This window comes from Dipteris shenzhenensis, chromosome 22 (genome assembly GCF_047967505.1).
Source record: "Dipteris shenzhenensis isolate YYH24624 ecotype China chromosome 22, Dip_SZ_1.0, whole genome shotgun sequence".
Classification (NCBI taxonomy): domain Eukaryota; kingdom Viridiplantae; phylum Streptophyta; class Polypodiopsida; order Gleicheniales; family Dipteridaceae; genus Dipteris; species Dipteris shenzhenensis.
The window spans coordinates 38,567,253-38,711,431 of record NC_141617.1 but is presented as its reverse complement, the minus strand read 5'-3'; the positions used below and the strand labels follow the sequence as shown (position 1 = coordinate 38,711,431).

The following is a 144,179-nucleotide window of genomic DNA, read 5'->3' as shown; positions in this document are numbered from 1 at the left end:
GATGTGCCAAAAATTATGGGCATGCTCGTCTCATGCTCAGGGCCAATAACTTCCTCTACAAGAGAGTTTGAGGATGAGAGTCCATGCCACACCTTGGAATAATGCAGATCGGCTTCACACTTACCCCTCAATGATTCCAAGGGATCACTCTTTAGTCGAGTAAAAGTCAACTAATTAACAAAATGAAGCAACCCCTAACTAGGTTTGAACCTACAACTTTGAACAAGAGTCTAATGAATCCTCCACGTGATGCTTGCAAACAACCCATAAGGGTTGTAGCTAGGAGCTCACCTTCTAGCCATAGGATCTATATGACAATGAGCCACCCCTGGAGCTAGAGGTCTAGACTATATCAACCTTTGCAATACCTGAGTTTAAAGCCAAACTCTTAGAGAAACTCAGCCAAGTAAGCTTTATGACCTTTCACCCTTTTTAGGAAGATAGCCAGTTGATACCCTCTTGATCAAATAGTATCTCAAAGCAGGCACCATATAAATAATTCTACCACTTTTTTAATGCATGGACTATTGCATACAACTCCCTCTCATACTGCGGTGGGTAAGCTGTTGCTCCCACTCCCTGGTTGCTCTCACTGCCTGCCCTGCCCACCTTCTCCCTCCGCCCTTCCGCCTCCTCCTCCTCTCCTCACTTTCGCCCCTGCCTCTGTCCCCAATCCTCTTCACCTCCTCTCTGTCCTTCCGCCATCCCTCGCCTCCACCTCCTCTCTACCCTTTTGCCATCCTCTCCCTAGGCTTCGCCTCCTCTCTGCCTTCTCTCTGCCTTCACACCACCTTCCCTCCCTGACTCCAACTCCTTCTCCCTCCCTACCTCCACTTCACCGCCTGCTTCCTGCCTTCACCCCCCTCTCCCTTTGCACCTCTGTCTCTGCCCCAACCTCCATCTCTGCCTCCTCCCCACCCCCCTCGGTGCTTCCTCCCCCACTCCCCCCACCTCCTCCTTCCTGCCCTCTTTGTGTCCCCTTTCCTGACCCCCCCCACTACGTTCTTCACCTTGTGTCTTCACGCTGCCCCTTGCCTCTTCCCACTTGCTTTTTTGCCTCCTTTCTTCACCTCCTCCCCCCTTCCTCCCCGCCTCCTTCCCGCCTTCACCCCCTCTTCATCTCCACCTCTGTCTCAACCCTTGCCTCCATCTCTGCCTCCTCTTCGTGCCCCTCGGTGCTTCCTCCCTCGCCTCCCCCACCTCCTCCTTCCCGCCCTCTTTGTGTCCCCTTTCTCAACCCCCCCACTACGTTCTTTACCTCGCCTCTTCATGCTGCCCCTCGCCTCTTCTCGCTTCCTTTTCCACATCCTTTCTTCTCCTCCTTCCCCCCGCCCTTTCCATCCCCCCTCGCCCCACCTTCTCCTCCTCTCCCTCTCTTCTTTTCCTTCCTCTCCTTCACTCGTAAAGCAGGAGCATTTGTGTTTGTTAGGAGGAAGAAGATCTTGGTGGTGACCTTTGGTTTGGCCAGAGGGGCTCTATGGTAGTAGCCTTGAATCCCACAGCCGTTAAGGTCCTTCTTTCTCTAGCTGCAAACAACAGATACATCAAGCAGTTCAGTCCCTCTAGGACAAAGCAATTGTGGGCCCAAGGATTCATTTTGGTGTGAAGATAGTGGGAGAGAAGGAAGGAGTCTCACTTGCAGCTTTCTCACATACACAATGGGGAAATACACACAAAGGTGGAGGCTAAAAACAGTTTTCCTCTTCTTAGTTGTGAAAGCCAAAAGAACTCTAGTACAAAGAAATAGGAGAACCCTATATGTGGGTCTCAAACCAAACTCAGCTAAGTAAGATGGCATACTAACTGAGCCACAAACTAGAGTACATAAGGATAGCTGTCATCCAGCTATTATTCATGGGTGGTGTACCAACCGCATCTGTAGCTAACAAGTCGGTGACATAAACGCACAACGGTCACCCTGGCATATCACGAGTGGAGCTCGATATCTCAACACTCCCCCTCGAGCTCAATCCCAATTCCTGCACACTAAGCAGGTCTCTGAACTTGCACAGCTTCTCTGGGCCCAATGCCTTCGTGAATATGTCAGCTACATGATCCTCTGTGCTGACATAAACTAGATCAATAAGACCTATTAAAACCTTCTCCCACACATAGTGATAATGCACCTCAATGTGCTTTGTTCTAGCATGATAGACTGGGTTATTTGCCAAGTGTATACTGCTCATGTTGTCACAATAAATGACAATTGGCCCATCTGTAGACTGATGCAGATCATAAAGTAGCTTATGCAACCAAGCTACCTCACATGCAACCATTGCTGCACCCCTATACTCAGCCTTTGTGCTCGACAAGGCAGCTGTAGGGTGTTTCTTGCTACTCCAAGTGATTGCAGCACTCCCAAAAGAGAACACATATCCATTGGTAGATCGTCTATCAGAAATACTACCAGCCCAATCAGCATCAGTGTATCCATGCAACTGTATGTGAACCCCAGTCTCATAAAATAGTCCATACTGCAATGTGGACTTCACATACCTGAGTATGTCTCTGGTCAAATCCAAATGCAATTTTCTTGGAGCCTGCATAAATTGACTTACCAATCCAACAGCATAGCTCAAATCTAGCCTGGTAATAGTCATATAAATCAAACTTCCTACTATGCATCTGTACATAGTAGGGTCTTCCAGAAGCTCACCTGCATCTGCGCTCAGCTTCACATTCTACTCCAAAGGAACTGAAATAGGCTTACAGCCTGTCATCCCATATTTGGATAGCATGTCCAATCCATACTGCCTCTGCAAGAGCTATATCCCACTTGGTGATCTAGTCACCTCAATGCCCAAGAAATAACGCAGCTCTCCCAATCCTTCATCTCAAACTTTTGCTTCAATAGCATTTTCACATGAAGGATATCTTCATCACTATCACCTGTGATGATCAAATCATCAACATAACTGACAAGCAGCATAATACCTTTCTCTGTTTTTCTCACATAAACTGAGAAATCTGCCTTGGAAATCTGAAAGCCACTAGTGACAAGATACTGTCCTATCTTGTAAGACCATGCTCTAGGTGCTTGCTTCAAGCCATACAAGGCTTTCTTCAACCTGCAAACAAACTCAGGATGAACAGCATGAACATAACCTAGTGGCTACTCCATAAAGACCTCTTCTTGCAAATCACCATGCAAGAAGGCATTCTTTACATCCATCTGATGTAAAGACCATCCCTTTGATGCAGCCATGTCAATGACTGCTCTTACGGTTGCCATCCTTGCAACCGGACTAAATGTTTCTTCATAATCAATGCCATATGTCTGTGCATACCCCTTGACAACTAATCTTGCCTTATATCTGTTCATAGAACCATCTGCATTGTGCTTGACCTTATAAACCCACTTACAGCCAATTGCATTCTTGTCTTTAGGCAAAGGCACCAAATCCCATGTAGCATTTCCTTCCAAGGCATCCATTTCTTCATCCATGGCTTTTTCCCATTTTTCTTTTCCCATGGCTTGCTCAAAAGAAGTGGGTTCTGGTTCTTGTATCACTTTGACCATATAGGCATAGTGAATGGCTGTAAAGACATCATATTTCAGCCTATCCATAGGATACTTGACTCTGGTAGACCTGCGCAAAATAGGCTCACTACCAAGTGCTCTCAAAGCATCCCTGGTCTTCCTTACTCTAGGTGTAACAATAGAAGGAATACCCAACTCATCATCAATGCTCTATTCTGAGCCACTAGATTCACCATCCACATAAGAGTGACCTGCATTCACATCAAACATGGGCTGATCTACCTTCTCTTTTCCTTTTTGTGATACCTGCATACCACTATCTGCATTGCTTTGAGGAGATTCTCCTGATCTCAATCTGCCTGTCCATGGTGAAGTATGTGAACCATTGCTAGAGGACACTGTAGGTCCATTGATATTTTGTGATTGCTGCTATGAATTCTATGTAGCATTACCATTTTGTGCATCTACATCATCAATCACATTTACTGGTTTATACCAGCTGCTCATCTCATCAAAAACAACATCTTTGCTCACTGTAAACTTACGAGTAGAAGGGTTATAGCATCTATACCCTTTCTACTGTAGAGAATAACCAATAAAGATGCACTTCTCAGCTTTTGGATCCAAACTTGGACCTCAACTCATCTGGCACATGAACATAGGCAATGCAACAAAAAATTTTCAAATGAGAAATATCTGGTTTCCTACCAGTATACATCTCCTCTGGCGTCATGCCATGTATTGCTGCAGTGGGAGTCCTGTTCATTATGTAAACTGCTGTAGCAACTACTTCAGCCCAATAATAATCTGGTAGGTCTTTTTCATTCAGCATGGCACAAGATACCTCTCCAATATGCCTGTTTTTCCTTTCTGCAAGTCCATTTTGCTGTGGGGTATGACTGCATGAATATTGCTGCTTTATGCCATGCTCTTGCAGAAACCTTGCAAACTCATTTGAGAGGTGCTCTTCCCCTCCATCTGACCTTAGCCATTTTATTTGCAGGCCTGTTTCTTTTTCAACCATAGCTTTAAAAGCTTTGAAATGCCCAAACACTTCATTTTTCTTTTTCATAAAATACACCCAAACTTTTCTGCTATAGTCATCAATAAAAGTGACAAAATAATGACAGCCTCCAATAGATGCAGCTTTAGTAGTCCACACATCAGAGTGGATTAATTCCAATGGCTTCTTACTCTCTTGAACTTGCCTAGGAAATGGTTTCCTTGCCTATTTTCCAAATTGATAGGCTTCACCTACCTTATGCATTTCTGCAACCTTGAATTTAGGTAATCTTGCAACAATATTTTGGGCCTGCATCGATTTAAGTCGTTGTACATTAACATGATCAATGCATTTATGCCAGATATCAATATTTGCAACTACACCGGTCCCATGTGCAAACATTGCTGCACTCAATTCAGGCATGTCCACATCTAGCGTAAACATCCTGCCCTTCTTCTTTCCTTTTGCTATCAAGCGACCGTTATTTTTCATATCCTCAACAAAGCATCCATGAGGATTAAATCTGACCTGCAAGCCCTGCTCAACCATTTGACCAACAGAAACCAGGTTCTTGGTGATGTTCGGGACATGAAATACATCAAGCAGGTATTTCTTTTTCCCATCCGGCATAGACAAAGGAATTTCAACAATTTGCATAATAGGATGTGCAGTATCATCACCCCAATCTCCACAAATCCTGGTGTTTTCATTTTCCTTGCATCCTGCATCCATTCTGCATGACCTGTCATGTGGTTTGATGCACCTGAGTCAACATACCATACATCATTGCTTTCTTCTGCACTTGTCATAGAATTGGTCATGTGTTGCACCATAAACAAATGCTCATTTCTGTCATCACCCTGTCTACGAGAGGATGCATAATTGCCTTACTACAATTTTCCATTCATAATGTCATTCTACTTTTTGTAGCAGTCTTTAGCCATATGACCCATTTTACCACAATAGTAGCATTCAACATTGCTATTTGCATTTTGACCTCTCTGCCATCCACCACGACCTCTTTGGCTCCCCCTGTCTCTAGAGTTCCCACGTCCTCCTCCATAGGACTGGTTTTCTTGAGTTTGCTGCATATTTTGATTTCTACCATGGCCTCCAGATCGGCTTGCTCTACCTCTGCCTCTACCTCTTCCAGCATTTGAGTAGAAGACAATTTCTTTTGAAGTTCCTCCTGAAGAAGATGCACCACCATTTCTCTGCTCTTCAGAAATTAGAAGAGCAAACAACTCCTCAAAATCAGGAAATTTTTCACAGACGGCAATGGATGTCTAGAACTGTGCGTAATCCTTTCCTAAACCATTCAAGGTCACAGAAACTAAATCATCTTCCACTGGCGACCCAATGGAAGCAAGTGCATTTACAATCTTCTCAGGCTTGCGTATTTGTGCTGTACATTTTTGCCAAAGTATCCCATGCCCCATTTGGTGTACTTGCATCCTGAATATGCACAATCATAGAATCTGAAATACTGATAGACAGCCAGTACATAACTTTTTTGGCTCTCTCATGCCATCCTTTAAATGCCTGCATTTCTTGTTGATTGGGAACATTAGGAAGAACTGGTTCTTCTTCATTTCCTATAATGAACTCCCAATAGCCTTTTCCCATAAGGAAATTCATCATTCTAAACTTCCATGCTTGGAAGTTGTTCTTGTCAAGCTTTTCAGTGACAATTTGTGAAAGAGAATCAGACGCCATTACAGAACACTGCAAAATATTTTGTCACTGCAAAAAAAACAGCTTCTGCCTCATAAGGGCAAATCTGCAAAACTAACGAAAGTGGTATTTGACCACACAGTCACTTCCTAGTGACGATTTTGCATCAACAGGCAATAAGGATGATTTTGTAACTCTCAATATCTCTGCGCACATGCATACGATGCAATTTCTATGGCAACTTTTCACTGACCTGTAGAACAGTGTTCGCACAGCAAAAATAGGGATTTTTTCTCAGTGCTTGCAGAGAACTTTCGCCTCCAAAATGGGCCCCGAAATGGCCTCAAAACGAGCCCCACAGCATATACTACCCTCTCGCCCCATTGGGAAGGGCATCTCAATCTGAGACAATGCACTCTTGCACTTCTCGGCTGTGCTACCTACAGAGATTTGCTCGCAAACTCGAAAAAGGAAAGCAACACTGGTCTTGTTACTAGGACACCGCGAACTTGGTTTGCTTTCTTGAGCTCCTTACCACGAACCAGGCTCTAATACCATGTGAAGATAGTGGGAGAGAAGGAAGGAGTCTCACTTGCAGCTTTCTCACATACACAATGGGGGAATACACACAAAGGTGGAGGCTGAAAACAGTTTTCCTCTTCTTAGTTGTGAAAGCCAAAAGAACTCTAGTACAAAGAAATAGGAGAACCCTATATGTGGGTCTCAAACCAAACTCAGCTAACTAAGGTGGCATACTAACTGAGCCACGAACTAGAGTACATAAGGATAGCTGTCATCCAGCTATTATTCATGGGCGGTGTACCAACCGCATTTGCAGCTAACAAGTCGGTGACATAAATGCACAATGGTCACCTTGGCATATCACAAGTGGAGCTCGATATCTCAACAACTGGTGGTTGAGAACCCAGAGTCCCTCCCAGAGTTGACTCTCCTAGAGACCCTTGAAGGGGTGCACATCACCAACGAGTGGAGATTTTTGGGTTACAAGGCCAGTGTCTTCATTGCAGATAGATGGGTCACCTAGCCAGAGATTGCCCTTGTGGCCAAGGCCGAGTGCCTCGCCCCCACCCCCACGCAGAGTAGGCAGAGTTAGCAGGCTAGAGCCTGGCTAGAGCCCAACACCCCCCAGACAAGAGCAACAAGAATCTCAGACCCCCTGGGTGACCCCCTCAGAAGGGGACTGGACCCAAATTAAAAAGAAAAAGAAACCAAGCAACAGGTCCGCGAGTGCCGCAGGTAGAGGGCTAGATGCAAAGAGAGAGATTGGGGTTTTTGAGAGGCACTTGAGGAGGAACAACACCAAGAGCCCTTACGTGGAGACCCACCTCCACTAGCGGAAGGGGCCACTACCTAGCCAGATGATCCTCCCGTATTGGAGGTCCAACTTCCACATTCACCCTTGCATGAGCAACGACGAGCCCCAGGAGCTTCTACTACTGCGATGGTAGAAGCTGTAGGAATGTTAGCTCGATAATGACTGAGGAGGAGTAGATCCAGAGCCTTGGCAAGCCTGATTAGTAGGGGGCTTGTGGTCTCGCCTACTCCCCCTCGCCCCCCTCGCCCCCCTCCCCCTCCAGATCCCTCTCCCTCTCCACTCCCCCCCCTCCCCCCCACCCTTGCCCTTCTTACTATGATCACCCTCACCACCCACCCCCCTCCCTCTGCCTCCTCCCTCCCCCTCTGCCCCCCTCTCCACCTCCTTAGTAGGTTCTTCAGCCTCCCTCCCCTCCCTTGCCTCGACACCCTTGCCAGCAGTATGCAAGGGTAAGAAGACGTCCCCTTCTGCTTTCTCACTGCAGCATCCGGTCCTTTCGAGGAGGGAGCCAGAGGGAAGGGGCTCGTCCTCCCGGTGGTCGAAAGCACCCAATATCCAGCTTGGGCATCACTTACCATGGGACTTTGAGACCCTTGAATTATCTGGAGATTACGGACTCTTACCCTTTACCACTGGAGGTAACTCTTGTGGTCTTGTAGCCTCGAAAAGGGGGATGGATCAACGTAGTGGGCTCCCTGACACACCCTGTTTGGAGATTTTGGTTTGCCTACACAGGGTTGGAGAAGTAGTCTCGAGTGGTGTTTGATGCTATTGTGTGACATTAGATTTCACTCATGATGGATGAATGGATGGGGCCATAAGGACTAGACCTTTGGCACACCCATGGTGTGGAGGTGAACTTTTAGCTATGCTTCACGCAAGAGAAGTCGATGTGTGGTTTGGCGGTAGGAGTTTTCAGATTGCTGCCTTAGGCAAAGGTTGATCAGACATACTACTAGCCCATTCAGAAGTGTGCGGCTTTGTTTGGGGTGGAAGTATCCTTCATGATGAAGTGGGCATGGAAGATTGGCATTGAGCCGGTGTCCACCCTAGTACGTCGATGTGCAGACATGGACTACTTGCTCTCCAAACCCCTGGCAAAGTCACATAAGGAATTCTTTCTGAAACATGCACCCACTCACAGGAGAGCCTTGTTTTTTGCATCCCTGTTCTCATGAGCTGGACCATAGTGAGTTGGAATGTGCATGGGCTCCACAACCATGCTCATAGTCAATCGCAGTACCTGATACTCTGGCAAGAGTTGTAGAGGTTAGCGGTAGGGTGGAGAGTGGACATCCTTTTGATTCAGGAGCAGATGTTCTCAACATCAGACATCAGACATCAGATGGCGACACCAACTTCTTGTAGGGAGAGGTCTAGAGGAGTGGTCCCCTACAATAGGACAGAGTGGAGGGGTCTACATCTCGGTCTCACAGACAGTGGCTCCAGAGGTCTATGATCAGGGGAGCTTATCCTAGGATGGGCAGTTTGGATGGGAGTTAGGACGGGAGAGTTGGGATCCTGAACATGTATGCCCCAGTGTGCAAGCAACATCGACCGGCCTATTGGAGGAGGCTGTTAGAGTGTCAACTAGATGTAGACTCATGAATTGTTGGAGGGGACTTCAACAACCTGAAGCATGGAGAAGATAAGTAGGGCGGTGCCTCCTTTGCTAAGATGTTAGTAGCAGCAGAGTGGAGCACCTAGGAGCAGTTCATTTTCATGATCAATGGCAGAGACTTGTGGCGAGAGCTAGATTTCAAAAGGATACCTGGTAGCCTCCTCTTCTCTTTTGTATAGAGGAGACACGATGGAATGCTTGAGAGGCTAGACTGCTTCTATGTTGAAGACCGGGCCCTATACAAAGGTGGCTCTATTGGGATTCTGGCAGGTACCACGATGTTAGATCACTCTCCAATAGTACTTCACTTAGAGTAGCCCTACCGAGGTCTTCCCCAAAAGGGGGTGCGCATTCCAGAGGACCTCTTGCAGGATGAGGAGATTCAATAGGTCATAGCAGGGATTTGAAAGCAGTAAGAGATAGCACCATGCAAGGGCTGGGCTTCATGGGTGGCCGATGCAATCCAGAGGAGCAGTGAGGAGTTGTAGGCTCATGCCCTTAGGCAGAGGAGGACTCTTCAATAGCACGAGTGGGCATTGAGGAGAGACCTCACCTCCATAGAGCGGCTCAGGGAGTAGGACCCAAGTTCTGAGTGGCTTAGTGGCAAGTTTGAGAGCACTCTCCTTGAGCTTTAGGACACAGAGATCTAGCAAGCTGCGTTCTCATATCACTCTTCCTGGGCCCGGTGGGTACAGTAGGGGGATATGATGATGAAGTAATTTTTTCATACCACTGGGCCCCGATTGGCATGCACGCAATTGCAACATCTCCAAGATCTGTAGGGCATAATGCACACTGGCCCGCAAGAGATTTTAGACCTGACCATAGGTTTTTATAGCCAGCTCTTTCAGATAGAGAGGATGACTCCAGTTGGTCTTGTGGCCTGGGAGGTAGTTTAGGATTACGTTCCTCGACAGTAGTCTCATAGGATTTGTGTAGTAGACTAGAGGGGCATTTCATAGATGAGGAGCTTTGGGAAGCCCTCAAGGCTCTCCTGACCCAGAAGTGTCCTGGCAAGGATGGCTTGACTCCGGCCTCCAGCCTTTTTCCAAATCTTCTGGGAGGTTATCTCCACCCCTTTTCGACTAGCTTGCCCGGAGATTTTTGACATAGGATCCCTCCCTCAGTTCCTGAGTAGGGAGTGGATTTGTTTGATCCTGAAAGGGGGAGATAGGTCAGATATTCGACAATGGAGACTGATCACTTTGCTTGATACTGCATATAAGATCCTCGCCAAGGTCTTGAGTTTATGGTTACGATCCCATCTTACTGACATCATTCATGACACACAGACCGGGGTCGTCTAGGAGCACATCATATTGGACAACATCTTCACATTCTGGGAGGTAGTGGATTGGTCCAAGGTGGAGGCTTTGGGCTATTACTTGAGATCATAGGTGGTGGGCCTCATAGGCTCCCAATTAGGAAGGAGGAGGAGCTGCTAGACTCTGAGTTTGCAGATGACATGGCCTTATATGTAGAGGGCACCAGAGTAGCAAGTTTGGAGAGAGTCAAGGGATCCCTAGCTATCTAATGTGAGGCCTCGGGTGTGCAGATCAATTGGAAAAAGTCCATAGGTTTCTTCACAGGCTCTGACGAGACACAGGAGATTCATGTGTTGGGAAGTGACTTTGGCTTCAGATGGATAACGCGGGGCCAGACAGCAAGATACCTCAGATGCTAGGTTGGTATTGACATTACAGGAAAGCAACAGATTGCCCTGGTCCTTGAGAGTGTTCAGCGCAAGCTTCTCGACTCAACCAAACTCTCCCTAGCAGGTCGTGCCTTAGTGGCAAACTTGGTCCTTCTTGCCATGGCTTGGTATATCGCCTCCTACTGCTACTGATATTTTCACAGAGGGTGCATTGGGTAGCTCTTAGGAACACCCCACGCACTTGGGGGCAGTGGAAGCTTTCACACATATGGATCTTCTCAGAGGCCCCCCTTATGGGGAAAGGTTCCCCCTTGATGAGGAGCCTCCATAGGGTCTGGCAAAGACTAGTAGGGGGCCTCATTTATGCTTAGCCCAAATGTAGAGAGGAGTTCAAGCATCAACCCCTTGTTTGGCACCCATAGATCCGAGATCAGGAGGGGCATATGCTTGGACAACGGACTCACATTGGTTGGGCACAATGAAAAGTGGACCGGCCGGGTCCTTTAGCAGATGGAGCAGATTACCCATGGAGGCAGAGGTGAGGTGGCTTGGCACCATCATGCATCTGCGAGGGGCAAGGTAGTGGATGAGAGAGATTGACCTAGCCATCCATAAGTCAAGATGGGAGGGACTTTGCATGTAGATGGATAGCAGATGGTTAGGCCAATTTTCTCGGACTAGTGTCCCCTTGAGGATGATGGTGCAGTGAGGCAATACGCAGCCCAATTTTTGTCATGTAGGACCTGGAGGCCTTCAGTGAGAGAGACCCCGAGATGGATGGGAGTCTTGATGGGATAGATGATCAGAGTGGTGGGACGTTTGGGGAAGGAGTGGCACATTAACCCTCCAAGTATCTCAGAGTAGTATGCCCCTAGATGGTGCCTTTGGTAGCATAGAGAGTGCCCAGGGATGACCGTTCCAAGTTTTGGATGCGGTTATGGCCTAGTTTGTAGCCAAGGAAGATATCCTACTTCTTTTGGCTAGTTGCTCATGAAGGCTTGCCCATCAGACCATGGTTGGACAAGATGCGGGTGGAGGGGCACTGCCATTATTGCTTCGCTGGTTTTTTGGAGACGATCCTACACTACCTCTGAGCTGTCGTAGTGTAGAGAGGATTTGGATGGGAGCCCTCAAGATCATGACACGTATGCAGAGTCTTCATAAAGCCTACACTTGCGGGATGGTGGCCTAGTTGATTGAGGGGGACACATGTTCCAGATTGATGAGATCTTCCTAGCTTACTAGATACAAGGTCAGAGAAGCCAGATGATAAAGCTCCATGAGGTAGTCCCTCCTAATAGCCTGGCTCCTCCTTCTCCTCTAAAGGACAGTGTATGGGAGGTAGTAGCCAATATCACTGCATGGAACATTTGGATGGCTGGTTGTAGTCTGATGATGGGTGAGCATCCGATTCCACCCTCGGCTACCTTGGTCGCCATCTGGCAGGATATCATCTACACCCTCTGCTCCACCTAGGAGCATGGGACCCCAGGCCCTAGGGCAACTATCGCAAGGCATGCTCGATTCTGTAAGGCTTGGCCTACAGGGGTTATTTATATTTTAACTCCGCGAGGGATGTGCTGGTTGTATAGTCCCCCCACCTGGCTATTAGCCCCAGTACCAGAGATTCCCTAGAAAGTGATGAGCTGGGATTCTCTGGAATAGGCAAATTTTTTCTTTCAGCCTTCTCCTAGTTTTTTCCATACTCAATACCTTCGAGGCTACCATTTTGTATGAAGCCTTTCAAGCATTAATAGAAGGATCCTTTCTTGCACAAAAAAAAAACCTCCCTCTCATATGCTAGATAGTTATGTTGCACATTATTTCCACATTATCTAGCTTTTTACTCTTAAAAGCTATAGGTCAACCTCCTTGAAGAAGCAAGACAACCACTGTAGCATGGTCATTGGCATCCATCTAAAGCACAAACGACTGATTCGGATCCACTACTTTGAAGATGGGAGACATAGCAATCACCAGTTTAAGTTTCTCAAAACTCTTTTCTGCGGTTCGTCATCGCCCCACATGGTCTTTCCCTCTTCCTTTAGCTGATCCGTCATAGGAACAATAATTGTCGCATAGTCCTTAACATACTTGGGGTAAAACCTCAAAAAATATCCACATTCATAAACATTATAGGAAGTCTTATTATCAAGAGTAGAATCAAGGGAAATACTCTTGTTTATTCTAAAAAAAGCTATAATTCAACTAGGTTAGTCATGTGTATGCCATTTTAATTACGTACTGTGTCATTAAAGATTTGGGAAATTTAAATGCCTCATCAAGTGACATAGGCTCATTTTGCTTAACCTAATTTTTATAATCAGATTCAAGTGCACGGATAAATCAACGTAGTTTTTAGAAGTCATTGATTTCCCTTAGCTTCAAAGTGCTTCCCAATACTCATTGATTTATTGGTCAGTGTTTGATTATTCATATTGCACTAATCCCTTGCATCCCAATTTCATTTTAGTTCATTCTCTAGAAGAAATTTCTTTATAATATTGCCTCAAACTATCCCAAGAGGTGGGTATCACGTCACTCTCTGTTAGACTGAGCTTATAAGACTTGCCCCTAAGAGACAAACTGGCCTCTAGGGCACACAACTGTTCCAATGTTTGATGTAAGCTATGCAAGTGTTTTCACTTTCGTAAGAAAGTGGTGATCACATCCTTATTTTGCTCTTTCTCCTCGGAGTCCTCATTAAAAAGTGAAAGGTTTCAAATCCTTCTTAGCAAGGGAAGAATCATGAGATCCGTGGACTCCCAAAGAGGTGAGAGAGATAACAGGCAACATTGGAGGTGGCACCAAAGCTCCACTAGGTGGTGTGATTGATATATGACATGACCCAAGGGGACACACTTGGCCGGATGAAACCACATTTCAAGTAGCCTGTCAATTGATACCCTCACTAGCTCAGCTAATAAGGAGGTCTAATGATGGGTTAGAACCTTGCAAAGGTGGTAAATCTCATCAAGTAGCCTTCTCATACTCCAAAAAGGACAATAAGCAAGATTCTTGAGATTTTCTTACTTGCTCAACTTGATGATTGGTTCCTTTTCATTTTTGGAAATGAAAACCACCAATCACACTAGGCAACTTTTCTGCATTCAATGTATGTTTCCCTTTGCCGATTGTGTCATCAAAGATTTGGGCAATTTAAATGCCTCATCAAGTGACATAGGCTCATTTTGCTTAACCTAATTTTTATAATTAGATTCAAGCCCATGAAGAAATTAATGTAGTTTCTAGAAGTCATTGATTCCCATTAGCTCAAAAGTGAATTCCCAATACTTATTGATTTATTGGTCAGTGTTCAATTATTCATCTTGCACTAATCCCTCGCATCCCAATTTTATTTTAGTTCATTCTCTAGAAGAAATTACTTAAAAATATTGCCTCGAACCATACTAAGAGGTGGGTATCATGTCACTCTCTATTAGACTGAGCTTATAAGACTTTCCCCCAAGAGAAAAACCAGCCTTTAAGGCACCCAACTATCCCAATGTTTGATGCAAGCTATGAAAGTGCTTTTACTACTGTAAGAAAGTGGTGATCACATCTTTATTTTGCTCTTTCTCCTCAGAGTCCTCGTTAAAAGTGAAAGGATTCAAATCCTTTTTAACACGGGTGGAATCATGAGATCTACTAACTCCCAAAGAGGTGAGAGAGATAACATGCAACATTGGAGGTGGCATCAAAGTTCTCTCTCCACCAGGTGGTGTGACTGATACATGACATGATTATCGAGGCAGCGGGACTATTGACGGCTGTGGGACTGACGATTATAGACCTAGAGTATGCTAAATATTATTTAACATTTGTAGAATATTATCAACTTTAGTCTCAAGAACCTCATGATACCATTCTAGATTCTAGAATTGGGACAAACCAACCATAGTATCATCCAACAAATCCTCTCCGATGTTTTCATGCATGAAATCATCTAGAGACTCCACACCCACAATTGGATCCAGTGGCATAAACTCCTTCGATGGGACTCTTGGAGCACCCATAAAAGAAAACACCAGTAGACCAGAGTCCTCCATGGTGTCTAGAATATGTGCAAGAAGAAATTTATAAATGCAAAAACAAAAACCACCAACAAGAACTTCAACACCTGGAAGTCTTGTCACCATTGCAGCCTGAATCTTATCCTAAACCAAGCTTTGCAACAAGCAGGAAGCTTTAATCTTGAATCCAAATTTTAGAAGTTGAAGCAAACTATGAACTTTGAGCCAACTAGCGAAAACAAGCAACCAAAGTTAGCTAGAGAGTCTCCAAAAAGCAAATGCTAGGAAAAAAGCAAGTCATTTTTTGCTTTTTACGATAAGAAAAGAGCTTTTGGGACTGGATACACCTTGGGATAGGTCTTTTTTCCTTGTAGATGGATAATTGATACCCTTCGCTACTTGATTCAAGCAATAAATTACCTGGAAAGTTGGGGCAGCTTGATATATAGGAGTAAAACTATAAAAATGGAAAATGGAACACCCTCAAGCTACATTGCAGCTATCTTACGCTACAAGCTAAATTTTGATCTACTTTTTTGAAAAAAAATTATAGAGGACTTCAAGCTCTACTTTTTTGTTGGCCCTGCAAGGGTCTTAGGAAAGGGTTGTTTTTTGGGTGCTTGGGTTGGGAAAAGTTGTATTCGTTTGTTAGTGGTGGTCAAGTGTACCTGGGTTCTCATCTGTTGGCCATCTTTCTTCTTTGTGTCTATGTCTCTGGGTTTTCTTATCTTTTTGGGCAAACTAAAGGGCCTTCTAGAAAACATCAGTGTCGTGTGTTGTGTGACATTGTGTAGTGTGTGGTGCATCATGTTGGCAACATTTCTTTGATTGCATAGAGACGATGGGGTGAAGTCAATTGTAGAAGTGAGTACAAGGATGAATCGTAAGTAAATTCTTTTTATGGTTTTTATTCATATTCGTTTGTCTATAAAAGAGCATATGTGCACAGTGGATTGGTGTGTCAGTCATAGCATGCTACGATTGTGCATGGATTCAAAGTATCTACAATTTGAAGCAAAGTAATTCAATTGACCTGACTAGCATTTGCAAAATGGAAATGGCAGAATGTGCGAGAGGTGATTTTGTCGTTCATTTGTCTGTCGATTTTGACCTCTCTTTCTCTTTTTGTCTCACTCGCTATGTTTATAAGAATGGTATTAAAGCTTCAGCTTCTCTACTAGCCGACGTGCTTGTCTTGTCTGTCTTTCTTTAAAAAAGAAGTGCTATAGATTTTTGTATGCTTGTAGGCGTTGCACTGTGAAAATTTGATTATACATCGCTAGTTTGGTGTGCAATTGTTTGGCCATGTTTGGCCATTGGGTTTTCTGAAAAGTATTCATTAGAAGCATGTTTTGGGGGTCATGCCATCTCTTATATTTGCCATCGTATTAACTTACGTAAAATTTGACTTGTTGCGAGACAATGGACTGCTCGAGTGATGTGGGTGTAGTACTGCATAGTATGCCTATTGCATTCGGCTGAGGCCAGCTTCAAGTTTCTTTATGGTATTCATTAAGAGTAATATTGCGCCCTCCATTTCCTTTAATTTTGTGTGGAGATTTGCATTTCTTCCTTTTACACAGGGCATAATGGTTGTTGTAACTTTTGCAGACTTTTTTGTTTTTTATGCATATTTGTGTTTTGAATAGGTTGACAGGGGGAGGGATGTTGGGGTGGTGGAGCAATGTAGTGGAGTAGTAACTCAGTACTAATAAATGGATCATGTGGTCTCTTATATAGCTGTTTTATTCGGTTGAGACCAGCTTCAAGTTCCTTTATGGTAGTTATTAACATTAGTACTACTTACATTTCTTTTATCTCTTTCTTTGTCTCTCGTACTTGCACCAAGTCGTCGGATATGGTTAGCATAATTGTTGTGGATTATGTGTAGTTGTCTATTATTATTGTTTGTTTACTGTGGTTAGTGATGCATGGTTTCTTGGAATGTTATCATGTCATCTTCCAAAGTTGTTCAAAGACGTTCTTTGGAAGGCCTAACATTTCAAGCTATTATGAGCTCAATGCGAGAGACCTACTATTAAACTGGTTGGAATACCCTTGTTTTAGCTCATAAGCACATTGTACAGACTACAAGTGCAGTGGAAAACTAGCACTTTGTCAGAGTTGTGCATCAGTTAAAAGAGTTGATATTGTAAAGTATATTGCATGAACTATAAGTGCAATGGAAGAGCAAGCACTTTGTGAGAGTTGTGCATCAGCTGAATGTAATTTGGAAATTTCACTGTGTTAATATATATATATTTTATCTTTACAATTATGTTGAGTACCTATGGTTTTAATTCCAAATCTGCAACTAAGTTAATGTGGAATTATAAATTATTTGTAATGCTTAGTAAATTATTTTTTTAATGGCATTAATTGTTCAACTATCTATGTAGGAGATTCTTAGTGGAATGAGATTGGATCCAGTCCGATTTGCACTAAAATTATCTACTTCTATGTTGCTGTTGTTGCTATGTTAATCGATTGCTTAACAATATGCCACTGCTGTGGTTAGGGATGTGATTTGATGGACAGTGGCAAGTTCATAGAGCTAGAATTGTGTCTTGGAGCTAGATGGGCCCAAGAGGATGGTAAAAGAATGAGAAGGGAGAGCGGTATAAAGAGATTAGGGTTGGCCCTCCCTTCAAAAGGTGACATGTATAAAAGGCCAAATGGTTGACTTTGGTCTTCATTGTTGTACGCACAAGTTTGGAATACAAGCTCCCTCTTCTCTTCCAAGAGTGTCTTTGGCTGTGTTCTCTTGTTTCCCTTGTAGTGCCTTTGTGTTTGCCACTCTATACCCCTTTAATCTCCCCTTCCCTCCTCCTTCTCCGTCCCTTCTCCCCTCTCTTCTTCCCTTCTCCCCTCTCTTCTCCCTTCTCCCCCTTCCCTCTTTCTCTTGTGGAAACACATCACAACAATCTGGGAGCTGCTTGAGTGACACCACGTGTGGATAGATCGTGCTTTGCATTGTTCTCACAAGGAGTAGCTTGGAGTGGAGGCTCCATCGGCATTCCTTCAAGATCCCCATGACATGTGAGTCACCGCTGAGACTACACATCTTTGGCACCACTACCGGGGAGTTCAAGGTATGCTTTTGCATTTCACTTGCCTTCTCTCGTAATCTACCCATTGCACATTGTTTCAAGCTGAACTTGGAGCTTTGTTAGTGGAGTTGTAGGAGTGGAATGAGTGAAGAAGTGTGTGTTTGAATGGAGAAAAGAAGAAGCTGTCATTTTCTATTGGAAAGTATTTTGGATCATTTGAAGCTTGCTTTTTATGTTTTTTAGTGTTTTGAGTTGGTAGGAAGATAGTTTGGAAGATTGCTAAGGAGTGTATGGTGTCAAATCTCATAAAAAACAACGAAGAATGATGAATCATGTTGAAAATCAAAGTGATTTTGAGTGTTGGCAGTCACCCCTTTAAAAAACCTCTCATTTTGCATTCAAACGTTGTTTTTCTTTGTGTTTTTTGCATTGAGTAGGTAGACTAGGTAGTGTAGCATTCCACCATCACAAAAAACCTTGAACAAAAACTCCAAAATTGTGAAGAATCATAAAAAACCAGTCGACAAAAATGTGCATTCCTATCCCCATGGGTCATCGCCTTAGCGCTATTCCCACAGCCGTCGCCTTAGCGCTATCCCACCAGTCAAACTTGCATTGACCTGTTGGCTTAGCCCTATCCCCAGGACCTAACACATGTCAGTACACCTAACATTATTGTTAGTCAGCTATCCCACTGGTCAAACATGCATTGACCCAATGCCATGAGGCTATCTTGCTGATCATTGCCTTCGCTCTATCCCCACGGGTCATCACCTTAGCTCTATCCCATCGACCAACTATCCCCATGGGTTGTTGCCTTAGCTCTATCCCCACTAGTTATCGCCATAGTTCTAACCCCACGGATCATTGCCATAGCTCTATCCCCACGAGTCATCGCCATAGCCCTATCCCCACGGGGCGTTGCCATAGCTCTATCCCCACAGCCATAGGGATAGCTCTGGGAACACAAAAATTGGGACCCTGAGCATCAAGAAATGATGAAATTTGCATGCAAATTGCATTGAAATAGATCCCATTTTACATTGAAATAAACTCTGTCATGTTGTGGCATAGGGAAGCCACAAGGGGCTATTACCCCTTGATCCCACATCAAGGCGGACTCAACCTAGAATTGGGGCCTCAACTGTGCCAATGAACACATGATCTTGAGATCCGAAAGAGTCCTACAAGCTCACTCTGAGCCTAAAGACAATGCCTCAAATATAATCTGGTCAACTTCCATGCCTAGCTTGGCATACTCAAGGTCAGCAAGTGCAAAAGTCGGTTCTCACTCCTTGCAAGAACCACTGCCAGGTGAATTATCCAGCTCAGAAGAGTCCATGAGTCAGGATAGAGACATGGGTGAACCCTCTAATATTCGAGCCTCACTAGCTCTAAACTCCATCCCCAATGATCTTCACTCTCCTACCCCATGTACAGCAGCATCTACATGAAGGGAAACCTTTTCCAACATCATGGAAAGGTTTGGATTTCAGACCCAACTGACCTGCTAAACCCATTTGCTTGGCATACTAGAGCACTAGAAGAGCCTCAAGTGCTGGCCCACCAACCATTGATGTCAGAAGCAATACTCAGGGAACCAAGTCCCACGATACCTAATGGCAGTCAACCCCCATCATACCAATTCTTTGATGATAGACAATCATATGGGGATGTGGACTTGGACCCACATTCTCACAAGGGTCCCAAATGCTAGAGCAAAGGGGGAAGAGGAGTAACCTTGAAGGTCCAAAATTAAGACCATCCACCTCAGAAGCCCCGATGATGCCTCCTTGGCAACAAAACATGGGAGATATTCCCTACCCAACAAGTGCCCCTTATAGGCCTATGTCTGCAGGGAACATACCACTCCCTAGAGGACCTTGAGTCCAACCTGTTAGGCCCAACCTGACCCAAGTCACAATGCAAATGCTTAGTGGGCCTAGATCCTCCCATGCCAACCTCGTGCCATCAAATCCATGGAACCCTTCATGAAGACCACCTATATATGGGACAGGGCCCACCATACCACAACCTCCTCTTGTATTGCAAATGGTCCTTACAGACAAAGCTATGAGAATCCTAGTGCAAGTGCTAGGAAGGGGGGCCACCGTTCCACCACTAATGTTTTTCAAGATGGGATACCAACCCCTCAAGGAGCAAGCCTATCGTAATCTCCAAGCTAATCACCAAATTTGTAGGAGAAGGATACCCAGTCTCCCATGTTGAGAGATTTGAACAAATTTGTGAGACATTTGGTGATACTAGGGATCTAAACAAGGTCAATGATTTTAGCTTGGGTCTTGATGGCAAGGATGGACAATGGTTTAGAGCCTTAAACCCTGAAAAGAAAATAAATTGAGACACATTGCATAAATCTTTCATTGTGGGGCTTGCCCCCATTGGTCCCAAGTGGAGCCCAATTAACCAGCTTTATGAGGTGAAGTAGAAGGACACTGAGTCCTTAAGAGACTATATCACCAGGATTAAACATATGAACTCGCGATGTGGACCCCATGAGAGGATGAGTGATGTGCAGCTTCTGCCACGCTTCCTCATAGGGCTACAAGATGTAAAGCTACATGATCATTTGTTTGCTATGAATCTCACATCATTTGAGCTATGTAGCAAGATGGCAATATGCTTAGAGGAGAACATGAGGGAGAAGCCCCAAAAGGATAAATCCTTAGCTTCCTCAGATATGTCCCAAATAGCACAGGCTTCAACCTCAGAAGCAACTAAGGATACAAGCATGACGCCCAGGGTGCTCAACATGGAAGAGTTGGCCACAGATCTATTAAACAAGTTGAGCCAACAATGGAAGATAGAAGCACCAAAAGATGCTCCAAGAAATCCCCATCTATTTCCACAAAGAGATAACATATGGTGTGGGGTATGCAATGGAAATCATCCCACTAAGGAATGCCTTCATCTTAGAGCCAAGCCATGACTCTACTGTGCCCATTGTGTTCATTGGGGAAATCATGACATATCCCTATGTCATTATCCTAGGGTGATTCCTTAACTCATGTATAAACAAAGGCTGCATCTACCATTGCTTGCACCGCCCAATACATCCAATCAGGCACAATTGGCAATACAAGGAGCCACATCAACCAATCAAGGGCAATTTAGGGCTCAAAATATTCCATTACCCCCGCTAGTACTGGGACCTCAACCACCACCACCACCACCACGAATTACTCCCTTGAATCAAGTATTTGTGGAAGAGATACCTAGTGATTGGGGAGACCCCAAACCTACCTTCAGTGGAAACAACTATCCCCAAAATGGTAACAATGCAAATCAGTCCAACATTATAAGTCACTACAGTATACAAGATGACCAATACATTCCGCTCTACCTAACGGCACCGATTCCTCAAAATATGGGATATATGGACAACCTAGACAAGACACCACCCATTCAATGCTATATGTATCAAGGGCCACACCAAATTATTAAATGTCCATATAAGGGGCAATCTAATCAGCCAATCACATGTGCATCAACGTGTAATATACCACTGCCATTTTGCACCGTGTGTGGTGTGGACCATCTTTTTCAAGATTGCTCAATGAGAAGGCCATCTAAGTCCATAAGCCTTAACTTGCTAAGCATTGAGAGAGGCCAAGTGTCATCAATATCCTTGAATGTAATCACAAGGTTACAAGCTAAAGCCCTTAATAAAGAGCTTTGCAGACAAGCCAAAAGGGATAAAGCTAGCATGTCACAGCCTAGAGAGGCAACTGAATTAGCACGAGTAAGCACCAAGGGTGCAAAAAAGATTTGGATAAGGGACAACATAAGGTCATCATCCAAGATGGGTTGGATGAAGACTCGTACAGCCTCCGTAGCAACATCCTCCTCCTCTGGTGGAACCTTATCAAATGGTAGCATCAATAAGCACCTGCATGAGACAAATGAAGCAACGATAATGGCTTCAACCCCCACAACACCTAACGGTCATGGTGGGGAAACAAGGTCTCATCGAGGTGCATATATTGGTATGCAAGTGCCACGAGGAATGTGAGCAGAGGTATCAAGCCTCACCATGGCTAGCCACCCCCTCATGTAAACAACAAAACTCAACATCAAAGAAGAAGACGACACCATCCAACAAGGAAGGTATATTACCAATGGGTTCCCACAAGACTACTCGAGGCCCAGGGATATAAACTTAGCAACTCTTATATATGGGTACCCAAGCCTTGCCAGAACAATCAACAGACCATCCATGCTTGCCCTAAGCCTAAATGTACACCATCACAAAAGCAAGAGCAGTCCCCCAACTCCATCAATACAAAAGCATCAATGAGTGCATATGCACCAATAGTAGTCACACAAGAACCTAATATGCAAAGATGCCAAGAACAGAAAGAACTTGCTTGCAAGGATAAGGGAAAAGCATCAATGCAGGAGAATCATACACAAGGGAGTTCCTCTACCTACTCTCGAGTAGTTACACAAGAACCTCTCTCAAAAAGGGAGACAGTAACACAAGAACCTGCTCGACCACAAGTCTATCAAAAGGCATGTCAATTTATTACATCATCTTTAAGGCAACTGGCAGTAAGACAAGAACCTGTCTTGAAAAAAGAGATAGTAACACAAGAACCTACCAAGACAAAAGCTGAATCCACATTGGGAGCCACACAAGAACCTTCCTTACTGAAAAATTTGGCATCTATCATCAAGGTAGCTACATAAGAATTGGCCACACAAGGAATGCCCATCACAATGGAAGTCCCACAAGAACCTTCCAATGTGAACAACGAATTCTCTTCATCCCTGACAACTTTCTCAGCTGAAACTTGGGCTCAACAAAATAAAAATATCTGTGAGACATTGCAATCCTACTCACATTTGATACTACGTAGAACATATATCACTTTTTTATGATGAGTATCATAGAAGTGGTACATGTGGGAGATCGTAATGTTCAATGGTGCAACATCGACAACAAGAAACATGCCAGCAGTAGATCCACAAAAACTTGCTCCTAAAAATGGAGTAGCATAAGAACCCATTGCTCTGCAATCAAGGATCTCAAATAACTTCAAGCAACATTGCTGCCAACGGGATGACAACTATGCGCCAACAAAGATCTCCAGTGATGTCTTAGTGACTCTCCTTCGAAGTGATTATCAGGCTTACATTAGGTCTTGAATAGTTATACAATTCATATTCCTTTGGTGGCCTACAAAATAATGTTCTTGCTAGGTCTAGGTGTGTTCATAAAGAGAAATAAAGGTACAACATGTGGAAGCCCTAGGTGAAAATAGGTGGTTAGTCCTCTTCAGGTCCTCAACATGGCACACTTAGCAAATCACAACTACATCAGCCCAAGGGCTCCTTGATTGGGAAGATAAGCTACAAACACTATGGAAATTCAACACACCAATCTGCATCAACAACAAATCCCATTAGCAGAGCCAAAACATAACATGGCATTGACTTATGCCTAAGTCATCGTCTTGAATTTGAGTTCACACATGGAATGACAAGTGGTTCTCCACAAGTAGCTCTCGAGGATGGATTCAATTCTAGGATGAAGATAGTCACACCAATATGGGTTTGGATGAGTTTCTTGTGACCCTCAAAGTTTTTTTTAAACATTCCTTTACTAATATCACCATTAACGATCTAACTTCTATTCATCCTCTTTTCTTTGTTTTTCTTTTCTTTTAGTTCTAGCTTAGAAGCCTTTCCTAGTATCCCCCTTCAATAAACCTCTTCAGACATAGTCCTCATTTTAGGGGTTTGTATGGTGTATTATCAGACTCCTCTCAATTTGATGACTCAGACAAATAAAGCCCCAGATGGTGCCACAACCTTATTGGGCTCAAATACTTCCAAGCAAAGCCCTCAATGAAATATAATCCATAAAATGAATTTTAAGGATCTTCACTGCAGAGAGGCAAGATAAAATGTCATGCACATCTTCAGGCATCCAAAAATGGCATGTCAAAGACAAAGTGTAATGAGAATTCATTGGAGTTTCCGCTCAAATAAAATATAGGACTTAAGAGAAGCATGAGAATGCACTTTACTTACTCTACTAACACTAACACCACTAGGATCTTACATCAATCCCTACTAACATCTTCTTCCTAATAACTTACCCCTTAGATTTTTCTTTTCCTTTTTCTTATTCCTACTTTGAATGATCACAAGTACTCTAATCGGCTCACTCAAACCATGAAGTGCCAGTTCCAGATGAATCACTCATCCATACTTCTAGCAAGCATTCCATAACAAGGAGCCACTACATCACTTTGCTGCAATGCACCAAAACAAGATTTAGCCCAGTGCACACGAAAAACTACTTTGCATTATCTTCATTGACAACACTCCAAAAACCATGAATGTTGCATGATCCAGAGGACTAGATCAAGATCAGGAAGGGGGGCATGTTAATTGATTGGTTAACGATATGCCATCACTAGTTAGTGATGTGATTTGATGGACAATGGCAAGTTCATAGAGCCAGGATTGTGTCTTGGGCCCAAGAGAATGGTAAAAGAATGAGAAGTGAGAGTGGTATAAAGAGATTAGGGTTGGCCCTCCCTTCAAAAGGTGACATCTATAAAAGGCCAAATGGTTGACTTTGGTCTTCATTGCTATATGCACAAGTTTGGAATACAAGGTCCCTCTACTCTTCCAAGAGCACCTTTGGGTGTTCTCCTGTTTCTCTTGTAGTGCCTTTGTGTTTGCCACTCCATAATAGTAGAGTGCTTCACTTTTGAGAGGACATGACGTGTCCTTTTGTAAATATGGCTTGTTTTCATTAAAACAGAAAAAAGAAAACTGTGCATAGAAAAAGGTTGCACATTCTATCTGTTACAAAAATAATAGAGAATAGACAAAGTTTATCCTTGCAATGTTTTATCCTATTTGACATTTTTCTTCATACTCATAACCTTTATGTGTTCTAAGAACTTAGACATCTCATTAAGTGCTTACTCATTAGTAATAATGCTATTAATTAGTGCAAACATATGAACTTCATTCTCATATAAGTTCAAAATGCTTCACTCCATTACACACTTCAAGTGTAATGTTTCATTCGTATAGCATTAATGAAACTAACCATTCAGTCTTAACACTTATGCACCTTCCTTGTTTTTTACTTATAAAATACCTCGATACGTTAAAATAAATTTGTAAATATGGCTTGTTTTTATCGACACAAAAAAGAGAATTATACATAGTAAAAAGATGTACATTCTATCGATTTCAAAAATAATAGAAGAAAATCTATAAAACTTATCCTTGAATGGCTTGACAGTGTTTTATCCTGTTCGAGTCTTAATTGTAATGATAGATTTTCATAATATGAAATACTACACTTATGAAAACTTCATACTCCTAACTTATATGTGTTTTAAGAAGTTAGACGTTTCAATAAGTGCTTACTCATTGGTGATAATATTATCAATTAGTGCAAGCATACAAACTTTATTCTCGCATAAGGTCAAAGTGTTTCATTCTATTGCACACTTTAAGTGTAATGTTCCATTCATGCAACATTAATGAAACTAACCACATAGATTTAATACTTTTGCATCTTCCTTATTTTTTACTTGTAAAATACCTCGATATGTTAAAACAAATTAAAATCCCAAGCTTACTCATACCATATTACAGACAAATTAATTACATCACTTTAATTACTTAATACTAAAACAAAAACATTCTTTGCATACTTGTAGCACATTTATAAACATGTTGCTAACAATATGATTCTTATACAGTATGTAGACCTCAAAATTCAAGAACAACACATGTGTTTCATTACAAAACACGTGCAAGGAAAAATAGCCCCACATAGAACCATTTGCAACATGTAATTATACAATTGCATTGACATCCTCCCTGCTATCTTCATATATCATGCCACAATACAATTGTTCATTTCACTTTAGTAACTTCATACTGTGTTTGAAACATATTGCACACAATCATGGAACAATCACAAAAGCCATTTCACAATATCTGCGATCAACTCTCTTGCTTCATTATACAATGCTAGTAACCTAGCCTCTTGCTTCATGTGAAAATCCTACAAAAACTTAATACTATTGTGATAAACAAATTAATTCTTGAGCAACTCCTCTCCTACCCTATTGCATGCTCTTAAAACGTATTTCTACAAGTAAAAATAATTTGGGCACGCAACTTTGTAATTGCAAATATGAATAAAATTCTCTCTACATCGTGCCAACAACAGCACAGTTCCTACTTCCAAAACATCAAGATATTGAAATTAAACTTTTCCTGAAGCACGAGTTATGAAAAATGAGTACTTGCAAATAAGCATCTCCAACACTTCAAAAGAAATACACTTTAACATCTCCTTCTATGAGCTCTATCCACAAAATAAACGTGTATTTACATATATATCTTACATGTTGCAATTTCACATCATGCCTGCAGCACTAAACAAGATGGTTTACTTCGAAGGAAACAAATTACTACAAACAACTATATTCACACATGACAAATGGAGCCAACAATTCTTTGAATCGTACCTTTTCAACCAGCCTTACTCGCACATCAACAATACTAAAGAATACTTCGAAGAATTGCTAGAAGATCGTTATTACTACTGTGCTGAAGATCTATTCTTACAACACATTTTGCTCAACATTTTCGGTTTCGAGTTCAAAACATATCATTTTCAAGACAAAGTAAACTATGATACTTCAGTACCCATGAAGCTCGCAAACCAACCAAACCAAACACAACTTGTAATGAAACACCTTGAAATGTTTACCTTCGTAGGCACAATACAACCAATTAAGAAGAAGAATACTCGTTGGACAAAAGCCATGGTGATTCCATTAGAGGACATTGTCAAAAAAAAGATCTCCACTTCAACAAATGATGTAGTGCATACCTTATGCGAATAGTTTCCTTCAACAATAATACGCATCGATACTACTAGATGCAAAATATCAAACCTTAAAAAAGAATTCATAATACAATTCTAACATCGACACAGGAGCCAAAAACCTAAGACAATGGCCACAATAAGAAAATTGATGATTGTCTCTGCATTCTAGAAACAACACCAACAAAGCAAAATCTAAGTACAAAAACATCTTCAAAAAAAAAGAAAGAAAGCGTGCACATGCAACAAATGATTGTATAACATTAACAAAGTACTCAAAAACATTCATTACTCCTACAAAGTACATACGTACACACGTTAACACAATTGAAGATACTCCAACACATGCATGCATATCCTATGAGCATTTGCTATTCAAAAAGCAAACGCTGTATGTTAAACAAGACACGCATGCTTGGGTAATTGCCAGAAGACAGTGCGACACACCATTTCATGGGAAAACAAAATGCATTTGCATATACTATAAAAAAGCCATACGTGCAAATACATTGCCAAAATATTTCGTCCCCCTTTAAATTCAATGAAATGCTGCAACATCTATTGTAACAATTTAAATGATATCTAAGAACACTTGGTTGCCCCAAAATAGCATTTACTCAAATCAGAGAACTATCACATGGTGGACAATACGGCATGCAAGGCAGCATTGTAATGTCATGTCCAACACCAGTAAATTGCAGCATATCTTGCCATGATTCATTAACGATGAGTCATCCATAATTCTCGAAATCAAGAAAAAACTACAATATAAGACACATACCTCCTCGAAAAAGTTTGACTGAATGTTTTAATGCGAGCGCTACACACTCATTCAAACACCGCTTTATAGAGCTAACAACATTGAAGACAACAACAACAATGGAGCTAATGACGATGACGATAATGACGACACCTATACAGACACACTAATTCATAATCTTATTACAACTGAGCAAGTCATAGATTATGAAACAAACGTTGGGTATGTTGCTCCCAATAGACCGTTGGGTTTGTTCCAAGACAAGCACAGTGAAGAACTAAACTTTTCAACACTCTTCTTTGAACATGAAAGGAAAATTGGAAATGCCAAGCTAACATACCAAGACATAGCAAAATGGGAATTAACACACACATCCCTTCATTTCTCACAAAATATACCAAATCTGTTCTTCAAATCAATCAAAGTTTTAATCAACCAAGTAATGCAATCGATTTGGGTTCGTTTGCCTAAAGAAGTACTACAAAATAAAATAATATACTACAAAGGATGTTATGAATGACACCAAAATTGAAGCTATTCTAAGATCTAGAATTGGATATAAAGACTTTGAGAAACTTAGAAAAGATGTGTTTGTAATGATGAGACAATTAGGCCACCCAACCTTTTTTATGACACTATCATGTGCAGAGAGACTATGGGAACCTTTGACAAAATGTCTACAATAACAAAACACATCCAAAACACAAAGACTCAATCATCGGATTAAGAGAATTGATAAGAGAAAATCCAATGCCATGTGCAAGATATTATACACACAAACTCTAAAAATATCTAAATTTGATAATAAAAGATAAAAAATTACTTGGAAATGTAATGGACTACATTTTCGTTACAAAATTTCAAAATAGAGGAAGCTGACATGAACATGGGATTTTATGGGTGCAACATGCACCTATACATGGTATTCATGAGAATGAAAAAATCATCTCCTTCATCGAAAAATACATAACATGTGACAAGAGCCTACTACTAGCAAATATTAAAGACATCCAAACACACAAACACACATTTACTTGAAAAAAAAATGCAACAACAATTGCAGATTCCACTATCCAAAGCCTCCACTACATGAAACAATGATACTAGAACCTCTACAACAAAACCTGATTCATACTTGCAAACAAACATACCAAACCATTTCCACAAATATATACTGCATAGAACTTGACTCGCAGATGACATTTGCTAAATGGATAGACAATATTGGAGTAGACATACCAACATATATACTAGCACTATGCTCGTCAATATCAAAAACAACTCTATTCTTAAAAAGACAATTCAATCATGAAATGAGTTTCTTATGGCAATCAAACATGGATATACAATATATTATTGATCTATACTCAGCTACAACATATTGTACTTCATACATCACAAAAATGGATAACACAATAACAACAAGCCTCCGACAAACAATAAAGATGTACACTGAAGATAACAACAGCACACAAGATAGATTACGAGCAATGGGCAATACATTCTTACATGCATAGCAAATGAGTGCACAATTAGCATATTTTATTACTTTATCTTTACCATTGCATAGAACAATGAGAGACTTTTACTTCATAAATACAAATAAACAACAAAATAGAGCTCTCATTCTTAAAAGAAAACAACAATTACAATAGCTCCCCATAGAGTCAACAAAAATTACCTGTCAAACTATTATAGACAAATACAAAAAAAGAGAAAATATGAACAACATTTGCCTCACAACATTTGTTGTAGGATACGACCAAAAAGACAACACAATCTAAAAAAGAAAAAGAGCAAGAATCTTAAGATTTGTAAAATTTAACATAGCAAAAGATCTAGACAATTATTACCGTGAACAATTATTATTATAGTATCCTTTCAAAAATGACGAGGACCATGAGTTATTAATACATGGATCTTGGGAAGAAGCTTACAACTCTCAATATCAAACAATTATACAAAACAAGGCTTTATATACAAAAGACCATGATGTGACGACCAAACAACAAATACAAACGACACTCTACGGATTGACAACAACGGCAATACAACAATGGATAATGAAGCCACACAAGAGCACGACTTTCTCAAATACGACATCGCATTAGATATGAAAACAAAACAACAAAATCCATTAAATGACAAATTCATCATTCCTATTAAAAAACAAATAGTCATGCAAAATGATGAATATTTCAAAATGATTCGATCGTTGAACTTTGAACAAAGACAACTGTTCAATGATGTTATGATACGAAAATGAATCAAACCAAATAAAAAATACACTTATTCTTATTAACAGGTGGAGCTGGAATAGGGAAAACATGTCTTCTATTGCTCATAGTACAAGGTTTGCTACGATTTTACAACCAGACAATCCAAAACATAGATTACGAATTACTACATGTGCTAATGTTAGCTTACTCAGGAAAAGTTGCGTACAATATAAACGGGCTCACCATTCACTCTACATTGCATTTACCATTACAAACAAAGAACCTGACATGCTTGGCCAGGGAAAAACTAGACACTCATCTGTCTCTATGAACAAGTGCAACTCATTGTGTTTGATGAGATCTCGTCAGTTGGCATGCAAACTTTAGATTTTGCAGACCTTCGCATGTGTACATTCAAAAGAAATCACATGGAATACTTTGTGGATGTTGATGTCATTTGATGTGGAGATTTCTATCAAGCCAACCGGTACGAGACAATTGGGTGTTCAAAGGAGTCATTGGAAACATTAGCGGACACCTAGTAACAAAACCACAATGTTACGAGCTCAAACAACCAATGCGACAAAACAACTACGACTTCATAGAAGCACTCAACTATTTTAGAACATGCATGCACAATGCGGAACAGATTAAATACATCAACGATCGCTGCTTCCATCCACCACCACAATACCCCACTTTCCCCCACCTTTACTACACAAACTTGGACATGAACAACCACAACAAAAAAGTATTTCATGTAACAAAAGGAAAAGAATATAACATCAAAGCAATTGATACATTTAATAACAATAGCCACATTTCATGTAAAGTATTAGAAAACCCTAAAGCAACAGATGGCCTGAGAACATTTATACAAATTAAAGAAGGAATGTTGATTGAGTTATGCTCGGGAAACATCAATTAACAAGATGGACTAGTTAATGGTGTAGACGGCATTTTCATCGGTATGTCCACACATCAAAATGACGACATTGTATGGATTCTATTTCAAAATCCACAAATAGGAAAAGAAACAAGACAAAGTAATTTCCATGCATACACAACAACTATTAATCGCAAATGGACACCAATATTAAGAGTCACAAGAGAAATACAAATTGGTCCTTCTAAAAAAACAATCCTCACTCATAGACAATTCTCAATCCAACCAACTACGGCACGAACAATTCATAGAGCGCAAGGGCTTACAATGGACAAGGTCGCCTTCTCTCCGACAGGCATTCAAAAGCATGGTCTGACATACACAGCCGTGTCACGTGCCAAAAAAATATAAAACCTATTCTTGCTTCAACTGCTATAAAAGCAACATTTCCTTGTAGACAAAGATAGCCACGAAGAAATGCAAAGACTAGCCACTCAATCAAGATGGAAAAACCTCAACCATAGAATGCACGAACATAGGGAATCAACTATTCTCGTCCAATCTTTAAACACAAGATCCTTACCAAAACATAAGGAAGACATTATAGCCACTCAGACACTTCTGAGTTCAGATATTATTTGTTTGCAAGAAACCAAGACTGAACAATGTGAAACACATCTCCCTTCAAATTTCAAATGCATTAACAACTCCTCCACTTGCACATTGATACGAAATGACATCACCATTCAACAAACAAACACAATTGCACAATTCGGAATTGAAATTACAACTACCCGTATCAAAACAAATAATAATCAATACACGATTGCAAATATATACAAATCACCATCCAACAAATACAAATTATTTTCCAATTATTACACGATACATTATCGACCATCGATAAAGAGAACAATGCTATATTGCTAGGAGATTTCAACATTCATATGTTACAAAAAACAAAACAATCGAACACATTAAAAGAAATTATGATTGGCTTTAATTATGAACTATAGTGCGATCACATCACAACAATATATAGAACACAATTGGATCACATTTGGAGCAACATACCGAAGACAACTCCTAAAACTGTGGAACAATGTATGCATATTGGACAGATCACTCCATAACATACATACGTGCATAATAAAGCAATGAATTTCACGTCCTCCTATACGTTACTCAATTCCCCCCCAAAAAAAAAGATACAACCACATCTTCATTTCTTGCACAAAAATCACAATAACAACCACATCTCAATTTTTTTAAATCAAAATTATTAAAACAAAAGAAATCATCCAAGAAGGGCCATAGTGGTGCCACCACCTTGTTTTTACTTAGTCTCAATCCGAGGTGTATGCTATAAAAAGCCAAAAAAATTGTCCTATGAAAGGGCAACTCTAGGAAGATCGCCGCCCAGCCCTCTTTTTCACTTGCTCTCTCTCTCTCTCTCTCTCTCTCTCTCTCTCTCTCTCTCTCTCTCTTTCTCTCTTTGTCTGTCTCTCTCTCCTAAAGGTAGAAATTGATGCAATAAAGCTTCTTCATAATGATAGCAACAAGTAGCAACGAGATGGAAATGTAGGACCAGGATCTAACTACTCTGATACCATTGTAAAGACACAGGCAGGAGAAGAGAAATGAGAGCATGCCACTAATAATCACCTAGCCACGCCACCATATAGGCATTCTAAAGATAAATCAAACTTCATAATCATGAAAGAAATACTTAGCTTTAGATGTCCCATAACATCTCTGAAAGCACTTTGTCCAATGACAAGCTTTCACTAAGAAGTGGTTCTTTCTTGCTTTTACCAATTCAACCAATAGTTCTCGATAGGAATCCTCATCTTGGGACCTTCTCCCTTTCATCTCGTAATCTTGCTTAGGCACTTGTACTTGTGAGGGCTGAGAGGCCGCGTTTGTGATGAGAAAAACAAAATAACAACTACTGCTTTTCGTTGCTTTTTGCTGCTTTTATTGCTTCTTTTATGCCGCTTTGGAGAAAAGAAGGTTGCGTATGCACAAAAAGCGGGTGGTTTTTTTAAGAGAAGCAGATGCTTTTCGTCCCCCTCGAAAGTCTTTATTGCAATAGAATAATCTTTGTACAACTGGCTCATGAAAGAGCATAAGTCTGAGTACAATCTTGAATGAATATGGGAGGCCAGGGGCCTTTCTTTTATAGACTAAGCTTCTTATGAGCCATATTGCTTCACATGCTCCTATGGCAAGGACTCTGTATTTGGCTTTTCTAGAAGACAAAGACATTGGCGGTTCTTTGTTAGATAGCCATGAAATTGCTCCTTATGCAAGGAAAAAAGCATAACCTTGGGCTGATCTTCTTGTGCAATGATTCCTAACATAGCAATAACCCTGTAACCTTTTCCTTTAGGACAAGGCATTGGAAGCTATGACTTGTTGTTTGAGCTCAAAGAAAAGGAAGCTCATATTACCTATGACTTGCTTTGTCTCCGAAACTACAGAAGGAATGGGGAAAGCTAACAAGCACAAGAGTGTCAAAGAAGAAAAAGAAGAAAAGTACCATTCCTGTTGTTCAAAAGGTAGATATAGAGGTTCGTGATGATGATGTACCTGTGGTTGATGTGATCATTGATGGTCAAGTGAATTCTAATGTTTACATTGATGGAGGTGCATCGATTAATGTCATGAGTGAGAAGACCATGATAGATGCTGATTTAAAATACTCTAGTACTACCTCTCCTTATCACATCAAATTGGCTGACAACACTAGCGTAAAGACCTTGGGAGTTGTGAAGAATCTAGAAGTGGATGTATGTGGAATTTCTGTGCTGACTACTTTTTAGGTGATCCCTACCAAGCTAGATGCACGTGCCTATCCATTGATTTTGGGAAGGCCTTGGCTACGCAAGGTAAAGGCTGTTCAAAAGTGGGATACTAGAGAATTGATTTTGCAGGAAAATTATAAGAAGGTGCGCTACATCAGAAGCCACAAAAAGGAAGTTGTCAAGGAGGAGTCTTCAACATCAGAGAGTTTGAGCTCTGACTTAACCGATGAAGAAGAAGAGACAAGGCGTAGCTCCAAAGAGTCCAGCTCAGAGGGTGAGGTGGAAGGAGTGGCCTTTGGTCTTTGTCTTGGTGCTGATCGGGGACAAGTCAGGAAGGAACAAGGTGGTGGTGCAAGAAGATCCTGTAGAGACACTTCATGTGGAGGATGTGGAGCACACTAAACGGCACCAATGCAATGAAGAGCTTCTTGGTGATTCTCTATCAAGTAGTGAGAAGCTCCAATACTTGGATATGTTAGATGATTTCTATATCTCTTTGCAACAAGCTATTCACAAGTTCGATCGGTCTCTCTTCTGTTGCTTCATTTGCTGAGTTCTTGCTGATGTTCCATCATGTGGTATCAGAGCCATGTTCACCCTCCTTGAGTGCCATGTCATCTTCCCCAAATGGAGCTTTTCTTCATTCTCTTCCCACAGACTTTTCTTAAGCTTGTTTTTTCCATTCTTTGAGTCATTTCCCACGTCCTCTAAGCTAAAGCATCCTTATGTTGGGGCGAATCCTTGGCTAGGTGAAATTAGGGAATAGTCGCCTCCTCTACCCATGCCGACAAGTTTTCATGTCACTGAAGATTCACATAATTCTCCTTGTAGGAGCCACCATTCATAAAATGGCTCTAGCTGCTGCTGTTGGGCAACGCTACAAGGAGCATGCTGATGAAGTCTAAGCAATGACGATCCAGTATATGAGGAGAAAAGGCAAAAAAACCAGTCGAAAGTGGCGCTATTCTCACTAACGTTTTGACGCGGCATTGTGCAATTCTTCTTTAGGGTCTCCTCTTTGGTAAAAGAGCTTTCATTCCATTGCAAAAGCCCCAAATCTTAGTTGACTTGGTCAACCCTCTAATTCACAAAATTGTCAAAATGTGAACTAAGAAAAGAGCATAGATTGGAGGCTGAAATTCTAGCTGTAGAAGCAAGCATTGAAGGGGCTGACTTTGCTGGAGTGCCAGAGTTTAGCCATTGGACTTGTGGGACTCTCATTCACCTACAAACATTATACTTGGTGTATTGACACTCTTTCTTTCATAGCTTTACATTCATGGAAAGATAGTTTTTGAACATGTCTTATTCTTGTGGTTCTAGCAAAACTCCATGTGTTAGAAAGATAAAGAAGAAGAAAACTCCAAGATACACCAATAGGAAGGTCACTAAACTCCAAGGCAAATCCCAAGTCCCTCACTATTATCAATATGCAAAGCATCTTGGCTTTTCATATTTCATTGCTTGTAACATGCATCTATATGGTTTTATTTTGAAGAATTGTAAAGGGATTAGACACTGCCAGTCTTGGTAAGACCTTCCCTATGGCCTCCAAAACCAAAATAGATAAGTTTGAGGGAGAGGGTTTTCATACATGGTAGACTAAACGTAAATTTATTCTTAGGAAGAAGGAGATCTGGAATGTGGCTACTAATGGGAAAGAAAAGAAACCGAGAGGCTTTATGGCTCCTAAGGATGAAAAGGCACTAGCCATAATTGCTCTTAAATTGAGTGATTCTTTTATCCATTGATGATTGTGAGATTGCTCATGCTGCATGGAGTCATCTTGAGCTTGTCTTTGGAGCACAAGGAAAGTGTTCCAAGTTTAGTTTACTCATCAAATTCTTTGATCTGAAATTGGATAGAGGAGAATCAATCTCTTCAACCATCAAAAGCATATTAACTCAGCTAGCTAGCATCAAGTTTGATGATGACATTGTAATTACTATCTTGATGATGACATTGTAATTACTATCTTGCTGAAAAGCCTAACTGAGGAATATGGCACTACTGCAACTACTCTCACCAATATATCAGAGATTAGTTTGATGGAAATAGAGGCATCCCTCTTAGAATAGAAAAGGAAATTTGAATAAAGGAATGACTACAAAGAACATGGGGCATATTTAGTCAAAGCCAACTTCAAGGGATCCACCCGCAAGAGCAAGATAAAGTGCAACTTTTGTGGAAAGCCTGAACATTTTGAGAAAGAGTGCTATACAAAGAATAAAATTTCAACAAACCTTCTGGAAGAAGCAGAGAAAGAAGAAGAAGAAGAACCTGAGGATGTTGAAGCTCTCACTGCTTTCACCACCCAAGTCAATCTTGACAAGGGCGATGACCCATATATTTTCAGTTTGAGGTTTTACCTTATTGAACCCATGGGAATGTCCATACATAGTCATTGTTCAATCTCCTTGTTGTAAACCAAGAGCCATAACCAGAGTGAGTCACAGGTTGGGGTCATGAGTGTTGTTACTAGGTGTGAACAAATTATGAAGCTTCCCATGTACTACTGCTGAGGTGAGATCATCAATTTGTGGAGGTATGAAGGACAAATTGATGTAATGGGGTGTACCAAGGGATACAAGGGTTGTGTGTTGGTTAGTGTGACCAAGTTTGCTGGTAGAAGGTTCTATTAGGTGTGATTGAGAGATTCATAGGCTTGATTGAGAGATCAGTGGAGTGATTTGTGGATCTGGAGGTGCTCTCCTTTGGGACACATGCATTGTATTAGTTGCCCCTAAAAGGGCCTCTTCACTCTTGAATAAACTACTCTATGTGCTTCATTTGCTGAGTCCTTGCTGTTCCATCAACATATGCATTAAGTATCCCTGTCCTTGTCTTTTGTGTTGTTGTAACGTGGTTCTCTAGGCACCTGAACCACGTCCTTCCACAAGCAGCCCTAAGACTCAAACTGTAAAGTTCACAGAGAGGAGATAGCTGACAGTAGAGGGAAGCTTGGGGAGAGAAGCAGGCTGAGCTACAAGTCCACTGCCATTAGTGTATCATTGTGTGTATTTCTTAGTGGAGCTATTGTGTTTATTCTGTGTTTGTATCACCTGCAACCCTCTTTCCCTATTCTTGCAGTACATTTGCATAAACTATCCCTGTCCTTGTCTTTTGTGTTGTAACGTGGTCCTCTAGACACCTGAACCAAGTCCTTCCACAAGCAGCCCTAGACTAGTAGTAACATTGCAAATGTTCAACCCAGCCCTTAATAATATGGCATCATCTTATTCCATTCCCTTATCAATGACAAAATTTTCTTCACAATCAACACTGGTATTGCACAAGCGGACCAACATATCTACATGTTTATCTTTTGTACCACTATATTGTGACTTTAACATGAATTTGTGGCTGGCTATATTCTTAAGGTGAGGAGGAACAATAATTCCCAAGTAAAATCCTTCACCGAGGTTGTTACATTGTGGTTTCATCTCTATCAATATTCCTCTCATGTAAGAAGGTTTGACAATCTGGCAGCCTCCAAACATATCTTCTACTTCAGCTTTGTCATTGCATTGCAACATGTTATACATTCAGCATTGACCCTGAGAAATTCTGTAAATAGTAGGGTCGTTTATAGAGTAGAGCAAATAGAATGATGGTCAAGAGATGAATCGATAAACTCGAACTCAGAAGTGAGGACCATGCCCTTTGAAAGACTCAAAGGATCTACAGTTCTCACAAAAATCAATGAATAATCTTACATGCCAAAATGACATAGACAATGTTTGACCCTCAAAAGTTAGTGTGACAGTTAAAAAGCAATTATTTTCTACCACCGCCAAGTAATAGATAAGTACTTGTGATGCAAACCATTTGATGATCAACAAGGCGGGCAGCATGATAACCAGGCCTCTGTGATTTGTACTGAACAAGGTATTTATTTTATAATTAAATAGTTTTTTACATCTGGCAAGACTTAGGAATCTCAATGAACAAGTCACTATTTCATGATGCAAAATTTGATGATCACACAACTTTAACCTGTCAACAATGCTAGGAATAATTGACTCAGATTGGAACTGGGTGCTGTTCAGGTTATTGGCATATGCCATACCAATGATATCCCCCTGTTACAAGTTCCATTGCTGATATAGTACAAAAATGTACAATAAATGATCTCCAAATAAAAATAACCAGGAACTTCTTTTAAGCCTGTGCCAAAATGTCTAGAGCCACCTCTTTTAGAGATGGCATTCTTTCTCGTTCAAGCAGGCAGATGTATTCATTATCTACCTTTCGTAGCACTTGCCAAGGACCTGGATAAGCTCTGCCAAAGACAAAGATGCCAAAGCTCAGACTTGAATAGAAAGCGAAAAGAAAAGAACTCAAGGTCAATTATGCCTGCATAAAACAAAACACAAACACCACACACACTGCCATCTCCACACAGACACAGACACAGACACATGCACATGCACATGCAATGCATGCATTTGAGCAATATAAATATGAATATTTAAAATATAAGTAAAAGTTATAAAAGAATCTATAAATAGCTATCCATATATGTATGCAAACAAGGTCAGCGACAAAGGACAACCATGTTTGATCCCCATGGTGCTAACAATAGATAGTCTCCCCAAGTATCTATAACTCAGACAGTTTCTTGATCAAGCGAGTGTATCAAATGCTTCCGAACCAACAATATACTTCTGATGTTGTGCCTTGCCCTTCACAATGATTGCTCAAATTTAAAAAATGGGATCAATATAGAGCAACTGTAATGGAAATATACCTGCCCTTGGGCTATCAAATGTCTCTGCAATGTCACCTCCAATATTGGCCCCCAAATTGTGGCCATGGTGTGGCCAGGACATGATCATGTGGTGGTTACTTGGATTTATGGGGTCCTTTCCTTGAGGATGGGTATGACTGATACTTTTTGCTGAGATCAAGGAAAATAAAAGCAGACCATGTGGTGGTTATTTGGATTTATGGGGTCCCTTTCCTTGAGGATGGGTATGACCGATACTTTTGGCTGGAAGGCTGTAGCAAGAGATGCATCCTTCTTTTAGGGCCTCTATTGATTGCCGGTTCTTCACCAAATGGAGAGTATGCATTGAATTGGACCTACACTAGCCCCACAAACTCTCTATGGCTAGACTCGAGCACTTGGAAGTTGGTTGGGTCAAACTTGGTAGTAGACTAGTGTGAGATGGTTAGCATGGCTAGTAGACTGGTGGGAGACTTGCAAGGAATTGTCCTTTTAGCATGGCTAGAAGACTGGTGCGAGATGGTGCACTTGTTGGGTCAAACTGGCTTTGGGTGTAGCCAATTGGAGGGACATTTTGGGGACGTGTCACAAAAGGCTAGGGTGGGCACTAGGAAGCAAGAAAAATCTTGGCATCAAATCTTTGGCTTTGAGATCTCTTTGAAAATTGGTTGTTGGCACTCCTCAGCGTGATTTCTACCAACTTTAATTAGCAACAAAAGCATGGGCCCTAGTTTTTATCCACGAATCGATTTTACCATGCTTGCTTCACAATCTTGGAAACCTTGACATGTGGCGGAAAAAGACCTACAGCCTACTGCCCCTTATTTTCAAACCCAGCTGCTATCCGCTTTATGAGCTGTGAAGGCTTGGAGTGTGGCGCGCGACTAGGAGACACAGATCAACTAACAAGCTATAGCTTTTGGGCCACAATTTTCGACCCATGCCTCACTTGCTCATGAGCTCTAAAAGCTCGATGCTTGGCATGCCTCAAAGACACAAGCAACTAACATGCTGCAGCTTGAACTACTACCTTTGCAACTAGCTACATGAAATAATATAAGCCCGTCATGCTATTCTACTTCCTCGTATCCGCCAATTGCACCAAGTTGGGAACTGTTTCCATCAAGTTTTCTAGATCAAGCTAGCTAGTGTGTCATATTTTGTTTCCTTGCTTATCCCTAGAGACAACGTGTTGGTATCAAGTCTCTAGATGCAAACATGCTAGCTGGTCTGTCATTCATCTCCAACACAAGCTAGCTCTATATAATTCCTTTCTTGAAAATATCCTTCAGGATAGAGGAGCTGCACTTCTCCTACACTACATGCATTAGCAGACGCATTCAGTTAGAGGCAGCTGCTTGGACCCCTTGGCTAGAGTCAGAGGTTCCTAGGGAGGTGGTCAGCCGCTTGTGGCCATGACTCTGGACTAGCTTGAGACCACGGAAGATATCATGCTTCTTTTGGATGGTGGCTCACGGGGGTCTATCGATTGGTCCTTGGCAAGAGTAGATGCGAGTGGACGGCCGATGCGCTTGTTGTACGGAGGGAGCATTCGAGACGATCCCACACTGTTTATGGAGCTGTCCAGCAGTACAGAGCCTTTGGACAGCAGCCTTCTGGATTGTGGCCAAGACACAGAGGATGTAGAGAGACTTCACGTGGAGGATGATGGCGTGGCTCATAGAGGATCGACATGGTTTCTCTATCGATCCGTCTCACCGGCGTATAGGATTCACGGCGAGCAGGTCTTCTAGATGGAGTTTCTCGAGGTAGTACCGGCGTTCCACACTCGCCGCCCGCAGACTTTGAAGGAGCACAATGTTTGGGAGACAATGGCCAGCGTCACGGCCTGTAATATATGGGTTGCCCGTTGCAATCAGGTGATGGGAGGGCAGCAGGTCCCACCGGCAGCTGCATTGGTAGCCATTTGGCAGAGCATCATCTTCACTCTGCGAGCCAACTAGGAGTGTGGCATCCAAGACTCTTGAGGAACCACCGAGAATTAGCTCAAATCACTAGGAAAATTAATTCACTAGGAAAATTACGAATTCGGGATAAATATGAACAAGAAATATGTTAAAAACTGTCTCACAATCCTCTAAAGTTTGGTTGACTATTTTTGTCTGACCATCCATTTCAAGATGATCCGCACTACTCATTCCCAACTCAATCCATAGTGCCTCAAACACTACAATCCAAAAATGATTGGGGAATTTAACATCTCTGTCTGACACTATGGATCTAGGTAATCCATGCAAACGAAATATATGTTTAATAAACATCGCACCACTTGTGGGACACTAACAGACTCCCTAGTCGGAATGAAGTGAGCCATCTTGGTAAGACGATCAACCATCATAAGGATAGAATCTTATCTACCTTGTGGCGTAGGAAGACCTACTATAAAGTCCATGGAAATGTTCACCCACCTACCTAGTGGTATTTCCAGGGGCTGTAAAAGACCACGTGGCTTCACCCGCTCTATCTTACTCACTTGACATGAAAAACAATGTGTCACATATTCATGAATATGTTTTTTCATTTTTTGCCAAAAGAAAACTTGTTTTACGAGATCATACGTCTTCGCAACTCCTAGATCTCCTGCACACGGGCTATCGTGGCACTATTGAATGACTCTCTGCTTGAGGTCATTCTGATTAGGTACTACTACCTTTCCATTTTGTTTCACAGCATACCATCCGGTATGGTATATCTTGCATAAGTTTGGTCTCTTATGCATGCCAAGTCATCCTTTTCCCCCGGCTTAATTACATAAGCCTTAGGCCAAAGACTCTGAACGAACTCGTCCACCTTTTGAGCTTCTCTAATCTCGGCCATTAAAGCACTCTCCAATACCGTGAATTTATGAGTTGGTCAATTTCGTTGAGAGGGAGAAAGCTTCTTGCTTCCAAAGGCTATTGGCCTTCCCTCTTGGAGGAGAACTGCTCCTACCGCAATGCCACTTGCATCAGTTTCTATGAAAAATCGTTTCTGAGAGCAACTATTTTTAACACTAGTCCTCATATAAAGATACTTTATATGAGGTTAGATCAGTCAATGGCGACACTATCTCGAAATTATCCTTTGATATACCTCCGATAAAATTGAACAAATCCCAAGAATGGTCGCAAAGCGGTCAAACTCTGAGCGATAGGCTAAGTCAATATCGCAGTCACTATCCATTTTTACTCTCTCAATTGTAATAATGAATCCTAAATATTCAAGTCTTATCATGCACACCACAATTTTCTTTTTATTTACAAACAGACTGACTTTCCTCAATGTGATTTGGTTGATTGGATCACTTTTGATAGTCTTAGAAGCTTGCAAGTTTTCACATGGCACAATAAGTAGTCTGGCAATGCATGGAGGGTTGCGTGTCTTGATAGAATTATTTTTCTCAGGGAGCTTGGTATATCAAACCCGGCTACTGTTAGAATTATTAGGCACTGTCCAATGTATTGTAATAAGTAGATTAATTGGGGTGACCTTGAACTGAAAAGGGGCTCGTGGACTACTTGCAATGTGAACTGGGGCTAACCCGACCTAGTAACTCATCTGCTCGCAATTCGACTTGACTTGAAACTAAATCTTACATAGAAGTTTTTGAAATCAAATAGATAAGAGGTTTACACTTACCTCTTTATTTGGGTTTCAAACCTCCACCTTGCAAACTACAGAGATCTCCACAAATTGCACCAGTGAATTGTTCAGAGCCCTTTTGCGAAGCTCTCGTTATCCACCTTGGACTAATCTACCAATCTAGTTCAGGCTTTTTAAGACCCCCGACACAAGGACCGCAAACACTACCAAATAACAATTATGATCTGCTTTGCTGCTCTGAGCTAAACTTTGTTCTAAATCCCGTGCAACACCGTGTGAACTCTAAATAGTGTGCCCCAAATAGAGCCGCATGCTCGGCCTAAGCTTTGTCTACACAACTGTCTTTTGGCTTGATCTCTTCCCGCGCTATCTAATCTAGTCATACTACACAATCTGGCCCCTTTTTTTTGTGCACGATCTACCACGAATCGTGTGGCTCATAGGATCTACTAGTGTGGCTCATAGGATCTGCTAGTCTGACACCCTCGCATATCAAAATTTTGCATAGCCCTCTCGTCTTTGCTCGGGTTTGCTACACAAGTAACTTGTTTGTTTCGTGATTGCGGACAGATTTCAAAGTCTAATATCTAGATACCCAATAAACAAGGCGCAGAGCAGCAATGTAAGGGGCTTACCTCTTATAGCCATCTACTGACTATACGAAGTTCGAGAATTTAAGAACTCCTATCGCGTGCAGCCTCTGCCTACTCAAGATCTTCGAGATCACAAACTAGTGGAGCGTACAATCTCTTACAGCCAATATGGCTTCCATAAAGCTTTCCTTACCTTCATGCAAAGCTTTCCATTTGAAAGATTAAGAAAGCTCTGTGCTTAGATTTTCCTCCTTAGCTTTCTCTATACCTCACACAAAGGAATTTCCTTGCAAAAGAAGCCAAAAGGCACCATAAAAAATTTCTCAAAGCAAACTATGACCAAGAAAAGACAACCACTCACGGATCAAAGGTGCCTTCGTTCCACCGCGATTCTCCGGGCAAAAATCTTCTCTTATACCACGAAGACGACTCCTATCCTAACTCCGCTACCATGATAATCTTCATGGAATCATGAACTACGAGCCAAACCATTGAGTACTGCATTTGGAACTCACCTAACCATAGAACTGTCCATTCTTCTCGAGCATCGAAAGTCGTAGGGAAGGTACACGTCCCAATCCTAGATAAGTAGCCCCATCCAAGACAGATGCATCCACCTAGCTTGTCAGGTACAACCATGCCTCTTGTAGGAATCATTGTCAAGATATAGATTGGTCTCCCCCACACTGAGCCCCTATGCAAATATATAATCACAATCAATGGCTATAATTAGCATACAATCCCCGTTCCCTTCTAGAATTCTAGCTAATATAACACTCTCGTTAGGATTACTCATCCTAACCTCCTAACTGTACCCACTAGGGTATCTCTTGACCCATAGGTGAGTCACTAGCTAATCAGGGTTAGATTGGGATGTAGCAATATATGGCATTAGAACAGCACATATACATCCACAAAAGTGGAGAGAGAAACACACACACACACACACACACACACACAGTACTTAGTATATTTTACTATTGTAGTCAAGCCTAGCTCCCCAACAGTAACATATTAAAACAAGGAGGACCTCAAATATCAAAATGATTGATAGAAAATCCTCACACTACTTTATACAAAGTAAGATCTCCAAAGCAATACAAATATGAGGGACGCAAGGACCCTCCAACCAGCTAGGAAACCAACAAATTAGGAATTTCAAACTGGAATAGACTAATTATAGACCCAACGTCACCTAAACAATGTGCCTCCAAGTCGCCCTTTGAAGTTATGAATGTAGTACACGGTCTCAAATTTTGGCAAGAAATTCTTTGAAAGTGCACCAAGCTTTGGATAGAAGAAAGGTGGATAATCTAATGTAAGGGTGTCACTGAAAAGCACACCAACATTTCCAATCATCCATAAATGAATGTGGCTGTGTCTTTTTCATGAAACACGTGAAAAAACAAAAGCACATCAACTGATCACGCAAAAAGAAATGGTAACATATGTTCCTTGTGTTCACCAAGAAGAGTTGCAAGAATGGTCACATTCTAATCATCAAGTTAGGAAAAATCATCATGCCTGAATGTAACCTGTAGAACTATTGTGGCCCAAAATTAAACAAAATCTTTAAAAAGTTCCTTTTAAAAAAAATGTCAGCTTCCAAGGATACATCCACTTCTTATTCTATCCAGCTCTCCATTGAATACGATGATGGGTAGTTTTAATTGTGCGGCTGCATCCAAGTATAGCTCTTCGACAGCCAGCATTTCTGCAGTAGGGCACAAAGGAAAAAGACCTAGTGTGTTTTAGGATGGGTTGATTTCATCATTACGACAAACTTAAAGAAGTCTGATGATAGCATACTAAAAGATAGATTGAGGACTTTCATAGAGCAAAACAATGAATCGATATTAAGAAAACCACAGATGTTATAGTTTGCTTCTTAAGCCCCTAAACTCTTACCATTCACGTTGAAATATGGGTATGCAACAACAACTATCTCATCCGTAGGTTTTAAACATTCAGCCATTTTCAATTTCCTGCTGAATCCGAAATCTTCAAGTCCTGATGGCCTGGTTAAATAATCTAGCTTGAAATAAGTTCCATCAAAAACCCCTGACTTTGCTCTAGCTACCTCACTGATATCTGGGAAAAACTGCAAAAAAGAGCATCATCACACTTCATTAAAAGGAGCAATACTGATGTTATCCAATGAGTTTCACCACTTGAAAAACATGCTATAATTCTACGTGCATAGGACATGACGAGTGGTAAAACATTTGTGCAGAGCCTTAAAGGAACATTTCAATGCTAGCATGCCAAAGCAAATTTAGAAAGAAGAGAGACCAGACTTAAATGATGCTACCTAAGTGGAATCTTTGCTAAATAAAAATGCACATAATGTGTAGTCAGTAACTATAATTCACAGTAGAAATGTAAAACCATAAATTTAAATGCAGGAAGACTTGCATGGCATAATTCGTGTACATAGGCTGCATATAAACACCAACCTCAACCATCAACTGAGATTCACTCTTGCTAATAAAAAGGTTAGGTGAACTCAGCTGATTATTCTAAATACTCACAATGCGAGTGCGGGTATACTGCTCATTTGACAAAAGGTTTAAACAGAAATCTCGAACCATTACCATACTGCTAGTCATTTCTATCCCCCCTTCTGCATCACCTGCGTTGCAAGCAAGATTTAGCATAGGTGCTTATCCCTCACATAAAAATTCAATCGAAAGACAAAAAGAACAATCACATTCCCAAAAAAATGGCACTAATACCTGAGTCTTCGTAATTATCATATAAAGACCAACCAAATGTGCTTTTTCACAATTATAGAGACTGACTGAGCTCTTTTGAATAAAATAAAGCTTTCTAACGCGAATCGATAGACAAGAAACAACAAAATCATGGCTTGGCAGCAGAAATGTGTGTGTGTGTGTGTGTGTGTGTGTTTGAGAGAGAGAGAGAGAGAGATTGAGAGATTGAGAGAGATTGAGAGAAAAGAAAGATGTATTAACGTCCATGGGAGCCCTCGCGGGCCTATGGGACAAAGTGCGCAAAAAAGTAGACTCATACAAGCCTCAGTGGTCCATAGCAAAGGGCGTGCTAGGGCCCTTGCTGAGTACTAATCTATGCTAGCAAAATCATCGTCAATCAAGTACAAGCTGAATCAGGTCAAGTCAAGTCAATCTCGGAGTTGGGACTCAAAAACCAAAGCCCGGCACAGTTATGGCTCTCTGGTGAGCTGTGAAAATATCCCGTATCTGTGTTTGTCGAGCTGTCTTGTGCTATGGCAGGGGGACGCAGTCTCCTCGATCTTTAAACTCTCTAGGCAATAGAGTGTGCTCTAGGCACTCTCTGTCTCGCACGTGGTCTCTATGTCCCTCTCTCGGTGGCACCGTGTCGGCTCTCTTTGCTGATCCAAACTGCCCTCATATCAGCTAGCTCCTCTTTCTCTACTCTGATGTGTCCTGGAGCTAACTCATATGCATAGAAGTCTGTGACGCGTTGCAGTGCCCGATCAGCCTCTATATCATGTGGTCTAGCCGCCTCCTGCTACTCTATGATCTGTTGCAGTAGTGTCTCCCTGTGTCGGTGCATCTCCATCAGATAGAGCCCAATACAAACTTGGTCATGGAAATGGATTAGTTGTGATAGTGGACCAAGCCACTCTCCTCTAGGTAGAGACACTCGTAGCGTCCCCGGATCTCATAGTGGGCTGGGCGAGTGCAAAGAAAATGCTTCTTTGTCTCAACCGCCCCCAGCGTACATAGCGTGCAAATCCTCTGCTCTTTCGGTATACTTGTAGCTCTCCCCGCCTCGATCCTCAACTGATGGGACGAAACATGCATTTGTCCAATGGCAATCCTCAGTGCATGTCAGACTCCTCTGTCCTGGAGGTATTGGGGCCTGATGATGATCCTTCCTCCGATACTCTCAGGAAGTCGTCACGGTAGAACTGAATCTTGGTGGGGAGTTCCTAGTCCCCTCCCCAACTCCGAGATGTATGGAGCTGGAGAAGATCTAACAGTATGATACGGTTGATCTCATCACGTGGGATCAACTCAGGAGGCACGTCCATGCTGTACTGAAAGGGAGGAAGTTTGTCTCTGCTTGGCAAGCCAAATGGATATACGTGCATACCATGTGTCTGCCCCGCCCTTTGCGAGTCGTTTGGATGACTCCAAGGCCAGCTCAGGAGTCTCCAGTGAGGTGAGTCCTAAAGTATGTGGATGAATGTCACTGTCTGAAAGATGGCATCCACCTTGAGAGGTGTCATGGCCGAACTCTGCCTGTGCTATCTCATATGGGACTGAGGTCTTACACCGAATCATCTTGGACCTCGTGACCCCATAACTACCTATAGCTGTTCAAATTTCCTCCAATCTGTCTTTGGAAGATCAGATCCCCAAATGGGTGCCGCATATATGGTAGTTGGCCGTACTAGCGTATCGAGAAGCCAGCCCTTTGTCGGTGGATCCTGGAAGTGTTCCTGAAAGCACTGTCGCTCTAGTCGAGCCAAAGCACTCCGCCCCCGTGTGAGTCGTGCCTAGGCTGCATGGGTCAAAGACTACTCCCACATACGTGTAGGACTAGACTATCTCCACTTGCTCGCCACGATAAGTGAAGCTGAGTCGGCGGGCAACTGCGCATTAGGTGTTAAAGACCATGATTGTCAGGTCTCTCTTTGTAGAACACCTCTAGGGCCCCTAGATGCCTCTGTAGCCCTTTCGTTGAAGATGATATGAGGACTACGTCATCAGCGTCGTATAGCGATATCTGTATCATGAGGTCGGCTAGTAATGATCCCTCGCCTCCTAGGTGGTCTATACGAACTGATGTAAATATTCCATGCTATGAAAATATGTTTTGCAGGGGAGATGATGAGTTGCAGTGTGGGTGCACTAGGCACTCCAGAGCATCATGGTATCCAATGTGACATGGTGTTGGTTTTGGGATGACATGTGTCTATCAATGTTATCCATTGTCATGTGTGGGTTCCATCTTGTTGTGAGTCAGGTGAACATCCATGTAATGAAATTGGGCTGATTTTAGTGTGGTCATATGTGGGCATTCAAGCATTAATTGCCTTGCATGAAGTTTGTGTGTGGGGGTGGTGCCTAAGATCTAAAAAGCGAGTTTAATTGTCTTGGCCTAAGACTTTGAGAAGGGAATGGAAAAGTGGTAAAATCGATCTGATTAAGTGGCTGAAAATCTAGAAAATGAAGCATGAAGTGCCTGTTGCATGCATGTGGCTACGTGACTCTGATCTCCATGCTTTTGGATGGCGAGTTGGCGATGGCACGTGGAGATTGCAATTGCTGGAGAGTTCTAGGGAATGGATCGTGCATGCAAGAGAGCGATCAACAGGGATTGGAGAGCAATCGTGGTTTTTTGCGCCATCATCCAGGAGGTGGCCAAGCTTGATTTCCAAAAAAATAACGAAAGGATGGGCCGATTGAGATCATGGGATTTAGGCTGGTTTCCAAAGGATCATAGGACCTGTGAGAAGGTGTGTGGATGCGCTATCAGTTTGAAGAGGCTGGTTTCATGGATTTTTGTGAGATGGGAAAGTCTCTGTGTGACCTTGTGTGATTGCTTGAGGGTAGTCCAATCATTCCCCTTTTTTTTGTTATCAACAGTGTCGCCTGATGTCTACTCTATTAGTTCGATGGCTTGGTGTTCTTTTGTGTGCAAGCTTTCATCGATGTAGTCCTCAAAATTATTCATGGAATACAAAGCATGAGCCGATTGAATTCTCTTCATTTAAGCACTTTCATTATCTCATGTGTTTCAACGGTTGGTATCAGAGCAAGTTAATTCGGGAGAGTACGTTGCATGCATGCATAAAGGTGTTTTTTAATCCTAAACTGATTTTCCATCTGATGATCAACACTGCAATCATGTCATGGAGTTGAAGGCAAATGCTGTGAAACTAGTCACCTTTACATGGGCAAACTTTACAGCATGACAGCTGCCAGTCCCGTTGTATCTGATGGAGAAGGGGCTATGGCCCGTGGTCTCTAGAGTAGAGAAAGAAGACTTAGACAACAGCAACTCTTTGCAGTGGGAAAGTCGTAATCAACGAACTCTTGCAATCATCGGCAGGGTGCTGGGTGCTCGATATTACCACCACTTCGACCTGACAGCTAGTGCAGCAAAAAATTGGATTGCCATAGAGACACTATTCAGTGCACGGTTGAGAAACTCAAAGGTATTTCTAAAGCAAGAATTTTTCGGTCTCAAGATGGAGGAGAACACGACTCTTGAAGAACACATGAGTAGGATGAGATCCATCTTGAGGCAGTTGCTTGACCTCCGTGTTAAAGTCGAAGATAATGATATAAAAGCAGTGCTCTTATCTAGTCTTCCCTCTTCCTACGACGGTATCATGAAGATTCTTCATGTGAACAGAGAGATGATAGTGAATAAGATCATAGCTACTCTTTTGGATGATGAGTGCCGTTAGAAACGAGAGTTTGGGTTCGGACAGAGTGCATATCTGGCCGAAAAGCAAAGGCAGTGAAGAAGAGTGACTTGAAATGCACCTGCTGTGGTAAATCAGGTCATAAGGACGATTGCTGCTATCGGAAGAAGGAAGCGCTGGCCAAGCGAAACAAAGAAACAATGTCTACTGGCAAAGATAGTGTGCATGCAATAACCGAGGAGATGGCTGATTTGTGTGTCGTAGAAGGCGATGACATTGACTATGATGAGTTTGCCTTCTTCGGAGTGCATGCTGCTGTAGCAGCACATAGTGTAGGTTGTGTTCTGGTCAATAAAGTGATCCATCTTGTGAGCCAGAAAACATGGGGTTGAGGCATGTCGTGATCTCTATCAGGTCGGTCGTTTATCTTGGCTTATGGATCGACTGTGTTGTTGAGCAGAAAACCTTTTGTGAGATCTCACTTTTCTTCGTGAGTAATCTTATGGCTTATGCTCTAGTCCATCTAGCGATTTGAGTTCATGACCCTTTTGTTTGGGTCCTCTGAGATTGTATTAGTAGAAGCATTCTCATACAGAAGGTCATGTTGCCCACCCTCAGCTTGAGGGGGGTGTTGGAGACCAAGCTTTAATGGGGTCAGGTTTAAGGGGGCTGGTAACACTTTGCCATGTGGCAGAAATGCAAGAATGCATTTGATCACACCATGCACCGCGGTTCTAGGTCTTTCTCATGGTGGTTTGGCCGTGACTCAAGGCGAGATGTTTGGAGCAGTTCTTGCAGCTGATTTGGTTCATGGCAATGTCGCCTGACGTCTACTCTATTAGTTTGATGGCTCGGTGTTCTTTTGTGTGCAATCTTTCATCGATGGAGTCCTCAGAATTATTAATGGAATACAAAGCATGAGTCGATTGTCTTCTCTTTATTTAAGCACTTTCATTATCTCATGTGTTTCAACACGTGGGACTGTATCGAAAGCATATGCAGACTTTCTGGTGTCTTGACCATGCCTCCTCAATGATAGCCCTCAGAGTGAAGATGTGACCTAGAGTTGAGTGTTGCCTCTCCTAAATCATGCATGCCCTAGTACCTGCTGTCCTCATGCCTCTGTATGACTCCTAATCTCCATCTCTAGTACCGATCCATAAATCTTGGCTAGTGTGTGGCCAATCATGAGGGTGCGGTAGTTCCCAGTGTCCATGGGGTCTCCTACTTTGTATATCAGTACAATAGTGGTGATGCTCCAAGCCAGTGGGAAGCTGTGACATACAGCATGGTTGAACATCTGTGCTAGAACCGGGGCTAAGACCTCCAGCCCATGTGCAACATGCTCAGTCCGTAAGCCCTCATAATCCTGGGTTTTTCGGTTGTGTGGCTGGCGGAGCGCAGCTTGAACATTTTGTGTGGTGAACAAGTGACAGGTAGTAGACTTGGGCATAGAGGACATATCCAGTGGTGTCTGCATCAGATCATCATATAAGGAGCATGCATAAATGTGCCACACTCCTGGATCAGTGATGGGAATGGGTGGCTTCCTCTCCGAAAGGAGCCCCCATCCAGTGGTCGCTTCTCCTCCTTGAAATGATCTGATAATCTCATCCATCTTGTGTGCAAGGAAGGCCCGTCTCCTGCGGCGTGTCAACCGTCGGAAGATCCATTGTGCCTCAGATGGCGTCAACTGACCTAGGTCTCCACGCTGCCCGCATGTCAGATATCTCCTCCACCTCCATCCTGCTGTGTCCTAGAGCTGACTCAAATGCATAGAAGTCTGTGATGTGTCATTGTGCTTTATCAGCCTCTCTGTTCTGTGGTCTGATTGCCTCCTGCTACTCTCTAATCTGTCATAGTAGGGTCTCCCTATGTCGGCGCATCTCAAGTAGATATAGGCCAATGCAGACCTGGTCCTGGAAGTGGATCAATCGTGAGAGTGGACCGAAGAAGCTCCCCTCCTGGTAGAGCCAATGGTATCGTCCCCTAATCTCATAATTGTTGGAATATGGAAGCAAGAACTAGAACTAGAAACTGGAAATGAAATAACAAGATTGAAAGACAAGAAATACCTTGAGAAGAGTGTAGACAAGACACAAGCTAGACTGATTGATTGCAATGATGTGACCCATGAATATATGGACCAAAGTACAAGACATAAAGCAAGAGTGCTTATGGGATAATTGTAGAAGTGCCACATGGCACACACTCAAGACATAAAGACTAGACTTAGACTTTAGACTTAGAAAATAGTACACTTAGTGTGCACTTATCTTCAACACCCTCCTTAAGTGGACACTAGGAGTAAGACAGAAAGACAAGACTAGAAGACAGACATAAAGACTGATAGACAGAGAGACAAGATAGAAGACATGACAGACAAAGATCCTGAGACACCCCTCCTCAAGTGATATCCTCATATGGTGGGTCCACAAGGGTAGGGACAAGATGGATCTAAAACAAAACACAGTCAAATTGATAGACAAATAGACAGACAGACAAGACTAGATAGACAGAAGACTGACTGTAGACAAACAGAAAGACCAAGACACTAGAACCCCTTGACCTACATCATCGGTGGTCAAGGTGGTAGACAAGACATAGAAGTAATCAGAAAGCCCACTTCTCATCATGTGAGGAAGGAACAGCAGGATCAGCTGATGGAGATGTTGCAGCAACATGGGCTGAGGTAGATGCAGGGGCTGATGTAGAGGTTTTGGAGTAGCAGTCCCTCTCCCGGTGATTATCACGACCACAAATGGTGCATGGATGAGCCTTGAAACAGTCCTTCTCCATATGATTAGTTTTGCCACAATGAGTGCAAGGCTTTCTTACCTTAGAACTTCCTTTCTTTGCTAAAAATGCAGTGTCAGTTACCTTTCGTTGTTGAGTTCTTTCTTCCTCTTGGAGAGCATTGATGATACCCTCAAGAGAAGGATTATTATGATACTTGAAGGTAGTGACAAGAGTAGCATAGGTGTCAGTTAAGCTTTTGAGAAGCACATCAATAGCAATATCTTCGGAGATGGGAGACTTGACTGACGCAAGCTGAACCATAAGACTGCGAAGATAATTGACATGAGAGGCTATAGTAGCTCCTTCCTGCATATGTAGATCAAAGAATGAGATCATAAGTGCAATCTTAGAGTTTTTAGATCGGGCTCCAAAAAGGGTATCCAAAGTGATCCATGCTTGAGGAGCAGACTGTATGTCGGAGATGTGATGAATGTAATCATCTCCAAGGCCGAGCAATATGATAGCATAGGCTTTGTCGTTCTTGGCAGTGACAACTTGCTCAAAGGGACCTTCGGGAGCAGCACGGTGAACAATGTCCCAAAGACCTTCTTTCATAAGATGGCACTTGATTTTGATTTGCCAAGTATGAAAGTTGGACCCATTGAATTTGTCGATAGATATGAGAGAATGAGAGGAAGATGCCATGTGGGAAGGTCTTACCTCTTGATAGGATGCAAGGGCAGTGTCTATTCCCTTACAATATTGCAGAAATAAATGAGAGGAGAGATCCAAGAACCCGGTTCTCTCACCACTTTGTCAAGGCCATAGCATATGGCAGCCCATCGAAGCAGGAGGAACCAGCAAAAAAGAGAGACTGCTCAGCAAACTGAAAGAGGCAAAGTACAGTACCTTAATCCCAGGCAGAGGTAGAGGTGCAAAAAAGGGTGCAGTCCAGGAGATCGAACAGATGGCGCAGATCTTCGTGAAGATGGAGCAGATTTCGAACAGCAGCTGGAGAAGTCGGCCTGTGCAGGTACGGATTCCGTACAGTCGTACGGGCTGTACGGACAGCGGAGTACGGACGACGTACGGGGTGCGGAGTACGGATGGCGTACGGAGTACGGACAGCGTACGGACGGCGCTGATCTGTACGGATAGCAGGTACGTTGATGCAGGAGCGACAGTAGGAGCGGGTGCAGGAGTGACAGCAGGACTGCGCAGATCTGGCGCTCAGATCTGGCAGAAATGGCGCTCAGATCTGTGGCTGAACTGCGCAGATCTGGCTCTCAGATCTGGCAGAAATGGTGCACAGATCTGGAGCGCAGATCTGGCACAGATCTGGAGCGGAGAAACACAGATCTGGCGCGCAATGGCGGGGCAGAAAGAGGGAGAAATAAGAGGCAGAAATCTTAGAAGAGGGGCAGATCTGCAGCGGGGGAGAGATCTGAGAAGAGGCAGACTGAGGGGAGAGAAGAGGGATCAACCTAGCTCTGATACCAGGTTGGAATATGGAAGCAAGAACTAGAACTAGAAACTGGAAATGAAATAACAAGATTGAAAGACAAGAAATACCTTGAGAAGAGTATAGACAAGACACAAGCTAGAGTGATTGATTGCAATGATGTGACCCATGAATATATGGGCCAAAGTACAAGACATAAAGCAAGAGTGCTTATGGGATAATTGTAGAAGTGCCACATGGCACACACTCAAGACATAAAGACTAGACTTAGACTTTAGACTTAGAAAATAGTACACTTAGTGTGCACTTATCTTCAACAATAATAGGCTCGGCAGGCACATAGGAAATGCTCCTCTGTTTGAGTCACTCCTAGTGTGCAAAGCATACATATCCGTTGCTCCCTTAGTATGCCTGCTGCTCTCCCCGTCTCGATCCTCAACTAATAGGATGAAACACACATCTATCCAATGGCAATCGTCAATGCATTCAAAACTTCTCTATCCTTGAGATACTGGGGTCTGATGAAAGTCACTATCTAAAAGATGGCATCAATCTGTAGGGGAGTCATAGACAACTCTACCTGTACTATCTCATGTGGAACTGAGGGCTTACTCACAATCATCCTAAAGCCCATAGTCACATGTAGCCCCTCAAATTTCCTCCACTCGGTCTTCGGTAAATCACATCCATAGAAGAGCGCTGCATACATGGCCGTCAATCGCAATAGTGTATCAAAGAGCCAGCTCTTCGTTGGTGGGTCCTGAAAGTGTGCTCGGAAGCACTCTCTGTCTAGTCGGGCCAAAGCACCCTATCCTCGTGTGAGTCTAGGCTGCATGGGTCATCGTGAAAAGGGGTCCTATGAAGACTGGTCCTAGATATGTGTAGGACTGCACTATCTCCACTGTCTCATCACGATAGGTGAAGCTTGTCGATGAGTCACTACATGTGAGGTGTTGAAGACCATAACCTTGGTCTTCACAAGGTTGAATGTCAAGTGCCTCTCTTTGCAAAACACCTCTAGGGTCTCCATATGTCTTTGCAGCCCTTCCGCTAAGGATGATATGAGGATTGTCATTAGTGTATAGCAATATCTGTATCATGAGGTCACCCAATAGTGAACCATCGCCTCCTAGGCGATCTATGAAAGATGTAATCTCATCGATGTTGAGTCTGAAGAGGGTTGGTGAGTGGATTCACTCCAATCATGCTCACAACACAGTCCGATAGACCGCCTGGTGCACGTATTCTGCCTCTGACTGACTCATATAAGCTCACCACACCCCAAATCAATGTCTTTGGGATCTGCATCTCCTGTAGTCTCCTGATCATGCGGGAATGCGAGACCATGTCAAAGGCCTTCCGAAAGACTTTCTAGTGTGTAGATCTTGCCTCCTCAAGGATAGATCTCACAGTGAATATGTGATCTAAGATAGAATGTGGCCTCCAGAATCTTGCTTGTCCTAGTGCCTGCTGCCCCCGAGCCTCTGTATGACTACTGAGCTCCCTCTCTAGAACCGATCCATCGATCTTGGCCAAAGTATGACTAATCAAGAGGGGCGGTAATTCCCAGTCTTCGTAGGCTCATGCTTTGTGTATCGGCACAATAGTGGTGGTGCTCCAAGCGGGTGGGAAGCCATGACAAATAGCTTGGTTGAACATGTGTGCCAGGACCGGAGCTAAGACCTACCCATGCGCAGAGTGCTCAGTCCGTAGACCCTCATGATCATGTGTTTTCCGGTTGTGTGGTCGATGGAGTGCATCCCGCACATTTTGTGTGATAAACAAGTGACAAGTGGTGGGCTAGGGCATAGAGGACATGTCCGGTGGTGTCTGCATCTAGACATCATGAGGAAACATGCAATGAGTGTGCCAAACATCTGGGTCAATGATGGGGATAGGTGGCTTCCCCTCCGCTAGGAACCCCCATCCAGTGGTCGGGTCTTGTCATCACGGGGACATGGTGGTGATGGTGAAGTGTCCAAACTAACTGTCACTGAATTTAGCCTAGGGTGCCAGGCTAGGGGCCTTAGTTAATGCCCAAAAGGTACCTATGATTTCATGTGCAATAAGTGCAACTCCTAGTGCTATTAGAGTGGTTTCAATTTCTAAGGTCATTGGTTTGATTCAGCAGTGGGGTCATCCTTTAAAAATTGACCCTCTAGAGATCCTACAAACTAGGGTCATTGGTTCCCAAGGGGGGTTTCCATTTTCCGAGCAAAAACCCCCGAGCGACGAGCAGACAAAAGGTGGGAGGGGTCAAAATATATAGGCTCAAGTCATTTTTGGGGAGCAAAAAATTCCAAATTATTTGAAGGAATATGTAAGTAAATATGAAACATTGATAAATAGATATAGATATAAATACACCTTTATATAATATACATATATAATGTCCAAGTGGTGACTTATTTTATGACTTTCAAAAATCCTTTCTTTTGCTTTTACCATTGCTTGGATCATAAAATTTTGAGCAAATACCCTCTTTACAGTTCCTGAGGATGACCTAGGAAAAATAAATAGTACCTTTTAAATAGACCCTCTAAGTGTATTTTGCCGGAGGAATATGGTTGGGAAGAGGAATATGGTTTGAAGAGCTTGTCCCAACCCTATTCCGCCGACGAAATACCCTTGGAGAGCCTACGCAGAAGGGGTCATAACTTTTGCTCCTTAGCTCAGATTGAGGAGCTGTAAAAAGGAAAAATGTTCAAAATTTCATGATCTATGCAATGGTAGGCTTAAAACTATACTTTTTATAGTTATAAAATAAAAGTAAAAATTTCAAGATGTATATGAGAGTTACAACTTCTCCCTAATTCATATTATGATAGGAAGGAGTTTAATAGAGACCACATTTCCTTAAAAGTACTTAGGTTTAGAGAATTGGGAATATTTTTAAAATCCCTACCTTGCCTTCCCATATTTGATAATGCATTTATTTATGATTGATTATAATGGCTTCAAGTATGAGGTTTCCAATATCTTTTTCCTACTCATCCAAGGAATATGGTATATATTATTACATGAGAACTTCAAATATGGGATTGCTAAAGATTAGGGAAACTCTTTTAAATTGATTGAATCACCAAAATCCTCAAAAGAGAGTATGGTAGGGAGGTATTTATAGGAGTTTATAAAGTGTTCACTATTTGTTCATATATAGATGATGGTCTCTAAAATGAGGGTTATAATGAAAAATAAGTAAGTATATGGTTCCATAAATGAGAAATTAAGAAAGAATTGTATATTCCTTTGAGAAATATACAAGCATGGTTGGTGTCAAAAATTATCGCTCGGACTTTTCTGCTCGTAGGTTTTTGCTCGAAAACTGTGCACATCCGTTCCCAAGCATTAGGGTCATGGTTTGCCAACTAACCCCCCTAGGGACATTAAATTCCCACGCTTCATTTTGCCATGTGTCTGTGTGTGGAGCTAGTGTGGCCTCCCTGCTTGCCTTGTGGCACCCCTGGGTGTCACCTCTGGAAGCCCTTGGAAGGCCCTGGAGCCCTTCCTTTCCTTCCCATTCTGTTTTGAGTCTTCACTCCTACTAGAAGTCCCTCATTCTGAAGATGGCGGATTTCTGCAGCCTCCCTCTTGCTGGCTGAAGTCGATTTTGGAGCTTTCTTCCGACAGTTCTCCTCCCCTTGGTGCTCTCTGCTGCTGGCATACTTCCTGGACTTGCACGCCTCCATTATGGGCCATTTCTGGAGGTTTTCTTGACTTTCTTCACGACAAAAGTCTTCCTTTCTTGTATCTAAGGCCATATTCTTAGACGCCTCACTTCTAGCTCCTGTCTGGTGCAAGGCGCACTGAGAACTGAGGTGCTGGTGGGCTGGAATCTCCATTTTGGTGGGCGCAATCATGGCGGATCTGTTTCAGCTTGCTGAATCTTCTCTTTCTTGAACTTTTCTGGTGCTGGAAGTCACTCATAGGCAGCTCCCGCCTACCAGAGTCTGATGTCTGCTGTTCAACCAACTTCTAGGGCTGTTTTGAGCTGAAACAGGCTCTTTCTGTTGGCTGGATTCTTATCTTCTTCTTCTGCTCTATGCTACTGTCGTTCTTGTTGAGATTCTGCAAGGTTGGATGCCCTGCGATTGGCCCGGGAGAGGATTGGGGCACTGGTTGTGATACTCTCTTCTTGGGGGTGCAGTGGCAAGCCTTGGGCTCAGTAATGGCTTTGATCTATGTGAATGCATTGTTGGGCATGCTATCAGGTTGTTCTACTTGTGTTATGCATGGCTATTGTAGGGAACCAAGAGAATAGCACTGGGAGTTGATCACTGGCACAGCCACGGGTTGGCATTGTACTGGGTTGCACCTGTGTGTCAGCTCTTGAAGGGAGTCCCTTGTATTTGAGCTAACCAGTAATTAAATAAATACCGCAAGGGGCGCCTAGTGTTGGGGCCAACAGATGTCACTTTTCATGCTTTTGAGTAGGGGCATTCTAGCCTCCCTTGTCTTAAATGGTTCAATAATGCTAAGCTATGAAGATATATGCTTTAAGTTTTGTTTGTGGGCAATGGCAATGGTTCAAGTTGGCTGTATTTCAGATTTCTAGCTCCAGTCTCGTGCAAGGCGCACTGAGAACTGAGGTGTTGGTGGGCTGGAATCTCCATTCTGGTGGGCGCAATCATGACGGATCTGTTTCAGCTTGCTGAACCCTCTCTTCTTGAACTTTTCTGGTGCTGGAAGTCACTCATAGGCAGCTCCCTCCTACCAAAGTCTGATGTCTGCTGTTCAACCAACTTCTAGGGCTGTTCCGAGCTGAAACAGGCTCTTTCGGTTGGCTGGATTCTTATCTTCTTCTTTTGCTCTATGCTACTGTCGTTCTTGCTGAGATTCTGCAAGGTTGGATGCCCTACAATTGGCCCGGGAGAGGATTGGGGCACTGGTTGTGATACTCTCTTCCTGGGGGTGCAGTGGCAAGCCTTGAACTCAGTAATGGCTTTGATCTATGTGAATCCATTGTTGGGCATGCTATCGGATTGTTCTACTTGTGTTATGCAGGGCTATTGAAGGGAACCAAGGAATAGCACTGGGAGTTGATCACTGGCATAGCCATGGGTTGGCATTGTACTGGGTTGCACCTGCGTGTCAGCTCTTGAAGGGAGTCCCTTGTATTTGAGCTAACCAGTAATTAAATAAATACCACAAGGGGCGCCAAGTGTTGGGGCCAACAGGTGTCACTTTTCATGCTTTTGAGTAGGGGCATTCTAGCCTCCCTTGTCTTAGATGGTTCAATAATGCTAAGCTGTGAAGATATATGCTCTGAGTTTTGTTTGTGGTTGCACAACACATGTGGATACGAGTTCAGCTCCTGGATGCCCAACCTATCTTTATGGCAATATGCTACTTTCCTCTAGACATGTCTTCCTATGCACGAGAGGTGACCGCAGAGGGACACATCCCATATGAGACGATCCATGATGACATCACGGAGTTCTCTAGACAAGGAGACACCCTCTTGCTAGGAGACTTCAATGCACGGACATGAGAGAGACAGGTGGGTCTGCTTGACTTCACAGATGACATAGATCCCCACATAGTCCCGGAGCTAGATGCAGCTGAGCTAGGGATACTGAGACACTCTACATATGCCCCACAGGCGACAGGATATGGCGACATCTACTTGATTTGGGGCAGTCCATGACTTGATCATCTATAATGGTGTTCAGAGATGGCCATTGTCCGCCGTACCACATATATGAGTGGCCTCAGGTGTGATTTGAAGAGGACAGCTACCCCCCCAGAGCCTCGCACTCCACTATCTCTCCTCGACTCCCTCCTATGAGCTGACTCCCATGTATATCATGTCACTGTGGGCAGCCCTCTCTCTAGGCTCTCGTGCATCTCAGTGTAAAAGATCATGTCCCTATCATTGTATGTTTTCAGGAAACCTCCCAAATCGGACCATAATGTGCCATTACAATTCCATACTGCTATTTCTAGTCCAGTGTGTGTACTCATCTCATGGGCTCGACACCATCATACTTCTCCCTCTTCCTTCTCTTCCTTATCTTCCTTGTCTCCTCTATCTCGAATGATCACTCTACCACCCTTTATGCTGCCCATTCCCCTGCTTCTCTTGCTGCCATTACTCGTACCATGCGCCTTCCCTTCGATGCTCTTGTTGTAGGAGGGTGATGTCGTCATCTAGATAGATTTTGGTCCCTTTCAGAGTTGCTCTTGTGCTCATAAGAGTCTTCCTATCCATGTCCATGAGAGAAGTAGAAGTAGAAGCAGAATTTTATTATCGTCCTCGAGGGAAATGACCCATGGGACCTAATGCTCAGTACAAAAATCTCCTCCGCTGTAGAGGGGTCAAGAATTTTCAAGTTCTTGACGGTACAAAAAAAGACGAGTGACAAAAGATCCCAACGTTGCCGCAGAGGCAGTGGAGAGAACTGACGAGAGATCTGAGTGGTGTCTGCCAGTATCTGCTGATAGTCGTCTCTGATGCGTGCATATCAGGGGCAGTGTAGGGCTAAATGTGCCTTTGTCTCTACTGTATGCGAATCACAAATCTGCAGTTGCTTGCATTCATCATCATACCATTTCTTGTGGGGCAGCCCTTTATGTCTCTTCTTTCTGTCCTAGGAAATTTCTCCAAAAACCTGCGTTGCAGTATCAAGGACAGCTTTTCTGAGGGCTTCCCATGTGGGTGTGATTGCCATTGCATTCAGTTTTGCATCTAGCGTGATGGCATAGTCTTTCTGCTTGTCTTGATCTATACGGAAGCCTCTTGAAGTGGCTGCAAATTTCTTTACTTCTCTTTCAGTTGGAATACCAAGAGTCAACCATAGTGGGAGATGGTCTGACTCAGGGTACTTCTCTCCTATCCTGAAAGTTTCTATATCATGTAGAGCATTGATATGGGCCATGACATAATCAAGGACACTATGTCCCCCGCTGGCAGAGAAGCATGTCATCTTGTTGGTCCTTGGAAAGCGTTGCATCCCATTCAAAATTGGCATATGCAGCTCATTCAAAATTGGCATATGCAGCTCATTCGTCATACACCTGAGTGCTCTTCCTTGTGCATTTACAATATCATCTTCTGATGTCCTGTGCCACAAGGCATCTATTTCAATTGCAGCTTCTTTATCCAATTCATCGTGCATGATAGGTTGGAATTGCGACTGTCCGATTCTAGCATTGAGGTCTCCCATGACTATTACCTTGCCAATGTCTTTCAGTTCTGCAATGTCTAGGCATAGTGATTCAAATGCATCACTTGAATCTATTCCATTCCGAGCATAGAAAGGGGACTCATGGTGAGGTATATAACATCCTGCCAAGAAGAGAGGGTAGTCACCAAATTCCAGTTTCAGCCATATAAACCTCTTGTGCTTATCAGCTCTATACATGCTGATTTTGTCTGCTAAGTGTTCCTGGATCATGCATGCCACTCCTCCTTGGCCTCTCTTTCCAATTTGTTTTAGGTAGGCTGTATGTACCACATATCCCGGTATTTCTGAGATTCTGCAAAGCTCACTTTCCCAAGTTTCCCCCAAGAAAACTATATCTGCTCCCTGTATGAATGCATTACTTTGTGTGTGTGTGTGTGTGTGTGTGTGTGAGAGAGAGAGAGAGAGAGAGAGAGAGAGAGAGAGAGAGAGACGCTTTGAAAATGCAATATAAAACTGCACAAACCATTTCATAGGCTACTTGCACAAATAACAGCTCAATACAAGCATGATCCATCGCCATATCTCACTTCTGGAAGAAGGGGTCATCTCAACTCCAAGGGTAATGCAACCTAAAACTTTAAAAAGCCAGGTGGCCAGCACCTTCCACGCTTCTACACTCATAGCTGACCTTTGCAAGGTGCAACTATATGTAGTTGCCACCCATTTTAATGTACACAACCAATGGACGTTACCCAACAATCACCATCACAAATCTGAGGTGGAGGATGCTGTTGTAGACCAGAAAAGTACAGCTTGTCAACGTATCCAATACGTCTACATGCTTGAGAGCTACCTTACCCAAGATCAAAGGTTGGACTATGGTTAGTCTTTTTTCTTTTGGCAAGAAAATAAACTTCTATAAAGTATGACTAAAATACATGAAGTCAAGATAAAATCCAATTAAAACACTCAAATACATTAAGTATACATGATGTGAGGCTGTGGTAGCCAATACAAAGAGTGGAAGTGCCATATTCCCTCCAAAAGTACACATGTAGGGGCAAAGTGACACCAAAGGACTCCTAATCTTCTCTATGATGTAAACTCAAGGTGGCCTCGCTTGGCATTCCTAACTATCGTTGAAGACAGGAGTGTCTTGTGGGGAGATGCATCAATCCACTCCAATTTTCCTCGGTCCCATGGAAGGTGTTCATGAATATCCACCATAAAGCCACACACCATGGATTACCCATGCTAAAGAAAGGAGAAGGAAACACAGTATGGCCTCTCTAGGTACCTGTCCGTTGTCAATGCATAGTCAACGCGAGGAAACATGGAACTGTCTGATCAAAATCCTCAAAGAGTGAGGGAGGTGGATCTGTGTAGCCTGAAAGCTCTCCTCTGATATCCTAACCAGTGATGTCTATAGAAGACGAGCTTCACAAGAAGCTTGCTAGGGTTAACTCGGTCCTGAATGTGTGTAGATGAATGAGATCCTCCCGGATAACTTGGTTAGCCTCCGGATAATTGAGCGGAACAGAGGAGGCCTCAAGGCTATCCTAAAAGAGGGCAATCTGTCCATATCAAGTCCCAGCCTTTAGGCTCCAAACCATTTGCATGTACGGGATTACCAACACTTCTGATTTCTCTGCTAATGTCATGGGTACAAAGACAAGCCACGGTAATTTGTGTCGGCCTAAGGTCGACGAACCATAATCCCTAACTCAGTGAAGATATGTGATCACCTAGAATGTTGTATCAAGCTATAGGGGGGGGCCACTGCGGATCATCCATGACAATAAGAGAACCTAGAGCCTCTCCACTCGAGCCCAATCTACCTCTCATAGATCAGGCCTCCAACAAGGACTACCATGGCTAAGGGGTAAGAATGACGAGAAAGTGGAGTACAGTAAGGGGGCATAAGGGGGTAGGGTGGAGGTCGGACAGAAGGACATGTCTAGGCTAGTATTAATGCTAACGTCGATGCCAATGCTGATGCCAAAGATGAAGCTAGTGTTGATGATGATGATGATGATGATGATGCCAAGGAATCTCGATGACGATCATGCTAATGCTGAAGCTAGGGCTGATGAGGCTGCCTAAGGACATGACAACGATGAAGATGATGCTGACATTGAAGCTAGGGCTGATGCTGAGACTATTGTGGCTGCAAGCTTTTCCATGGCTTTATTGTCCATCTGTAGACTGTTGTGATTGTGGCGGTTGTTGTTGTCACATCAACCTCTAGTTGTCCTTTTGGTGGTGGTTGTTTAACTTGCCAGTTTTTTTATTTCTCTTCTTTCTTTTCTCCTTTCTCTTCTTTTGTCATATCAATGTGCAGTTTTTTACAATTTTTTGTGAGTTGCGATGGGGAGAGGGGCAAATTGCCCTTCCTCCAAATGATATCTACAAGGGCTATAGCAACGATGGAATTCTGAGACTCAAAGGGCTGGAAGGGAGCCTTTCTTGGCTACAATGTGACAACGGATTGGCGATGGAATGACAATGCTAGAGCGGCGACATGTCAGCAACGTTGGAATGGTAACAAATCGGTGACGCTAGAATGGTGATGAAATGGTGACGCTAGAATGGCAACAGATTGGCAATGTTGAAATGGTGATGGATCGGCGACGCTAGAATGACGAGGGAGCAGCAACAGAATAGTGACGCTAGAATGGCAATGGATCGACGACGCTGAAAAGGCGATGGAATGGCAATGCTGGAATGACGAAATAATGGCGATGGAGAGAAAGAAAGAAAGAAAGATTTGTTAACCTCTGCGGGAGGCGTGGGCCTATGGGACAAAGTGCGCAAAAGAGTAGACTCATACAAGCCTCAGTGGGCTGGAGCAAAGGAGCCCTTGCTGAGTACTAATCTATGTTAGCAAAATCATAATTAGTCAAGCACAAGCTAAATCAGGTCAATCTCAGAGCTCAGACTCATAGACCGAAGCCCGGCACAGTGATGGCTCTGTGAAAATATATCGTATCTACGTCTCTCGAACTGTCTCGCGCTGTGACGAGGGGCGCAGTCTCCTCTATCTCTAAACTCTTTGGTCTATGTTCAGAGTGACCCTCGTCTCTATCGGTCCCCCTTGAGGAAAGCTATGATAGGTCAAACCTCAATAAAATGTGCTTTGGGCACTCTCTATCTCGCGCGTGATCTCTCTCAGTGGCGCGCGCGCACACACACAAATTAACGTCCACGGGAGGCTTCATGAGCCTATGGGACAAAAGACCAAATGTCAAAATGACTTACATCATCTAGATAAACCAGCAGGTCAAGGAGTGCACATAGCATCTCAGCTCGATTATTATAGCACACCTCTACATACTAAACCTATAAAAATAGCCTTCATAACATTAGTTTAAAATTGAGAGTCTTTGGGTTTTTTTACGCAGCCCATTTACAGCTTTATGTGTATCTTTCACTCTGGTGAGCTCGACATTCCTCTATTTCAGCTGAATTGGGGTGAGTTCTGCGGAGTTGTGCCCTTGAACTTGTTTGTCTATTGTTTGTCTATAGAAGAATCTTAGTTCTTCCTGCCCTCTCTCTAAAAAGCACATGTACTTGCATTTCCGTTTTTTCCTGCCCTCTCTCTAAAAAACACATGTATTTGCATTCCCGTTTGGGAGACACAATTGATATCATTTTCATCCCACTCTACTTGTGGTATTGCCTTCTTGAGGCATGCAATCTTCTCATCTTTTGTGTACTCCTCCTCTACACTAAAGCAGCCAAGACAATCCTTGGGAAGTCCTTCGATGCATAGTATCTTCTTATTATGTACTATGGCCTGCTACTCTTTTACTTTTGTGTAAAGATCTACTTTGTTAAGTTTGTTGTTGGCAACAATGGCCATCTCCTGTTTGGCTGAACTGACCTGAGTATTGATCAATTCCTTGACCTTGGAGACAAGTATTGGTGTTGGTGGAGATGTGCTGCATTTCTCTATAATTTTTGCAATGATTTCCTGCTTGCCTTTGCTCTCCATCTCATTCACCTTTCTACTAAGAGCTGCAACTAGGAGCCTGATCTCTCTAACTTCATGCTCCAGATAGTAAATGTGTTCCTGGGGGTCTGAACCAATCCTTCTCTTGTAGGTCAGCATAAAGGGGCGGGCCGTAGCTGCAGTAGTGGAGTTGTTGGTTGGGGTAGAGGCAAATAGCTTCGTTTTGCGGAACTCCATGTTGGCCTTCCTGAACCTGGAAGCCCTTTGCTAGAGCTAACCCCCATAAATGGGCCAAGGGCTCAGCCCAACACAGAGAGACCTCAAGAGAACTACCTGCAGTGCTCCCTTACACTTCAAAACGATATGTGTTGTTGTTCTGTACAGAGGTACGGGCTAGTAAGGGCTGATGTACGACCGATGGAGGGACGGGCTAATGTACAACGATGGAGCTATGGAGATGTACGTGCAATGTACGGGTGAGCAGGAACGGATGGACGACGGCTGATGTACGGTGCAGGTACACACGATGACGGCTGAGGTACGAATGACGAGAGCTGAGGTACGGATGATGAGGTATGGAGCATACATACATGCCTGGAGAGTACATTCATGCAAATGCGGAAACAAATCTCTCACCTGAAACAGATCCAAGCCCTGCTGTGGGAAACTCAATTTCCTGCCCAAAAATAATAAGGAATAGCATCAATTTTTCTATTCAAGGAATAAGCACAGAAGCTGCAATTGCTCTCTAGGATTCTATTAAATGCAAGGGAGTCTTGATCTTACCAATAATGTTTTAGAGTCATTGAGAGCTGTTTGTGTTGCAATCTTTACCTGCATCAGAGAATACCACTGTAAACAGAGATGTTTCCATGCGACAATCTACCTAGAAAACATATTCATTCACAAAAACTCAAATCACTTGGTTTAAATGCAGTTTGAGAGACAAAGTCAGAATAGCATTGATTTGTTCTTCTGAACAACAACATAGATGCATATGCACTTAGGTTTGTGCGCATGTATTCGAGTCTGTGGGTGAACATTATTTTTAAACATAGAAAATGTATGCCATTGTTGCAAACAAGTAGTGATTTCATAGGAAGACACATGGTCACATGGAGAGAGAGAATCTGAGGCAAAGAACTTGTTGCTAAACTTGATTGATTTGATACCAGATGTACACACCCCTTTTATAGGCAGAAGAGCCTTCTCTTATGAGTCATGACTTAGTCAAGCATACTATTCACATAATAAATGATGTCAAACAGAGGTACATTGACATCATTGATGATGTCCATCACACAAAGCCTAGAATCACTAGACCTATTTACACTGACACAAAGCCGAACCACAACCTTGCTCACATTGCAGACTCCAATTCCAAAAAACTCCTTTTGGAGAAAAGGTCGTCGTGAGACCCACGGCAAGAGGCAACCAATCTTCAACTCTACCGCAATACTGCAAGGAGGTGGGCTTGTTGTATGTGCCTCTCGTGCTAAAAAGTATGAAGCCTTTTATATATCAAGGGGCACACAAAACACAAGTACAACCATATTTTAGGTGGGACTACCCAGGGAAATCAGGAAAAGATGGGCGAAAAGAGATCCTTGAGTCCTAGTCCTCTTTCCACAGATGATGTATCAGGAAAGAGTAAGAAGTCTCGCTTTAAGGACAGCAAAAAGAGGAAAAGAGAAGATTCTCTTTCCAAGAAGATAAAAGCCAAGCATCATCATAGTTCTTCTAGTTTGTCTTCTTCTTCTAGCTCTACCTCTTCATCCTCATCATCATCTTATTCTTATGGATGATCAAAGCCAAAGCATAAGAATAAGAAGAAGAAGTTTGTTAAGAGAGCAAAGACTAAAGAGTTCAAAGATGGTAGGAAGTCGGTGAGATTTGCCACATATAATGGCTAGCATGGTCAAGCCGAGAAAGCAATGCAATTCATAAGGCAATTTGATGCTGCCTTTAGTTTGGAAAATAAAAATGAGTCTTTGAAACTTCGTATGGTTGGTTTGCATTTGACTGGTACAGCTAGTGCATGGTGCATAGCTGAAACTCCTAATTATATAGCTCCCAAGAAAGGCGTCAAGAAAGCCTTTTATAAACACTTCATTCCCAAGCAGTTTCGGGACCATGTTCCTCTTGGTTGGGAAAGTATGCATATGGGTGCACAAGATACAGTTGAGTCTTATAATCATAAATGTTTGGACTCATATCTGCACGTTTCACCTTTCAAGAAAGCCTTAGACAAGTCTCAACTCAAGAAGTATCAGGCAAGATTCACTCCAAAGATGCAGGCCTAAGTGAACACTAAGGATATCAAACACATTTCAGATCTTATGCATTCAACTAATGTGGCTAGTCTTATGTATATACACGATCCTACTACTGTGCCTTCACTACAGGTAGGAATACCGGGGGATAAAAAGCCAGCAACCCCCAAGTTTGAGACAAGAGATCTTCCCAAGGCTCAGAAGAGGGGATTGCAGCCTCAGGAGCCGAGGGGAAACCAAGTACAAAAGCCCTATAAGGGAAGATCACAGTTTATCCCTGAGCAGATTGAAACTTTCAGAAAAGAGGGTAAATGCTTTGGATGCAGCAAAGAGGGGCATGTGGCTGCCCACTGCCCAAAAAAGCCTTCAACTCCAAAGGGAAAAGAGGCAGAGAAGCCACGGGGACCGCATAAACCAATGGCAGGAGAAATTCATAATGTACTGGGTCGTTTGTCCAACCCAGAAGAATGAGAATTGGTGCTATCATGGGGCAAGATCAGAGACCAACAAGTGCTGATTTTGTTTGATCCCAGGGCTACAGAAAATTTATATTAGAAGATTTAGCTCTGAGGCTGGGAATAAAGACGGAGGAGTTGGGCAGGGCTTTGGATGTTGACCAGATGTTCTGTGGGAACCCTGTCCAAGTCACTCCCTTGATAGGGAAGCTCCATCTTCATGTACATAGTTATGTGGATCAGGAAGACTTCTTCACCTCCCCACTGAAACATCACGATGTGGTTTTGGGTATGCCTTGGTTCCATCGCAAGGCAGTGAAGTTAACTCTTCCTGAGAGAGCCTTAGAGTTTGTACATATGGGCAAAACACAGCATGTGGTTGCCAAGAATAAAGGGGAGACTATTCCCATTGTATCAAATAGTTATGTTGGAAAAGCAATAAAGTCTACAGTTTCAGCGTACAAGGTTTTTGTAAAAGAGAGAGATGTTGAAATGCACGCTGAAATGAGTAAGGCAGATCAAAATAAATTTCAGTTTCTTGAAAACTTTAAAGATTCTTTTTTCTAACGCTTTGCCAAGGGAGTTACCCCCTGAGAGACCTAAAGATCATGGCATAGAACTCATTCCTGGTAGTGAGCCACCAAATAGGCTCCCAAGAGATGACTGCCTATGCATCACCTAGGAGATGAGGAAAAAGATTTTGGAGGAATGCCATGCACCTCCGTATGCTGGGCATAGAAGAATTACAGCAACAACTCAAGCACTAGAGAGGTATTTCTTTTGGCCAACAATGCGGAAAGATATACATCAGTTTGTTACAGAATGCCTTACCTGTCAAAAAGTGAAATATGATAGACGGAAGGCACCTGGCCTACTTATGCCTCTTCCTATGCCTTAGGCACCGTGGGAAAGTATTGCAATGGACTTGATTTTTTATTTGCCAAGATCAAAGTCAACTATCATTGATAGATTCAGCAAGCAAGCTCATTTCATTCCGGTTCGCAATACTATAAAGGCAGATCATATGGCTAAGCTTTTCATGGCACAAATCTTTAAGCACCATGGTATGCCTAAGTCCATTGTCAGTGATCGAGATCCCAGAATGACCAATCTATTCTAGAGAGCTTTATTTGATAATATGGGGACGAATCTGAATTTTTATTCTTCCTTCCATCCCCAGACAGATGGTCAAAGTGAGGTAGCAAATTCTACAGTGTTGGATATGCTGAAATGCTACGTGGGTGACCAAGGTTCAAATTGAGAAAAGGACCTACCATTGGTGGAGTTTGCTTACAATAATACAGTTCACATCTCCACAGGGAAAGCCCCCTTTGAGGTCATCTATGGGAAGGTGATTCTGCCCCCTATTCTAAGCACCAAAGATGAAATATTTGCAGCTGATCACTTTGTCAAAGACCTCCATATAGCTTACAGGCAAGTCCGAACAGCAATTGAAAGGGCTAGAGCCTACAAAGCCAGTAATAGAGGATCCACCAAAAGTGGATGAGCTGGAGGAGGTCCTTTAGCCAGAACATACTGTGTATCATACTGTACGCGAAGGCCCTCAGGCTAAAGAATTTTACAGGTACCTTTTTGTAAAATTCAAGAATTACTCGGCATTGGATACCAAATGGATGGATGAAGACATGTTGTCTGATCATCCACAGCTTTTGGATATTTTCAAGGAAGCTTTTCAGTTGAGGTTAACTGAATAGAAGCTGAGGGGATGTCACTAAGCTGTAAATACTCCAAAGTCAAAGTTCTAGTTGACCATTTATTAATCATAATTAATGAGTCTTTGATTTATTTAATTATGTTCAAAGAGTTATATTTATTTGGTCAAAGTATTGAGTTCGGTCAAAGATAATTAACCTCGATTAAGTAAGCCTAACTCCGGTTAGGAAGATCTGGCTTCGGCCAAGATGGTTAACCACGATTAACTAAGGAGACAAAGCGCTGACTTCGGTCAGAGAGTGTGGACTTCGGTTAACGAGACTTGGCTTACACCAAGAGGGTTAACTTCGTTAACCAAGATGCACCAACCTCGGTTGGAGAGACTTGGCCATAATTAAGGCGCTTTGACTGATGGTCAAGCCCCTTAATTACGACCAAGAGGGCGCCCACCGTGACTAGAATTATTCGCGGCACTATAGAAAGGAAAGACGTAATTGGGACATGATCGAAAGGAACAGTTGAAGAGGTAGAGGGCGCCGAATCTGGGAACGAGGTAACAGTCAATGGTAAGGGCAGTGGGACAGAACCAAACGAAGACAAAACTGAAGCAGATGAACGCGGAAGTGAAACGGACGACGAAGGCTTGATGTGAATAGATTGAACAGCGTGAATTAGGCGGATGAAGGTACGGCAATAACAGGTGGTACGACAGGAGGTGCAGACGAGGGAGAGACGTCGAGCTCCATCACACACTGCACCACACACACTCTGCTCCTGACAAGGGCAATGGTAAGCTCCAGAACTTTGCTGCGCCTGCCATTTGTGATCGTGCGGTCCATGTGGTTCGACTGAAAGAACTCCGTGATCCTGATCTGGGACGAGTCTGACAATAAGACCAAGGTCTGTCTTTGTGTCCTGAGTAAAAACCCTTTGTGTCGAATTGCCTCATGAATGAAGGCGGCGAGGCAACCCTGGTCTGGATATGAGAAGCCTAGAGAGGGGTCCGAAACCATCCCTAAAGAGACAATGATATCAACCGCAGATCTCGTCTATATGGGGCATCTTAGTGCGAAACGCTCCTTTGACTCAACCTCCTGCCGATCACATAACATGCATAGGTGGCTCTCCCTAGGGATCCCCTCAGCTCGTCCACTCTTAATACGGAGTTGATGCGATGAGACTCGAAACTGTTCAATAGAGATCCTCAATGAATGTGGTAAGTGGATCCGAGTGTACTCTAGTGGGAGAATGAAGCCCTCCTCAGAGATGTGTAGGCAGTGGTCTATGTAGAAGTTGAGCTTCATTGGAATCTCTGTGGTATAGAGTGTAGATGTCTACTAGGCTAGGGTCAAGCCATAGACCTTACCCATGACCTCTATGTGCTTAGGGGTGAGTTGCAAGAGCTCCATGGACCATGGTTGGGTGGTGAGATTCGGATGGTGTTCCATGTAGTTCGATTCGTAGTCTCTCGTTTGATGTAGTTCAATTGGTGAGAGTCGTTTCATTGGCATTAGAAAATGACTTCGCCACATGAGAATACAAGTGAAATGGACGAGGCTTTCTAGTTATAAGTGGTTGTGTTTTTCCTTGTTGTTCTTCATGCTCTAAGAAGACTAAGAAACTCTAGAAGGTTTGCTTTTCCGTTATGTAGTTACATATTGATAGAATTGGTCCCGAAACTATGGAGGAAGAAAATTTAATAGTATGGAAGCTTTGTTTAAGGACAGTTTTCACAAGAAATTTCTGAAGACCTCGAGATTGATGCATGTAAGACTTGGCAAATCCCTCTTTGAACCATCAAAACAAGAACATTTTTTTTTTATACTGCCAAGAGTCTTCCCTCTTATAATGTGTTAAACATGTATGATGGCATACAATCATGTAGTTATGACACATAGAAAAGTTTGCAAGCTCGGGTACTAGTACTTGGGTTAATTACTTGCATGTGTGTGTGTGTGTGTGTGTGTGTATGTGAGAGAGAGAGAGAGAGAGAGAGAGAGAGAGAAAATCGCCCAGCAAAAGTGGTGGCGGAAGAGATTGCAGCAGCTTTGGAGTTCCAAAGTTCCTCTTCGACAGCAGGTTTTTTTGTGGTGGTTGATGTTGGCATATTTCTCCGACTGTTTGTCACCAATGTTTGGCTCCAAGGGAATCTGTGCCTCATCTCCTTTGGCATTGTCCACACACTCGTGATTTCTTGGATCTCCTTCGGCAGCTTTTGATAGCTAAATTTCCTACTGCTACCTTTGGGAAGTATTTTTGGCTTTTTGGAATTCACCCATGCAGATGGGGGTTTGATTTGTTCTTCACTTAGGTTCGTTACTGAGCACTCTAGACCCTATGGAAGGATCAAAATCAAAGAGTCTTTGGTGATCCTACTTGCTCCACTTCCCCTTTTTCCAACGCTCTTTGCAGCAATCTTTCTTTGATTGTCTACAAACGTGTTATGTAGAATACAATGTATACTTGTCATATACTGAGATCTTCTATTGATGTAATGTTGAGCTCCCCATTCAGGGGAAGCTTCTATGTAATATAAAGCATAAAAAATATCACCCCCAAAAGAAGTGTGCGCGTGCGCGCAAAACAAGTCGGCATATTAGAGCCTTGACCATAACCTGAAAGACCTGATGCTTGACGTATGAATTATTCACCAGCAAAAGCCTTTTCCTTGGCAACCGCACATCATGCAACAGCAAGCCCAAATGAAGAATCATAAAAACTGGAAAGTGTGCTTCAGTCTCTGCAGGATGCTTATTCCTTTGGAGACCCTCCTCAGGCCCAATTGGAAGTTTTTTATTACTGGTTTTAGTTATGAGTACTAGCTGTCCCACTCTGGGGCAGCGATGAATGTAACTACAATACTTTCTTAATGCAAAATTCCTTTTACAAAAATAAAAAGTGTGTATGTGTGTGATCATTTGTTCTCCTGGTGTCGATATTCGGCTCTTGGTCATTGTATCGTGCTCGTACCATTCGATTGTATGAGCACTGTTCACTGAATGTCTTCCGATACTTTCGAGCTTCTTTGCTTCGTCTCTACAGGATGCTCATACCTTTGGAGACCTTCCTCAGGCCCAGTTGTTGGAAGTTTTTTATTACTGTTTTTAGTTACAAGTAGTAGCTGTCCCACTCTAGGACAGCTATGAATGTAAATGCTTTCTTAAAGCAAAATTTCTTTTACAAAAAGTGTGTGTGCGTGTGTGTGTTGAGAGAGAGAGAGAGAGAGAGAGAGAGAGAGAGAGAATAAGTCTTCGAAAGACCAAAGGGATGTGGTGGTGTTGAAGGGGGAGCACTCCACGATTCGACAGCACTAACCTACTCATTAGGATGGTAACAAGAGTGAAGCTTGTCATACACACCTGATCCAGTAGTTCTTCATAGTCACCAGGAAAACTAACAGTACTTGAAGTCCCAGTAGAGAAATGCCCTTGCTTCCAGCGTGTATATTTCATGTTTACTCCATCTACTCTCTGAAAATTGTTTAGTACAAAAGAATTTCGGGTCTGGAAAATCAAGGTTCCTTTTGCAGCCTTCAAATACTGGATTGGGCCTCCAGATCCCGGGGTCTTGTAGTGCAAACAAAATATCCTTGGATAGACCTTCATCATTGAATACCATGACACACATAAGATTGTACTCGATTTATTGTTAAAATATTTATACTTTCAAATACAAAAATAAACTTGTGTTCAAAAAAAGAAATACAATAACTCAGACCTGATCTCACCCAGTAGCATGCACAAAATACAGTCCAGTTTTGTAGACTTACATACATACAAAATCAATTTAATGTAGACTTGATATGTTCACAGTAAGTTAAGTGTTAAAAGGAATTGAAGCATGACGAATATGTTAGAAAAACCTACACCCTTGGCTAGTTTCTCCACGCACCGGAAATAGAAATGGATTAGGTGTATGGAACGAAAGAATCTTGAGAGAAGAGAAGGGAAGGATTTCATTCAAACTTCAAACTTTCTATGTTCACAAGAGCACTCACAGGCAACAAATTTGGAAGATAGACAACAGTAGAACAGTCCAAGTCTCAGAGTATATTGTACAAAATCTCAGCCAAACACTACTTACAAAAAGCAGATCCCAGAACATGCAGCAATCCGCTGCCCTGGATGCTCTACGGTGAGCACAAGTACTGCTTCTACTTCGGTCCTTGCACTACTCAGGTTGTGTGTTCCTCAGCGAGCTTCAAGCCAGGACTTAATTTCCTCATATGCCCTACCAAAGGGTCCAAATGTGGAACAGCAACCATCCGTAGTGCGAGTTGAGAGCCAGGACTTAATTTCCTCATATGCCCTACCAAAGGGTCCAAATGTGGGCTGCTGTTCCATCCCAAACAAGATCCATGTGGAGCCCAAAGGATGCCCAATACCATATGGCCGTCCTGTGGAGAGTTCTGCCCCTGTGGGTGCATCTACAAAAAATGTAAGAGGGGTGAACTCTTAGAAAGGTTCTAGATGCTGCCCACATCACAGCCGATGTACTGCCCATGTGGCAGAACGTCCATTGCAGAGACACTCGAGAGTTTCACATCAAGCCGCGTCCTTCTCACCTTAAAAGCTTTTCTTAAAAGTTCAAGAATTTTCTCGGTTCACCCCTTTTCAAACCTGTCAATGACTCATTTACAGAAGCTAACCTGGTCACAAAAGTAAAGAGAAGAGGCCCTGAAACGCTGTGGCGTGATTTAAGATCAACATGCCTTAGATTTCAAACAGACGAGATACATAAGAAAGCGGTGCCAACCAGATAAGCTTGTCATGTCAGCACGCTTCGTGAATCCAAGGATGCACGTAAAGAATTTCAATCATAAAGAAACTTTCTTGTTGAAGACGAGGAATCAATGTCTAGCTAGTTTTACGGATTCACAAAGAATAGGGGCTTCAATTTGCCACGTCGTTACTTTTGAATGCTAAAACAAAACGACAAGTAAGATGTGAAAGTACAAAACGCATGCGTTGAGTTGCTTCGGTTCCAAGAACAATCGTTTCAAACAGAAAAGGCGCATTCCGCTCATTTTCAAAATAAATACAAGTATAACGATACAAAAACCATGAGTGATGCATGTATCGAGTTCAAATTAGAACGGATTACAAAAGCTTCATTCACAGCTCCAAAGAGCAGAAACTCAGATTGTCGATAAATAGAGTAGATTAGCACGACTTGAATTTCCACGACACTTGAGAAACGAAATGTCATCACAAGTGGACGTTGAAGATGTGGTCTAAGCAGTGGATGACAAATTAACCAAAGCAACGATTAGTCTTAGCAGACTGGATAAGAGCATTACCAGCGAGGGGTTGATAGCATTCGGCACAGACACTGGCATTCCTGTAACAGACATCATAACTCGGCAGTTGCAGCCGAGAGATGCGGCGCTTTTCTAGAGAGCGGACCTTGGCATGTACAAGAGTTTATTTTGGTAATAGAACGTGATCAGGCAACTTTAATACCATCCGGCGGGAGAAGAAAGGGTGCTACGCCATGATACGCGCCAGCCGGATAATGCGGCTCCAGCTCTCTTCCCTGCTTGTTGGAAGTAAGTCGCGCAGCCTCTCTGCTATCTCCCTCGTTGTTTGAAATGATTTTAGGGTTTAAGCCCATCTTTGTGAGCCAAGATGTGTACTTTCCCCTCGTTTCTTCCCTGTTTGTTGTCCTGAATCGAAGTCTATCAACTAGCATTTGTGTAATTGAGCCTACGGCTGTCAAAACACTTATATGTGTTGCCCTTCCCCCTTTCCTTGCCTTGAATTTCTAGATCGGTTACCTGTCTCTTTTGATACGCTTGACTTACATACGCTCGAAGATGTAGAGCATCTAAGAAGTTGATTTTCATTCTGTCCTGAAGGATCGCACCTTGACAGTACACCCCTTTTAGCATCTGTCTTTCCATGACATCGTACTGTTGCATCGCGAAGCTGGTGCCTTCTTTTCAGGCTAAAGAATTTCCTATGCTGTCTTGCCTTCCTAGCGTAGTAAAGAATTTAAAGGACACTTAGACAAGAACCTCCAAATTATGCTTTGAAGAGTCCTTGTATGCTAGCTAGATAGGAAGTCCAGCCCCAGAATCGCTTCATAAATGTATGTTATTTCATCCCTCACGTAATATTTTGCTGGACAAAATCTGCTAGCAGCTTTTAAAGCCCTAGTTTATTGTTAGCGTAAGTATTTTTCACTCCTTTATCTCTCTAGCAACTTAAAGTTAGGTAATAAGCTCTCCATCTTTATGGAAATCGTTGCAGATTGGTATGGCATTGCGTTTTACTCAACTGTTCTCTGTGTGCCTGTGTATGAGGAATCTTGAGCTCATTGTTTTGGAACACCTAGTTTAGTGGCTGGCAGAAGAGGAGAGACCATGGTCTTAGCTAACAAGACAAAAGGTTTTATTGCCAGAGTAGTAGCGGACATCTCTCTCATGAACGGTGCATGGATAGATAATTATCATAGCTGAGCTTGAAATTTGGTTCACAGGGTACTTACATTAGGATTTGTGCCATTTGGAGTCGAGCAGGGCTCTACGTTTTGAAACAACATACAATCACACCATTGAATGCGCCAATGATAGAGAAAGGATTGTATATCGAGGGATCAGGAGGTTAGACTCCACCTTGCAGCAGTGTGCAAATGTTTGACATTCGGGCAGAGCAGCCTGTTATGTAGTCAGGTGCCATTGTGTAAACACTAAAAGCCAAGGCAGGAAATCTCACAGTAACTCCCTCTTTTAATCAGCCAACATTATCACCTAACAGGGCCTTAATCAAGCACCTGATTTTGATTTTTGATTAGGGACTTCAGTGTTGTTGCCCATTATGATCAGATGATTTCTTTCTTGCCTTAGAACTGACAGCAAACCTTACAAGTATTGTATACGAACATGGTTGGGGACCTGTGTGGGTGACTGCTCCTTTCTTTGATAAACCATTTTGCTTTATGACATCAATGCTCTTTTTTAGCCAGTTAAATCTTTTGATTCTGGAAAGCTCAAAATAATCAAAGTTGTCCATCTGTATTTTATTTCAGAAAAATGTTGGAATGATCTTCTGTTGAACTTCTCGATCTTCAACATAGATTCAATGGCATTTTGCTTACGGTGTAGTTTGCAAGGATTGTTTAGTGTTTCAGCAAAGAGCACAACTTTAGAACAGATATGCATGTTGTGCCAAACCTCCATGCTCTAAAAGATTTGTAGGCCAAAGACATTTTATTGGGGCAATCAAGTGCACTTTCAAGCTTCTTGAAAATGATACTGAGACCATGTCTGCGGAAAAATGCTTTGAGCAATGATGCAGGCCAATTAAAGACATCATTTAGAATATGGAAGCTGTTGTGAACCAGATGGAGGGGGCTGCCATTTCGTTTTATACACTGATGGATTCATGCAAGGGGCCTCGCTACTATTCCTTCAGCCCTGCCAAAAAATTTCAGTGGACTGGCTTGCCACTATCAGACAGGAGGCAGAACTGATTTGGGTGTTTTGGGGAAGGCAGAATTTGATACAATCCTGAGAATGCTAGTAGATCAGCTTGGGTGTAGCAAATGGGGAAATTGGGGGGAATCTAGCTAAGTTAGTGAGGCTAAGCATTTGAAAGTGCTGAGGGAAATGATTGGTATTTTGTGGCAGGGAGGATGAGATACCCCCTTGTTTTTTTAGTTCAGTCTAGGGGCAGATTCTAGAGAGCTTGGGATGATGGTGTACACACACCTTGAGCCTGTGAGAGTAGCCGGTCATGTTAAGCAGTGTTGGTTTGTTTCAGGCTGGAATTTTTACCCTCATCTTGAGGATTTGACTTGTCGTACATGGAGATCGTGGCTTTATGTTGGTGTCCTCATAAAGTACTTGTAGTGGGACCCTAGCGAGTGGGGATTGGATTGTTGTAGAAAATCATTCAAGCATTCCTTGCTTTCAGTTTGATGTTAGTAATGCCAGGAAATTTCAGATTCGAGCTAGAGCTGGAGACCTTCCAGAGCTACTCATTGGGAGTGGTTTCAGATCACTTTGGATTTGTAGAGATGCTTTCTATGGAGATTCCTCAAGAGTAGAAAGATTACTCTTTTCTTTTGGCTTTCTATTCTTTAGGGATTGTTGTAAACAAATGTAGGCTGACCTTTGGAGCAGATTCTTCTTGTCCATGGTGCTTGCGTGGCATTGAGTTTGTCCAGCACTGCTTTTGGGAATGAAGGTATGCCAGCATTATTTGGACAAGGATTGCAGGATTCATGGGGCAGTTCTCCTCTTCCACTTTGTTCATTACTTGGAATTCAGCTCCTTGGCTTTCCTTGACAGGATCTCAGTTTTATACGAGTGTCAGGATGATTCTTTTGCCATTATTGTTTGGCATCATCTTGTTCAGTTTTGCTGTTTGGACACTGTTCCCCAGTACAAGTCGTTATCCTATTCACGCGTCGAATAGAAAGATTGTTGCTAGTATCACTACCTGGCACATGTGTAGAGCCAGATGTATGGAGGTGTTAGATGGCACCTAGGTGCATCCAACTCATACATTGGCTAGTATGTGGACAGACAATTATGCATACTTTGAGGGCTATTTGGTATAGGATGCAAGGGAAATTTCATCGACTAGGGGTCTTCTTACTTAAGGGTGTCTAGGAGAGATCCACCACCACCTTCATTGTACTTCACAATTCTTACTGCCTTATCTACCTTGAGCTCTCCACCTTCTTCTGCTATACTACCCATTGATTCTCTCCCCCTACTTTATAGACTCTCTTTCCCTATGAAGCCCCCCATCTCTTTGCTGCATTCTTGCTTCTTGCTTCTTTGATCCCCTTCCCTGCTATCTTATTCCCTTCTCCAAGGCTATCTAATTCTCTCGTTACCATGCCTCTTGTCTATCGATGCCATTGCTATGGACAAAGTTCTTTGTATTTCTCAGTTCTCCAAGTATAAAGCAAATTCTCCCCTGATTGGGGGAGGGGGCCCTCAATGGGTACAGGGACCCAATTGGTTGTCGACTCTACTCTCTCTCTACCCTCATCTCCTTTCTCTCTCTATGGTGGATTACTCTGATTCCTCGCTAAAGGTTTAAAGAAGGTCTTGCTGTGAATTACACGATCAGATTACCATTGCATGTTACAGTGCATCAAGAGAGATCGTCATATTTTGTTTCACTAACAAGGAAACTGTCTGCTAGGCCCTCAAATGGGTGTCAATCATGTTTTGATCTGCAGTTTGGAGAGAAGCATAAAAGTTTAAAGCAATATGCATGACAATATCTATGTCTGATTGCAAGATCCCATCATATTAAACCAACTAAGAAACACTTTCTCTGCCATGTCTACGACCAAGGGTAAAGAAAAAGTGTTTATTGACTCTTTCCTCCATTTGAACCTAGAAGAACTCCCATACATGATATGGAAGTTCAGCTCTACTCTCCAAGAGAGTCTACCTATGAGCTGTTGCTGCAGCAGCAAAACACTCATCGACCCAAACGTGTGATGGTTTTTTCTATTTCCTGTTAGCAAAGCTACCAAATGGTGATGAATGGCAAAGTCCTGCCTTAGGATATACTATCTCTTGGTCTTGGCAATGGAATGATAAAAATCACTAATATAAAAAAGATTTGTTGCCAAATCTAGGGGAGAGCATAAACCATCTGGCAAGTAGGATTCCCAAATCTGCATAATTGCCATTGAGAGATCCTCCTCTGCATAAAACACATATGGAACCCTAATACTGGTCCGAGCATGACTGAGAGGCTCAAAAGTAGAAATAATAACCCGACAATGGTCAAAGATAGATGGCCCAGGGGCAATGCAAATAGTACAACCTATATTCACATGAATCTGTCAATCCCTGCATGGGTAGAACTCAAGCGTCTCCTATTTGGCCAAGTAAATAGAAGCAACTATGTGAAGTCACCTTCAATTACCCAAGAATCAGCAATATGGGCCCGAGAGCAACTCCTTTAAGAAAATAATTATTTCCATAGTTGCATCAGTATGTGTTCTGTACGGACGTTCGTACGGCTTTCCGTGCCTTTTTTTTAAATATAAATAAATAATATATTTAACAAATAACCCGGGATTTTGTTTTTTGGGTGTGGTTTGGTTTTTTTGTTGTGTGTGTGGGGGGGGGCTTGGGGGGGGTTGTTTTGTTTCGGAGGGGGGATTGATTTTGTGCCTGGCCAAAACCTTGGAAAACACATTTTTAGCACTATTCTAATCTGTACGTTGCTAATCCGTACTCCATACACTATTGGCCAACTTTGGCTGTGGTTGGCCTCAAGGATGGTCTCAAGGAGGAGAAGGATGAGGAGGAGGAGGATGGCACTGATGCAGATGATGATGAGGATGAGGATGAGGATGCAGGCTGCAGCTTGAGGCTTGAGCCTCATCGGTTGTGAATCGTGATGCATTTCAATTTTCAGCTTTATTTCCGGGCTGTGGCAGCCTTTTCTTCTATGATGTTTTGCCTTTGATGTTTTGGTGTAGTACCTACTTCCAAGTTTCTACTACCTACTACCTTTGATCATGATGTTTGGTGTAGTATTGATCTATCTGAAAGAGAGCAACCTACATCCCCCTGTGTCTGCATCACTGTCCAAGCTCATCAATGTAGAGGCCAAACAAGGTAGGCGACAAAGGACACCCTTGTTTGACCGCGATGGTGCTGATGATCTCGTCTGTCCATCCAGATCACGAACTATGCCTGAAACTCTCTCGTAAAGTGCCATGATAGCCCAAATGATCTCTTGGTCATAACCCAAGTCCAGTAGGCGCCGTATGAGGCGGGCTCTCGGAACCGTGTCAAATGCCTTGCGGAAATCCACAAAGCAACAATAAACCCTCTGCTTCCGTGCCCTCGCCTCTTGATGATACATCTGAGCATGAGAATGTGATTTATGGTTCCATGATCACGCCGGAATCCGGCCTGTTTTGCCGCTCTAAGTCCTCGACACTCTGCAAATTTGCTAACCTCGGAGTCAAGTACTGATGCATAAATCTTGGACATGACATGTCCAATCATAATGGTACTATAGTTCTCCGGGCTCATGGGATCCCCTGCCTTGTGGATGGGTGAGATAGTGTTAATGGTCCAAGTGTGTGGAAACCCCAAACAAACAGCTTCATTAAAAAGCTTTGCTAAGATCGGGGCTAGGACGTTAATCCCATATGCAATGAACTCAGTGCATAACCCCTCATGATCCTTCGCTCGGCCATTATGAAGTTTCATTACGGCATCCTTTACCCCTCCTCTAGTGAAGAGGGTGCAGGATGTGGGGCGAGGCATGTGTGAAAGATTAGGGACTAGCTGATTTGGGATGTCATAAAGTGTGCGTGCATAATCAAACCAGATCTGAGTGTCGGTGAGTGGTGGAGGGGACCGTCCTTCTAGAAATCTCTGCCAAAATTCCTTATAGTTGTTACTAAACAAAATGTTCAGTAGCTCCTCCTCGTTCCGACGAACGAAGTCTAGTTTCTTCCTCCGTATCAGTCTACGGTACTCGCGTAGCGTATCTGGTGCGCTCGGAAGACTGTTTTTTGTTTCGAATCTGAGCTGATGGCATAAAGCCTTACAATCATTATCATACTAACTATTACAGGGTACGGTCCCAGGGGGTGGTGGGTGGGTGGAGCGGGTGGTGTGGGGGAAAGCGTGAAACCCCGCTCAAGTATGTGTGGGTGTGTGGATTTGTATATGTGAGAGCATATTTTTATACTATGGTCTACACCCACTATTGGGCGCTGATGACGTCAGTGGGGATGTCATAGTAGCTAGTCCGTGCTATGTGTGATGGAGTTTATGGTTTTCAATCTTATGAGTGACTATCGTGAGATTGAAACTGCACTAGGTTGTGCTTTTAGTGGATGATTTGGGAATGTTCCTGGATTCATCTAGGTATATAAAATCCCTAGCAATACCCAAATAGGCTTCAAATGTGACACTGATCTTGACGACGAGTAATATTGATCCTCATCAAAACAGGGAGCCATCTGGTCTCTGAAGCATGATGTGATCATTAGAGATGGTCGGGTCTCAAAAAGAAGCCTAAACACGTGGGACTCCATTAGACCTGACTGCCCTGAAGAAGGCAAACCAAGGAGAGAGGGAACCTCTTTGACCACTCTGAAAGAAGCTCCAAGGGTGGGGGAGCTGGCGATAAACTTATGGAAGGCCTAGAAACTTGATGAAAAAAGAGGTGATCTGCCTGTCCTTCTCTACTGGAGCAGTGGGAAGGGAAGAGCAGCAAGGAAAAAGAGCAACATGGCTGGTCGGGGCTGGTCATGCAGAGCGCAGCAGCAGCATGACCGTGTGCAGCTCCTTGACTTTGATGGTATGGTTCAGTCAAATACTTGGAGAATTATGCAGATTGCTGCTGAGTACTATGCCTCTGTTCTCATAGCAGACCGGGTCTGGGAGCATTGTGGCACAAAGATACAAATGTTTAAAGACACTTTAGAAACTCTTTTAAATACACAAATATATCATATCCGACTACACAATGCACATAGATACAATCTACATATATACAAACAATGAATTGATTTAAAAGTCTAAAACATCAAGAACTTAGTTTGAAATTGAAATTTAACAATATCTAGTAGCTTCGCTTACAACATACAAAGGTTGAAGGTTCACATCTTCAAAGTTAAAAGTTTGAACATTGGCGTTAAACACATCATGATCACGAGTTGTGAGAGTAATTGCCAACAACTATTAAGAATGTGACAATGTCTAAGTAGAGTATAGGCTCTAGACAAAACGAAAAGCGTAAATGAGTAATAAATAATGGAAAGAGCTAATCCATATCATATCATTGTATACAGGGCTGCCAAAATCAAAAGTTTACAAATTTTTTAAAAGCGTTTGTAGAACAAGATATGTGTCTTGTCTTTAGCGTCTACTATGTCTTATCTATAAAACAGGAGTGTTGAACCAACCATGACTGATACTTGACAAGTTGGTCATTATTTTTCTCAGAGCAAGCACAAATCTTGACCCTTCACCTTCAACACATTCTCCTAGAATGAATAGTTCAAGAAGATCCAAACAGAGAAGAATAAAGAAAGAAAATGTTCAGCGCAATCAAATGTGCAATTCCTGCATGGGTGACTGCCATGTGCCACTGGTTATTCCTGTATAAAAACCATTACTCCCTCATGACTCCTCTCTCTCAGGAGAATCACAGGCTTTTAGATTTTTCAAACAATTAATCAGATTATGGATGTACTCTTCCAGCATTGATGATATCATAATATGATGCATGACCAGTTATACCCTTCATTACTTTGAAGAAGACTGTTTATAAAGATATCATCAGCGAATACTCATAACAGTCACTGTTCTTGCGGTTGAAGTTTTCAGAAAAATCACGTCTTTATACAGTCTGCCTCTTACATTTGTTAGAACAAATCTAAACTGTTATTTTCATTATTTTTTGCCAGGACGCTCTTTGGATATCTCTTTCGTGTTGTAAAGTTGCTTTTGCACATGACAGATAAATTCCACCCAAAGACTCCTTTACAGAGTATTTGTCCAGCCAAAGGCTCATTTATAGGGTAGATTTGCATAATCTGACTCAAGTGATAAATGAGTACTTTGTATTGCAGAGAGCAGAAGCAACAACAAATTGCAGATCTGGGCAGCTACATCCAGCCATCCTGAAGGAAATAACAAAACAGGAGGATTAGCTGTCACCCTGGATATGAGCAGGTGATGTATTCATGATGTCTGGTTGTTTCACATTAGCATATTGCACTAATTGCAATACAAAGTGTTAGAGGTCCAAAAAAAAAATCTGCAGAGGCAGTCCATCTACTTTACATTTCTGCTCAACATTTATGCTCAAAGGAATGAATTTGATATGGCAGGCAAAGACACAGCCATTCAGGGCAATCTGGTATGCTTGGCACCACAGTGCTGTGTGTCCGTAAAGAACAGACTGTTGTCATTATAGCAGACGGTCAAGTAACTCTTGGGTCAGAAATTGTCAAACCAAATGTTCGAAAAGTACGAAGAATTGGAGAGAACGTAATTGGTGGATTCGCAGGTCACTTGGGACCACCTTTCCAATTATGCTAATGCTCTGCTTTGCTTTTAGCTGGGAAAGAAATAAAGATGAATTCTGAAAAGTAATGTGGTGACTATAGGTGCAACAGCAGATGCACTCACTCTTTTTGAGAGACTGGAAAACCAACTTGAAGAGCATTCAGGTAAATAATTGTAGTGAACATTGTTTTGCAATGTGATTTTACACTCTCTGCACTGCATGGATCTGACAAGGGTGCCTATTTGGCATGGTCACAGGGCAGGTACAACAAGGCATCCTTTTAACAGCCATCACTTGGCAGAGAACTTCCAGGAATTTATGACATTTTCTTATTGTAGTCATTGGTTGCTTCTGGTAGAAATATTGTGTTAAGATAATAACAGACAGAGTTTGTAGCCATTACTATACCAGCTATTGCGTTATGGCAGCTTACCCGTGCAGCTGTCGAGCTTGCCAAGGCATGGAGAACTGACAAATTTCTAAGAAGACTAGATGTAAGCATAATCATGTCTTAATTTTCTCAAATGTAGTTTTCTCATTCTCCTTTTTCTTATAAACATGTTTGGCAACAGAGAAAAATCAGCTCATTGCTAGCTCCAACGCCTTATGAATGTGATTTGAACAGGCAGTAATGGTCGTTGCTGATTCTGAAATTTCACTTACGATAACAGGAAACGGTGATGTTTTAGAGCCACATGATGGTGTTGTTGGTAAGATAAGAAAATATCGCAAAGATTAATGTGGTTATGGAGTTTGTATTCACTGTATTACTGGCTGATAAGGGTTTTGCAAATTTCCTGACAGCAGTGGTAATCTTTACCTTGGCATGAATATGGATTTAGTGAGCTATGAGGAAAATACCTGTTTTAACAATCAGATGGTTTATTTTTCTGTTTAGCAATTGGCTCGGGAGGACCATATGCAATTGCTGCAGCAAGAGCTTTAATTGATCTACCTGGAATGGATGCAGAGATGATCGGTCAGTGTGTATTTTTGCAAGACGGCTTTCATGGACTTTTATGGGTTAATGAAAATGTCATGTATTCTTAAAGCAATTGCATATGTTAATGGAGTAGGTTCATGTCTTAGTGCTGTTTGGTGAAGCTTTTTAATCTTTTGGAAAAAAATTTCTCTAGAGTTGAGAGTGCTTTCTTATTTTCCTCTTGGAGCTAACCGTGTAAAGTTCTTACTTTATGGCAGCACGCAAAGCAATGAAGATAGCAGCTGACAGTTGCATCTATACTAATCATAATTTCACAATGGAAAGGATTGACAATGCAGCAACAGCAATTTCTCAGGAGGACAGCCAGCCGACTGTCATGTCTACCTCTGATGATGGCAATGGTTCGCGAAGTGCAGATTCCTCTGAGCATGACTCTGAAGCTCCAACTTCAGGTAATCCAATGTCCTCGGAACCAGCTGCGGAAAAGGACAGAGATCAATAAACATATATACACTGTCTCTTGGCAACTCAATATAATATTGGATTCTTCGCGATATTTTGGCCTTGAAATCAGAACTTTGCAAGAGATAGTCTTATTTTTCAAGGACTATTTTTCCAAATGTGGCGATGCAATTTCGGAAAATCAATTATTCTTGAGGAGACATGCATTTTTTGTAAATGCTGCAATCTGTGCTGCCTGCTTACTCTTCGTGTTACCAGGTTGAATATAATCCGATGCTGAGCAAAAGGTGTTCACACCTCCCCACTCATACCCTAGTGTTTTCCCAAAAAAGTCAGTTTTATTTTAGTGTTGGACGGAAATTCATGGAATATACTGTCACATATTGAAGTTAAGGCTTGCAATGGATCCACAGTTACCTTTAGCAATACTTCTAATAATGTTTTTTACTTTGAAGGCTTGTGCTGTCTCTGATACACCCACAACCTATACCTATGATGTTGTGTCATCTTTGTGTGAGTGTGTACCTTGATCTTTGCAAACTATTCTTAGAATATTCTTGTTGATGAAAGTCTAGATTTGTTCCCAAATTTACCATCATAATAACAAAATTGGGCCTAGAGAGTAAGTCCATTTAGTTGTATCTATGATGGTAAGCTCCTTCTCATGCACAACCCACATTGGCAAACATGTGCAGTTAGTTGCCTTCCTATGGACTCCCTCAGGGGGAGACTCTAGTCGGAGCATGGGTGCCACACGAGGTTCTAACCAAATTTTGATCTTAATTCTACAAGATTTTTTAGAATTAACGGAAGAATCTTGAATCAAAGAAATCACTAATGCAGATCAACTTGATAAAACAAGTATGAACAAGAATAAACTCACAAACACATAGTTCAGGTAGTAGTAGAACAAACCAAATATACAAATATCTACTATTTCAAAGTGGTCAAAGCCATACGCAAAGTCTTTGAGCTATAGATAGCAAATGGGAGTCAAAAATGTTACTACAATAGTGCAATGGAGATGTCTTTCCCTTGAACTTTGTAGTAGAGTGTACGATATTCATTGGATTTTGTGTATCATTAGCAAAATACTTATCAATTCTGTTGTACCTAAATTGCTTGCTTTAAGCCATATATCCTTCTCTTCAATTGGCATACTTAATTCTCTTCTTGTGGATAATGATGAAGACATTAAAGTATCTATTTAAAAATGCATTTTTTGATTTGTTGAAAACCAAAAGGGATTGAAAATTTGGAATCCAAACTCAACTTCTTCCATTTTAGGGTGAATCTAGATACCAATACCAACAACTATCAATGTTTTAAGAGCACCATGTAGCAGTGGGATCAAGATATTGCTCAAATTTTTGTTTAACAATTGAATGGCAACTTTAAATGAAATACTCTAAACACATCAATTTTCATATAATGATTAAAATCACTTGGAATTTGAAGACTTGAATAGTTTAGGTGGTCCTATTTGATGCCAATTAAAGTAACACTTTATTGCTATATGAAAAGAACTAGCCATGCATAAGTTTTTGAAAAGCACCAATTGAAACACAAAACTGTTATATAAAAAATAAGGTGAGCTTGTGGGATCGATTAAAAGGCCTTTTATTTTATTTTTTTGAACACATCCACACCACACTCACGCACTCGTGGTCCTATTGAGGGGAACCTTGCCTTAGACGGGTGGGCAATGGGTTGGGACTGCTACATGGTGGTCTTAAAACATTGATAGTTATTGGTATTGGTATCTAGATTCACCCTAAAATGGAAGAACTTGAGTTTGGATTCCAAATTTTCAATCCCTTTTGGTTTTCAACAAATCAAAAAATGCATTCCTAAATAGATACTTTAATGTCTTCATCATTAACCACAAGAAGAGAATTAAGTATGCCAATTGAAGAGAAGTATATATGGCTTAAAGCAGGCAATTTAGGTACAATAGAATTGATAAGTATTTTGTTAATCTAGGATACACAAAATCCAATGAATATCATACACTCTACTACAAAGTTCAAGGGAAAGACATCTCCATTATACTATTGTATGTAGATGATCTAATAGTAACAAAAAGCAATGACAGCTTCATCACAAAGCTCAAACAAGACTTATTAGCATAGTAGAATCTAGGGTTCATGCTTTTTCAACCTTGGTATTAAATTTTGTAGAGATGTAGATAGCACATTCATGAGTCAACACAAGTATGTTGACAAGGTATTGAAAAAGAGAGCACATTTATGAGTCAACACAAGTATGCTGACAATGTATTGAAAAACTTTCATATGCAATATTGCAAGAGTATTGCCATTCCAACGAAGCAAAATAAAAATCTTACGAAGATGAAGAAAAGCCAATTGGGAATGAGAAAGTTTATAGACAACTCATTGGTTCTTTAATATGTTTGTTAATCACAAGGCTAGCTATATGTCATGTTGTTAGCTCATTAGCAACAATTTATGTTAAATCCAAAGCAAACACATTGGAATGCCGCCAAAAGAGTTATAAGCTACATCAATGGTACAAGATAATTTGGAATAAATATAGAGGTAGCCAGATCGTCTAACTGGCTAATTCTCTTTCTATATGTCTTCTTTTTCTTACTACGGTGTTCCTCTTCCTGATGTTCCTCATCTACTTCTTCCTTGCTTTCTTCTTCTTCTTTTACTTTACCATGCCCCCGTTTAGCCATCATTACCTCTCTTTCCTCATCCCCTGAAGAAGCTTCTAACAAGGATACTTGTTTTTCTTCTTTCTTTCTCAATCTAGGACACTCGGCGCGATAGTGACCTTTTTCATTACATTCACAGCAAGTGACCCCACTCTTATCTCGAGGCCTATCTTCACTCTTTGGTGCTCTAAGTAGTCGTGCATTAACCAAATGCAATTTCAAATCAGCAAACTCTGCCATCAATTGGGAGATATTATGATCTAACCTGAGGAGTGCCCATTACCTCCACCTTAGAAGTTGAAGCTGTTGAAGACACAAAAGAGGATTCGATCTTTAGAGAAGCTTCTTTCTTGGTCGCAATGCGAAGTGCCTCCACGTATGTTGTTGGATCTTTACTCATTACTTTTGAGTGAAGAGGAGGCTCCAAAGCCATAACAAATTTACTCATCTTTAAGTGCTCCATTCCTACTACGAGACTTTGAGGGGCCGATGATGCAGATGCCATGGCTCCAAAGTTGCCCTTTCATACTTTGTCCATAAAGTTTCATATCGGATTGCCAACGCACCCTCTCCTTGATAGAACCGGTCCAACTCACCCTCTCCTTGATAGAACCGGTCCAACTGTTCCATCTCACCCTGTCCTTGGTAGAACCGGTCCAACTGCAACATCAAAGCATTTGGCGACTCCACTACCCCAAATCTCTACTTCATTGCAGCCACCACTTGGTCCTAGTCCTCCTTGGTAGATTTTGGCAAGGCCTCATGCCAACTAAAGGCTACACCTTCAAGAAAATCAGGCAAAATCTTCGCCCGATCCTTCATGGACTATCCATAAAGCTGGCATCCTCGAACAAAATCCTGAAGATAAGACTCCAGGTCTTCCCCTTGGGTCCCTTGAAACACTGGAATCTTCACCATGATGAAACACAAAAAGGAACCACCAAGATTCGAATAATATCCCAAACAAGATCCAAACAAGATCCCACAGAGCCTTAGTATACCAAGACCAACTTATTATGCATAACCACTTGTTGAAAACCCTCCACAATGTGATCCTCAATAAAATCTTCAAAAATAAGTGACCAACCAGCACCATGAAAACATTGTGTATACATGCATTCAAGAATCACCCTTGTCACAAATGGAAGTGCACATAACAGCTTCAAGATATTGTACTCTTCATCATTTGCCTAGCAAAAGAAGTTGAAAGCATTGAGAATCACCACTCCATTGTTATAGTAAAAAACTACCCAAAGACTCAACTCTTCTTCACACCAAGCTGCCAGTGCATGACACAATCCCCAATCTATCATTGTGCCTACTAATGACATTTTCGATTCACCAACATATTCAAGAGTGCAAACATAAATGATATGATCATAATGACCGTGCAAATAGCTTGAACATTACCTTCACACTCTTCTAGTCTCTTAAACGGGCTGCAATCTCTTCTAACGGAGTTCTTCCAGGCATCTTCTTTATCACATCAAAAAACACATGCCTATACTAGGCATAACATGCAATCAAGTACACCCAAGACCATTTAGTAAGGTGGGATGAATCCAATACCAGATGTACCCGACGTCTCCACCAAAAGATGTGACATGAAGTTGGGGGTAATAAACTTCACGCACCTCTTCACTTCCTAATCCCAAGTGATGTTGTACTCAAGCATAGGGAGAAGGAAAGGATCAACGGAGGCCATAATCTCAGCAAGCCGGTCTACGCCAAAGAGTAGAGCGATACATTGTTGAAAGAAGGTCACATCTTTCCCCCCTAGCAGATCCTCTCTAGTGATAAAGAGGGTCTGCTGGCCCTCAAGGTGGTGTGGCATGAAGTTGGGGGTAATAAACTTCACGCACCTCTTCACTTCCTACTGCTTTTAAACTGAGTGACAAATATATTTATAATTGGGAAAGGGACATTAAAAAGAAGCTTTTATGCCAAGATACCACACCATACTTTCCTCCCTTAAATAAGAATGAAGATGGTAACATCCCAAGCGATGTTGTACTCAAGCATAGGGAGAAGGAAAGGATCACCAAAGGCCATAATCTCAGTAAGCTAGTCTGCGTCAAAGAGAAGAGCGATATGTTGTTGAAAGAAGATCTTTCGGCTTAGCATGACATGAAATGATATATATCCGAGGAGTTTGAAGGGGCTGATTGGGTCAAATGGGTAGGTTCCGAGGAAAGATTGCACCTCCTTCATAGATACCTTTACAATCAGCTCAAAACACTCTCCAAAATATCATAAGACACAGAGACCCATAACTTTTAACAAAGACATGATATCAAATATTCAAACACATATTGAGATGCGCCTTAAAATGGGCTTCGTTTGATATAAGTTTCGTAAGAAACAGAGAAGCGGTCGGAAAGATATGGGCAGTTTACTAGACGGGGGTAAAAACTATCTAAAAAAGAAACAATCACACACAGAGAGTCATAGATTTTTGGTTTGAAATCTAATACAATAACTAAAGACATAGTCCTTGAAGAGAGCTTTGCACTGATATAAGTTTCATCCAAATCGGACCACCAAGCAAAAAGTTATGAGCAAAATACTGATAGGGGGTCAAACTGTCATGAAAAACACCTACTTCTTCTATTGGTGCCAACTTAGGAGAATCCTACCTCCATGCTTAGACTTCATTAACGATCCAAGTCCCATATAGGTTGCCTAGGAGGGAAGGAAGAGCTCCCTTTGTGGCTTGGGAAATAGATAAACCATGTATGCGCAATGAGCGGCCAAATTGACAACACTTTTGAGCAAAAAAGGGAAGAGACACTTAAGAGAGAGAACTTGAAGTGACCTTCATTACTAATAGAGTGAGACTTCACTCCAATGCAACTCAAAATACTACAAACACAAGGGAGAAGAAGAGGTTTCATACATACAAAAGGGAGCGGAAGCTCCAAGACTACTCATAGAGAGAGAATAAACTAGAGAGAGATGGACTCAAGAGTCTACATAAGAGAATATCTACAAGAGGGAGAGAAGGCTCATGGAAGAGGCTTGAGGAGATTAGAGCTACATCAACATGAGGCCTACTGGTGGAAGAGATGTTGAACAAGGGAGAGGAGGGCTCCTTTTATAGAGATTTTGTCACCCTCCTTCACCCATTTACAATTGCTACCTGTAGATTCCTTTCCCCATCAATCACATAAGCCCATATGTCACCATCCATGTCCTTTTTTGCTACTCTTGCCATGTGTCACATCAAAAGATGCTCAAGACTCTTAAAATATTGAGAAAGTCAAGAGTCTCCCCACATGGAGCCCATAGGAACCCTCTCTTTTCTATATGCCCACATCCTCCTTATTCCACATAGGAATTCTATAAGGATTCCTCTTGACTCCACACTCCTCCACATGCCTTCCACATGCTTGGCATGTGATCTCTCTTATATTATTGGAACACATGGACATAAGCCCACCTCTTTATATGACTCACTCTTCCTATTTCCTAAAAACCCCATAATATCCCATACACAAATAACTCTCACCCCATACCAAGGTATTTATCATTCATACACATGGTATTTACAATGATACATTCCACTCATCTCTAAATCCCATACAATATCTTAGAAAATAAAAATAAGTGAGAGCCGCTAGGCTATCACTTGATACTCAAACTCTTATCAAACATAGAGAAAAACAATACCAATGCGAAATAAAAAATATCAATTTTTGGCATCACAATGCTAAAGATCATGAAGGCAAAGAAGAGTACCTAGTAGATGAGGACATCTATGTCCCAAGCAAGAGGGCATGTCACGACTGATTTTATAGCCTAGAATGTATTAGGCTAGGTTGATTGAAATGTATTAATTAGAAGGTAGGGTTAAATGGCTAAGGCCATAAGGATAATGTATTTGATATAGAATAAATGGTGCACTCACACATGTAGGTCCTGTTAAATTACACGGTGTAGCGGAACAGAAACTGAACAAAGAATAGAGAGTACACTGCAAACTGGAGAGGAACAAGCTTTTCCTTCAATACTAATGCAGTACAGATGATGGCTCTCTGCACCCGTGCACTCCCACAGTGGAGCTTAGATGGCGATCTAGACAGATACTAGGTGAAGAGCTACTAGCTGGAAGATCTGATCTGATCTGAACTGATCTGATGCAATGGACTGGGGAGGTCGCCTCTTTATAGATATGAGGGCGGTAGTCGGATGAACGTACTCGGTGGAGTCGACCAGTCGACCTAGTCGGTGGAGCCGACAAGTTAACCTAGTCGGTGGAACCAACTAGTCGTCCATGGAATATTCAAGGAATATTCCCTATACCATAATCAAGAATAAGGGGCTCCCACACAATCACCTTTCTACCATCAATAGTCTCATTGATAGAAGTCATCTGACATGCATGTCAGGATCCATCCAGTGTCCCAGGCTCACACATGGCTTCTCCTCATATGGGGGCCTTACAACTTGAGCACCTTGGATCACTGGTGGTTACCAGGAGGGTGGGGTATTGAGCATATCTAACAGGTCCTAGGATAGGAATGGGTAGGAATGCATGGGTATGCATTAATAAATGGTAGGCATAAAAGAGTCATAGACTAAGGGTAGAATGATGGGGGTATGCCCAAGGGATGGATCCCAAGAGGCATGAGAGGTTGTGACCTCTCATATGCATGGAGTGTGTGCATGACCCATTATGCATTCATATGTGGTATGTGGATTGCAGGAGCATTCTAGTTGTTGTCAATAGCAAAAGTACACTCACATGGGCACTCCTTCCACCCCATTTGGAGGGCCAATGCTTGTCACATTATGCATCATTCTTTCACGTATGTGCATCCTCCAACAGGTTCGTGACATTGGTAGCAAGAAGAAATCATTAAATGGGTACAACTGAAGGAGGATGAAGCCCCCGTCACATGCACATATTGGTCTAGAAATGGAGAATGTAATTTTGTCAGAATTCAATACTTATAGAAAATCCATGGATACATGTTGTGTAGTATTTGCTTTTAAAGAAAATGCAAGGGCTTAGTTTGTTGCTGCCCCATAATCCATGGAGTGATGGTGGAAGACATCTACCAACCCCTTATATTAGGACTTCAAATTGTTTCACTTCACTCTCTCCTCCATTGTCATTTCAATGAAAATCAACCCTATAAGGTGTTTGGTGCTTTGGTGCAATTCCCAATTCATCTTACCCAAAGGGAGGTTGCAAAAAATTGATTTCCAAATGGATACCCATCGCTTTGTTGGGAACATTTTACAAGATTTTGGCCAAAGCAATCAATTCGTGCTTGTAGCCCATTCTTCCTAATTTTATTTAATATAAGCAAACTGACTTCAGTATGGTAGGAGCATTTTTTGTAATATTTCTTCCCTTAGGGAAGTTTAAAATTGGGCTATGTAGAGTGGTGGCCAATGCCTTGCCATTCTACTCTTGGATTTTTGAAGGCATATGATAGAGTAGATTTAGATTTTTTTGGAAGGTGCGCTTTCCATTCTACTCTTGGGTTCTGAAAAGGCACGTAACAAAGTAGATTGGAGTTTTTGGGAAGATACAATTGCATGCTTCAAATTATCAGATGCATAGATTAGGGGTTTTTCCTCCTTACACAAATTAGACTATAGCTAGGTGCTCATTAGAGAAGAAGGGGGGGACAAATTTTAGATCTCTAGATCAGTTCACGACAACAAGGATCTCATTTTGCCCATTCCTTGTATGCATTTGTGGCTGAAGCAATGAGGAGATGCCAAGTGGACATTATTGTGTTGAGACATCGTCTTAGATAGAATGAGGAGCTCTTTGGACAGTGAGCTGACTAATGTTTTTTTGGATGCCAAGGCACAGAACCTCACACCTTTTAGAGAAGCCTTGGATTTGTTTTGTATTGCACTAGGTGCACACATTAATTGCAACAAATGCAATGTCTTTTGGATTAGTGATGAGGACACTCTAGCATCAGGGGATGATATTGGTTTTACCTAGATCTAGAGGGGTGTCCCTATCAAGTACCTAAAGGTTGCTAGATCGGTGTGGGCATATCTCCATCACATCAATTTGCTCTTGTGCTAGAGTGTGTTTGAAGGAAGCTTCTTTTTTGGAACTGTTGACCTCACTGCTAGGGCAGTGCCAGTCAAGCAAGTTTTGCTAGCCATAGCTTGGTTTATTTGCTCCTATTGGTGCCATTTTAGGGCCTACATCACTTAGCTCAAAAGGTCTATAAGGATTTTTATTTGGAGTGGTCTAGATGGTTTAGCAGATACCAGGACCAGTGCGGCTTGGGAGACTCATCCTACCCAAGTGTGAAGGAGTGCGGCTTGGGAGACTCATCCTACCCAAGTGTGAAGGTGGTCTCAATATTTTAGATCCAAACCTGTGGAGTAGAGTTTTATTATGCAAGGTGGTTATCTTGCTAGGGCAAATTTTTTGGAAGGATCTCTTCATGAGATGCATAAAATCTTCCACACCTCCCACTGGTGGGGATTGGAAATATAGTACGAGATGGATCTTTACATTATCCCATCTTAGAGTTCCTTCCTTCCCTCTTATGGCTACTATCTTAAAAGCTTGATCCATCTTCAAGAGCACACTTCAAAGAGTTTCCCCTTCCTTGGGAAAAGACTAATAGGCATCCAATCATGCGGAATGATAGTATACTTGTGAACGAGCATGGCAAGCCACTAGGTACTTCTTACTACATGTATGGTCTCCATGGAGAGAGGCTCTTAGATTAATTTTAAATGCCCTCTAGATGATTACAAATTCTTATTAATGAGTCACCTTAAAGGAAATGGAAGGAGAATCTAGTAAATTGATGCATCTACATACCATGGATTTGGTTCTTCTAAGTGAAAGGTTTCACTCTAGGGGTAGGTGGTAAGGAGCCTTTATGAGATCAGGGATCTGAAGCCAGGTTGTGGGACTACAAGGGTCAGATGGAGATGCCTTGGTCTCTAATGTTCACTCTAGGGGAAATTTATCTAGATTTGCAGATGATATTATTGTGCATATTGTGTTTCAGCCGGTCGAGGTTGTAGGTCATATGGAACAATGTTTTTCAGAGTCTGGATGGTAATTAGATCCTAACTTAGGTCACATTCCCTTAGGCTCATGGAGGCTTTGTCGCTATGCAGATGTCCCCATAAAGTATTTGCAATGGGACCCGGAGGAGTTGGAATGGATCAATATAGGGCACCAAGAGAAGAGACTCCCTTTCTTTTAATACATAGTTAGTAATGCCACCAGGTTCCAACCTAGCCTTTAAGGCTAGATAGAGGTCCTCATTTAGAGAATTTAGATTTTTGTTGATATGTAAAAATCCTTTTGGAAGAGAATGTAGAACATACTTTGGTAGCCATTTGGGGGACTACGCAAGGGTCTTCATGAGTAGCCTATACTAGGAGGAATGCTTTCTTGAGGAAATGGAGCAACTCCCCTTTCTTTTTGGAATTTTAACAGTTATGTGCAGTCATGTCATAATCCTCAACCCATTCGATAATAAACTTGTGCTGCTATTTAGAGACCACACATAGCTGCCAGTTGTATACACAAAGAAAACATTTTCTAGACATGCCACATCAAAAGATCTTTACATCGGCAGCACAAAATAGTCTACACCATGAAACACTCTATACTGCATGACCTTCTCATCTAAGGGAGAAAAGTATGGTGTGGTCTCTTGGTATATCTCATTAAGAATGCTCAAAAGAATAGATTACGTGCTATATATTAGAGATATTGTATATATAGCAAATTGTATGAGATGTATAGCTCACGTAAAACTCTTGAGAGATTAGATTAAGTGCTATATAGCACAAATAAAAAATAAGATAAAATCATTTGGGAGACTCACCTTGGCATCATCAACCCTTTTCTGCATAGTTCCTCACACCTGTGCATCGTCTTTGGTATGCAATCTTTTAAACATTTCCCAGTGACAACTATCTCTATCACTTAGTTCAAAAGCAATAGGAAGTGAAGAGGTGCGTGAAGTTTATTACCCCCAAGTTCATGTCATTGGGTACGTTTGGTATTGGATTCATCGCACCTTACTAAAGGATCTCGGGTGTACTTGATTGCATGTTATGCCTAGTATAGGTATGTGTTTTTTGATGTGATAAAGAAGATGCCTGGAAGAACTCCATTAGAAGAGATTGTAGCCCGTTTAAGAGAACTAGAAGATTGTGAAGGTGATGTTCAAGCCGGTTTATGAACATCATACGATATAGGAAACAACAATGAAAGAGATACATCACTACCTTGGTTTCATCGTGATCAACAAAGAACAAGCAGAACATATGCTCCCATCACCTCGATGCTAGAGAATACAATCTAAAATACTGCACAAGCTATTGCCCTCTATTGAGATGAGCCCTTACTATAGGAATCGCTAAATAATTGAAAAATTCAATGAGATTGTTGAAATCGCAAATGGAGCTAGAATAACGACCATGGAGAACATTGACCTGACAATAGGAGCAGCCAATGGTGCAAATTGCTCCATGACTAATGGAACTATTATAGCTATCCACGTTGCTATCAACACAATATCGCTACCGATTGTTTTGCACAAGGCACAACATCGGAGGAAACCAATGAATGGCAAGTGGTACCACAAAATAACTTTCTTGATCATGCTTGCATATGCTATCATAGGACACAAGGCACACCGATGCATGATCTAAAGCAATGGTGATCATTCAAGAAGTATTCACGCCTGGATTGCATTTGTCATGCTATCTAGAGTCACATCAAGGCAAAATCTTTGCATAATTTCTTGGTACTATATTGAGCTTCTACATTATGGTTTCAACATTTCACTAGATCGGCTTACAGATTTGGATCGCAAGATGGTAGCAAATATCTTGAACAAATTTATGATGACTACGGGCATGAACATATCAACCAAGGCACTCCACTAACAATAGAGAAAGTAATAAAAAAATTAGCTCCAGATGTTGCAGCTGAGTGAATTAGGCAAGGCCTTAACCCTTTCTCAACACCAAATGAAGGTACAAATCCCAAACCCATGTCGATCCATTCCATAACCTGTTTTATAATTATCCAAATTTATGTATTTAAGCATCAACATAATGATATATTAATTATTTTTTTTGCCAATTCATAAAGCTGATTTGCTGAGAGAATCAAAGACATTAATGGGCGCCCCAGCAAAATGCCAAGTAAATGCATGACTAATGGAAAGAAATATATCGAGCATACTAAAATCTGACAAGGCATCCAAAGAGGCAACTTCCAAGAACTCGTTCGGGAGTCTTCTCTCGAAGACACCCTAGATTTTTCACTCAGTGATAAGGAGGATCTTATCTGCTTAGAGCTTCGTAACTTGATCGTTAGTACGCCACAAAAAAGACCCCCCATTTAAGATGAAATTAGACATTGAAAATTTTACTCCTTTTGAGGAAAATTTCGTTGTAGATATATTATAAAAATATATAATATAGATAAGGCAATTACAATGGAACAAAAATACATATTAGAGTTTCATACAATAGGAAATGAAAGATACAACCACCTCAAAGGCCACCTGCTATATTTTAAAAGAAACTAATGTTTGAAATGCTGCAACTTCATATAAATTATTGCCTTTTGAAAAAAACATAGTAGTATGGTGCTAGCACTATTTCTTAACAATTTTCTCATTTAAATTTTATTTTATCACAAACTTCTCTTTGATAGTTAGATGCTTTTTCAACTACGTGTACTATTCTTGGGAATAGTCATTATCTTTGATCTAGTCGTGGATCATTCTAATCGAGCATCCCTTAGCTTTTGATCCCTAGAGCATATCACATGCATTTACATATAGATGAAGAGGGGATGTGGGATGGAATGAAAGCCTCAATCATGTTCTTTCCATATTGAAAGCCAAAGTTACTATAGAAGACAGGGTCATGCTATCTCTGCCTTTCTCAGTGTCTAAGCTTTGGGATGCCTTCAAATTGATGAAGAAGGACCTCTCCCCCTGGCCTGATGGCTTTACTATTGAATTCTTTCTGCACTTTTGGAATCTAATGAAGTTTGATTTTACTAGAATGGCTAATGCTACTATGGAATGTGGTTCATTGATAGAGTGTCAATGCTAGTTTGGTAAAGCTCTTCCCCAAAAGGCATGATAGGTTGAGGGTGGGGGATTGGAGGCCGACAACCATGCTAAATATCTCTTATAAGATCATATATTGCACTCATGATTCAAGGGATATGCATGAAGTTGGTAGACCATGGGCAAAATGGGCTCATCAAGGGTCGGAATATGCTAGAGAATATTTTAAATGTTTATGTTGTGCTAGATTATGCTTGTCCCCTTCAAGGTAGAAGTGCATACTATTTGGCTTTGATTTCGACAAGGCATATGATCGGGTGTCGTGGGAGTTCATTAGAGCTCTCCTGGATCACCTTGGGTTTGGACCTATGTTGGGTAAGATGGTGTCCACCCTTTTTGGAAATGGTACTACCATTCTATGTTTGAACGATGGTGTTGTTGAGAGTTCACGCTCAACATCATGTGATCACGTGTGCATAGCACCATCATGTGATCATATGTGCATAGCACTAACCTTATGGAGTGCTATAAAGGAAAGGGTTAGATCCCCTAACCCTAACCCTAACCCTAAATGGGTTTGTATATATTCTATTTTTTCAACTAAATCTAGTGTATAGTTAGTCATTTGTGGTGTGCTCTCTAGCTGTGCCCTCTCTCCTCATCTCCACTCTTCTCCTCTCCACTCTTCATATTTCTCCCTTGCCTTCTGCTGAGGCATCGCGATCCTTGAGAGTGCGAGAGAGATTGAGTGTTCCATTCACTTCTGTAGAGTAAGAGAAAATTCCATCCATGTGAGAGGAATTTATGTCCATTCATTGAGAGAGTTCTTGAGAAGCTTATGTTAGAGATTTCCGTGCATAATTCCGTTCATTGTAAATTCATTGCTTGAGTGTTTTCTTTGGGAGAGAAAGAGAGAGATAGATAGATTTCTATCTATTGTTCTACTTGTGGATTGAGAGAGGATTTAGAGATCCTACTCTCTCTCATCAAAGAAGACCTTCTGTGCTTGGATGCCCTCAATGTCTACCTAGCTTCTACAACAAGTCTAAGGCTCTACACGACCAACTCTGACTTTTGCAAGCCTCTTCAGCACCGACTTCTGAAAGACGGCTCTTGCAAGCCTCTTCTACGACTATTCGATGCCTACTTTATGCAAAGGCCACCAACGACCACCTGCTGTAAGACGTGCAGCCTAGCTCTCTCCATTCGGCCCGGCTCTTGCATACAAGGCACTAAGGCTTAAGCTCCAATGCCAATAGGCCAATAGCTCCGTCTCATTAGCTTGCTCCTAAGTCCAAAAGCTCCATGTAGGCTCCCATCCACCAACCTGGCTCCATCGAAGCCTCTACAATGCTTCCATCTCCAAGCTCCTACAACACCACCAGCACTCCATAATGGCCTGCTTCTCCAAAACGGCTCCAATTGCCACCTCCTAGCCAACTTCCCCAAAAGCTCTGCACTATACAAGCATCGACGCTATCTCGGATGAGCTCTGCAAACTTTTGCTCATAGCCCAGCACCCAACGCCCATGCCGATGAGTCCCTAGCCTCCAGTGCAGCTCCAAGCGACTACTGGCTGCTCTAACATAGCCACGATTGACCTGAGGTCTCCTTAGCCTTTGCAATGAAGTGCAACTATTAAAGTACAGCCTCTCTAGTGACATCCTTCCTTACGCTTAAGCTCCATCATAGGCCAACCACGGCTAACAGTACAAGGCTCCACAAGATGATCTCTTGGTAATCAAACGATAGAGCAACTCATAGAAACCACAACAAGACGGAATCTTAGAGATTCTACCAAAATCTAAAAGATTTCGGTTGCCCACGTAGAGGCATGTGGCATCTCCCTCATCCTCACCACAACCACACCCATAGCTCAAGGGGTTTGGATAAGGTTGGTCAAGCCAACCCAAGTAAGGTATAATTGCGGTTCACCTAACCAAGGAATGATAAAAAATCTTCCATGTGGCACCCTTATCTCCAAGTGCCATGTCATCTGGCCACGTCAGCCTACCACGTCATTAGACACGTCACCTACCATGTCACTAGTGCCACATCACTACTGGCACATCATCAGTGCCATGTCATCATTCCATGTCATCTATCACATCATCTGCCACATCATCTATTGACATCATCATCTGTGCCACCTCAACAGTGCCACCTCAGCTGTCTAGTCAGCATTAACCTCTGCAAGCACACACAGTGCTCCACAATCACTTCATGTGACCACTCCTGCCACCTCAGCACAAGCTCCATTGGCACACCTCTTGCTAGGCATAGTGCCACATCACATTGCATGTGACCCATAGTGACACATCATCATTGAGCACCATTTGTACTCCTTTTGTCCCTCCACCTAGATCATGTCGTATCTCTTGATCCAGGAAGAATTTGAGGGTGCTCCAAAAAGGAAAGTAACTCATTTTTTTATGCTCTGCACACTCATCACATCAGACACACATTTTAGCACAAGTTACACTCACATTTGAGCCTCGCCGACAAAACCACTTTCTTCATGCACATTTACCTCTACATCAATGCATTTGACCCAGCACTTAAAAAGAACAAAAGAAAAGGAATTATTTGTTGTTCTTTCATCGATCGATGATTAGTATAGATCTAGATCAAAGTAGACCAGATTGCCATAGAGGGGATGCTTTGAATTTCCCCAAGTTGCTAATCTAAGCCATGCCCAAAATTCCCGACTAGTACCTACAGTCCATACGCTCACATGTGGTTTCACATCATTACATGACCTGAAACCTTACATTCATCAATTCAATGAGCAGACTTGAGAGAGTACAAAGGCATTGCAGATTGTTTAAGTGGGTAGATAGCACTTGATTTCACACACACATGCCACCATTGTAAAGCCTATTCAGCTATCTCACGGCATCGTGCACATCATTTCAGCCTTGTAAATCCTCTTGGCTATTCTCGGCATCATTGCCACAAGCCTTGTAATACATATCATTTTTTATATATTACAGTTCTATCTTCACCGACGGTTCAGAGATTTCACTTGGCATAGTCAGTGTATTTGCAGTTGATTCATACAGAGATTTTCATGACACTTTTGTGTACATTTCTTGCACTATGTCTACGACTAGCAACCTCGATCTAGAGGCATCTGCTAAGTTAGACAACTCCAATTATGGTACATGGAAATACCGAATGGAGACCATTCTTGTGCTTCAGGACAAATGGGTCTACACCTAGACCATTGGCCGATCCAGCCACCAGTAGCTCTACTCCACCTATTATCATAGCACCAGCAACGGGATCTACACCGGGATCTACAACTAAAATAATTTCCGCACTAGTAGTAGATCTTGCCATTGCCCGAGCTCAAACATCAATGGGATAAGAAAGAAAAGTATGCCTATCATCTGATCAAGCAGAATGTGCAAGATGTCATGCTAGGATAGCTCAACACAGTCAAGACATCGAAAGAAGCATGGGATATGTTTGCAGCTCTCTACGAGTCCAAGAACACATCCAGGATTCTCACCTTGAGAAACCAAATCAACTAGAGTTTTCGCAACAACAGTGAAACCGGTCATGCTTATCTACTCTGCATAAAAGACTACAACAATCAATTTGCAGCAGCAAGAGAGACTATGAGCCCCACAGAAATGGTTCAAGTCATTCTGAATGGACTAGGAGAGGGATACAAGAATCTAGTCTAGAGTATTGCCATCCAACGGCAAATTTTGACACTGGAAGAACTTCAGTCAGTCCTACTTGGTGAAGAACTCAAGACTTAGGCCATCCAAGCATGTAAAGGCCATTCTAATGATCAGGCATTCACAGCTTTAGAAGCAGAGGCAGAGGCAGATGCAGAGATAGAAGTAGATCATATCATAAAAGTGTTCATCATCAGCAAGAAAATCAAAGTCAACATCAGCATTAGCATCAGCATCATCCTCACCAACATCAGAATCAGCAAAGAGGAAATGATTCCAACCGAGGAAGATTTCAAGGACGAGGGAATGCATCCACCAACTTGTCAAACATCCAATGCAACTACTGTCATAAGTTTGGACACTATGAAAGAGATTGCCACAAGAAGCAGTACAACCAAGGTAGTCAATCCAGCAGTAATCGAAGTGAATTCCCGAGGCAGAGGAAATTACCATGGTGGATATTCTAGTCACAGTCATTTTGCAAATGAACATGGAAATATGTTTCTTGCAAGTGAGGAAATGCATCAGACTGATACAGTGTACCTAGACAGAGTGTACCTAGACACTGATTTCAATCCCAAAGAGAATTTCAACTATCAAGCCAACCAAGTGGAATAGGATCCTTGATACATTGACAGCGGTGCATCATCTCACATGACAAATCAATCATCATGAATGGTTCATAGAAATGAAGCCATTAGAAGGTCAGAAAAATGTCATCTACACAGCAGACAATACACCGAATCCAGTTCAAGGGACAGGTGTTATCCCTATGAACAATTTCACTGGTACGAAAGGATTGGTGAAAGATGTGCTCTATGTTCCAAAGCTCAGCAAGAACCTCTTGTCAGTAGGTCAAATGACGGAACACAATTATCAAGTCATCTTCGACGATGAATGCACTATCAGAGACAAATCCAAAAGATGTCAGCTAGTAGCAAAAGGTGTCAAGAAAGGATGCTTATACAGAATGCTAGCTACAATACCAAATAAGCATGCCATGTCAGCTCAACCGCAATAGATGCCACTATCTACAAAATGGCACAAGAGATATGGTCATGTCAACTTCAAGTACTTGTTAGATCTCAGAAATCAGAATATGGCAATTGGGATTCCGAAGCTACAGTTTCTTGGAAAAGTTTGTGAAGCATGCTGCTTCATCAAACAAAAGCAAACCAACTTTGGAAAAAGTACCTCTCGTGCACGAGGTATTCTTGATTTGAAACATATAGATGTATGGGGTTATGCCCAGACCCGCAGCATCAATGGTTCACTTTACTACTTGACCTTCATTGACGACTACAGCAGATATTGTTGGGTCTACTTTCTAAAAGAGAAATCTGAAGTGTTTTCCAGATTTGAATTCAAAGCCATGGTAGAAAACTAGACATGTAGAAAGATCAAGGTCAGGAGATCAGATAGAGGAGGTGAATACATGTCTTTAGCATTCATGAACTTTTGCAGAAATCATGGCATACAAAGACAATTCACATGTGCAGATACTCCTTAGCAGAATGCAAGAGCTGAAAGGAAGAATGGGACTTTAGAAAATAGTGCTAGAGCAATGCTTAGTGAAAAGAATCTTCCAGATTAGTATTGGGCAAAAGCAATAGCTACAGCAAATTGCTTGTTGTTAATGTAATTTGCTCCTAATTGTTGCATTATATCTCATAGCACCAATACGATGTTGTAATGTATCTACAAAATATATTTACTTTATACTTATAATGAATTCATGGAGCCCTTGTGCAAGTGCTAGATACATCTAGACATCTACTCTAATAGCTTCCTGTAATAGAATAGATACTAATAGCCTCCACAATTCTCTTACCTTCTCATCTAACTAAACCCAAAGTGCAAATTTATTGAGCCACTTGTGAAATTGAGCTTTGTCCCTTGGAACATGGTCTAATTTTCTAATGTGGCCCCATGTATTATTGAGGATGCCCACAATGTAAGCATGCACCTTATCACATATAGCCATCATGGTGATGGTCTTAAATAAGGATCACCTCACTTGCACTAGGGAGGTGAGAATCATGACAAGGTAATATCAGTATAGTACTACAATATGTCCGCCATTTTAATGTGAGCAATTCATGCAAGTTTCTTTGTCTTCAAATGAAACAATGACATTATCTGCAAGGGTAGGATCAACAACCATAGGTACGCTATAAGAGTTTATGTATTTCATCCTACACATGTATTGCCCATCAAATTTGTAGGAAAATAAACTATCTTAAAAGAAAATAACATATATAATGATACATACTTTCCACACAAGCTAAGACATGACAACATTGGGAACTCAAACCAAAATCTAAGACATAACAAACATTGGGAACTCAAACAAAAATTTGCATCCTCTATTATGAAATTGCATGCAAAGATACTTACAAAGCCATTGCCATTGTTCTTTAGGAAGACCTTCTACCAAAGCAATCATGTTGGAAGCTCTGGATCTAGAAAATTTTAGTCTCGTATTATTTAGGGGATATATCTATACTCATTGATCCTAAAGACAAATTTTTGGGCATGCTTGATTCTGGTGTGGCGGTGTCTTCAAGATCATAGGGGAACACCTCAGGTGTCTTCGATGCTCCACTGATTGCGGCGATTCTACTATCGTGGGAATGCCCTCTAAGAATTTAGTGTCCATCTTCTTGCTCACAGGCCATTTCTCTTGGCACTTTTTGGACTCATCGTTGTAGCTGTCACTGTCTGATCTTAGAATCCATTTTGCTAGAGCATGACTTGCAGTGCTTATTGCTCTTATGTATCAACATTTTTTCTATGTGATGCAAGCCATCAATGAGATCCTCGAACATCATTGCAGAGCAACATTTGGCTAGAGCATGACTTGTTGTGCTTATTGATCTTATGTATCAACATTTGTTCTATTTGATGCATGCCATCAATGAGATCATGGAATGTCATTGCAACAATTTTTGTACAAGCCACAGCTGTTTTAGTTTCCAATTAAGACCATGAAAGAACTAGGAGTTCAATAATTCTAGGGCAGGACCATTCACGTGGCAGGTAGTTGGTTAAGAAGCGTTTGAAACTTGGTCACATAAGCATCAACAAGGACATGGATGCAGCCTTTTCTTCTTATTAGCGAAGCAAGAAGGTTGTGTGGAGAGTTGCAAAGGAGGGAAATGGAGCATCGAATAACCCAAAGTGATGCTTTTTGTTGAAGTGAGAAAAAGAATGTGGACATCTTTAAGCATTTTCAAACAACATAACATGGGCATCAGCATTATTAGTAGCTGCACCGAAAGAACTTGGGGTACTTAACCATCATGATTAATTGAAAATGTGCACAGGCATGAGCAACAGACAAGTGGGACTGTAGTGGGGGAGGATATGGTGGTGGTACCAAAATGACACATGCAATAGGTTGTGTAAAACGCAGGAATGAGGCGAGAGAACCCTTGGAGTGAGTGTTGTCGGATAGAGCCCTGCTACTAGTCTCCTGAAACTCCACAGAGCAACATTAATCACATTGAATATAACAAACTTCGCATAGAGAATGCCATAAGGTTAGAGGGAATCAACGTGGTCGCCAAAGTCTTAATGGGTGTTTACTTCTACTTCATTAATTGGCGTATCAATAAAATGTTTGCAAAAAATACAATGATGGGATTAAAAAATGAAGCAAACGCGTCAAGATAGAACTCAACACATATGAGTCAGGTTGCAATTTAGAACACATGATGTCAGATGCAAAATAGAAAGAATGAAAAGAATGCAGAGATAATAGGAAGGAATAGCCACATACCTGTTTGAGGAATATGACTACTGTGCTGTCACGAAGTCTAACCACTCAATGTCGAAAGCCACAGAACTGAAAAGTACTTGTATTACAAAATAATATGGAATTAAAAAATCACTTTACAAGGGGCGATACATCCTATATATCCTATTTCCCACCAATGGTCATCCATAACTTGTGATGATGCCGGGCATTTGAACTAAGAGTTGTTTTGAACTACTGACCATGAGAACACCCTATGGCAACAATAAGACTTGATTATGCGGCATGGACATAAAGGTCTAAGATGTTGCTTGGCCTTAAATGCATGACACCTTTCTGAGTTCATATCTCCCCTAATGGATGAAATTAAAAGGGAAGTACGTGGAAGCCTTAATAGAACATTGTATGTTAAAGATTCCCTGCAAAACAATAACAAAGGCTCATTGATTGGGCTAACACCACTCTTCATGTTGTATACTTTTACTTATTGGATATATTTTAGATCCAATGCACGTACTCAAGAGTAGGAAACATTTTTTGGTGAGCTTAGTGTTCAACCAAAACTTTGGTTAGCTTTTCTAGCCAAAATTTTTAGAAAGAGCCCTAAAAGCTCACCAAAATTATTCAAGAAGAGCCCTAAAAGCTCACCAAATTTTTCCAAAAGAGTCCTAAATTTTCACCAAAATTTTGGTTCCCTTCATTGATTTGACCACAATTCATTGATGTGGTGACCATTGCGTAGAGCATGATTTGCATTTCCATGAGCCTAAATTGAAGCGTGAAATCTAAGCCCACTTTTGATGTTCGCTAGCCTAGTTCACATCTAAAATGGGCTTGGAAAGTGGGCTTCAATTTTTCACTTGGCCATAGCTTTTGATCCTTAAGGAATTTTGCAGTGCTATAACAAACCAAAATTAGAGGTCATACATTATAATTATATCAAATGTCTCATACAATATAATTATACCAAATGTCTTTTACAAAAGTCAATTGTTTTCTATGCACCATGATCATGACCTAATAGTGCCACATTTCTCATTGAATTTTGCTTCTGAGTGCTTTCAACATGAATTTAGTACAACATTCTTGTCTCTCCCCTATAAAAACACTTTTTCCACTTTCTACATTGTCTCTTTGTTATTAAAAAAGAATTTCATATATCCTACTCATTGAGACTTTCTCGTTGCCATCATTAATGCATGCTTTGCATGCTTCCACTGTGATGTCACCTTATATACTTGCACTTCATTCTCCTCCACATTCTGAAATATTTATAGTTGTTCCTTCTTTCCATTTAATATTAACATGGACCTATACACAGTTATATCTAAAGTGGAGCAAGCTATGATGACCTCTTTGGATTGGGTTGCTAACCAACAAAGAGTTCACAAGGAACACAAGCATAGACTTGTACCATTGTTTCTCAGGACTTCACTACTCAAAATTGCTAGGAGTAGTAAAAATAAAAGATTGCCAAGAGAAATAACCACCTTGACTATGAATCGATGAGAGGTATATTCATTGCTCAGCACAATTAGAGTTAACACCGTCCATTTTAGACCATTCTATCATGTTGAAGTCGATGCCATTGTACAAAAAAGCATGATTTGCAGAGCCAAATATTTGAGTTGATGCTACTTTTTCTTAATTATGATTATATCAAGGAAACAATGCTATGGGGCATGTAGGAAAACTTGGCTTCTAACATATTTCAAAATTGCCTTGCTTTTGGAAACTATTAAAAGGACACATGAGCGTTTTATCAAAAGGCTTGGTGTTGTTTCTTGTAACTATTGCAACCTTTGTAGTGATTTTGCAACACCAAGTCTCTAAGGCAAATGCCCCCCTCTCTCTCCTCCTTGTATACCTTTCCTCCCCCTCCCATCCCTATGTTAAGCCTCACCCCTCTCTCTTGCTACTTGCCTCTCCCTTTCTCTCTCTCCCTCCCCTTCGAATAGTGACCACAAAGACAAAAATGGAGAGAGGGGTTGGAATTAATAGAGGGGAGAGGGGACTAGAAAATGTCAAGAGGAAGGTGGAGGGAGAGAAGGCTAAGAGGGAAGGGAAATTAAGAGGGTAGTGGAATGGAGATAGGGGGCGGGGTGAGGAAAGTTTGAGACAAAAGGGAGTTGGAATCAAGAGAGGGAGGAATATTTTTATAGGAATACCACTTTACAAGGAGAAATGTTTGTAGGGTGACATTTTTGTAGACACAACGATGGCCATGGGACCTTACATTAATATTTTAGTGGGACAAATTATGTCAACATATAATTTTCAATTTGGGGGCTCCTAACTTGGCTTAAGCCTTCCCAAATTAATCTGGAATAGTTCCATGAGGTCATTCAATAATTTTGTGAGTCTTTGCTTACAAATCTCCAAATAAGTGCTAATCTTAAAGAGTTGAGATGCTAATTTCCCTAAATTCATCTCCATTTAAACCACTCAGCCACTAGTTTTATCCCCCTTTCCCCTTTTCAAGAGGCCCTAACTCTATCTCCCTTGTCCCTTCCTACTTTTACCCTTCTTCTCCCTTCTCAATTTTGGTCTTATGCAACCCTAAAACATGTATGAACACATAATATAAATGCTTGCATACTAGGTATGGTTTTTTGTCAATGCCCTTTTCTAGAATCAGGGTAGCTACACATCGGCTCAGTCCTAATGTGCACATCGTTAGTTACCTTCATGCTTGTTGGCAATTTGAAACAAACAATCTTTTGTAAGCACACATTTTCTCTCCATTCATAATTTTCTTGGCTACCTCCTTCGAGATTCCATTTCTTGATTTGGCAGTTTTGGTGGCATTGGTACTCTGACCTATTCTTAAAGACCTTTGAGGTTACAAGAGTGAACCCTATGGTATTTAGTACACGTAAAGATTTGACCTCAAGACATGATGATTTGATGTTTTGTAGCTTGAACCCAACTCTTTGCAAATGATGTTTTGTATCTTTGCTTTGTTGTGCCTAATCTCCCATCTCTCACACATCGATATATGTTCTATGTGTTGTTGTTCCTTCATACAGTTTTGTGCCATGGGAATCGGTGGCTGGGAGGCCTGACTATATCATCGTTGCATTGAGCACCTCCTAAAACAAAACTTGGCTTGCTGTGTTTTCCTCTATGAATGGTGCATTGTCATCAATTCTATGACACTAGAATGCACATGAAATCAAAAAACTTCATTAGGTGGCTTACTTTTTGCACGAGCCGATCCAAATGGTCATTTTATTGTAATCCCAAAAGTGACCATGGAATAAAATGGAAGTTAGACTTACCTTGGATCATACATGTGATGTGACATTGTAGTCCACTCGAAGATCTAATGAGTGTGATCAAACTGAACCCACAAGAGACGAAGGTTGACATTCCCACCTTGCCTCATGTGGTTTACAAGATTGAACTAATGCTGGCCCACTGGTGGCTATCTTAAAACCAACACATTTTTCATCTGATTGGCCCTACCTAGATAATCTGTTGCCATGAGAGAAAAAGTACATGGATATTTTCTTTAGCAATATTGGACTATCATACCTTTCTCCCATAGTGATTGGCCTGTTGTTCTTCTTCTCTTGCGTAGCAATGCATTTAAACCTATAGCAAAATCATTAACTCCCTAGTAGAATGGTGGGGGTCATGTGTGTAATGTTTGATTGCCATCGCATGAATTACCTTTGATCCTCAATGAGTGCAATGAGATCTTCTAAGAACTAGTGTAGCTTTGCACCCCCAATACTTTGTTCTTTTTCAAGGCATTCAATTGGCGGCAACATGGACTCCATAAGCATTTCCTTAGCCATGCTTATTTGAACTCTATGAGGGCATGCGTTGCTTTGTAGAATTAAAATGCTCGACACCAAGTTTCTAGTTTTCTCTATCATTGCCTTCAAGGTACCTGGTTGGGCCCAGTGCTCACCTATAGGAACCATTATGTGTGTCATTGTTTGATCATGTGCCATCACATAATGGAGCACACACAGATATGTAGAAATGCAAGATGTAAATTTTTTGTAGTAAAGGCACATAATCCTTTTATCTCCCTCCATAGCTTGCATTCCCGATGCCACCCTCTATGGTAAAGAGTCTTTGAAGAAAGTACTGTTGTATTTCTTATAATTGATGTAGTAAGGACAGTTGTTCTTATGGAATGTGGTGGCAATCCAAATCCCCCACATAGTAGCTTAAACTCATGGTACATGTGATAGACATATTTGTGGTCAAAGGTTTAGTCCATGCATGACCATTGAACTTTTGTTCCATGCCATCCATCCCTTGCAATTTTCCAGAGGTGGGTAAAAATTCAAGGACAAGATTTCCATTATACCACCTCGATATCTCATTCACATGTTGCTATCCTAGATCTAAAAATTTTGAGGTTTTAAGAGGTTGCTACTATTTTTCTTCTCAATCCAAGGCAATATACTTTGGCTGAGTTGACATTCATCATCCATTGTGTCTCTAATATCCCTTTTCTCAACTTTGTTGGCTTACCCCTCATTGCAAGCATAATCACTATCTTCATCAGTATCGTCTGTAGTATTTATGATATCAAAAATAGTGATTCATTTGGAATGATCAGTGAAAGGGTCCATAGTCCTACCTAGTTGTTGGACTAGGTGGTGGATATGTAAGCGCTTAGTGAGGTGTAGTGACCTTAGGTCTGGTGACCTTAGAGAGATCTCAAGTAATTGGTAAGTCATGGATGCATGACTATGGGTGGATCCACAATTAAACCTAGTGGTCTAGAATGAGTACTCAAGCAAGATCTGGTGATCTTGATCTTGTTAGTTTAGGCCTATCTTGTAAAGTTTTGGGCCTGATCAACCTAAAACTAATGGTTCCAAGTTGGTTACTTGGAACTTGGACCAATGCATGCATATTAGAGAGAGATAGATTAGGAAATGGTACCTTATTGGAAGGAAAAGTAGAATGGATCTGGACTCCTACTACTAACCCTAATGGATAAAGTTGAATTAGTCTTTGTAGGAATGTCCAAAGCAAAGGAGTACATGGACAACACAACATGAAAGATAAGTACTATGTCTTTCTTATTGATTTATTTGGAAATTTGATTTAAAGGAACATACTAATGTTGGACTTGTTTGGCAGGAGTACCAAACATGAAGATGAAAGATTGAAGTTGTTGTATGGAAGTTTATGTAGGAACCTAATGAGTGCTAAAGATAATGAAGGCAAAGAAAAGTACCTAGTAAATGAGGACATCTATGTCCCAAGCAAGAGGGCATGTCATGACTGATTTTATAGCCTAGAATGTATTAGGCTTGGTTGGTTAAAATGTATTAATTAGAAGGTAAGCTAGGTAGGCTTAAATGGGTAAGGCCATAAGGATAATGTATTTGATATGGAATAAATGGTGCACTCACACATGTAGGTCCTAGGATAGGAATGGGTAGGAATGCATGGGTATGCATTAATAAATGGTAAGCATAAAAGAGTCATAGGCTAGGGTAGAATGATGGGGGTATGCCTAAGGGATGGATGCCAAGGGGCGTGAGAGGTTGTGACCTCTCATATGCATGGAGTGTGTGACCCATTATGCATTCATATGTGGTATGTGGATTGCAGGAGCATTCTAGTTGTTGTCAATAGCAAAAGTACACTCACGTGGGCAATCCTTCCACCCCATTTGGAGGGCCAATGCTTCTCACCTTATGCATCATTCTTTCATGCATGTGCATCCTCCAACAAGTTCGTGACATTGGAGGCAAGATGAAATCATTAAATGGGTACAACTGAAGGAGGATGAAGCCTCCGTCACATGCACATATTGGTCTAGAAATGGAGAATGTAATTTTGTCAGAATTAATACTTATAGAAAATCCTTAGATACATGTTGTGCGGTATTTGTTTTTAAAGAAAATTCAAGGGCTTAGTTTGTTGCTGCACCCACAATCCATGGAGTGATGGTGGAAGACATATACCAACCCCTTATATTAGGACTTCAAATTGTTTGAGTTCACTCTCTCCTGCATTGTCATTTCAATGAAAATCAACCAACCCTATAAGGCGTTTAGTACTTTGGTGCAATTCCCAGTTCATTTTACCCAAAGGGAGGTTGCAAAAATTTGATTTCCAAATGGATGCCCATCACTTTGTTGGGAACATTTTACAAGATTTTGGCCAAAGCAATCAATTTGTGCTTGTAGCCGATTCTTCCTAATTTTATTTAATATAAGCAAACTGACTTCAGTATGGCAAGACCATTTTTTATAATATTTCTTCCCTTAGGGAAGTTTAAAATTGGGCTATGTATAGTGGTGGCCAATGCCTTGCCATTCTACTCTTGGATTTTGGAAGGCATATGACAGAGTGGATTAAGACTTTTTTGGAAGGTACACTTTGCTTCAAATTATTACATGCACATATTAGGGGTTTTTCCTCCTTATACAAATCAGACTATAGCTGGGAGAGATTTTAGATCTCTAGATCAGTTCACGATGACAAGGATCTCATTTTGCCCATTCCTTGTATGCATTTGTGGCTGAAGCAATGAGGAGATCCCAAGTGGACATTATTGGGTTGAGACATCATCTTAGATAGAATGAGGAGCTCTTCGAATAGTGAGCTAACTAATGTTTTTTTGGATGCCAACGCACAGAACCTCACACCCTTTAGAGAAGCCTTGGATTTGTTTTGCATTGCACTAGGTGCACACATTAATTGCAACAAATGCAATGTCTTTTGGATTAGTGATGAGGACACTCTAGCATTAGGGGATGATATTGGTTTTACCTAGATCTAGAGGGGTGTCCCTATCAGGTACCTAAAGGTTGCTAGATCGGTGTGGGCATATCTCCATCACATCAATTTGCTCCTGTGCTGGAGTGTGTTTGAAGGAAGCTTCTTTTTTGGAACTAAGCCAAACTTGACCTCACTACTAGGGCAGTGCTAGTCAACCAAGTTTTGCTAGCCACAGCTTGGTTTATTTGCTCCTATTGGTGCCATTCTAGGGCCTACATCACTTAGCTCAAAAGATCTATAAGGATTTTTATTTGGAGTGGTCTAGATGGTTTAGCAGATACTAACACCAGTGCGGCTTGGGAGACTTATCCTACCCAAGTGTGAAGGTGGCCTCAATATTATAGATCCAAACATGTAGAGTAGAGCTTTATTATGCAAGGTGGTGATCTTGCTAGGGCAAAATTTTTGGAAGGATCTCTTCATGAGATGCATACAATCTTGCACACCTCCTCCACACCTCCCACTGGTGGGGATTGGAAATATAGTACAAGATGGATCTTTACATTATCCCATCTTAGAGTTCCTTCCTTCCCTCTTATGGCTACTATCTTAAAAGCTTGATCCATCTTCAAGAGCACACTTCAAAGAGTTTCCCCTTCCTTGGGAAAAGACTAATAGGCATCTAATCACGTGGAATGATAGTATACTTGTGACGAGCATGGCAAGCCACTAGGTACTTCTTACTACATGTATGGTCTCCATGGAGAGAGGCTCTTAGAGTAATTTTAAATGCCCTCTAGATGATCACAAATTCTTATTAATGAGTCACCTTAAAGGAAATGGAAGGAGAATCTAGTAAATTGATGCATCTACATACCATGGATTTGGTTCTTCTAAGTGAAAGGTTTCACTCTAGGGGCAGGTGGTTAGGATCCTTCATGAGATTAGGAATCTGAAGCCAGGTTGTGGGACTACAAGGGTCAGATGGAGATGCCTTGGTCTCTAATGTTCACTCTAAGGGAAATTTATCTAGATCTACAGATGATATTATTGTGCATATTGTGTGTCAGCCTGTCGAGGTTATAGGTCATATGGAACAATGTTTTTCAGAGTCTAGATGGTAATTAGATCCTAACCTAGGTCACATTCCCTTGGTCTCATGGAGGCTTTGTCCCTATGCAAGTGTCCCCATAAAGTATTTGCAATGGGACCTTGAGGAGTGGGAATGGATCAGTGGAGGGCATTTAGAGAAGAGCCTCTCTTTATTTTAATACACGGTTGGTAATGCCATGAGTGGGAATGGATCAATGTAGGGCACCAAGAGAAGAGACTCCCTTTCTTTTAATACATAGTTAGAAATGCCACGAGGTTCCAACTTAGCCTTTAAGGCTAGATAGAGGTCCTCATTTAGAGAATTTAGATTTTTGTTGATATGTAGAAATCCTTTTGGAAGAGAATGTAGAACATACTTTGGTAGCCATTTGGGGGACTACGCAAGGGTCTTCATGAGTAGCCTATACTAGGAGGAATGTTTTCTTGAGGAAGTGGAGCAACTCCCCATTCTTTTTGGAATTTCAACAGTTATGTGCGGTCATGTCATAATCCTCAACCCATTCGATAATAAACTCGTGCTGTTATTTAGAGACCACACACAGCTGCCAGTAGTATACAAACACAAAGAAAACATTTTCTAGACTTGCCACATCAAAAGATTTTTACATTGGCAGCACAAAATAGTCTACACCATAAAACACTCTATACCGCATGACCTCGATGGTGACTTCCTCCAGTTTATGAACATCATACAATATAGGAAACACCAATGAAAGCGATACATCACTACTTTGGTTGCATCGTGATCAAGAAAGAACAAGCAGAACATGTTCTCCCATCACCTCGATGCCAAAGAATACAATCTAAAATACTGCACAAGCTATTGCCTTCTATTGAGGTGAGCCTTGGCTATAGGTCTCGCTAAATAATTGAAAAATTCAATGAGATCGTTGAAATCACAAATGGAGCTAGAATTATGACCATTGAAAACTTTGACGTGACAATAGGAGCAACCAATGGTGCAAATTGCTCCACAACTAATGGAACTATTATAGCTATCCACATTGCTATCAATATGATATCACTACCGATTGTTTTGCACAAGGCACATCATTGGAGGAAACCAATGAATGGAAAGTGGTACCACAAAATAACTTTCTTGATCATGCTTGCATATGCTATCATAGGACAAGGCACAAGGATGCATGATCTCAAGCAACGGTGGTCATTCAAGAAGTATTCACGCCTGGATTGCATATGTCATGCTATCTGTAGTCACATCAAGGCAAAATATTTGCTTAATTTCTTGGTTCTATATTGAGCTTCTACATTACGGTTTCAACATTTCACTAGATCAGCTTACAGATTTGGATCGCAAGATGGTAGCAAATATCTTGAACAAATTTATGATGACTACGAGCATGAACATATCGACCAAGGCACTCCACTAACAATAGAGAAAGTAATAAAAAAATTAGCTCTAGATGTTGCAGCTAAGTGATTTGGGCAAGGCCTTAACCCTTTCTCAATACCAAATGAAGGTACAAATCCCAAACCCATGTCGATCCATGCCATAACCTGTTTTATAATTATCCAAATTTATGTATTCAAGCATCAACATAATGATATATTAATTGTTTTTTTTGCCAATTCAGAAAGTTGATTTGCTGAAAATGAAAGGCATTAATGCACACCCCAACAAAATGCCAAGTAAATGCATGACTAATGGAAATAAATATATCGGGCATACCAAGATTTGACAAGGCGTCCAAAGAGGCGGCTTCCAAGAACTCGTTTGGGAGTCTTCTCTCGAAGACACCCTAGATCTTTCACTTAGTGAGAAGGAGGATCTTATCCGCTTGGAGCTTCGTAATTTGATCGTTAGTATGCCACAAAAAAGACCCCTCATTTAAGATGAAATTAGACATTGAAAATTTTACTCCTTTTGAGAAAAATTTCGTTGTAGATATATTATAAAAATATATAATATGGATAAGGCAATTACAATGGAACAAAAATACATATTAGAGTTTCATACAATAGGAAATAAAAGATACAACAACCTCAAAGGCCACCCGCTATATTTTAAAAGAAACTAATGTTTGAAATGCTACAACTTCATATAAATTATTGCCTTTTGAAAAAAACACAATAGTATCGTGCTAGCACTATTTCTTAACAATTTGCTCATTTAAATTTTATTTTATCACAAACTTCTCTTTAATAGTTAGATGCTTTTTCAACTACATGTACTATTCTTGGGAATAGTCATTATCTAAATATCATTATCTTTGATCTAGTCGTGGATCATTCTAATCGAGCATCCCTAACTTTTTGATTGCTATCATGAGCTAGAGCATATCACATGCATTTACATATAGATGAAGAGGGGGTTCTACAATCTATAGTTGTCATAGCCAAATTTATCAATGGAAATCCTGCCAACATAGAGAGGAGGTATAGTATGAGAAGTACTAACGAGTGGGGCATGCTCATGCAGTTCTTGGAATGTTACACAGAGTCCAACTATCTCAGGTTTGTCAATGTTCATGCTAAATTCAACAAACACTATGCAAATGAGCATAAGGCTAATATTTGTATGTGTGCTCTAAGTATTATGAGTTTCTTTTATAAAAGCAATGAAACCATATGTTAATCTAATTTCCTATTTTAAATTTACTTCATGTGTTCTCATTGCCATGCAGATGTCCAATTAAATATGAGCATTATCTCTCCATTATCTATAGAAGGAGTGCATACCAATTCGTCAAGGGTAATGTTTTCGCATCTACAAAATTTCTACATATGCAAGGGAAAAATATGAAAATCTTAGGTTCCCCTCCCACAAATTATTAGGTATGTACTTTAACAAAAATGCAATATTTTAAGATTTGTACATACTTTTCATATTATATGATACCCAAGAGAGGGTCTTTTGGACAAGGGGGTTAAAACAAATCATAAGGTATGTACTTTAACAAAAATACAATATTTTAAGATTTGTACATACTTTTCATATTATATGATACCCAAGAGAGGGTCTTTTGAACAAGGGGGCTAAAACAAAAAGCATACTAAAACATGAAAACCCAATTCCTTTCAAAGTCTTGTAACATGTTTAGGTGTTATCCAAACTTTAGAGTGTATAGTCATACTAGAAGCTCCTTTAGTGTAGAACAAAAGCATGCTAATTGATTGATTTTTACACATGGAAGATTGCTAAATTCATCTCATACTCAAGATTTTGATGAAAAGGGAGTTGTCGCCCCAAGGTACAAAACACGCGTACATGGAAAAAATGTGGGCCAAAACTCTCTATCATTAGTGTTTGAGTAGTGGGATCTAGTTGCATACCGATCATACAAGAGTTGATTGTCTATGTAGAAAAATATGATGATAGAATTATGGTCTGGTAGCAAGTTTGGTTGCATAGTGATCACATGGTAGATAGTTTTCTATGCACATAACTCACATCACATGATTAGTAGGATCTAGTAGCACCAATGATCTCATAGGAGCCGGTTATTTGTATAGGAGAAATCCATCACAGGATTATGTTGATGGATACAAATCATGTTTGGAGAAGTCTATGTCATCATATAGGTGAATGCTTTGCCAAGATTGTGGATGTAAAGATCTTCATAAAATAGATAATTGTTTTTCAACAATTGTGGAAGTAATGTGAAGAAACACCCATATGTATAAGCATTTAGGCTTTCAACAATTGCTCAATATGCTTTGTGTTTAGATTTCATTGGTTTTTTATTTTATGGATCCATAGCTTTTGCTTTTCATGCATTTGAGCAAAATGTGAAGAAACACCCATATGTATAAGCATTTAGGCTTTCAACAATTGCTCAATATGCTTTGTGTTTAAATTTCATTGGTTTTTAATTTTATGGATCCATAGCTTTTGGTTTTCATGCATTTGATGTTGGTGTCCATTCATGGCTTTTTTTCTTTTTATGACTTGGTTTTGACTTAGCATGGCCACAGTTATGCTTAACGGATTTTGTTCTCCATCGAGTGTAGCCATTTCCATGCTTAACCATTTTTGGGGATTCATGACCACTACCAAGTTTTATGCATAAAAAAGTCATAGAGTCATCACCATATGCCACAAAAAAAGAATTGTATGGCCATTATCACAGCCATATGCGTATACTGATACAATTTGCATATGTACACCAAGGCAATAAAGATTATCACAATTTAAAGTCATATTGCCACTTCAACTCTGGATGCACACTTAACAAGGCCGTGATATCTAATGTGAAGAGCAACAACATATCCGATTTTAACTTATGTATAATTGCATAACATTGCTCTTCTCACCAAGTATAGACAATGCCATACTTTATGTCACAAAAGTTTGCATGCGTTTCCACTATCATGTACATGAAAAGGGATGATAACTATATGTTATAAACACTTGTACATATTAAGAGATATGGATGGCAAACATAACATATTATCACATATCTAATTGATCTTATTTACAAAGTGGCTAATTTTGCCAATAAGTCGAGAATTTCTCCAATAGCTAACTTATACCAGAACCTCGGGGAGGTCACTCAAAATTCTGTAAGATAGCACGAGTTCAACAGATTTTATATATATATATATATGTATGTATGTATGTATGTATGTATGTATGTATGTGTATATATATATAAAATCAAATATACATTCATAAGAGGTTTTTCAATTTGAAAAATGAAAATTTTCATACCTAAGGGCTATTTTAATTATGAAATGAGGTACATAAGGGGTATATCTAAACCTAAAAAATATGTAAGTAGGGGGTTTTATAAATACCCCTTGAATGCACGTGCTGTGTAGGTTTTCCATGTACTAACCTCCTCGAGATAAAACATTGGTAAATTGTAACAATAGATCGAGCAATAGAGTAACACTTTTGAAAGGAAGCATATCAAAACATTGGATGATTCTTCAAATAGGTAACACTTGTGCCAATTACATCAATGCTTAAATGAACATTTATAAAGTAACATATATAAATGCGAGAAATCATAGACTAATGAAAACAAAATGCTAATTCAAGATCTGCACCAATACATAAAAATGTATAGAGACGGAGTATCAGCGATGGCCTATGAACCAAAACGTATATTAAGACAGATTACACTACTACAAAAGAGCCATTTTGACATTTTTGGATCGGGGGATCACGACAAATAGATTTTCTTTGGTAGGTGCTAGGATGCACTATTAGTATAGTCGTATGGGTATTCCCACTAGTTTAATTGATAGGATAAACTCTAGTAATGTTTATACCATCAATTTCATTAGTAAAGGATTTTTGAGTTGGACTAATTCTAGAGGGGTCTAAGGAATGCTAGTACATGAGTCTCACAGTGAGTAATGAGCCAATTGGGAGGGGTTTGAAGCTACTGAGAGCTTTTGAAGTTGAAGCGACCTCGCTAAATGAGTGAGTCCTCGAAGGAAGTGCAATCGGTGGAGGGTGAGACCAAGGAAGGGCAGGTGGATGGCCAGGAGAGGAAGGTGTTTGGGAAAGCTATTGAGGGTACCAAGAAAGAGGAAGTGATATCTTATGCCCATGCGGTTTCATGAGATTATAAAGGAGGCTTTTTGCCCCTGGCTAAAGAGGAACTTAGGATGCTACTCAAGTCGAACTGGGTTGGCAAACTAGAGAAGCTGAATGCAAAGGGTGGGTCAATGAGGAGACAACATGCTGTGGTTTGCAAATTCTCCCTAGACACAATTAAGCCTAAGTTCAAGAAATTGATAAGGGGAGGTCTGTACCTATTTTTTAAAGGCAGAGTGCCCTCACTGCCCAAGCTGTTTCATTTCTTGGCTCTTCAGGGAAATTTCCAGGCTTCTTGTTTTTCTGCTCGGTTCATTGGTAAGGGCTTCTTCCTCTTGGAGTGTGTTTCCGAGTCTATGTGTGATGAGTTGGTGGTTGGGACTCTGGTTTTTGAAGGATCGATGGTGTTGGTGGTTTTGTGGAGCTCATCATTCAGCATTGAGGAGTTTCTCTTTCATAAAAGTCCAATTTGGGTTAAATTTCTCGGACTTTCAATCTGGCTGGGAGATGTAGTGGATAGGCTTGCCTCATCCTTCGGGAGGGTGTGGCTTGTGCCGCAGGCCTCTAAGAGAGATGCAGGGGTTCACAAAGCTTGGATTATGTGGGATAGGAGCCAAGAGATCCCCAACTTTGTGCATGTTGCTTCTGGATGGGGGAATGCTTGCTAGAGAGTCAGATTTGGGCCGTATTCGGATGCCTATTACATCTATAAAAGGACCAAACATTTTGCAAGAGAATGCCCTGAGAGGGCCAAGAATATGAAGTTGGCAGCTGGTTCTTCGTTATATCCATCTCATGACATGCAGGGTTAGGCAGAGGTGTAGGGATCTGACGAGAATAGGGGGGAGGACATGTAGAAGTCTAATGGCAAGCAAGGATTGTCTATCCAAGCTGCAAGTCCGGTGGTGCAAGTGGATGATTTGGGCCACAAGCAGCCTAAGGAAGCTAGCTAGTCTGAGTCAGAAGCGCTGGGAGACATCAAACTGTGGGCAAGGCCAAATTCATCAACCCTTGGAAATTTGTCACAAGGAAGGGGAAAGTCATTGAGATTTATAATGGTTGACCATTTTCAAAGATCCAAGAGGCCATGGTGGGTAGCCTGGTGGCTGAGGTTTTGTTTGTAGCCTGGTGGGTCAGAAGATCCCACGATTGTTGTGTTAGGGATGGTGATTTGGGGAGAGGTTTTGTTGTTGAGGTGCACTCTTCTGTGGCTATTCCGGCTATGGCTACCACTGCTTTCTATGGGGAGTTGTGGGGTAATGTTGTCAATGATGCAAAGGAGGTGCAGCGGCTTGTGGTATCTACTGAGGAGGAGATGCTAGATGCCAATATGTGGAAGAGGTCCTTGGAGGAAAAGGCATCGAATACTTTGTCTAAGAAGAGCAAGAAACAACTTGTTATGTCTTGGGTCATGCCAAAAGGATCAAAGATGCTACCAAAAGTGCTCCAAGGGGGAAGGAAAATCACTTTCACTTTTTTAGAGATGTCAAGACCCTGGCACAATAAGACGGTGGGGGGTCATATGGACTTGGTAAGGCTCTACCTACTCTTGGAATCTTTGTGGCTATTGTGGAGTTAGTTAATAGAAGAGGTGTTTGGCATTGATCTGCAAGTTAAAGTCAGAGGTCATGCTACTACAAGAATGCAAGTGAGGGGAGCATAATGTGTTATGGTATGCACTTCGACAATTAGGTTATTGTGTGTCAGTGAATTTTTTTGTCAGAGGACGTGGGGGAACGGCTTTTACAGTAGGCAATTGTGGTTAAGGTGGGAGACTCTCCTTCTCAAACCTTCTTCAAAGCTCTGAAACATAAACATATGTGGGAGACACTTGATAGAGTGCAAGATCAGAATGGAAATTTAGTTATGGCCTTTTGGAAGATTGCGGAAATTGTTAAAAGTGAGCTAGCTGTTGTGGTCAGTAAGCCTCACCTTGTGGATGTGGGATGGAATGAAAGCCTCAATCAGGTTCTTTCCATATTGAAAGCCAAAATTACTACAGCAGACAGGGTCAAGTTGTCTCCGCCTTTCTCAATGTATAAGCTTTGGGATGCCCTCAAATTGATGAAGAAGGACCTCTCCCCCAGGATGGCTTTACTATTGAATTCTTTCTACACTTTTGGAATCTATTGAAGTTTGATTTTACTAGAATGGCTAATGCTGCTATGGAATGTGGTTCATTGACAGATTGTCAATGCTAGTAGTTTAGTAAAGCTCTTCCCCAAAAGGTAGGATAGGTTGAGGGTGGGGGGATGGAGGCCGCGACAACCATGCTAAATATCTCTTATAAGATCATATATTGCACTCATTATTCAAGGGATATCCATGTAGACCGTGGGCAAAATGGGCTCATCGGAATATGCTAGAGAATATTTTAAATAATTCTGTTGTGCTGGATTATGCTTGTTCTTCAGGATAGAAGTGCATACTGTTTGGCTTTGATTTCGACAAGGCATATGATCGGGTGTCATGGGAGTTCATTAGAGCTCTGTCCTGGATCACCTTGGGTTTGGACCTATGTGTCCACCCTTTTTGGAAATGCTACTACCATTCTATGTTTGAACGATGGGGTTGGGGGTAGGTTTAGCTTGCAAAGGTCAATAAGACCAGGGTGCCCCGTTTTCTTTGCCCTATGTACAATTCCTTTGATTGGATTGCTAAAAAATGGGATGGCTCTTGGTCATTTCAGGGGAGTATGCCTATTATCGGGGAAAGCCTTCTATTCTTAGATGTTCGTAGATGATTTAGTTTCCTTTCTCTCAAATCCAAAGAGAATATTGAATAGCTATTCTAGATCTTACAGTTGTTTTGCAATGCCTCTGGGTCTCTTTGTAGTTTGAGCAAAACCTTTGCTATCAACACATCCTCAGATACCATGCTATACTAGGCTGCAGCCCTTCATGTGAAATGGGTCCCGAGAGGGGAAACAAAATCCAGTACTTGGGGTCTCCTTTGGGTTTGGGTCTCTGACCCTCATACAAATATTTAATTGGTTCAAGGATTGTTTGTGCTAGAAATTCTAATATTGGCATGGGTTGGGGACTTGTCTTGGAATGCAAGGGTTGTAATTTTGAATCATATCTTAACTGCTTTGACCATGTATCTGGCTTCTATATGTTTTTTTAGAGAGGGTCATTGGCAAGAAATTGAGAAGCTACTTAGGTCTTTCTTGTGGGTGAAGGAAGGTCGGCGGGCTCGCAGGGTACATTATGTTCCATGGGAAGCACTTAAGGTTCCGAAATTATGTTCCATGGGAACCACTTAAGGTTCCGAAATTACAAGGAAGGCTTGTTGTACTGGATGTGGGCTTAAGAAATGTATCCTTGCTAATGAAATGGTTGCCTAAGTTTTTTGAATGCTTAGCTCCTTGGACTGAGGTGGTGCAAAACTTTGTGGATAAGAGTGGTCGGCCAATGGAGGGACCATAACTATTATGACAAAATAGTGTCGTGGTTTCCACTGAAAGTCAGTGGGTCAAATGTAGTCTCTAGGTTAGTGAATGAATTGTGTGGGGATTCTACATTGGAAAGGGAAATCTAGGTTGAGAGGGGACTATAGTTTACTCGAGCATATATTGTGGGGGAGAGGTATTTCAGTTGATGGGGGGCCTTTGGTGCTGCTTGATTTATCCCGTGCCAGATCTCTACATAGGAAAGGGCTTTGATATTGGGTGCAGATTTGGGATTTTAGAGTTGCCTTTTGGAAGCCTCTAGTGCAAGTTAAGAAGGAATTCCACTTGTTAGATGTAAATGCCACATTCCTTTCTAGAATTGTGTCAAGAATCCCCCAATCTTGGCCTACAAACTTGATTCCTGCTGTCCATTAGAGAATGAGCCAATGGACTGCAGGTAAGACAAATTTGGATAAAGTCTTTGCTAAGGTGGTTTACAGAGAATTAAGATGAGAGGTCCTTTAGATGATATGAATGCCAAATGGATTCTACAGCAGGGCTCGGTCTAGTGGAGGGAAAGGGCTCAAGAGATTTGGCGGAGGCAGTTGCCTAGTAAATTCAAGTTCATTTTTTGAAAGCTTCTACATATGTGGTTGCTTGTTTGGGGTCGTCTCTCAAGGTGGTTTCAAGTAAGCTCGCTTTGTGCATTGGGTCATGCTGTTGAACATGTGAAGCATATTTTTTGGGACTTCTTGGTTGTCAATTAAGTTTGGAGGGCTGTTGAAGGGGCAGTTCGAGATGCCGGTTTGATGCACTCATTTGTGGTGAGGTCCAATTGGAGGCTGGACTTATTGGGAGATGTGGCTAAGTTACCATCCACGTTAACATGTGTCTAGCCTTGTATTCGAGCTAGGGTCGTGATGGCCATTTGGTCATGCAGGAACTCATTGGTGTTCAAGTCCAATGTGCAAATAGGGCCTAGAACCTTTTTGATTCGCAAGGTTGTAAGAGCAAATCTGCTAGATCAAGGGATTATGCTTATGCCAAAAGACTCTTTGCTAGGAGGTATTTTACTAGACTTATATAGTTTTTTTAGTGGTTTGGTTACTATTTCTACATTGTAGGCTATGGGTAGTTAGCCCTGAGAGTTAGCCAAATTTTGTATACTGGCCTTTTGTTTTGGGGAGTGATGATCCCCTTCAATATAACTTGGCTCTTTTTACTATGCAAAACACATCATTAAAAAAAAAAAAGAAAACCCATCATAGTTACTTGGCCAGCACTAGAGAGTTTTATGAAACTCTAAAATCCCGCGAAGCCTATTGGAGTGTAAAGAATAAGGGAGAGAGATAGGAGACTCAAGTTCAGCTTTCTTCACAACACACAAGAGAGAGGACACAAGGTTGGAGGGTGAAGCCTTTCTTCACTTTTGCACACAACAACAATACAATAGAAGAGGGAAATACCCTATATGTCAAAACCTAGAATACGTGGTTCATATGTGAACCCAAACCAAAAACATATGTGGTAGTCTAACTACACCACGAGTACAACTAACATAGGCGGTGACATAAATGATAGTCATCCAGGAGATATATCGGGGGTAGAGCTTGATATCTCAACACTCCCCCTCAAGCTCAAATCCATCTCACGTACACCAAGCAAGCTCCTAAATCTGCGAAGCTTCTCGGTACCCAATGCCTTCGTAAAAATATCAGCCACCTGCTCCTCAGTGCTGACATAGACAAGATCAATCTCACTAGCTAGAACCTTCTCTCTCACAAAGTGATAATGCACCTCAATGTGCTTCGTTCTAGCATGATAAACTGGGTTATTAGCAAGCATGATGCTGCTAATGTTGTCACAATGAATGACAACTGCTGCATGAACTGACTGTCCCATATCTGCAAGTAGCTTCCGTAACCAAGCTACCTCACATGCAGCCATTGCTGCACCCCCGTACTCAGCCTCTGTGCTCAACAAGGCAACTGTTGGCTGCTTCTTGCTGCTCCAACTGATGGCAGTACTCCCAAGGGAAAACATAAAACCACTAGTAGATCTCCTGTCTGAGACACTACCAGCCCAGTCAACATCTGTGTATCCATGTACCTGTAATGCACACCCAGCTTCATAAAACAGTCCATAATGCAATGTGGACTTCACATACCGCAGTATGCGCCTAGCTGCATCCAAATGTGGCTTCCTTGGTGCCTGCATAAACTGACTTACCAGCCCCACAGCATAGCTCAAATCTGGTCTGGTTATAGTCATGTAAATCAAGCTACCTACTATGTGCCTGTACATAGTAATATCTTCAAGAAGCTCACCTGTCTCTGCATTGAGCTTCACATTCTGCTCCAATGGAACAGAGATAGGCTTACAGCCTGTCATCCCATATTTGGACAGCATGTCCAAACCGTATTGCCTTTGCAACAGCCATATCCCACTCGGGGATCTAATAACCTCAATGCCCAAGAAGTAACGCAGCTCTCCCAAATCCTTCATCTCAAATTTCTGCTTCAACAGCAGCTTCACTTCATTAATGTCTGCATCACTATCACCTGTAATAATCAAGTCATCAACATAGATGACTACAAGCACAATCCCTCTGTTTGTCCTTTTCACATAAAGTGAAAAATCTGAATTGGAAATCTGAAATCCAATAGTGACAAGATATTGCCCTATCTTGTCTGACCATGCCCTCGGCGCCTGTTTTAAGCCATACAAAGCTTTGCGCAACCTGCATACAAAATCAGGGTGTGAATTATCCTCATAACCTTCTGGCTGCATCATATAAACCTCTTCCTGCAAATCACCATGCAAGAAGGCATTTTTCACATCCATCTGATGCAAAGACCATCCCTTTGCAGCAGCCATAGCAATTACTGCTCTCACGGTTGCCATCCTTGCAACTGGGCTGAAAGTTTCCTCATAGTCAATTCCATATGTCTGCGCAAAACCTTTGGCAACCAATCTTGCCTTGTACCTGCTAACAGACCCATCAGCATTGTGCTTTACTTTGTAAACCCACTTGCAGCCAATAGCCTTCTTATCATGAGGCAAAGGCATCAAATCCCAAGTGTGGTTTGCATCCAAGGTAGCCATCTCTTCATCCATAGCTGCTTCCCAATTTTTATGCCCTGCTGCATCCTCAAAACATGTGGGCTCTGGCTCCTCTAGAACCTTGACCATATAAGCATAGTGATGTGCTGTATACCCATCATATCTCAGCCTGTCAACTGGATACTTAATACGAGTGGACCTCCGTACAACTGGATCAGTTGCAGGAGTCTTTAAATCATGCCTGCTTTTCCTTGCACCAGGTGTAACAACAGAAGGAATCCCAAGTTCCTCATCAAGGCTCATTTCAGAACCGCTTGACTCTCCATCAACATGAGAGCTACCAGTAGACACATCAAACACTGGAGCATGGTCCACTTTTTCTTTTCCCTTATGTGATACCTGCACAACACTATCAGGATTGCCATGTGACGATTCACTAGATCTCAATCTCCCTGTCCATGCATTAGATCCACTAGTAGAGGACTCTCTGGGTCCACTCAAGGCTTGAGATTGCTGCTCTGCATTTATTGCAGCATTCCCATTTCCTGCATCTGCATCTCCTACCATAACAGTTGGTGCATACCAGCTGCTCATTTCATCAAAAACAACATCTCTGCTCACTTGCATTTTGCGGGTGGAAGGGTTATAACAGCGATACCCTTTCTGGTGCAGAGCATATCCAATAAAGATGCATTTTTCTGCCTTTGGATCCAGCTTTGTTCTCTTCTCATCTGGAACATGAACATAAGCTATGCAACCAAATACCTTCAAGTGAGAAATATCTAGTTTTTGGCCTGTATACATTTCTTCAGGCGTCATGCCATGGACAGCTGCAGTGGGGGTTCTGTTCATAATATAAACAGCAGTTGCTACTGCTTCAGCCCAAAAATAATCAGGCATGTTTTTCTCATTTAGGATCGCCCGTCCTACTTCTGCAATATGCCTGTTCTTCCTTTCTGCAACCCCATTCTGCTGAGGGGTAGACCTGCATGAGTACTTCCTTTGAATTCCCTGTTCTTTCAGATATTCACAAAATTCTTCTGAAAAGTACTCTCCCCCTCCATCAGATCTTAGCACTTTAATATGCACACCTTTCTCTTTTTCAACCATGGCCTTAAAAGCCTTGAAATGGCTGAACACTTCACTTTTGTGCTTCATAAAATAAATCCACACCTTCCGAGTGTAGTCATCAATAAACGTCACATAATAATGGCATCCACCAATAGAAGCAGCTTTGGTTGTCCAAACATCTGAAAGGATCACTTCCAAAGGTCTTCTGCTCACCTTAGCATTTTTGGGAAATGCATGTCTGGCCTGCTTACCCATTTGGCATGCTTCACATACCTTTTGCATTCCCTCAACTCTGAATTTAGGCAAACTTGCAACAATGTTTTTCGTTTGCATAGATTTCAGCCTTTGTATATTCACGTGCCCAATGCGCTTGTGCCATATCTCAATATCTGCAATGACACCTCTCCCATGCGCAAACATAGCAGCTTTCACCTCAGGCATATCAACATCCAAGGTGAACATTCTTCCATTTTTGTTGCCTTTCGCAACCAAGCGGCACTTATTTTTCAAGTCCTCGACAAAGCATCCATCAGGATTAAATCTAACCTGCAGACCTTGCTCAACCATCTGGCCAACTGAAACCAGGTTCTTAGTGATTTTTGGAACATGAAGTACATCTGCCAAGTACTTCGTTTTGCCATCCTGCATAGCCAATGGCACTTTACCAACCTGCGTAATTGGGTGCGCAGTATCATCACCTGTTTCAACATAACCTGGCTTATCCAAATTTCTAACATCATGAAACCACTCACCATGACTGGTCATGTGGTTAGAGGCACCTGAATCAACATACCAAACATCATTGCAAGCTGCAGCATCTCCTGACATGGAGTTAACCATATGCTGCATCACAAAAAGGTGCTCATTTCTGTCGTCACCATGCCCACTTGGATGCATAGTTGCTTTGCTGCAACTTTCCACTTTTGATGTCATTCTGCTTTTTATAGCATGTATTCTCCTTGTGTCCAGGCTTTCCACAATAATAGCATTCTGTGCTACTATTTACTTGCTGGTTCCTTTGCCATGAACCACGGCCTCTTTGGCTCCTTTTGCCTCTAGAACTACCATGTCCTCCTCCATAGGACTGGTTTTCCTGTTGTTGCTGTTGGTTCTGATTTCCTGCACAGCCACCAAAACGGCCTCTTCCTCTACCTCTGCCTCTACCTGTATTCGAGTAGAAAGCAGTCTCTTGAGAAGTTGAGGTGGATGAACCACCATTCCTTTGCTCTTCACTCAGCAAGAGAGCAATAAGTTCCTGAAAATTAGGAAATGTTTCACGGACTCCAATGGATGTCCGAAACTGTGCATAATCTTTCCCAAGACCATTCAAGGTCACGAACACTAAGTCCTCATCATCAACAGGTGCTCCAATGGAGGCAAGAGAATCTGCAAGGCCTTTCACCTTCAAGGAATACTCATTTATATTCAGATTTTTCCTTTGCACATTGTGCAACTCCTGCTTTAGCTGCATCTTTCGTGCTTTGGTATTTGTGCTATACAGCTTCACCAATGTATCCCATGCCTCCTTAGGCGTCTCTAGATCCTGTATATGCATAATCATAGAATCTGAAATGCTAACTGACAGCCAATACAAGCATTTTCTGGCTTTTTCATGCCATTCTTTAAAGGCCTTCAATTGAGCAGGAGTGGGAGCAGCACCCAAAACTGGTTCTGCAGTTTCACCACTGATGTACTCCCAAACTCCCTTTCCCATAAGGAAGTTTGTCATCCTGAACTTCCATGCTTGGAAGTTGTTCTTGTCAAGCTTCTCACTGATAATGGTAGACAGATTCTCAGACATTTTACAAATCACGAATTGCAACAGCAACCTGTAAACACAGCAAATGCCTCACAAGGGCAAATAGCAAAACTTCTGCAAAAAACCTCACAGGGGCAGATCTGCAACACTGACGAAAGTGGTATTTCACCACACAGTCACTTCCTAGTGACGATTTTGCATCAACAGGCAACAGGCATGAATCTGCAACTCCCAATATCTCTGCACACAGGCATACGATGCAATTTCTGTGGCACCTTTCCACCGACTAGCCGCGCAGTGGTCGCACAGCGAAAAACAGGGCCTTTTTCTGAGTGCCTGCGAAGAACTTCCGCCTTCAAAACGGGGCCCGAAACGGCCTCAAATCAGAAAAATAAAGTCACCAAGGGCGTCGCCCTTCTCCCGCAGCATATACTGCGCTCTCGCCACACCGCGAAGGGCCTCTCAATCTGAAACAGTGCACTCCTGCACTTCTGGCTCCCAAACTCGAAATAGGAAAGCAACACTGGTCCTCTTACCAGGACACCACAAACTTGGCTTGCTTTCTTGAGCTCCTTACCACGAACAAGGCTCTGATACCATGTAAAGAATAAGGGAGAGAGATAGGAGACTCAAGTTCAGCTTTCTTCACAACACACAAGAGAGAGGACACAAGGTTGGAGGGTGAAGCCTTTCTTCACTTTTGCACACAACAACAATACAATAGAAGAGGGAAATACCCTATATGTCAAAACCTAGAATACGTGGTTCATATGTGAACCCAAACCAAAAACATACGTGGTAGTCTAACTACACCACATAGGCGGTGACATAAATGATAGTCATCCAAACCAAAAACATACGTGGTAGTCTAACATAGGCGGTGACATAAATGATAGTCATCCAGGAGATATATCGGGGGTAGAGCTTGATATCTCAACATGGAGTAGCAAGAAAGATTCAGCAAGTGAAGCAAAAGAGAGAGTAAGAGTTTATTCATGAGAGGTAGGCCCAATATATAGGCTCCAGTTACATCCAGTAGTGACATCACATGTGAGCTCAGTAGAGCATCTAGATCCACAAATCTCTCAATCAGTTCCATATTTCTATCAATCACACACCACACACCTAGATTCACTCAATCACACCTACTGACACCTATCCAGGCACACCATGTGTTCACACACTCACAACCTTAGACCTTAGGACTCTAGATATGATCCCATTACATCAATTTGTCCTTCATTCCCCCCCACAAATTGATGACCTCAACCCTAGCAGTAGTCCATGGGGAACTTCATGGCTTGCCCACCTCTAGTGGCAACACACATGATCCACAACCTGGTACTCATTAAATTAGTTGCATTAGTAGTAGACTCATTTGCGCATCCTCATCCCAACATGATCTCTCTGACTTTGGTTTGTTGGTTACAATTGGGAGATAGACAATGACTATGCATGGGAATACCCTTAGATCCAACAAGGTAACACATAAGACTAACAATCATTTGAGGGGGACATCCCAAGGCAGAGAACCCTTATTGACCACACACACAATACTTTATTTCATTCATTTTATGCATATAGCAAGGGTAGAGTACCCTAGTATGTTGAACCTAAATTTTGATAAGGGGAACTATCCCCCCCTTGATGAAATATCTTGTCCTTTTCCTCCTTCTCTTCCAAGCTACCATACTGTGAGGTACATTGTCATTGGAGAGGTTCTTGGTGTAGCTCTTTTTGTAACTCCTTTGCCCTTTGATCTTTCTTGCATCCTTCTTCTTCATACCTTCTCTCTTAATGAGGTATGCTACCAAATGAGTAGCTTCAAGCAAGTTGACTTCAAGTACATGATCACATGCATCCCATATGCCTTCACATAAGTCAAATATGAAGAGGGTCTTACCACTTGTTAGTAAAACAAGGGCAGTTTCTACTCTTGTACATAGAAGCTCATGAATGTATGGCATAATGCAATCATCCAAATGTAAATACACTTCATTCATTATGCTAGGTACTGTGACATGAAGTTGGGGGTAATAAACTTCACGCACCTCTTCACTTCTTGCTACTTTCGAACTGACTGACAAAGATATTTATCATTGAGAAAAGGACATTAAAAAGAAGCTTTTATGCCAAGATACCACTCCATACTTTCCTCCCTCAGATGAGAATGAAGATGGTAACATCCCAAGTAATCAAGCATAGGGAGAAGGAAAGGATCAGCAGAGGCCATAATCTCAGCGAGCCGGTTTGCTCCAAAGAGAAGAGCGATACGTTGTTGAAAGAAGATCTTGCGGCTCAACATGACATGAATTGATATATATCGAGGAGTTTGAAGGGCTGATTTGGGTCGGATGGGTAGGTTCCGAGGAAACATTGCACCTCCATCATAGACACATTTACACAGCTCAAAACACTCTATAGACTGTCATTAGATACAGAGGCCTATAACTTTCAGTAGAGACATGATATCAAAGATTCAAACACATAAAGAGATGCGCCTTAGTGCTGATATAAGTTTCGTTGAAAATAGATAGACGATTGAAGAGAGATGGACAGTTTACTCAAAGGGAGTAAAAACTGTCATAAAACCATACTGTCAAACACAGAGACTCATAACATTTTGCAGCAATATTTGATTCAATATCTAAGCACATAGAGACATGCGCCTTAAAGAGAGCTTCACGCTGATATATGTTTCGCAAGAAACAGAAAAGCGGCCAAAAAGTTATGGATAGTTTACTAGACAGGGGTAAAAACTATCATAAAAACAGACTGTCAAACACAGAGACTCATAACTTTTTGCAGTAGTATCTGATTCAAGATTTGATCACATAGGAACATGCCCCTTAAATAGAGCTTTGTGCTGATATAAATTTTATTGAAATCGGACTATCGAGCAGAAAGTTATGAGCAAAACACTAACAGGGGGTCAAACTATCATGAAAACTATCCTCCACCCATGCTAATTTCGCCTGAGTAGGATGCTCCCTCAAGACTCCACTTTCATCAACGATCCACCCCTCATAGATTTTGCCTAGAAGAGGGGAAGAAGTTTGCATGGTGGCTCGGGAAACAGATGGACCATGTGTGCACAGTGAGCAGCCGAATAGAAAGAACTTTTAAGGCTTTGAAGGAAAGAAAAGGGAAGAGACACTCAAGAAAGAGAGAACCTGAAGTGACCTTCATTACCAATAGAGTGAGAATCCACTCCAACACTACAAACACAAGGGAGAAGAAGAGGTTTCATACATACAAGAGGGAGCGGAAGCTCCAAGACTACTCATAGAGAGAGAATAAACTAGAGAGAGATGGACTCAAGAGTCTACATAAGAGAATATCTACAAGAGGGAGAGAAGGCTCATGGAAGAGGCTTGAGGAGACTAGAGCTACAGCAACATGAGGCCTAATGGTAGAAGAGATTGATGAACAAGGGAGAGGAGGGCTCCTTTTATCGAGATTTTGTTACCCTCCTTCACCTATTTACAATTGCTGCCTGTAGATTCCTTTCCCCATCAATCACATAAGCCCATATGTCACCATCCATGTCCTTTTTGGCTACTCTTGCCATGTGTCCCATCACAAGATGCTCAAGACTCTTAAAATATTGAGAAAGTCAAGAGTCTCCCCACATGGAGCCCATAGGGACCCTCTCTTTTCCACATGTCCACATCCTCCTTATTCCACGTAGGAATTCTAGAAGGATTCCTCTTGACTTCACACTCCTCCACATGCCTTCCACATGCTTGGCATGTGGCCTCTCTTATATTATTGAAACACATGGACATGAGCCCACCTCTTTATATGACTCACTCTTCCTATTTTCTAAAAACCATATAATATCCTATACACAAATAACTCTCACCCCATACCAAGGTATTTATAATTCATACTTATGGTATTTACAATCATCCATTCCACTCATCCTCTCAATCCCATACAATATCTTAGAAAATAGAAATAAGTGAGAGTGGCTAGGCTATCACTTGATACTCAAACTCTTATCAAACATAGAGAAAAACAATACCAATGCCAAATTAAAAATATCAATTTTTGGCATCACATCTTTCCCCCCCCAGTAGATCCTCTCTTGTAATAGAGAGGGTCTGCTAGCCCTCAAGGTGGTCGAGCATAGAAGAATTTAAGGCGACACTCATTGGTGTGTCCGGGTATCACCATGCCATCAACATCCTCAAGTTGATAGGTTCCATTCGTGAACTTCTTTTTGACTCGATATGGTCCCTCCCATCGGCCGATAAACTTTTTGTCTAGCCACTTGTCCAGACGGCTATCAAATCTCCTTCTGCAATATCTTTCTTCTTGCGTAATTTGGTGTCAAAACGGGCCTTGCGCCTTTTTTGAGAAGATTCCAAGTTTTTTAAGGCTTGTAATCTGCATTCATCCAAGGCTTCTAGCTGTACCAAGCGTTAAGCATAGGCATCCTCCTGTCCTTCTATTCTTGTAACAGCAGTGCAAAGACTATGTATCTCTAATTCAATGGGTAAAATGGCTTCTATTCCATACACTAGTTGGAATGGTGTAAACCCAATAGCTAGCATGTGTGTGGTTCTATAAGCCCATAAAACTTTTGCCAAATGCCTATCCCAATGCCTTTTCTTGGTGTCTACAAGCTTTCCCATTGAATTACACAACAATCCATTTGTTTTCTTAGCCAAGCCATTACATTGGGGATAGTATGGCATGGACATGCTATGATTTATCTTTAGCTTATGCACCACATCTTCAATTAGTTTATTTCTAAAAGAGGTTCCTCCATTAGTGAGAATTTCCAAAGGACAACCAAAGCATGAACAAATTTGATCAAAGAGAAATTTTGCAACTATGCTTGCCTTGCTATTGATTGTGGCCTTGGCCTTTTCCCACTGAGTCGCATAATCTGTGGCCACCAATAAATAATGCTTTCCCTGAGATGAGCGAGGGAGTGGTCCCACAAAATCCAACCCCCACCTCTCAAATGGTCCATATGCTGGAATAGGCTTTAAGGACCCAGGAATCAACTATTGCCTTCCAAACTTTTGGCATACTTTACAACTTCGACACCATTCATATACATCCTTATAGAGGTGTGGCCAAAAGTAACCTGCATTAAGAATTCTCCTAGCTGTGCTTGCTGAAGCAAAATGACCAAAGCATTCATGACACATTTCTAGGATTCTCCTAGTCTCCCTCGGATGAACCACCCGACGGAGCACCTTGTCTTTTCCCAATTTATAAAGAATGTCATCAACAATAGTATAGGGACAAGCCTGCCTTACCAATCTCTGCTTCTGTTGTGGAGTTAACCCTCTAGGAAACATGCCTTCTTCTACATATTGTTGAACATCTTGCAGTTCTGGCCATCCAGTGTCTACCAAAGAAACCACCCCCCGGTCTTGTACTACAATGGTTTGAGTAGCTAACTCATCTGCCCTTTGATTTTCTTTTCTGTTTATATGAACAAACTTGCAAAAATCAAATTGACTACATAGTGTCATAGCCTTTTGATTAAGCTCCTTCAAATGAGGACTTCTTGTCTTGTAATGCCCTTGCATTTGCTTTATAATAAGCTGAGAATCTCCTTTTACTTCCAATTCTTTAACTTGACTTTGAAGACAACCCTCCAGACCAAGAATCAAAGCATTATACTCAGCTGCATTGTTAGTTGTGATACCTGGAAGCTCTTGTCCTCTTGCCCATACTTCTTGACCTTTAGAATTCATCAAGACCATCCCCCTGGCTCCTTGTTGGCTGAAGGACTAAAAGCCCCATCAAAATACAAAACAAAAGCTATTGGTGGTATCTCTTTTATCTTTAATGTTCTCCTTACATTTCTTTTCTTCTCCTAGATCCTCCCGTCCTATGAGCAAATCTGCCATAGTGGACCTAGTGGTATTTTTAGTGACAAAAGAGAAAGAGAACTCTTGAAGCTCTGACAACCATTTTGCAAATCTCCCCCCAGGATTAGGCTTGCAAACTAGATATGCTAATACACACTGAGAGGTAAGGAAGAAAAATGGTCGAGGTAATAAATAGGAGCAAAACTTTCTGACTGAAAACACCAAAGAGAGAGCTTGCTGCTCCATTTCTTCATACCTTGTTTCCACCTCTGTAAGCTATCGGCTGGCATAATAGATGGGTTGCATTCTACCTGCCTCTCCTTTTTGTAGCAATACAGCACCAACTGAATGCAAAAATACACTTGGATTTACATAAAAGTCTTGAGACCACAATCAGGGGGCTTCAATATTGGGCCCTTACTCATGGCCTTCTTAAGTTGCTAGAAAGACTCTTGTTGCTCCACACCCCATTGGAAAGAAACTCCTGTTCTTGTCAACAAGTTCATGGGATGTACTATATCTATGAAATCATCACAAAAGCGTTGATAATACTTGCTATTTCCTAGAATTCTGCGAACACCAGTGACACTCTTAGGAGTTGGCGATGCCATGATTGCTTGGACCTTGTCAGGATCCGTTTGTAGGCCTTCTTCATACACAATATGCCCCAACAAGACTACTTTTGTTTGAGCCAATTGACACTTGCTATGATTTAGGCACCCTTTTGCTTTATCAATCCTAGCTAAGGCCATCTTTAACTTCTCCATGTGATCTATGCATCGAGAATAAATGCAAAATTCATCCAAAAACACCCTTATGAACTTTTCCAAGTAAGGCTCAAGGACTTGACTCATGAACATTTGAAATGTAGCTGGTGCATTGGTCAACCCAAAAGGCATCACTCTGTAAGCAAAAACTCCCCAAGGTGTGACAAATGATGTTTTCTTTTGATCTTCCTCCCGAATACGAATTTGAAAGTACCCAGAATACCCATCACATATAGAATTCATCTCATGCCCTGCTACTTGGTCTAGTATTTCATCTTGGAATGGCAAAGGAAAATGATCCCTCTTAGTGCATGCATTCAAAGGACGAAAGTCCACACAAAGTCGCCACTTATTTCCTTTCTTTAGTGTGACAACTATAGGAGATATCCATTCAAAATCATCAATAGGAAAGATGAATCCTGACTCAAGTAGTTGTGTTACCTCTTTCTTTAGTGCCTTAGCTTGGATCACCCCCAATTGCCTTAAGCGTTGCACAACTGGCTTGCTTTCTAGCTTCAACTCAATCTTGTGCTCCACAAGAGAGACTGGTCGAACCTATGAATAGCTTGTTGCAAAGAGACATGGAAAATCATCTAACATATCCAAGTACTGGAGCTTCTCACTACCTGATAGAGAATCACCAACAAGCTCTTCATTGCGTTGGCATCATTTAGTGTGCTCCACATCATCCACATGAAGTGTCTCTGAGAGTGCTCTCAATAGAAGCAAGAACGGAAGAGGGAGAGAGAGAAACAAAGAGCCACACAAGTTTTGTGGGTACAGAACCACCCTAATCTTCTTTTTTCATTCATTTATATATGTGTTTGAGTATTGTACATAACTGGGGTAAAGGCACAGTGACCTTTAACCCCCACAACCTCCCACTTAAAGGAAAATGTGCCTTTAAGGGAGAAAAACCAATGAGCATACTATCCAATGCCCATCAATACACGACAATACTCAAACCGCTGACTAGGTAGACTCTTCGTCAGCATATCTACAGGGTTATCATCTGTATGAACCTTGACAAGCTCTATGCACTTGTTTTCAAGTACCTCCCTGATGAAATGGTACCTGACCTCAATGTGTTTGGTCTTTGCATGAAAGACCAGATTCTGTGCTAGCTGAATAGCACTCGTGGAATCAGTATGCAATGTCGGTACACCTGTATGAATCCCCAAATCTCCCACTAGCCGATCAAGCCATATAGCCTCCTTGTAGCCCTTTGTGGTTGCAACATACTCAGCCTCTGTGGTAGACAAAGCAACGCACTTCTGTGCGTGAGACATGTAAAGAATAAGGGAGAGAGATAGGAGACTCAAGTTCAGCTTTCTTCACAACACACAAGAGAGAGGACACAAGGTTGGAGGGTGAAGCCTTTCTTCACTTTTGCACACAACAACAATACAATAGAAGAGGGAAATACCCTATATGTCAAACCTAGAATACGTGGTTCATATGTGAACCCAAACCAAAAACATACGTGGTAGTCTAACTACACCACGAGTACAACTAACATAGGCGGTGACATAAATGATAGTCATCCAGGAGATATATCGGGGGTAGAGCTTGATATCTCAACACTCCCCCTCAAGCTCAAATCCATCTCACGTACACCAAGCAAGCTCCTAAATCTGCGAAGCTTCTCGGTACCCAATGCATTCGTAAAAATATCAGCCACCTGCTCCTCAGTGCTGACATAGACAAGATCAATCTCACCAGCTAGAACCTTCTCTCTCACAAAGTGATAATGCACCTCAATGTGCTTCGTTCTAGCATGATAAATTGGGTTATTAGCAAGCATGATGCTGCTAATGTTGTCACAATGAATGACAACTGTTGCATGAATTGACTGTCCCATATCTGCAAGTAGCTTCCGTAACCAAGCTACCTCACATGCAGCCATTGCTGCACCCCTGTACTCAGCCTCTGTGCTCGACAAGGCAACTGTTGGCTGCTTCTTGCTGCTCCAACTGATGGCACCACTCCCAAGGGAAAACATAAAACCACTAGTAGATCTCCTGTCTGAGACACTACCAGCCCAGTCAGCATCTGTGTATCCATGTACCTGTAATGCACACCCAGCTTCATAAAACAGTCCATAATGCAATGTGGACTTCACATACCGCAGTATGCACCTAGCCGCATCCAAATGTGGCTTCCTCGGTGCCTGCATAAACTGACTCACCAGCCCCACAGCATAGCTCAAATCTGGTCTGGTTATAGTCATGTAAATCAAGCTACCTACTATGCGCCTGTACATAGTAATATCTTCAAGAAGCTCACCTGTCTCTGCATTGAGCTTCACATTCTGCTCCAATGGAACAGAGATAGGCTTACAGCCTGTCATCCCATATTTGGATAGCATGTCCAAACCGTATTGCCTTTGCAACAGCCATATCCCACTCGGGGATCTAATAACCTCAATGCCCAAGAAGTAACACAGCTCTTCCAAATCCTTCATCTCAAATTTCTGCTTCAACAGCAGCTTCACTTCATTAATGTCTGCATCACTATCACCTGTAATAATCAAGTCATCAACATAGATGACTACAAGCACAATCCCTCTGTTTCTCCTTTTCACATAAAGTGAAAAATCTGAATTGGAAATCTGAAATCCAATAGTGACAAGATATTGCCCTATCTTGTCTGACCATGCCCTCGGCGCCTGTTTTAAGCCATACAAGGCTTTGTGCAACCTGCATACAAAATCGGGGTGTGAATTATCCTCATAACCTTCTGGCTGCATCATATAAACCTCTTCCTGCAAATCACCATGCAAGAAGGCATTTTTCACATCCATCTGATGCAAAGACCATCCCTTTGCAGCAGCCATAGCAATTACTGCTCTCACGGTTGCCATCCTTGCAACTGGGCTGAAAGTTTCCTCATAGTCAATTCCATATGTCTGCGCAAAACCTTTGGCAACCAATCTTGCCTTGTACCTGCTAACAGACCCATCAGCATTGTGCTTTACTTTGTAAACCCACTTGCAGCCAATAGCCTTCTTATCATGAGGCAAAGGCATCAAATCCCAAGTGTGGTTTGCATCCAAGGCAGCCATCTCTTCATCCATAGCTGCTTCCCAATTTTTATGTCCTGCTGCATCCTCAAAACATGTGGGCTCTGGCTCCTCTAGAACCTTGACCATATAAGCATAGTGATGTGCTGTATACCCATCATATCTCAGCCTATCAACTGGATACTTAATACGAGTGGACCTCCGTACAACTGGATCAGTTGCAGGCGTCTTTAAATCATGCCTGCTTTTCCTTGCACCAGGTGTAACAACAGAAGGAATCCCAAGTTCCTCATCAAGGCTCATTTCAGAGCCGCTTGACTCTCCATCAACATGAGAGCTACCAGCAGACACATCAAACACTGGAGCATGGTCTACTTTTTCTTTTCCCATATGTGATACCTGCACAACACTATCAGGGCTGCCATGTGATGATTCACTAGATCTCAATCTTCCTGTCCATGCATTAGATCCACTAGTAGAGGACTCTCTGGGTCCACTCAAGGCTTGAGGTTGCTGCTCTGCATTTATTGCAGCATTACCATTTCCTGCATCTGCATCTCCTACCATAACAGTTCGTGCATACCAGCTGCTCATTTCATCAAAAACAACATCTCTGCTCACTTGCATTTTGCGGGTGGAAGGGTTATAACAGCGATACCCTTTCTGGTGCAGAGCATATCCAATAAAGATGCATTTTTCTGCCTTTGGATCCAACTTTGTTCTCTTCTCATCAGGAACATGAACATAAGCTATGCAACCAAATACCTTCAAGTGAGAAATATCTGGTTTTTGGCCTGTATACATTTCTTCAGGCGTCATGCCATGGACAGCTGCAGTGGGGGTTCTATTCATAATATAAACAGCAGTTGCTACTGCTTCAGCCCAAAAATAATCAGGCATGTTTTTCTCATTTAGGATCGCCCGTCCTACTTCTGCAATATGCCTGTTCTTCCTTTCTGCAACCCCATTCTGCTGAGGGGTAGACCTGCATGAGTACTTCCTTTGAATTCCCTGTTCTTTTAGATATTCACAAAATTCTTCTGAAAAGTACTCTCCCCCTCCATCAGATCTTAGCACTTTAATATGCACACCTTTCTCTTTTTCAACCATGGCCTTAAAAGCCTTGAAATGGCTGAACACTTCACTTTTGTGCTTCATAAAATAAATCCACACCTTCCTAGTGTAGTCATCAATAAACGTCACATAATAATGGCATCCACCAATAGAAGCAGCTTTGGTTGTCCAAACATCTGAATGGATCACTTCCAAAGGTCTTCTGCTCACCTTAGCATTTTTGGGAAATGCATGTCTGGCCTGCTTACCCATTTGGCATGCTTCACATACCTTTTGCATTCCCTCAACTCTGAATTTAGGCAAACCTGCAACAATGTTTTTCGTTTGCATAGATTTCAGCCTTTGTATATTCACGTGCCCAATGCGCTTGTGCCATATCTCAATATCTGCAATGACACCTCTCCCATGCGCAAACATAGCAGCTTTCACCTCAGGCATATCAACATCCAAGGTGAACATTCTACCATTTTTGTTGCCTTTCGCAACCAAGCGGCACTTATTTTTCAAGTCCTCAACAAAGCATCCATCAGGATTAAATCTAACCTGCAGACCTTGCTCAACCATCTGGCCAACTGAAACCAGGTTCTTAGTGATTTTTGGAACATGAAGTACATCTGCCAAGTACTTCGTTTTGCCATCCTGCATAGCCAATGGCACTTTACCAACCTGCGTAATTGGGTGCGCAGTATCATCACCTGTTTCAACATAACCTGGCTTATCCAAATTTCTAACATCATGAAACCACTCACCATGACTGGTCATGTGGTTAGAGGCACCTGAATCAACATACCAAACATCATTGCAAGCTGCAGCATCTCTTGACATGGAGCTAACCATATGCTGCATCACAAAAAGGTGCTCATTTCTGTCATCACCATGCCCACTTGATGATGCATAGTTGCTTTGCTGCAACTTCCCACTTTTGATGTCATTCTGCTTTTTATAGCATGTATTCTCCTTGTGTCCAGGCTTTCCACAATAATAGCATTCTGTGCTGCTATTTACTTGCTGGTTCCTTTGCCATGAACCACGGCCTCTTTGGCTCCCCCTACCTCTAGAACTACCACGTCCTCCTCCATAGGACTGGTTTTCCTGTTGTTGCTGTTGGTTCTGATTTCCTGCACGGCCACCAAAACGGCCTCTTCCTCTACCTCTGCCTCTACTTGTATTCGAGTAGAAAGCAGTCTCTTGAGAAGTTGAGGTGGATGAACCACCATTCCTTTGCTCTTCACTCAGCAAGAGAGCAATAAGTTCCTGAAAATCAGGAAATGTTTCACGGACTCCAATGGATGTCCGAAACTGTGCATAATCTTTCCCAAGACCATTCAAGGTCACGGACACTATGTCCTCATCATCAACAGGTGCTCCAATGGAGGCAAGAGAATCTGCAAGGCCTTTCACCTTCAAGGAATACTCATTTATATTCAGATTTTTCCTTTGCACATTGTGCAACTCCTGCTTTAGCTGCATCTTTCGTGCTTTGGTATTTGTGCTATACAGCTTCACCAATGTATCCCATGCCTCCTTAGGCGTCTCTACATCCTGTATATGCACAATCATAGAATCTGAAATGCAAACTGACAGCCAATACAAGCATTTTTTGGCTTTTTCATGCCATTCTTTAAAGGCCTTCAATTCAGCAGGAGTGGGAGCAGCACCCAAAACTGGTTCTGCAGTTTCACCACTGATGTACTCCCAAACTCCCTTTCCCATAAGGAAGTTTGTCATCCTGAACTTCCATGCTTGGAAGTTGTTCTTGTCAAGCTTCTCACTGATAATGGTAGACAGATTCTCAGACATTTTACAAATCACGAATTGCAACAGCAACCTGTAAACACAGCAAATGCCTCACAAGGGCAAATAGCAAAACTTCTGCAAAAAACCTCACAGGGGCAGATCTGCAACACTGACGAAAGTGGTATTTCACCACACAATCACTTCCTAGTGACGATTTTGCATCAACAGGCAACAGGCATGAATCTGCAACTCCCAATATCTCTGCACACAGGCATACGATGCAATTTCTGTGGCACCTTTCCACCGAGTAGCCGCGCAGTGGTCGCACAGCGAAAAACAGGGCCTTTTTCTGAGTGCCTGCGAAGAACTTCTGCCTTCAAAACAGGCCCCGAAACGGCCTCAAATCAAAAAAATAAAGTCACCAAGGGCTTTGCCCTTGCCTGCAGCATATACTGCGCTCTCGCCGCACCGCGAAGGGCCTCTCAATCTAAAACAGTGCACTCCTGCACTTCTGGCTGTGCTACCTGCAGAGATTTGCTCCCAAACTCGAAATAGGAAAGCAACACTGGTCCTCTTACCAGGACACCACAAACTTGGCTTGCTTTCTTGAGCTCCTTACCACGAACAAGGCTCTGATACCATGTAAAGAATAAGGGAGAGAGATAGGAGACTCAAGTTCAGCTTTCTTCACAACACACAAGAGAGAGGACACAAGGTTGGAGGGTGAAGCCTTTCTTCACTTTTGCACACAACAACAATACAATAGAAGAGGGAAATACCCTATATGTCAAACCTAGAATACGTGGTTCATATGTGAACCCAAACCAAAAACATACGTGGTAGTGTAACTACACCACGAGTACAACTAACATAGGCGGTGACATAAATGATAGTCATCCAGGAGATATATCGGGGGTAGAGCTTGATATCTCAACAAGACATCCACGACACTGCACCACCTGCAAAGGTGAACACATAACCAGAAGTGGATCTCCTACTATCCACATGCCCTGCATAGTCTGAATCTGTGTACCCAAGTACATGCATGTCTCCTCTACCAAAGAAGATGCACATCTCCTTGGTACCCTTCATGTACCTCATGATGCAATTAACTGCCCTCCAATGCCTCTTTCCTGGATTAGCCATATACCGGCTAACAACTCCCACTGCAAATGCAATGTCTGGTCTACTGTGACCTTCATTTTATAGACCCATTTACATGGCAATGCTTTCTTTCCATGTGGCCAGGAAACCAAGTCCCAAGTCTTATTCTTCATAAGTGAACTCATCTTTGTTTGCATAGCATACTCCCACTTGCGTTGATCCTCGTGCATCATAGCCTCTCTGTAGCAAGAAGACTCCCCGCAATCAGTAAGCATCACATAGTCTACCCTTGGAACAAACCTATTAGGCAGTCTAGACACTCTAGATGATCTTATCAAGGGCATTTCAGCTTGCTGTCCCACCTGAATATCAGCCACATTTGGCTCATCATTTCCACTAATAGATGATCCAACATCTACCCTTGATTGTATACCTATGGGAGTACTTGGTGGTACCATTTCTTGCACATTTGGTGCATGGACAACTTGCTGTCTATCAACATATGTAGGTGGATTCACATCCTGGAAAGTGATTCTCCTCATTTCCACATCCCTCATGGGTGCCTTATGCATCTTCTTCTCATTGAAGACTACATCATGGCTGCGTATGATTTTCTTTGCTTCTGGATCCCAGAGATGATAGCCCATCTCTCCACTTTCACCATAACCCAGAAAGATGCATTTCCTAGACTTAGGATCTAGCTTCTTTCGAAGCTCTTTTGGCACATGTGCATATGCCTCACACCCAAATATATGCAAATGAGAGTAAGAGGGCTTCTTGCCACTCCATGCCTCTTCAGGAATACCACCATCCAAACTCTTACCGAGCTATAGCATAAGCCCACACTTTCCTAGTTGCATCATCAATGAATGTCACATAGTATTTAGCCCCGCCTAATGACCATGTAGGCATGGGACCACATATGTCTGAATGCACCAAATCAAGCTTTTCAAACTCTTTCTTTTCCCTTCTTTTATGGACTGATTTAGTCTGCTTCCCATAGAAACAGTGCTCACAAAATTCAAAATCAGAGAAACTCAAATGCGGTACATAACCCAAACAGCATAAGAATTTCATTCCATTCTGGCTCATGTGCCCCAACTTGCAATGCCACAAAGAAGTGCTTGGCTGCTCGGTTATTGCAACAACATGATCAAACACCCCTGATACATGTAAGGGATACAAAGTCCCACACTTGGCACCGCTGGCCAAAAGCATAGAGCCCTTCTGAATTTTCCAAGTCTGAAAGCCAAAAGTGGTGTGAAAACTAGCATCATCTAGTTGACCCACTGAAATAAGACTCTTGGTCAACTTAGGCACATGTCTCACATGTTTCAAAATAAATGCAGACCCATTTGCAAAAGAAAACTTTATGTCACCTACTCCCACTATGTCACATGCATAGTCATTTCCAAGATGCACACAACCTGTCTTTCCATTGTCATAAGTGGAGAACCATTCCCTATGGGGAGTTACATGGAATGAAGAACCAAAATCCAAAATCCAATCCTGGGAATATGCATCATCTGAAGTGGTAAGCAACTCTGCAGATAAACTAGACATGAAGAGAACGTCATTGTCACTGTCATGTGTGACTGCATTGATCTCCTCAATCTTCACTTTTCCTTTGTCCTCCCTTGGACTCTCTTCCTTTTGATTTGCACCCCAATTTGCATTATTTTTCTTATCCTTTTGCTCTCTTTTTAGCTTGTAGCAATCCTTTTTCATATGGCCCTTCTTGCCACAGTGGTAACACTCAATGTTCCATGCCCTGGATTTGCTACGAGACTTCCCTCTTTCTTGGGACTTCCCCCTGAACTGTGATCTACCCCTTTGCACATTTAAGGCTGCATCCTGCTTGTTGCCATCCATAGACTTCTGTCTAATCTGCTCGGCCAACAAGCTACCCACAACATCATCAAATTTCAGTACTCCACCAGGTGCAAAGTTACTGACAGCTGTACGGAAGGTATCCCATGAGGATGGCAATGAACATAAGAGAAATATTGCCTTAGTGTCCGCATCAAAATTCATCTTCTAAGCCTGAAGCTGGCTGAAAATAATATTGAATTCATTCAAGTGAGAAGCAATGGAGACCCCTTCCTTCATCTGCAGCTCAAACAACCTCTTCATGAGGTAAACTTTATTAGAGGCAGTTTCGTTTTCATAAGTGGCACATAGTTTCTTCCACAAATCTTCCATAGTCTGCTCATTTACTATTGTGAAATAAACTGACTCTGCAAGATGAAGTCTAATAGTAGATTTTACTAATGCATCCAACTCATTCCAATCATCCTCAGACATGTTTGCAGGCTTAGCTTCAATCCCTGCCAAGGGTTTAATCTGCTTCTTTTGAATAAGCACATCCCTTATTTGTTCTTTCCACAATGAAAAGTTTGTCCCATCAAACTTTTTATGCTAAAAAACTCCTTTTCAGACATGGAAGACTTCGAGGCATAAGGCAGATGAGGCATTTTCAAATAATGTTGAGACCATCCTGATTGCTCTATGAAACCCAGCCTCTCCATGACCACTAAGTTGAAATCCCATCAGAGACGCAGTAGGTGGATTGGTGTACAGAGTTTGGATCGGTGTACAAAGTTTTGGGGCTAGATTTCGTAATGGGCTCTTAGTTGTGTTTGCACTACACTTAAATAGGGAGAGATTTCATTGAGCCCCCAACCTTCTCATTTTTCAATCTCATCTTAGTTGTCTAATTGGAATCTTTTCTCTCACATTAGTTGTCTAATCAAAATCTTTCATCTCACATTAGTTCACTAATCGAAATATTTCAATCTCACATTAGTGATCTATTCGAAATCTTTCATCTCACAGTGCAATTGTTTACATTTCCAGAGGAGTTTAAAATTAAAAATTATGCCTTTCGTGAAGCCGGCTATTCATCATTGTCCAGCCAATATTGTATTCTGCCATACTACCGGCGTGCAAGATCTTGAGCTTCCACCTCGGTCCTCACCTGGATTGCACAGTTTTGCCCCTTAGAATTGACACATACATCCTCGTGAAGAGTCTGTTGCGGGTTCATATCAGTGCATGCGTATATTGATCGTGAATGTCGGGTTTAATTAGACTTGTACCATTGTTTCTCAGGACTTCACTACTCAAAATTGCTAGGAGTAGTAAAAATAAAAGATTCCCAAGAGAAATAACCACCTTGACTGTGAATCGATGAGAGCTATATTCATTGCGCAGCACAATTAGAGTTAACACCATCCATTTTGGACCATTCTATCATGTTGAAGTCGATGCCATTGTACAAAAAGAGCATGATTTGCAGAGCCAAATATTTGAGTTGATGCTACTTTTTCTTAATTATGATTATATCAAGGACAATGCTATGGGGCATGTAGGAAAACTTGGCTTCTAACATATTTCAAAATTGCCTTGCTTTTGGAAACTATTAAAAGGACACATGAGTGTTTTATCAAAAGGCTTGGTGTTGTTTCCTGTAACTATTGCGGGGTGAGGAAAGTTTGAGACAAGAGGGAGTTGGAATCAAGAGAGGGAGGAATATTTTTATAGGAATACCATTTTACAAGGAGAAATGTTTGTAGGGTGACATTTTTATAGACACAACGATGGCCATGGGACCTTAAATTAATATTTTAGTGGGACAAATTATGTCAATAAATAATTTTCAATTTGGGGCCTCCTAACTTTGGCTTAAGCCTTCCTAAATTAATCTAGAATAGTTCCACGATGTCATTCAATAATTTTGCGAGTCTTTGCTTACAAATCTCCAAATAAGTGCTAATCTTAAATAGTTAAGATGCTAATTTCCCTAAATTCATCTCCATTTAAACCACTCAGCCACTAGTTTTTTCCCCCTTGGTCCTTTTCAAGAGGCCCTAACTCTATCTCCCTTGTCCCTTCCTACTTTTACCCTTCTTATCCCTTCTCAATTTTGGTCTTATGCAACTCCAAAACATGTATGAACACATAATATAAATACTTACATACTAGGTATGGTTTTTTGTCAATGCCCTTTTCTAGAATCAAGGTAGCTACACATCGGC

General features: G+C 41.8%; 2 protein-coding genes across 5 annotated transcripts; one reads left to right on the top strand and one right to left on the bottom strand.

Moving 5' to 3' along the window:
• Positions 1–37,328: 37,328 nt before the first annotated feature.
• On the bottom strand, positions 37,329–73,819 carry LOC147888083 (LOW PSII ACCUMULATION protein (DUF1995)). Of its 3 annotated transcripts, none has more exons than XR_015543138.1 (9): positions 73,692–73,819; positions 71,752–71,991; positions 64,777–64,824; positions 64,627–64,666; positions 44,857–44,957; positions 44,234–44,426; positions 43,941–44,039; positions 43,521–43,612; positions 37,329–37,682 (listed from the first exon to the last, which is right to left on the bottom strand). XR_015543138.1 is itself a non-coding variant. In XM_087393683.1 (9 exons), exons 1-9 carry the CDS (start codon positions 73,746–73,748, stop codon positions 37,562–37,564), a joined length of 1,017 nt encoding a protein of 338 aa, XP_087249809.1. In that variant the 5' UTR covers positions 73,749–73,819; the 3' UTR covers positions 37,329–37,561. The 3 variants fall into 3 exon arrangements, 2 of the variants coding, with proteins under 2 accessions (XP_087249809.1, XP_087249810.1); XM_087393683.1 differs by having other exon boundaries at positions 43,521–43,638; XM_087393684.1 differs by lacking the exon at positions 73,692–73,819 and adding an exon at positions 72,476–72,596 and having other exon boundaries at positions 43,521–43,638.
• LOC147888082 (uncharacterized) lies at positions 73,817–84,194 on the top strand. 2 transcript variants are annotated; one of them, XM_087393686.1, is made up of 9 exons: positions 73,868–73,940; positions 81,809–81,891; positions 81,974–82,076; positions 82,235–82,413; positions 82,514–82,577; positions 82,838–82,907; positions 83,039–83,123; positions 83,312–83,392; positions 83,614–84,194. In XM_087393686.1, exons 2-9 carry the CDS (start codon positions 81,855–81,857, stop codon positions 83,856–83,858), a joined length of 864 nt encoding a protein of 287 aa, XP_087249812.1. In that variant the 5' UTR covers positions 73,868–73,940; positions 81,809–81,854; the 3' UTR covers positions 83,859–84,194. The 2 variants fall into 2 exon arrangements, with proteins under 2 accessions (XP_087249811.1, XP_087249812.1); XM_087393685.1 differs by lacking the exon at positions 81,809–81,891 and having other exon boundaries at positions 73,817–73,940.
• Positions 84,195–144,179: the final 59,985 nt, after the last annotated feature.

Bases quoted from the DNA above. Each gene is read 5' to 3' on its own strand.
- LOC147888083 (XM_087393683.1), bottom strand. From the start codon at position 73,748: ATGATGTCTGTTACAGGAATGCCAGTGTCTGTGCCGAATGCTATCAAC. The intron at 71,992-73,691 runs GTAATGCTCTTA...TCAATGATGAAG, and splicing joins ATGCTATCAACCCCTCGCTG to GTCTATCCAAGGATATTTTG. The intron at 44,958-64,626 runs GTGAGAGATTTG...CTTGCAACGCAG, and splicing joins AGGGCTTGGATCTGTTTCAG to GTGATGCAGAAGGGGGGATA.
- LOC147888082 (XM_087393685.1), top strand. From the start codon at position 73,886: ATGATACGCGCCAGCCGGATAATGCGGCTCCAGCTCTCTTCCCTGCTT. The intron at 82,578-82,837 runs TAAATAATTGTA...TATTGCGTTATG, and splicing joins CAACTTGAAGAGCATTCAGG to GCAGCTTACCCGTGCAGCTG. The intron at 83,124-83,311 runs GTAAGATAAGAA...TTTTCTGTTTAG, and splicing joins GCCACATGATGGTGTTGTTG to CAATTGGCTCGGGAGGACCA.